The sequence below is a fragment of the Aotus nancymaae genome, unplaced genomic scaffold (genome assembly GCF_030222135.1).
Source record: "Aotus nancymaae isolate 86718 unplaced genomic scaffold, 86718_ANA_hifiasm-v0.15.2.pri h1tg000016l, whole genome shotgun sequence".
Classification (NCBI taxonomy): domain Eukaryota; kingdom Metazoa; phylum Chordata; class Mammalia; order Primates; family Aotidae; genus Aotus; species Aotus nancymaae.
In genome coordinates, this window is record NW_026988428.1 from 74,133,469 (window position 1) to 74,277,647 (window position 144,179).

The 144,179-nt window shown below is 38.0% G+C and overlaps 7 protein-coding genes and 4 pseudogenes across 7 annotated transcripts; 2 read left to right on the forward strand and 9 right to left on the reverse strand.

Annotated features, from left to right (window-relative positions):
- Window positions 1-5,623: 5,623 nt before the first annotated feature.
- Window positions 5,624-6,562, reverse strand: TAS2R7 (taste 2 receptor member 7). Its single transcript, XM_012476329.3, has one exon. The coding sequence runs from the start codon at window positions 6,560-6,562 to the stop codon at window positions 5,624-5,626; it is 939 nt and encodes a 312-aa protein (XP_012331752.2).
- Window positions 6,563-10,664: 4,102 nt separating this feature from the next.
- TAS2R8 (taste 2 receptor member 8) lies at window positions 10,665-11,910 on the reverse strand. Its single transcript, XM_012476328.2, has one exon. The coding sequence runs from the start codon at window positions 11,592-11,594 to the stop codon at window positions 10,665-10,667; it is 930 nt and encodes a 309-aa protein (XP_012331751.2). The 5' UTR covers window positions 11,595-11,910.
- A 1,687-nt stretch (window positions 11,911-13,597) lies between these two features.
- On the reverse strand, window positions 13,598-14,636 carry TAS2R9 (taste 2 receptor member 9). The gene has a single exon (XM_012476330.3). It carries the CDS (start codon window positions 14,542-14,544, stop codon window positions 13,612-13,614), a length of 933 nt encoding a protein of 310 aa, XP_012331753.2. The 5' UTR covers window positions 14,545-14,636; the 3' UTR covers window positions 13,598-13,611.
- Window positions 14,637-20,339: 5,703 nt separating this feature from the next.
- LOC110568511 (putative POM121-like protein 1-like) lies at window positions 20,340-24,019 on the forward strand. Its single transcript, XM_064376815.1, has 5 exons — window positions 20,340-20,532; window positions 20,837-22,371; window positions 22,438-23,082; window positions 23,168-23,381; window positions 23,898-24,019. The coding sequence occupies exons 1-5, from the start codon at window positions 20,340-20,342 to the stop codon at window positions 24,017-24,019; spliced, it is 2,709 nt and encodes a 902-aa protein (XP_064232885.1).
- Window positions 24,020-24,821: 802 nt separating this feature from the next.
- On the reverse strand, window positions 24,822-27,784 carry LOC135275346 (uncharacterized; annotated as a pseudogene).
- Window positions 27,785-40,294: 12,510 nt separating this feature from the next.
- Window positions 40,295-41,363, forward strand: LOC135275300 (E3 ubiquitin-protein ligase ZNRF2-like). The gene is given in 2 exon segments (XM_064376772.1): window positions 40,295-40,676; window positions 40,679-41,363. Coding segments are annotated over 2 exon segments (699 nt in total). The 3' UTR covers window positions 40,996-41,363.
- A 4,440-nt stretch (window positions 41,364-45,803) lies between these two features.
- Window positions 45,804-52,680, reverse strand: LOC135275301 (taste receptor type 2 member 46-like; annotated as a pseudogene).
- A 19,724-nt stretch (window positions 52,681-72,404) lies between these two features.
- On the reverse strand, window positions 72,405-73,304 carry LOC135275302 (taste receptor type 2 member 50-like). Its single transcript, XM_064376773.1, has one exon. It carries the CDS (start codon window positions 73,302-73,304, stop codon window positions 72,405-72,407), a length of 900 nt encoding a protein of 299 aa, XP_064232843.1.
- A 9,229-nt stretch (window positions 73,305-82,533) lies between these two features.
- On the reverse strand, window positions 82,534-103,789 carry LOC135275347 (taste receptor type 2 member 20-like; annotated as a pseudogene).
- Window positions 103,790-106,798: 3,009 nt separating this feature from the next.
- LOC110567277 (profilin-1-like) lies at window positions 106,799-107,220 on the reverse strand (annotated as a pseudogene).
- Window positions 107,221-131,967: 24,747 nt separating this feature from the next.
- On the reverse strand, window positions 131,968-134,757 carry LOC135275433 (taste receptor type 2 member 46-like). The gene has a single exon (XM_064377668.1). The coding sequence runs from the start codon at window positions 132,898-132,900 to the stop codon at window positions 131,968-131,970; it is 933 nt and encodes a 310-aa protein (XP_064233738.1). The 5' UTR covers window positions 132,901-134,757.
- Between the last annotated feature and the right edge of the window lie 9,422 nt (window positions 134,758-144,179).

Below are 144,179 nucleotides of genomic sequence, written 5' to 3' on the forward strand. Positions count from 1 at the left end.
AATTAAACAATTTATATTTCAGCATATAGAAGTTAAATACCAGATTATATGGTTCTTTATTAGACACATAGGTGTCCTGATTAGGTCTGAGTAAGACTTATCTCTCCACACCATTATGATGCGCCTGGACTGAGGATCACAATAGTTTATATGTGTATATATATATATACACACGTGTGTATATATATATATATATAGTCTTTTGAAATGCAACCATATGGTTGGTTACAAACCAGTCATGGCCAATATCTGCCCAGAGACACTAGAATTACACTAGAAACCCAACCATCCACCTCTTATTATATGAGAACTGCTTTCTGAATAAGTCAAATCTGCACATATTTTACCTTTTCGGCACCCAATTACTACCTGTCTTTCAACATCTACTCAAAATTTGAGTAGGTGAAGACAGAATAGTTTACATGCACCAGATGAGTCATTCTGTCCACCTAAAATTTGAGAGCCTTGATAGTGTGTCTAAAAGCTGCTAAGTATACCTATCCCAGTTGTATTCTTGATAACTAGGGAAATAACCACGAAGTAGGAATGTGATTCACTGGAGCCACCAAGGATTTTGTCCCCTAAGCCTCCACTCTTGCTGGAAGATCACAATGGCATTTTGATTGCTCTGATATAGTGTCAGGGCAAACCCTTTATTTAAATTTCTTAAAATATATAATTACTCCCCTTTCTCAATTCTGTCACATGAGTGCAGTTGCCTTGGAGAGGACTGAGAATTGGGAAATTGTTTACCATGAAAACTTGCGGTCACTTGGCAGAGTCTTTGCTCAACAGGACACAGTCTCCTCCTCTATCAAAGGACTTTCATTGAAGTTACGTTGTACTTGAAGCTTGAAGAGGAACAGTAATTTTTCATTGCACTAGCTTCTTGGTATTTCATTTTTTTTCTTATGTAATTCAAGAAACAATTTGTTCCACTTTCTGTCTGAATCCTAAGAGCACCATTTCTGTTAGTTATCACTGCAGATTCCTATACATCATGGTATTCTGATTAGCTCTTGTTGGACTTGTCAAATGTAGTAACTGCACGTAGCAATTTCAACAAACTGACACTGGGCGTCCAGTTTCTTGACAGACTCTCCCACTAGGCAACTCTGGCTTACAGAGAACAGCCCATCACTGAGTTCCCATTGCCGTCCGTGCTCCTCTCGCCAGGACATTCATTATGCCTCAGTGAAGGGACATCCTCTGGGATCTCTCAGGGTATATAGTCAGGTAGTAGTTTCTCAGATCTTACGTAGTTTGCCTTTTGTGTCACTACCATCTCCTTGAGTTTCCCTGATCCCTCCTTAATATCACATCAAGGAAGTTGCAGCAACTTCAACTTATATACCAAGTCATCAATGTGCCCAAGTTCCGTGGAGCCATCCAAATGAAATATGAGGTCTGGATTTAAGTGCCTATGCCAGCATATTGAGTCCCAAGTCATTACTGAAAGGCCCTCATTCAATACATTTTCCATATATTAGATTGATGCAAAAGTAATTGCAGTTTTGGCCAATTATTAATAATGGCAAAAACTGCAATTTGTTTTGCACCAACTGAATACAAGCAGACTAACTAAAGAGGACCCCTTGGTCCACCACCCTCAAGACCCATTTCCAGCACGTTCCCTTATTCCTACTGAGATATTAGCAGTATAAGATAATGTTACCTTACAGCTATTTTCTTTTGGAAGAGAAACTATGCTTAACTGACTGGGCTGTGCTGAAATCTTGATCTGAAATACTGAGGGCTGCTAGGGCAGATCTTGCCAAGAACAAATGTTAACTTGCTTGAGATTGAGTTAGTTAAACAATATCCAGGAATAGGGTGCTGTTCTCCTCTTGTGACAGGGAGGAATCTGCTTCTGGTGGCCCTGAAGTTTCAGGGAATCTGGGAGTTAAACATTTTCAGACTCATTCACCTAAATATCCTTATCTCTGGTCTGAGGGTTTACATTTTGGGGTCAGGACCGTAATTGTAACGTAATTGCTCCAGCAATTACTAACCCTCTCCTATATTATTAATATTGTCCTCCCTATTAAATCATTTCAATTTGCATGATAAAACCAATGAAAACACTAAAATTTTGCCTCACTTCTACACTCCATTTTCTATTCTCTTCAGTAACAAAGTTACTAAAAATATCATGTATTCACATGTCTCTGTGTTCTCATTTCATTCTCTCCTTAACCTTCCCCACTGAACCTAGCCTCTGCCCTACACTCCATTACCTTTGCTCTTGTTAGGGTCACCAATTCTATCCATGTTGCTAAATCCAGTGGCTACTTTGTCAATTTAGTTATTCTCAGAAGCATTTGAAAGACTGGTATCTCCCTTCTTGTAACATAGTGACGTGTGTTACATTTCTTTACGACATTTCCATTCCACCACACTCTCCTTACTTTTTTCTTATCTTCCTAACAGAAGACAACAAATGAGATTCTTCTCATTTTCCTCTGCTGTTTTATTTTCCTCGATCTTACCTCTACAGATTCAAACATCTCAGGTCTCAGATATGGTGTCACTTCCTCATCAGTGACCTCTTTTTTTTTTTTTAAATGTAATCCCATTTATATGGTGACGACTTTGAAATTTATATCTCTGATATTCTATCGTTAGCTACAGATTCATTTATTCAAATATCTATCTGAGTTCTTCACTTTGTTATTTCATAGATGTGTCAAGTATAACATGTAAAAAGTGGAATTTTTATTTCTAGTAATTACTCTCTCAATCCTAGGTTGCTGTGTACTCCCAGTTGTTAAAGTAGAAACAATCTAAAAGTTTTTTGAATCCTCTTGCCCTCAATCCCTGCCTTCATCTAATCATTTAGCAAGATCCATCAGGTCTACCTATGTAATACATAGAATTCATTCATTAAGAAAATCCCCTAACTCCATTGCCACCATCAGATCTGAACCACCATGATATCTCACATGGACTCCTTACTGTAATAACTTACCAGCTGGTCTTCCTAATTGTACTCCCTCACCAAAATATACAGTATTCTTCCTGTAATCAAAGTGAACTTAAACCTATGTTTAGGTCAAATTACGTTGCATATGACTTTAAATTCTTCAATGTCTTTCCATTGCACTTAAATCCAAATTCTCTCTCCCGACCTACAAGGCCTTTCATAATATTGATCATGATCTCCTGCCATTCACTCCTTGCTCACCATGCTTTAGTCATTCAGATCTTTATCACACTTTCTCAAACATTTGCTCCTTAAGGTCTTTGCACTTGTTCTGCCATCTTTTGGAGATGTTATTTCTCCAGGCTGTTTTATGGCCAGATTATATTTGTCATTCAAGTCTCAGCTAAGAGTTCATTTTCTTGGGTTGATCTATCCTGACTATGCTATATACAGATATCCTTCACCTTCAGTTGTTCTCAGTCGCATTAATCATGACTCATAACTGTTTCTTTGTTTATTTGATCATTGTCTTCCATAATGTTTTCTATGACTGTACATTCCATAAGAGCATAAATTTTGTCACATTTTTCATCTGTATTTCTCGCATCCAGGATAGAGCCTAACAGTCAGACATTCAAGTGCTAATGGATATCTTTTCATTAAGCAAGGAACAAAAACAGAAAAAGGAGTCTGTCTGTGTTTTCTGTAGCCCCATTCACTACACTCACTTAGAGAAAGCCTGAAAACTCTATCCTAAATAGTGTGAGTAAAAGAAACAGTGCAAATATTTATTTCTACCCTGAGTTATCATCTTTGCATAATTTCTCAGAATTAATATAATCCTAGAAGAAAAATCTACCTACTTTGTTTATATTACCTTCATCCTAGGTAGGCCAGTAAAGAGAATTATGTACAGTAAGAGGGGATAGGCCAGTAAAGAGAATTACGTACAGTAAGAGGTTACTAACACTGCTACTGTGACTACTTCAATATCCTCTGCCTGGCTGCTGCCCACAGAGAAAAAGAATTTTGAGGTGCTATGTTTGCAGTGTAAGTGGCAATTAAATTTCTAGGATCCACAATATAGAGGCATCAAATGTGGAGCTTCCAAGATTCCAATCAGCCTTTAAGTTTCTTTTGTTTCCATGTCTAATAAATTAACACAAACTGGGCCTTGGCTCATTTAGGGTATGAGGAAAGGCATCCTTTGAGACAATATTAAGAAAAGTAAGCTTTAGCCTATGCATCTAATTTTCATTTGTTTCTTTAAATTACAAGACACCCAAAACATCTTTGTAAATTTAGCAATTAAATCAATGTGTATCTTTTGCACTGTCAGAGTCAGAGAAGAAAATTAACATATAAAACTAGTGTAAAACTTATTTTGATTTTTACAAAATTTGTTGATGAGAACATTTACTATCTCTTTATTTATAAATACTTTCTTTTTTGGACACAAAGTTCATGGCTACTCTAGGCTGGTTAGTATAGTGTTGATCACGACAAAATACCTTTGCCACAACACAAATGATGTGCTTTTGATGGTATGTCCCAAATATATTTTCCTTTTGCAGCCTAATATATGGTATTGTCTGGAGACTATTCAATATATACGTGAACAGAGAATGTGTTATCTCTTTCTTTTATGGAGTCTTTCATAAATATCAGATCAGGTTGGTTGATATTCTATATTGCATTCTATATTCTTACAGATATTCTGTTCTACAAATTACTGAAATAGAATCATTGAACCCTTAAACAAAGATGTCTTATAAACAGTCCAAACAATATTTCCCTGGGGTATGGAGATATTCTACAGTGAGGCAATATATCCTTCGAGAGTTTTGACATTTCAGCATATCCATATATAAGCTTTTGATTGAAGGTCTTATCACAGCATCTTGACAATCATTGCCTGGTGCAGTCCGTGGACACACGTCTTTTGTCGAGAAATTTTCTTCGATAAATAATTAATAGTTCAATTTAGGCTTCTTATTTTTAGCCATTTTCTACATAAATTTTCCCTCTTTTACTTATGGATTGGCCTTCATTCATTGATTGTTATTCTCAAATAATCTTTGAACTCACTGTGACAATATATTTAGCCATACTATATACCTTAACTGTGATTATAATAAGATTATTCATGGAATTCCACAGCATATATTAAGAACTGTCACTTTATTGAGTCTTTGCCGAAGGTAGAACTTAGTTGGATGACCTGAGAATAACACTCTAACTAGGACTATGAGAATAAACTAGCTGCTTTTCATAAGGATGCAAATAACAGCAAGACGCTATTACAGTTGTTTTGAATTAGTCACACATCTTTGCATATGGAAATAGGATTTAGAACTATGAAAATGCCCTCTACTCTCAATAGTTGATAGTAGGATATTAATTTCTATTTGTTCTGAAACATGTTTAAAAAAAGCAACAACACACCAACTGTAAAGAAAGGAAGAGTGAGAGAAGAGAGAAACAGGGAGACACAGACAAAGTCAGAGGCAGAGACAGAGATAGAGAGATCCAGCCAGCTGTACATGAGATTCCCTAAATTACAATTACTGATATACTAAATAAGTTATAGGAGTAATTAATCACATAAAACATGAATGCAAGAACGGAAGTTACCTTAGAAACATCTTATTTTTGTTTGTCCTAGAAAAGCAAAGTTTCTCTTCAGATCTGTTTATGTTGTTAGAATTGTCTTACTTTTAGAATATGCATTACTTTCCAAAGCACCCGTAGAGATGCGTGTCTTAATTTATTGTTCCCCAGTATTAGGATAAATGAATGGCTTGAGGGGTAGATTAGAGCTATAGACTCACCAAAAATCACAGCTAATTCCGTCTCTGTCATAAAGTAGCTGGAGGTGGCGATGAGAAAGCACAAACAGTAGGCAATAAAGAGGAGAAGGAAGGAAATGATAGCTTTCAGGGCTCTCACATGGGCTTCTGTGCTGGGGTCTCTGTACCCTGTGGCACTGAGCTGCATTCGCCTTATATGTCTATGCAGGGAGAGGATCAAGAGGAAAAAAGACATCAGGGACACAGAGAACGGGAGCAGCGTTACCAGGTTGAGAAATAACTTGGTAGAAGCATGTTGATCTTTATTTACTCTGCAACTCCAAGTTAAGTTTGTTTTCCTTTTTGCCTTCACACAATGCCTGAAATCAGCATTCAAATTCTCAGTGGCTGGAACGCTAATAAACACAGAGAGAACCAAGCACCCCAGTAGAATCCAGAAAATCACCCTGTCAATTCTCCACTTCATCCAGAGGAAAACTGGGTGAAAGAAATTAGCTATCTTGAAGAAATAGTAAATGCTGAGGCAGGTTGCAAACCAGATATTTAAATGGTTAGTTAGTGTCCAGAAGAAGTCAATGATTCTCATTTGTTTACCGGTGGCATAGACATCTGGATACAGCACCAATGTAGAACAATCTAATAGTATTATGCACAATAGACAAATTCTGGATATGGCCAGACTTGTGAAGATTAAATCAATGGAGGCAATCTTCCTCTTCTTTACCCAGTCCATGCAGTTTACCAATCCAATGAATGCATTCCCTAAGATCCCAACTGAAAACTCTCCAAATGCTAATATCAGTAAGGCAGTCTGCACTTTATCTGTCATGTTTAAATAGAGAAATAGGCAATTAGTTTCTAGTTGACCTGATGGAGTTTGACATCTACACCTGCTTCTTAGATTTTCATGTAACTGTCTTTATCTCTTCGTTGTAGTCTGTCTTGTGATGGAGACTGGAATGATAAATGAAGACTGGAGCTATCTACATTAAATCCTACTTAGTCTTGACAAACAATGTGGTTGGCGATCCTTGGCCTGGCCACTGTATGCCCACTTACCTACTCAGCAGGTTGTATTTTTCCACATATAGTTAATTTAGGCTGAGCTACTGTTTACTAAGATGCAAATTGGGCCAGTTCCCTTTCGTAGTCCTGCATGGTCTTTCTGAGGCTAAGGCGTATGCATTCTGAATTCACTAATTTGTGATGTATACTAGTAACCTCAATAGAGTTGCTAGATTTAGCAACTAAAAATTCAGGGCATCCAGTTAAACTTGAATTACAGGTAAACAAACGAATAATTTTTTAGCGTATGTGCCAAATTACATAAGATCAGTGCTTTCAGGAAGTATTGAAGTTCAAATTTGGTTGAGTGTTCCATATTTTGTCTGGCGAACCTAAACATCAAGAATTTGATAGCAAGTATAAAGTTGGCAAAAATGGAAATTCCTGGAAGAATATTTATTTTGTTGTATGTTACTATTGATAATTAATAAAGAATCTAAAATTTGGCTTAATAGTGAGAGTTATATATTTTCAAGAAATTAAAAAAGTTAACACTAAATGTAGATTATTTGGTTCCAAAGAAACTTTATTATTTTGGATGTGCAATGAACAATTTTATGGCATAGTGTCTCTTAATGCAACACATTGTCTTATTGACAAAGTGACATTTAATGGATACTTAGTGATGTTATATAATAAGGTAGAGACCTATAATAAAAGAAGACAGTTGATTATCTTTAAATTTTTCCTTTTCACTTAAAATGTTCTCAAGGAAACTTTGGGATATATTAGATATATCTGTAACTTTGTGTGTGGTGATAATATCATGAATGTTTGAGTATGTTCAGTCTCTCCAAATTGTATATATTAAATATATGAAGTTATTTTTATATCAATTATACTTTCATAAAGATTTTAAAAAATTGTAAAAATGTTCTCAAGGGTAGTTGTACACATGAGAGAGAAGATAGTAAAATTCTGTATTTCATTCTCTCCACTCTCCTATTTACAAATTGCATGAGTATCAAGATCCTTAACCCTTCTAGCAGGATACTGAAGATTAAACTTTCCACTTCTCTACAGATGAATTCTTAGTTTGAAATAGCTTCTCTAGTTACTGAGAAGCACTTTACTACGTGGTGTTTCCAGAAGAGTTCTTGGGTACTGACACCTTCCTGGGAATGTGTGTCTCCTCTTATCCTTCCTTAAAGGACAAACCTTCATTCTGGAGATGTAGCCTTAGTTTTTGGACAAATGGCATGATTAAGTAGCTATGTTTACAGGAAACTGGTACATCACCTACAATAGGACAATCTTGGAAATGATAACCGACCTAGACTCATCATTTTTACCCCACAGTGAATCCTGGTAAATGAAGTGCTCACAGGAACTCTGATGACATCTTTGCCCAAATAATTTTTAGACCTATTTTTGTTTGGTTTTGAAAGTAAATGTAGATTTTATGCATGCCAGTGTTGTATAGCATGAAGTTATGTGAATACATAGTTAAGAAAAAAAGTTCTGGCCGGGCGCGGTGGCTCAAGCCTGTAATCCCAGCACTTTGGGAGGCCGAGACGGGTGGATCACGAGGTCGAGAGATCGAGACCGTTCTGGTCAACATGGTGAAACCCCGTCTCTACTAATACAAAAAATTAGCTGGGCATGGTGGCGCGTGCCTGTAATCCCAGCTACTCAGGAGGCTGAGGCAGGAGAATTGCCTGAACCCAGGAGGCGGAGGTTGCGGTGAGCCGAGATCGCGCCATTGCACTCCAGCCTGGGTAACGAGCGAAACTCCACCTCAAAAAAAAAAAAAAAAAAAAAAAAAAGTTCTACAGGAGAGTGTTTTGTCAAAAGTCTACTACTTCGAACGCTAGTCACTGCCGTCACTGAAGATGCTTGAAACATTGGAGATGCAGGAAACAAAATATGGAAGAAAAAAACTTAAGACTAATAGGATAAAGCCTTCCCAAAAGTATTAATTCAATAAAATATTTATTTCATCTAAACATTTAGAAAAATATAAAGTTCATCCTAGAGTAAAATCTACAGGTATTTTTTTAGAATATATTAATATATTTCATCAAAAGAACATGAATTCTTCCGTCTTGTATAACAAAGAGTAACATAAACAGCTAGCATATAAGTATAGTTCATAAAGTTTACACACTTAGAGTTATAAGTATTAGTACTTTACAAAGTGAATTTTACATAATAAGACAAATGATAATTTTCAGGTAATTAGTATTTCAGTTATAATAAAAGGAAATTAGTAGATTGAAATACATCAGAATTAAATATAGAAAATAATGGGAGTAAAAGCAAAAATGTGCAGCCATATTAGAACATACACAACCTGAGATACCACAGAGCAAATGTTTCAATATTATAGTGAGACTCGATTTCATCTTCACAGCAAAATTAAACATTTTTGGTGAGACACTTTCCTTCTTTTTGAATAAAATATTACTCTGTATTTTTTGTAAACATTTATTGCTTCTTCCACTGATAGTATGTGCTTCTTAAATGGTATATGCTAATGTCTTCCCAATTTATTTCTTTTGTTAAGTCCTGAGTGAAAACCTTTGCAGGCTCTTGTTAGAGAAAAGAACCTGAGTGAGCAGTATGACTGACATTTGTTATCTCCATTCTTTTATCTAGATTGTGAAGAGGGCTTAGGAGCACCCCATAAGTGAGTGGAACTTGAATGGGTTCTATTCCCACCCAGGTGTGGCATGAAAAGCAAGTTGGTTAAGAGGAAATTTATTTCAAGGAAAATAAATAGAAAGCATCAGAATAAGTTCAACCAGGAAATATTACCTAGGAGACCATGGTTCAGGAAAACCAAAGACAGACCAGGGAAGATCTGAGCTCCTAGTCAATAATCCAAATGGGAGTGACTCAACAGAGCCACGAAAGGAGCACAATTAAGGACCAGCAATAAAAATGTATGACAGAGGCTGGGCAAGGTGGCTCATGCCTGTAATCCCAGCACTTTGGGAGACTGAGGCAGGAGGATCATGAGGTCAGGAGTTTGAGACCAGCCTGACCAACATGGTGAAACCCCGTCTCTACCAAAAATACAAAAATTAGCTGGGCATGATGGCATGCACCTGTACTCCCAGCTACTCAAGAGGCCGAGGCAGGAGAATCTCTTGAACCAGGGAGGCAGAGGTTGCAGTGAGCCGAGACCGCACCACTGCACTCCAGCCTGGGAGACAGAGTGAGACTTTGTCTCAAAAAAGAAAAAAGTATGACAAAGGAAAATGAGAAACCAGGAAACCAGCTAGTGTAGCTCAGGTTCACTTTACCATGAGCCAAAGTAAAATCTGAAAAGACTTTAGGCAATACATGCCTAACATTTGCATTGAGGAGACAAGAAGAGAAGCATGAGCTCTGAAATTCTTCAAGGAAAGGGAGTGTAAAGATGAGCATTTGTGGGTTGTAAAGAGACATAACAGATTAGTTTGCCACTAAGTCCTAATAACGCTTAAAAAGATATGCATCCAGGCCGGGCGCGGTGGCTCAAGCCTGTAATCCCAGCACTTTGGGAGGCCGAGGCGGGTGGATCACGAGGTCAAGAGATCGAGACCATCTGGTCAACATGGTGAAACCCCGTCTCTACTAATACAAAAAATTAGCTGGGCACGGTGGCGCGTGTCTGTAATCCCAGCTACTCAGGAGGCTGAGGCTGGAGAATTGCCTGAACCCAGGAGGCGGAGGTTGCGGTGAGCCGAGATCGCGCCATTGCACTCCAGCCTGGGTATCAAGAGCGAAACTCCGTCTCAAAAAAAAAAAAAAAAAAAAAAAAAAGATATGCATCCAAAATAAATGAGATAATGGGAAAAATGAGAATGGACTTTTAAGAAAATTATATTTTTAGTAGAGAAGAAGATTTTATTTCAAATTCCATTTATAAAACTAAGATTTCATATCATGCAGGCAATTTTTCTACAAGTCAACGTTCTGACAGATGCCTGCCTCAGTTTCTTATTTAAAATAATTAAAATAAGTGAGTGACCCAAGGGATAGAGAATTGCTATGATCTCTCCAAACAGCATAGCTAATTTATATTTTGTAATAAGATAGCTAAAGCTCACCAAAAGAGAAGCAATATAGTACAGGAAAAAAAAGAAAATAAATGAAGTCATAGTTTTAATGGCTTTCACATGAGCCTCTGTGCTGGGGTCTCTACAGCTGGTAGCATGGAGTTTTATTTGCTTGGTATGTCTCCATAAAGATCTTACTAAAAGGATAAAAGATATCAGTGACACAATAAATGGGACAATTGCAAACAGGTTAAAGAGAGTCAAGGGTTTGAAGGATGGCATTTTACTCACATGAAACATTTCAGTGACGTTTCTTTTATGTTTTTCAGTTGCATGAAACTTATAATCACAACTCAGCACGATTGGTACTATAAGACTGACCAACAAAGAAATGGCAAAGCATCCCAGCAGGATCCAGCGAACCACCATGTCAATTTTCCACTTCAGCCAGAGAAAAAGTGGGTGAGAGAAATTAGCTATCTTGAGACAGTAAAAGACATTGAGGCAGGTGGTAAACCACATATTTAAGTAGTTGGCAAATGTCCAGAAGGTACAAATGACTATCTGTAGCTTCATCTTTGTGTAAACATCTGGGTAAAGTACTATTACAATGCCATTTAGAACCATTACACTGATCAAACAAATTCTGGAGATAACTAAATTGGTGAGGATGCAGTCAATTGTGGAGATCTTTTTCTTCTTAATCCAATCAATCCAGTTGACTAGTCCAATGTATCCATTCCCCAATATTCCTATTATGAATTCTCCAGTTATTAGGATTATAGAGATGCTATCTGCAGCACTGAACATGTTTGTAGAGATAACAATCTGATCTCAAATATCACTGTAGATGAGCTAATTTACAGGTGACCTATTGATGCATGATTAGTAAATTCTTTGAATGATGCAATAATGTTTTCATCTGCTATTATTTTGACATTGATATAATTCTAGAAGTGTTCAGCTCTTCTCTGAAATAGTATTGTCTCTACGTTCCCGAAGATGAAACCAACTAATTGCTCAAAATGAACAGCTTGACTAGTTATTTATAGCCTGGAAAAACTATAATTATTACCTTTTAGTGAATGAAATCTGAGACGTTTGGCTGAAATTTCTCTCATGCAAAATCAAAGAGATTTTATATCACAAATTTGCAACAGGCTTCTTGCTGCAGCTCTATATTTGGACCCATCAGATTGAGTTTTGAATAAGGAGTCACCAAAAAAAGAGATAAATGTTTAATAAAAATCCAGGTTTTGTAAGTAAAACTTCACTTTCATCATGTACGTTATAAATGACCCACAAATCAGGTCTCCCAGATGGAAACAAATTTTCACTTTGGAAATAATTAGTACAATTAGAGTGTAGACAGTTAACATTTAATCAGAGGATATTAATTCTTGTCTTCATTTGAATGGCTAATTAGGGAAGGATATGATACAAATCTAATTATAAATGACATTTTTTTAAGGCAGGAACATGGCAATATTTACTAAGTATTTGCTTTTTTGTTCAATTGTTTCTTAGAAGTGAAATATGCCAGATAAAGATTTGTTGTCTTTATTTTTTTAATGTGAGAAGTACCCTTGAAGACAATCCACTTCCTGAAACCTTGTCTCTTGTATAATAAGCATTTTAATCTAAAATTAAAAAAATTTAAACTTTACATTATTCTAGTTCCAATCAAAGTCCTTTTATAAGATTAGTGATCTCACAGTGCATGTTATTATATTATTTCTAGATAGGGCAAACATGTAAAAAAATTTTTTTAACCTAACAGTATTTTCAAGGAATAGGATTAATTCTACTATTAAATTAGATTTATTTGTTTTGGGGTGAGGGAGAGTACAACTTAGCCCAAAATACGTTTGAATGTAGGTAATACAAATCACAATCCATTAGGGATCTTCTTGTATTTAAATAGTTCTACAATGTGTATAACACATGCAGATTTTTCCTATTTCTTACATGTGTGTAATGTGTAAGGGAAGCATAAACTTAATAACTTAAAGCAAACTAGTTACCTATAAAATGTTACTGCAAACAAAATAGAAAAGAATATGATGCAGGGGGAAAAACAGGTCATGTCAGAGATTTTTGAGTTAGAAGGCTAAATAGAACATTACAAAGAATCTTTAGGAACTGACTTCTAAAATTGCCATCCCCAGCTAGTGTACTTATGAGCAAGCTGACTACTGGGACCCTCCACCTTCTTTCTCAAGGTGGTTCTGCTATACATAACCAACTGTGCATCCTCTCCCAGTCAAACCTTCATTCTTGAGATTATACTCCTTTTCACACGTCGTATATCATCCTAGGCAGAATCTCATTAAAGACTGTTTTTCTCCCATCTTGATCAAGACAAATCCTTCCAGAAATGGAGGGGATAGGGCAGTGATGATAAAGACTGGCCTTTATTTCAAAGCAGAGAGTTGTTTTGCATGACTGATTTTATAGAAAGCATTGATGAGTTCTAAAATCTTTTCCCCAAAGCCTATTTCCCTGAAATTCTTCTCCTCATTGAGTTCAAGGCCGTTGTCAGTATTTGTCAGAATAGAAGTAGAACCTCTTTGTATTTAGCCAATGACATGAAATGATGAAATGTTAATATGGAATTTAAATTCATATTTTCTACAACGACAAAGAATATGTGGTGCAATAACATTAGATCACCAATTAGACAAGACAAAAATGTGAAGGAACACACAACAAATCTTTAGAATTATGATAGATATTAATGACATCCGATAGCATATAAGAGAAAATGAATGCAAACAGAAGAAGGGAGAATGCCTTTTATTGATTTCTTTCTCCTCTTTAGGAGTCTCTATGGAGCAAAAGGCTTTCTTCTTCTAAGGAAACACTTCACAAATCTTAACATCTTCAGAAAAGTTTCCCTCAACTTGCTGTTTCCCATGATTAGGATTAATGAATGGCTTGATGGAAAAATGACAGCTACTATGCCACCAATCATCAACACTAATTTTCCCTGAGGAATCAGAGCGCTAGAGGTTATAACAAGAAAGACTGAATAGTACACAGTGAGGAGGAGCAGAAAGATGATCACTGCCTTCATGGCCCTCATGTGGGCCTCCGTGCTGGGGTCTCTGAACCCTGTTGCATGCAGTTGAATCTGCTTGGTGTGTCTAACTAGGGAGAAAAGTAACAAGAAAAATGAGATCAGACAAATGATAAAGGGAACCATCGCCCCCAGGTTCAGGGTTATCTGTTTGAAAGCATTTGGAATTTTACTCACTTTGAATTCCTGAGTAATGTTTTCTTCATGACTGGCCTTGAAAGAGTGATACCATATATTCACTGACATGCTCATAATTAAGGAGATAAGAAAGGACCCCAGAAGAATTCCAAGAATGACCTTGTTGATCTTTAGCTTCAGCCAGAAGAAAAATGGGTGGGATATATTGACTATCTTGAGTAAGTAGAAGATACTGAGGCAAGAAGTAAACCAGAGACTTGAATTATTTGCAAGCGTCCAGACAACATCCACAATGATTAGTAGCTTGCTATTTTCGTATGCATTTTGAGAGAGCAGTATAAAGAAACCATCTAAAGATATTACACACAGCAAACAGATTCTGGAGATGGCCAAGCTGATCAGGATGATGTCAGTCAAAGAAACATCTCTTCTTTTGAGCCAGTCAATGCAGTTAACTAGTACAATGAATCTATTTCCCGAAATCCCTACCATCAATTCACCAGCAATTAAAATGATATATATTGCCTCTATTGTACTTGGCATGGCAGCAGAGACTTCTGATTTTGAATATCACTGATGATGAATTGACTTTCAGCTGACCAGGGAAGAATAATATATCTGTCTCCCACTTAGACCATGGTATAATTGGCTTTATCTCTCCTTTTTGTCAGCTGTGATGTAGATCAAGAAGATAGCTGGCCCTGCGCTAGGCTAGAACTGCCTAAAGACTTCAACGACTGGGGCCAGTAATTTCCTTTTGCACAGTAACGACTGAAAGGCTCTAGGATGCAAATGGGAATGGATCTGATTTCTTAAATTTGCACAATTTTTCTCATTTTAAGCTCTGTATATTTTGGATTTATCAATATGATCTATAGACCAGGAACTTCAAGAAGGAATCAATTGCTTGGAAAAAGTGGCCAAAATTTAATTTGCTGGAGGACTATCCATCCTGGTTAATATATTGATATTAACTATCAATAATAGTAATAGCTATTTCTATTACAGATTCTGGGTTTAATGTGTTAGCTTGTGTAGCCAGTTTACTGGCTTTGTCGACTAAAGCTTTAAACAAATTGTTATTAACATTAAATGAGGCTTAAATGCTGTAACTGGTGGAATGTAGAGGAAAGAATTTAAAAGTGTAGGAAGATAGGAGTATTAAGGTGAATTTATCATATGGGAACTTCACCTTCTCCCCATTATATGACTTAGAAGGGCCAAAGGGACACTGCATTGAGAAATACATTATTGAGGTAATTGCCAATATCCTCAAAAAGCTCTGCTGTGTTGGTCTTCTCAACAGAAGGTACAATGAGGGTGATAAACATGAAATTGTAATGTTGTCAGTAAATGGGACACAGAAAATTCTGGTTTAGATGTTAGGATTTCTTGGAGTGTTCTTGCTTTGTGCCTGAATGTAGCTTCCACACATAGAAAAAAGAGTCAAAATACTAGTCACTTATCTTTAAAGAGAATGGCAACAGATCAGTCTGAACTGTGGGGAGGACCAGGAAAGAACAAGAAAGTGATATTTTTGAAACTGAAAAGCCTGATAGGTATATAAGATTCTTCAATCTGAACTGAATCATAAGAATACATGCTCTAAATTTTCTTAGCTCTGTTGTTTGCCAGCAAGTGTATTATAAAGATTAGTATACATTGGAAACACACAGTTTGCTTTATTGGGACATATTGAAACATGTCATTGGACATAATGGAACATATTTGAAATAATAGAAACAGGCACACAGCAGTACAGTTTCCAGAAATTTTATTTTAAAACCTATATTAAATTTTAAGGCAATATTAAATATTGTTTATCAAATAAACTAACACAATAATACAAAATATTTAATGAGATAATTTCTCATATGTTTAGGGTTTTAGACAAAATAAAGATATAAAAATTAATCTTGCAGATTTTTATGAGAAAGTAAATGGCTATTGTTATTCTACTAAGTGAAATTTGGGGTTTCTTTCATGCTTCTCTGTGAATTTTGTTTCCGAAGAAATATCAGATTATACAGCTCAAAAGTACGCACTGTGCTTGTCATGACCAAAGCCATAAAAGAGGTAATATGCTGAGAAGGACTTCACTAGAGTAAAGAAATTCATTTGCATCCAAACTGACAGACAAGGTTGCATCATGTTTACATCTCAGGGTATGCAATATCTCATTATTTTAATTAAACTTTTTGAATGATAAAACTTTGAGGAAGGGAATTAAGTAGGTTCAAAGTTTGGAAATGAAACTACTCTGGGATCAGTTTGTAACATCCAGAAAAGATGAAGATGAAAATATAGCATGTAGGGGGGTGATTAATAACTGACATTTTAAAATTTCTTGGTAAACCCAGATGTAGAATCTAACCTTGTCTTCTGAATCATGGTCTTTCACCTATATGCCTTCTTTTCTTTAGCTGTGTGGAATACTGATTGGTTTAGGGAAGTTATTATGTTTATATATTCAAATATAAACGAAAATATGCCATAGTATATGACCAGAGTTACCTAAGGGCCTATACTTACTAAAATGTCACCCTCTTCCATCTTTCCTTGCTATAAATAAAACTCAAATATCTCAATTTATTTGGCACCATTGAATATGTTTTTTTTGTGTGTGTGTGTGTGTGTGTCTCTGTGTGTGTGTGTCTGTGTGTGTGTGTGTATTTGCCATTTGGATTTTATTTTAGCATTGAGAAGTTAAAGAGGGATCTTAGCTGACCAAGTTTAACATCGCAGAAACACTTTAATCTAGAATGTCAGTTTATTGATTATTTCTGTTTCTAGTAGAAAACAGATGAAATAGTGGGAAACTTATGACATCATTTCCTGCATGTCTTTCTATGAGACGTGAGCAAACACAAATCTACTTAGGCAGATGTTTTTTAAAGTTCATTTTCTTTTCTTTGTTGAAATATTGTTTACCATTCTTTAGAGCCTTACATCTTTTACAGGCATTTGTCCTCAAATTATGCCACTGATGATTACGGATTAAGGGAAATGACTATACTCTTCACATTTATAAGAACAGAATGCTGCTATACTATCCTATTTTCTGTCCTATTTTGAATAGCTGCTGACTTCATCTACCACCCCACTCTAAACTCTTCAATGTATCCATTGGGATTCCTAGTAAACCATTAGTGGAAACCTAATATTCTCATTCATTCCTCTAACAATTCACTTTATCTTCTTCATTTGAACTTGAGGTTCTTAAACTTTTTTGTGCAATGGACTACTTTGGCAGTCTGGTGCATGCTATAATTTCAAAATAATGTTTTTAAATGCACAAAATAAACATATTTGGAATTTATAAGGAATCCAGATAGATTTCATAGATAGATAGATAGATAGATAGATAGATAGATGCTGTCTTTTTCCTATAGTATGAAATATATTTTTAATATAATTTAGGAATTTTTGTGCTTTTAAATTGACATAACAAAAGTATCTGACAGAAAGACCAGTGATGAAAGTAAATGGTAATAGGAGGTACCTGTAACAACAACAGTTTTTGACTTCCTGAAGTGAAAAAATTACAGGTACTGCTGGTATGTTATGTGCTTGTTACTTACATTCAAGACAGCAGAAATACTAGATTTAAGTCAAGAATTAATAAAAATAAGTATATAATTTGGTGCCCCTTCCAGTTCATTCATCCCTCATGCCTATGGATCCTTTCATTTAAATACTCTACCACTAAATCCTGTGGCAGCTGTTTTCTCTCTCACACTCTAATAGAAGTGGGTCTAAAGCTGCGGTGGGTGTTTTTCTTTCTGGTTTTGTAACTTGCAGATTATTCTCCTTCTAAATATATATATGTGCTTAGGCTGTTCTTGAACTCTTGGTCTCAAGCAATCCTCCTGCCTCGGTCTCCCGAAGAGTTGAGATTACAAGTGGGAGCCACCGTGCCTGGCCAGATAATTTTCCCTCTAATTCCTCACAAGATATACAGTAGTTCATTATCTCCAGTCATTACTTTATACAAAACATTACTCCTTGTCACAATCATGAGCAAGTCTTCCTTCTTTGATTTTTGCTTTTTACGTGAAATTAAGTAGTTGAATATACTCAATTTCACCACCATTTCTCTCGCTAAAGTTCCCCCAACTATCTTTTTGTTGGATGAAATTATCATCTTCTGTTTCTAAAAAAATTCACTCAGTAATCTTGTTCATTGTATTTTTAATTTTTTAAAATTTAATGATTATGGACATATAATAGTTGTGCAGATTTATGGGGGTACATATGAACCTCATGAAAACAGAGTAATATAAAAACTGCCCTGTTGAGAGGAACATCACACACCAGGACCTGGGGTGTGGGGGGCTATGGGAGAAATAGCAGCGGTGGGGGTGTGTTGGGGAGGGATAGCATTAGGAGAAATATCTAATGTCGATGACCGGGCAATGGATGAAGCAAACCACCACCATGGCACATGTATTCCTATGTAACAAACCTGCACGATCTGCACATGTACCCCAGAGCTTAAAGTATAATGAAAACAAAACAAAACAACAGGAAACAACAACAAAAAAACCTTCCCTGTTGAGAAGGAATACCATGAATGAGAAATATACATGTCTCTTTAAGAAAAAGAACAGCCTTAATTAATGGAGAACTATTTAGAGGCAATCATTCAAGCATAAAACACTTTATTACAATAGCATATAGGGAATAGTCTTGTCTGTTTGTATAAAAATGGTGGAGAAATAGAATATTTGGGACAAGTCCAATAAATCCATTCCCTAAAACCCCCAGTACTGACTCACTAATTACAACAAAAATGAAGATGCCATCCACTACACTTAGCATATCGGCTAATCCTGAATATTACTTCTGTTACATCTGTCTTAGATTACCTGCTGCAGAATGAATCCTATATTGGCTGTTTGATGGAAGTGTGACTTTCTTCTCATTCATTATATAAAGACTTGAAATTGCCCCAGTAATGGCTTGTGATGGAATCAGAAATATCTTGATGAAGACTTCTCCAAATATTTCTACAAAATATAGCTAGTCTAGAGAACGTATGTTCAGACTGAATGCCTATCTATAATTTGTTAAGATGCAAATGAAAGTTTCTGTTTCATGGATTTTACATGTCCTCCTGAGACTATTTTGCATTTAGTAGTTGAATTTTGGAGGAGTGACAAACATATACCTATAGAACATAATGCATAACAGAAACAAAAATTTGACTTTATCTTTTTAAATATCAAATTATAATTTATGTTGTTTATAATCAATTTATATATGTAAAGGAAAATATAGAAGTGAAAAACAAATTTAGCCATTGTAGATACCTACTCTAAATGATCAATTTAATTTTTAATTAAAATTTAAGCTCAACTCTGGGTATGGCAAGTTTCACAAATATATCATAAATCTGTTGCTATTGTCAATTTTTTTTATTTAGTGAATTTTTTTAGATATTAAGCTAGCATTCCCTCCTCCCAACAAATAGTTCACAATACTTATGAAGATTCTTGGTTGTATAACTAGAAATCAATTTAATTAGAAAAATAATTCATTGGAAGGTTATGGGTGCTCTCTCATGATTGTGAATAAGTCTCACGAGATCTGATGGGTTTATCAGGGGTTTCCACTTTTGCTTCTTCCTCATTTTTCTCTTACCACTGCATTTAAGACATGCCTTTTGCCTCCTGCCATGATTCTGAGGCCTCCCCAGCAATGTGGAACTGGAAGTCCAATTTACTCTCTTGTTGTTCCCAGTTTTGAGTATGTCTTTATCAGCAGTGTGAAAACGAACTAATAAAAGCTGGTTGTTGCTCTTTATCTAATGGGTGACCCAAACCTTCATTTCTGAAGGTTTTTGGCCCTGCCTGTGAGTTATTGAAGTTTTCAATTGACTTAAACACAGGAACATGGTAATACTAAGATGTTTCACACACACACATGCATGTGCACGCACAAGGACACATATATATATTTTTTCATTGTTTATGCTAGACTTTACTCTCCTGTTTATGCTCAGTGGAGCCCCGTGACCAGGTTTTTTTGTAACACCAATAACTTGACCAACTTGACAATACAATCCTAAGATATTTGGAGGAAGAAAATGCTAAGAGGGATCATTACATGGTAAAATTGATTTTTCACTCATTCAGCTACTCTGTGTCTTTTGATTGGAGAGTTTAATCCACTTACATTCATTATTATTATTGGTAAGTAAGGACTTACTCTTTGTTTTCTGGTTGTTTTGTGGTCTTTTTTCTTGCCTTCCTGTCTTCCTTTAGTGAAGGTGATTTTTCTCTGGTGATATCACGTGCAACAATCGCTTACATGCAACAATCGCTCAGATTTGAATGATGCGTTTCCTGGCAACAGGAGAATGTTCTCTTAGCCTTCGGCCGAGTTGGCAGCAGACAAGAGGACGCTCAGAGCCCAGCTCTCGAGAGTTCAAGGGTCTGAAAATACCCCACTGCTCCCAGGAGCGGTTACCTAGACACTCTGTGCCCCTTATCCCTGTCCCGGTCCCGTCCCGGGGCCGAGGACCGGCCAGTAGGACTCAGGTACCTTGAGCCTGCTGCCCGCATCCCTCAGTTCATTTTCCTTGTGGGACCTCTCCGTTGCTCCTGCCCCTGGACGGAGTGGCAAGCCATCCTACGAGTACCCAGACACACGGAATCAGCCTGGTGTCGAAAGAACTCCAAGGTTTTCTGTATCCTACAAGCCCTGTGTTCCGTTCCGGTGATCCTGCCTTCAATTTGAGGCACAGGTACTGCAGCAAGCCAGTGCTGTGTGCTCGCAATCCTGCAGCTCAGCGAGTGCACTGAGCATAAGGACTCTTAGTGAGGCACTGGAGCAGGTAGTCACCATTTCGGGGCCCACAACATCCAGCTGTGCCCCACATTCCTATCCAGAGAAATCATGTCGAGGGCCCTCAAGGTGAGTGGGACAGGGATGCCTGAGCAGGACAAGGACCCCAGAGCCCAAGAGAAGCCTGATGATCAGAAAGGGGGCCCTGAGGGCACCAGGGATGCACGGTCTGCATTTAGGCCGCTGCGGGACAATGGAGGCCTCTCTCCCTTCGTGCCCAGGCCTGGACCCCTGCAGAGAGACCTCCATACCCAGAGGTCAGAAATCCCAGCTGACAACAAATCCCAGCCCTCCGGGATGAGCTGCTGCACCCAACGAAATGCCATCTCCAGCTCCTACAGCTCCACGGGAGGCTTCCCGTGGCTAAAGAGGAGGAAGGGGCCAGCCTCATCCCACTGCCAGCTGCCCCTCACTTCTTCAAAGACAGTGAGTGAGGTCAGCCCTCCGGCTGTCTCTCGGGGTCAGACCCAGTGTGAAAAGGCGGCAGATTCAGCACCTGGGGAGAAACCGGCCCCCAGGAGTGGCTCCCAGACATCTCAGGCCTCTAGGCCTCCTAGACGAAAGTTCCCTCTGCTGCCACACAGGCAAGGGGAGCCTCTGATGCTGTCACCTCCCTTACAGCTGGGGTTCCGGGTCACTGCTGAAGACCTGGACCTGGAGAAAAAGGTGGCGTTGCTGTGCATTGACAGTGCACTGCGGGGTGAGGCCAAGGGCATCTCTGACTGCAGAGCCTCACTGCTTTCCCACGCTTTGTCCTCACCTGCAACAGGGACGTCTTCTTTGCCTTCTGTTCCTAAAGCACCCAGCAGGGATGCACAGCAGGAGAGATGCAAGTCCCAAGACCGCCGGGACCCTGTGGCCCTCCTACCATCTGCTGCAGGGTCCCCCTCTAGACCTCCTGTGTCTGGGAGGAAGCGCAAGTCAGCAGACCCCTTGGTCTCCTCCTCAGACCCCCTTCCTGCCACCTCTGCACACTTGCGGGACTCAGCCCAGGTCACCTCGCTGATTCCTGCCCGCTTCCCAGCTGCAAGCAGCACCTTGAAGCGGGCTCGTCCATCTTCAGATCTAGCTGCTTCAGCTGCAGCCCAGGCCTCATCTTCTGCTCCAAGACAGCCAGCCCAGGGCCCCAGCACAGCCTCCGGAAAGGACACCACCACCCTGGCCGGACAGAGGGTCAGTGGTCCCAGCCCAGGACTGAAACTTCCCATTACCGCTGCAGCCACCACCCAGCCCAAACCTGTGGTCCTTCATGGGCAGCAGCAGGGAACCCGCGGCTTGAAGCGGGCTCGTTCATCTTCAGATCTAGCTGCTTCAGCTGCAGCCCAGGCCTCATCTTCTGCTCCAAGCCAGCCAGCCCAGGGCCCCAGCACAGCCTCCGGAAAGGACACCACCACCCTGGCCGGACAGAGGGTCAGTGGTCCCAGCCCAGGACTGAAACTTCCCATTACCGCTGCAGCCACCACCCAGCCCAAACCTGTGGTCCTTCATGGGCAGCAGCAGGGAACCCGCGGCTTGAAGCGGGCTCGTCCATCTTCAGATCTAGCTGCTTCAGCTGCAGCCCAGGCCTCATCTTCTGCTCCAAGACAGCCAGTCCAGGGCCCCAGCACAGCCTCCGGAAAGGACACCACCACCCTGGCCGGACAGAGGGTCAGTGGTCCCAGCCCAGGACTGAAACTTCCCATTACCGCTGCAGCCACCACCCAGCCCAAACCTGTGGTCCTTCATGGGCAGCAGCAGGGAACCCGCGGCTTGAAGCGGGCTCGTTCACCTTCAGATCTAGCTGCTTCAGCTGCAGCCCAGGCCTCATCTTCTGCTCCAAGACAGCCAGCCCAGGGCCCCAGCACAGCCTCCGGAAAGGACACCACCACCCTGGCCGGACAGAGGGTCAGTGGTCCCAGCCCAGGACTGAAACTTCCCATTACCGCTGCAGCCACCACCCAGCCCAAACCTGTGGTCCTTCATGGGCAGCAGCAGGGAACCCGCGGCTTGAAGCGGGCTCGTTCACCTTCAGATCTAGCTGCTTCAGCTGCAGCCCAGGCCTCATCTTCTGCTCCAAGACAGCCAGCCCAGGGCCCCAGCACAGCCTCCGGAAAGGACACCACCACCCTGGCTGGACAGAGGGTCAGTGGTCCCAGCCCAGGACTGAAACTTCCCATTACCGCTGCAGCCACCACCCAGCCCAAACCTGTGGTCCTTCATGGGCAGCAGCAGGGAACCCGCGGCTTGAAGCGGGCTCGTTCATCTTCAGATCTAGCTGCTTCAGCTGCAGCCCAGGCCTCATCTTCTGCTCCAAGACAGCCAGCCCAGGGCCCCACAGCACACTCAGCTGCAGGGGTTTCCTTACCCACCACTTCCACCTCGAGCCCCCCCGCCAAAAGAAAGTCGGCCCGGGCTGCAGGCCCGGTTGGGACCCTACCTGACCCAACTTCTACCTCTCTCCGTGATGCACATGCTGCCTTCTCACGCTGTGGCTTGGCCAAAGCTAGGCGGCTCCGCTAAACACTTGGAAGCAGGACCCTGGCGCCCTCGAGGTAGGTGGTTTCTGTAACATAAATGGGGCTGCAGCAGCAAAGTGGCAAAGAGAAAGGCCCTGAGACCCACAAGGCAATGCAACGTGAGGGGGCCTGAAAATGAGGCCCCCCACCAAAGGCAGAGCACCCCCATGGTGACTGGGGGACCCAGCACCAGGAGCAACTCTGTTGGGTGGCACTTTTGTCTTTACTTTCCATCATATCCCTGGGGGACCATTTAAAGAGACACCCCGAATTGCAAGGCGGAGACCCAGTGCCACTGCAAACAAGGCAGGCTTCAGGTGCAAGTCTGGGCCAGCCTCTGACCCTACAACCCCACTTCCCACATAAGCATAGCAAGGAGGCCTTTAAGGTTTTCTCATGCGCTGTCCAGAGTTCTGCTGCACACAGGTCGGCTGGGCCATCCTCCAGTTCATCCTTCTTTATATTGGAGTTTTGAGGTCTTTGACATCAATTCCTTGCCTAGAGCAAGGTCCGGAAGAGTTTTCTCTAGGTTTCTTTCTAATATTTTTCTAGTTTCCTATCTGACGTTCAAGTCTTGGATCTATCTGGAGGTGATGTTTGTATATGGTGAGAGAAACGGATCCAGCTTCATTCTTCTGCATGTGGTTATCCAGTCCTCCGAGTACCATTCATGAAGAGGGCGTCCTTTCCCCAGTGTGTGTTTCTGTCAGCTATGTTGAAGATCAATTGGCTGCGAATACGTGGCTGTCTTTCTGGGCTCTGTCATGTGTCCCATTGATTTATGTGTCTATATTCCTGTCAGCAGCATGCTGTTTTAGTTACCACACACTTGCCAAAAGTTTTTTCGTTCTAATTCGTAGTGAAATGGGATGCCTCTAGTTTTTTTCTATTTGCTGAGGAAGGCTTTGGCTCTTTGAGCTCTTTTTTGGTTCCATATGAATTGTAGGATTTTCCAATTCTGTGAGTGATGACATTGGTATTTTGGCAGGGGTTGTATGAATCTCTAGACTGCTTTGGGCAGTACGGTCATTTTAATGTTACAAGTTTCTTCCATCCGTGAGCATGGGATGATTGTCCATTTCTTTCTGTCTTATTAAAGTTTTCATCAGTGTTTTTGTAGTTTTTTTTGTAGAAACCTTCCATCTCCTTGGTCAAATTTATTCTGTGGCATATCTTTTTTCATTTTGTTGCTACTGTAAATGGGATTGTTTTCTTAATTTCCTTCCCAACTAGACCATTATTGGGTCGGGGTGGCATGGGCTGGATGGAGCCTGTCTTCCCACACCTGGGACATGACCTCCAAGGACCAGCTGTCAGTCATGGTGATGGGCCGCTGGGATTGGAAGAAAGCTTGCTCTCCTTCTCTGAGGCTGGAGCAGCGTGGGGCCAAAGACCATGGCGAGGTTGTGCAGGGACTTTTATTGACTGCCTTTTTCTTACCACCGTGTTGAGGACCAAAGCAGAGGGTGCTGTTTCCACACCACCACCAGGAAAGAGGCAGAGGGGCTGGGCCGTGCTGGAGTCCTCAGGGAAGGAGTGACCTTGACCCTGGCTGTGCTGCAAGCTGATTCCGGCCCTGGTACTTGTGGGTCTCAGTGGCCCAGGATGAGGGGTTAGCTCTGGGCTGGTGGGGAGGTCTCCTCCACATTTGGGGAGTGATGGAGTTGTGGGGTTCAAGTGCACTGCTGGCCATGGCCAAAGCTCTGAGCTCTTTGTGAACCCACAGTGCAGAGGGGGGAGCGGGGCAAAGAGGAGAGGCTGGGGCAGGGGTGACAGTGGCGCTGGTCCCCAGAGGCAGTGAGGGACTGCAGATGGGTTGGGGTAAAAGGTCCTCGGTGCTGGGGGTCTGATGTGAGAAGAGGGGCACCCTGTGGCCTGGGTTTTTGTAGCCCTCCCTGGGCAGCCATGAGAGAGCTGGGCTACCTTTCCAGGTGGTCCAGAAGGAAAAGGAAGGTGAGCAGGTTGGCCTCTAGCTGGGACAAGGGCAGGTTAAGCATGGAGTTCTCCTTTGCAGTGGGGTCTGAAATTACTGCAGAAGGTGGTGGGTTACTCCTCATGGTCACAACGAGCTGGAGACCTCTCCTGAGGTGGTGACATGGAGCACCCGGGACACGTGTTCGTGAATACTCCAGGCTTGTCATCATCCTCACTCCCACAGCGCTAGCCCCCAGTGAGGACCCTGTGAAGGGCACCAGTGTGGGGTATGACCCACCTGAATGCCTTTTCTCTACCTCACAGGGGTCAGCAGCACCTAGAGAACAGTACCAGGAGGTGGCATGAGAGCAGTGGTTCATGGGCAGAGCTGCTGGTGGGAAACTGTGGCTGCCACCCCCTCCCCAGGGCAGCCCAAGTAGTGGAGGCTCAGTATAAAATGACAAAGGGGAGTGAGGGACACAAGGAGGTGGGAGGTGGGTGGCCCCAGCCCCACACAGTAAGCAGAGACCCTCTCTTCACCCTAGACTCCACAGGGGCACCTCAGGCTGGTAGACCAGGTCCTCTGTGTGTGGCCCCGGGAGGCAGACCGGCCCTAAGGGTCATGTAGAGGATACAGGGGCCACACACGCCAGTGCCCTGCTTAGACATCAGCCTCCAGGTTGACTCAGGGTCAGGCCAGGTTTGATCATGTGCTTGACTGGGCCAGGACCCGTGGCTAGAGCACCTGGGGACCCTCGTTCAGCCCTGGTCTGCAGGAAAGGGGACAGCAGACTTTAGGACCTCACAACACAGCAATGCTGACCATTTTACTCTCTTGGTCTCCTCGAAGAATAGGACAAGGAGTCCTCTGGGGACAGACAAGAACTTAAACAACAGCCTTGGTTCCGGCCCCTGCTTTCTGAGCTTGGTTAAAACACTGACCATGGTAGAAAGGGCACAGCTTGGGTTCCCACACCTCACTTTTCACAGCCCCCAATGGCAGCAGTGCACATGGAGGAGATGCCTCCTATGATGCCAAGGCCTCCAGTGCTCACCGATGCCCTCAGCAAATTTGGGTATAACTCATCGGTGAAGAGGGGCTCGGGCAGTTCACAAAAGTAGAACTTCAGCGTGTCTGTGATGGCGTGTATGTCCATCTCACTCATCATCATCAACACGTCCCTGTTATCTGGAAAGAACATGGAAGTGCTGCGGCCTCCTTGAGAATCCCGAGTGGGTTTCCCACCATCCCTGCCTTGGCTAAAGCACCGTCCCTGCAATGCTGACCACTGTGCGGGTCCCTCCCTGGCTTTGAGCAGTTCGCCTTACTCCTCCCAAGAGCTGTGCATGGTTCTGTGTCTGTGTAGAGGTGATGGAGGGGTGTGTGCATCCCCATATTTCTCCCCTACTTGGCCCAATGTGATGGCCAGGAGGAGGCCAGTGCAGCAGGACTCAGAGCCTGCATGGGAATCGGGTGGCTCTGCCCTGTATACAGCAACCACCCCTGTACCAGTCTTCTGGCAGCAGGAAGGCTGAGGGAGAATCCGATGGGTTTCAGTGTTTGAACCGGTGTCTTCCTTTGGATCCAGTTGACCACTGGAGCTGACCTCCCCACCACAGGCCAGGTCCATGCTGGGCCCCCAGAGGGAACTGAAACTACCGCATGGCCCAGCCAGGGCTGCTGGGCATTCTAGGGGTCTTGGTCTGGGTGGGTGGTGTGTGCCCCAAAGAAAGGTCTGCAGGCACAAAGTCCTGTTGCTTTGAAGTTGCTGGACAAAGACACTCTGGGTTCTCAGTGCCCTCCCCTGGCATTTGGGACAGGTCCAGGTCCTTCATACCCCATGAGGGTTGGTGAGATGGAGGTGGAGATGGTGCAGCCCTGGCCTGAGCTGGGTCCCATCAGTGCCCTCTGCCCACCGCATCCTCACACAGGGCAGTGGACAGAATGCACTGGGTCCTGGGCTTCCACACCTCCTGTCTACCTTCAAGGGAGGAAGGCCAAGGCCCCATGGCAGCCCCTCATCCACACAGCAAGTGGCATGGGTGGGTAGGATGGTTCAAACACTGGCTTCTACAGAAGCTCCTTCTACAACTCTTGTCTTCTCTTTCTTAAAAATAATAAAACAGTAAATGAAGAAAAGACACAGTGAAGAATGTAACGTGACCCGGCCATGGAGCACTGTGAGATCTCATCGAGGACACAGACGCCGATACCTCCATCCTGACCCGATCCGGCTGGTGACAAAGGCAGCCTTCAGTGCCTGGATGTCCGTGGCCACTCCAGACACGCAGTAGATGCCCACCTCCTTCATGCCGTGATGCTTGATCTACTCCACACATTGGTGCAAGGTAAAGGGCACCTTGGACCTCTGTCTCCTGTGGGAAAAGGAAATGTTCTCAGTGTCCTGACAGCCCTACTTGGGCCACAGCACAGAAGACCTGCCCCTTATCTGCACACCCGGAGCGGGGCTGAAGTGGGTGATGAAGGTGCCCAGGTCAGGGGCTGTACACAGGGCCTTGTGCATGCCCGCCCTCCCTCTGCAAGCTCAGTCCTCATTGCATGTACTTTCTCAGGACTTTTCTAAGAGGCTGAAGCATCCATACCCCTGCGAGTCACACATGGTCATTGGGGGAAGCTCAGGAGGGTTGTCTAAGTCAAGTCAGCACAGGAAGGGCATCTGAAAGATTCCAGGCCTGGAGTTAGCAGCCTCTGCTCCCAGCTGGGAGATCAGACACAATGTTGGTCCTGCCACCCACGTTCTGTGCAAGAGGAGATTCCCTGACCACTGACATGGACCCAGGCCTTAATACATATCCGACGAATGAATGAAGTGGTGTCTCAGCACCAAGTCCTGCTCCAAGTCCTGCGAAGCTAAGTGCTTTTCTCCTCTGACTCTTGGCAATGAACAATTTCAATACCCCACACAGGACACTAGAGTAAGAACACTTCAAAGTTAGAAGGCAGTGCTGTGCTGAGACCTTAACTTTAGTTCTGTTTTGCCACTGGACTTAGGAGCACATCGAAGCTGCTTCTCAAGCCACCCTTATTAGCAGTGCTTATGTGGGGGAGCTGCTGAGGGAGTCCTCACTGCGCATGCCCAGAATTCTCCCAGAGTGCTCTGCAAGTGGCTGCTGTACAGTCACGGGAGGGGAGTGGGGTTCAGACATAGAAAGGATTCCAAGGTATGACGGATGGCGGCCTGGCCCACATGACCAGGAAGTTCAGGGGCCCAGCCGGATTCCATCCTGGGGAAGCAAAGAATTCTCAGAAGATGTGGTCTGTGTCTGCAAGAACTGCTCTCAAACCAACAAACTGGCTTCTCTTGGCAACTAACTCATGACAAAGGGGCAGGGGTTATGACCATTCAACAGGAACCTGGGACCATGACAAATTCCAGGTGAGGGCAGAAAACCCTGCACTTGGGCAGCTCCTGGAACCAGATTACTGCTTCCAAGCAAGACGACAAGAACATTCCTGACCTGGTTTTGAGTAAACACAGGAGGTAGCTAAACAGTTCCCTGGGGTCTGACTTCACTGTGCAGAGACCACGCACAGAGAGGAGAGACCCACAATGCTCTTTCCTGCAGAAATAGATGAAGGCACAGGCACCCTCGCTGCATGAGCCGAAGCCTCTTCCCTCTCACTTGGCGACCACAGCAATCTTGACTCCGAAGATCCCTGTCTGTTTCCGGGATGACATTGTCTTCAAGCTGATCTCCCTGCTGGTGAACTTGACCGAGAGCTTTACTTCAATGACAGTGGAGAGAAGGGGCACAGTCCTCTAATCCTCCTGGTCCTCAAATCCAGGTTCCCAAGGCCCTCTGGGGGGTCTCATCAAATATTTCAAACCCCAAGGCATGCAGAGGTCTCAGCCTCAGGTGGGGCCAGCCCTCGGGGAAGCCCCTAGTCTGCTTCAGCAAGGCCAGGATTGTTGAAGATGGTGTCAAGGACTGGCTTCTGCAGAGCCACCTCCTAAAATCCCCATTGCTTCTCTTGCTTGCTTCTTCTTCTTCTTCTTTTTTTTTTTTAAGATAAAGGATCTTGCAGTGTTGCCCAGGCTGAACTCAATCTTTTGGGCTCCAGTGATTCTCCTGACTCAGCCTCCAAAGTAGCTGAAACTATAGGTGCACTGTACCGGGCTATCTCTTTCTTAGTAACAATTAAAATTAAATAGGAAAGACAGAAAAATATAAGAAAAAGCCAAGAATTATCAGCTATTAACATTTCACCATACATACAGGCCTTTTTGAATGTGTCATGCTTTAAATGGCTACACATTTCCAGGGTACCTAAAGACAAGGCAACGTTCTCCATTTCTTCAGCCAGCCCCCAGGTCCTCAAGTGGAAGCCCCACCTGTCCTGGTGGTGCCATCAGACCTCCCTGAGAGGAGGGATGCTCAGGGCCTGACTGGTACCTGCATCCCAGCCAGTGAATGAAGATTCCTGCGCACGGCTATTCTGCTCTTTGGGGCCCTCCCTCCTCCAGCCAGGCTCCCTTTCAGATGCTGGCATAGGCTTAGTTAGCCACTTCTTAGTGGTTTGAAATGAACACAGACCACCTTATCCTTCTGGGGAAAGTCAGGGCCGGGAGAGTCCCATAGACATGTACCCCATTCATGATGATGATGGTGCGTTACCAGTATCTGTCCTGCAGGGCCTGTGGGTCCAGCTGAAAGTGCCAGTCATGATTGGCAGAGGCCCTGGGGTCTGTGCAGAGGCCCCACGGGGAAGCAGCCCATACCCGACACTTCTCTAGCTCTTAGTCAGAGGCAGAGTCCTAACTGCAGCCAGCACCTCCATCCAGAGGCCAAGAGAGGTGGAGTAAGAAGGGGACCTGCCAGACACCTGTGGAATCCAGGGCCCCACTATTCCCAGAACCCTGATGCCTGGGGCCTCCACCCACTCCTTCCTCTGCCCCTCCCAGTTGCTAGCTGAGGTTCAGGCTAGCAGGCATTCTCCAGCCCACTCCCATTACCACGGGTGCTATGTGGAGCTCGGTGAAAGGCGAGTTGTTCAGCAGCAACTTCAGTAGCAACTCCTGGGGGACTGGCACCCACGGCTGCTGTCTGGGAAACTGTGTTCTCCTCCTGCACAATGAACAGCTTGTGGCAGGAGGAGCCTGCAGGCCATGCCAGTTCCATGGTTGAGTATCAGGCCTAGAAGGACCCAGAGCCAAGCACTAAATCAAGCAGCTGGTGAGGGGACCAGGAGGAAGCCCCTCTGTGATGCCTTTAACTGATACCCCACAAAGCACTGTCCAGGCAGCTAGCCTGCAGAAACTTGTCCTTTAGTGTCACCTGAACACAGTATTTGCTGGTAGGAAACACCCTGACCATCACGCCCAAGCCACATGTCCCACGTCCATGAAGGCTCTGTTTCCCACTTTATGGGGAGCACAAGCTCTATGTCAGCAGTTCCTGGTTATACTGAGACCACGGGCTGGGCCGGGCGAATGAGCAGCACCTGGGGTGGGGGAGGGATCTTGTTAAAAAATACACCTTTGCAGACTCTACCTGAAGAGAACTGGATTTATAATCTGGGTGGGACCTGGTATTTGCACAACTAGAAACGCCAGGTGGTTCTGGAGTGAAGCAAGGGATGGAACACCTGGCGTTCTGACCTGCCAGGAAGCCACCGTCTGACTCCATACAAGGCCACTGCATCTGGGCGTGTGTTTCCATCCCTTGCTTCAGGAGTGCTTCATTTCAGCCATAACGCAAGCTGCCTAAGAGCAGGGATCACACCTCATTATGTCTGCACACATTCACGTGTGTGCACATACACATACACACATATGACAGTGCTGAGCACAGCACCAGGCTGGCAGGGGAGCTGAGGATGGGCATCATATCCACTGCAAGGGACCCTAGAGGCCACAGCCACCTGGGCCTTCTGCAGGTGAAGTGGCTAGAAAATGAGGAGAAGCTCTGGAGCAGGTCAAGGAGCCCAGCCAGATGCTCATACTTCACAGGTTTGTGCACCTGGGCCTCCCTCCCTGCACCTGCTCAGCACGAAGGCTCACCACAGGCACATCTGGGGGGTGACCCCTCCTCACCTCTTCTTCTAGGTCCTACTGGTTAACGTTTTTCAATTATCTGAAATGTGCATCCAGATTTGCACAGTAAAGCACAGGGTGGCAGGACGTCCCCCTCCAGGGGTTATGTGGTCACAGGCTCTCATTCTGCATCTGACCCTGAAGATTTTCAGAGGTCACACTCCAGACCTCGGGGACCCCACCCTGAGAAGCAGCCTCTGTAAGCAGGGACCTGTCAGTCACAAGCCACATACAAAAAGGAATCTCTCAAGTGGCGCTTTCCCCAAGAGTGAGCCCTAAGCAGAGGCAGGAGAGGATAACATGAGAAATGGGGAAAGAGTGCCCTTTCTCTGAAAAGTAAGAGTTTAATACCACTGCTGGGAGCTTTAAAAAATTAAAACCATGCCTGTTATGTCAGCACTTTGGGAGGCCTAGTCAGGAGGATCACTAGAGCCTATGAGTTTGAGAACATCCTGGGCAATATAGTGAGATATTGTCTCAGTTTAAAAACTTTTTTTTTCAAAAAATTAGCCAAGCACGGTGGCATGTGCCTGTAGTCCCAGCTACTTGGGAAGCTGAGGTGGGAGCACTGCTTGATCCTGGAAGGTGGAGGCTGCTGTGAGCCAAGATGGTGCCATTGCACTCCAGCCTGGGCAACAGAGTGAGAGACCCTGGCTTTAATTAACTAAATAGCTACCTGGAAACACAGAAACATTTTAAGCAAGAGACATTCTTCCCTTTTCCTCAAAGAACAGCCATCACTGGGCCACTCTTCCCTTGAAAACCCAGAATTGGCAGAAGCAGCCAACAAGCAACTCAGTCCAGGTAAGCCAAGAGTGAGAAAGGGAAGCTGTCCAGACATCAGGCAGCTGCCCCTCCAAGCCCACCTGGAACCAGAGCCCACGTGCTAGCCTATTAATGAAATAATAATGAAAACTACTCATATCTAACAAGAGAATTAGACATCCAGATACAGGATAAAAATATCCCCAAAGAATGCAATGCAAAGGGTCTTTGCCATGGCAAACTATAGTCAGACTATCTAAAGTCCCTGTGAAAATGCAAATGTTAAAACCACCAAAAGAAAAGCATCTAGTCACCTGTAAAGCAAACTCCATCAGATGAAGAGAGAATTTCTCAGTCAAAACCTTATTGATGAGAAGAAAATATAATGATACATTAAAGCACTGAGAAAAGTTAGTCAAGAATGGTATTTCCAGCAAGGTTACCCTTTCCATAAATGAAGGAGAAACAAAGTCTTTCCCTGAAAAGCAAATACTGAGGGAATTCACCATGACTGAATCGGCCTTACAGAAAGTGCTCAAGGTAGTCCAAGACGTGGAATTGGAACTTAAGAGTGGTGATTTAGCATAAGTGCAGGAAAAGATTTTTAAGTAGCAAAGTATTCAAGAAGTGTCCTGGCTGCTTGTAACAGCCTAACTGAGAAGTGGGAGCAAAGAAATAACTTAAATATCAAATTTCTATTTAAACAGGATGCAGAGCATCAAAGTTTGGAAAAATTTCAGCCTGACCATGTGGCAGAGAAAGAAAAAGCTTTTTTTCTTTCTTTCTTTTTTTTTTTTTGAGAGAGAAACTCAAGCAGGCTGTGGAGCAATAACTTGCTGAGGAGATTTCTGTAACTAAAAAGGAGCCAAATGCTGATAGCAAAGACAGTGGCGAAAAGGCCTTGAAGGCATGTTAGAAAACTCAGAAGCAGCTCTCCCATCACAGGCCCTGAGGCCTAGAAGGAATGTAGTCTCCTGGACCAGACTAATGGCCCCACTGCCCTGTGCAGCCTTGGGTCACTGCTCCCCCCATGCTGGCAGCTCTGGCTCCAGCCTCAGCACAAATGGTCCCAGATGTAGGTAGAGCCTCCACTACTCTGGAGGCTGCAAGCCTCAAGCCTTGGTGCTTTCCACTTGGTGTTTAGCCTGCAGTGCACAGAGTGCAAGTGTGACGCAGGCTTGGAAGCCACTGCCTAGATTTCAGGGAATGTGTGGGAAAGCCTGAGTGTCCAGGTAGGAGCCTGCTGCAGGGGCAGAGCCATCTCTTAAATTTTCTTTTAAATGTACTGGTGAGGTCAATGATATTCATAGATTTTTATAATGTTGACCAACAGAGAACCTCTACTAGGGCAGACTGGGGAGGAAATGTGGGCTTGGAATCCCCACGCAGAGCCCCAGTGGGGCACTGTCTAGTGGTGCTATAGGAAGGGGGCCACCATCCTCTAGACCCCAGATTGGTAAAGCCACTGACAGCTTGCACTCACCCTGCACCTGGAAAACCTGCAGTCACTCAACAACCTGTGAGAAACACCTAGGAAGCTGAACTCTGCCAAGTAAGAGGGGCAGAATCCAGAAAGACAGCCCGCCCTCCCTCTTGAGCTGAGGGGGTCTGGAGAGGTCCCACTGCTTGCTGTAAAAAAGGAGAGGCAGCTCAGGTTTGCATGTGGCCCTGACCAGCTAGCCAGAATGTTCCAGCCTGGTCTTTTCATTCCACTTCCATTCTCAGGGCCTTCCACTCCCACAAACACCCTCTCTACCCCCGAGTTGGAGGCAGCTTTCCTGGCTGATGCTCCACGCCTTTCTCTGCCCCTTCAGGTGTCTGATCTCACCCAAACCTTGCCTCTCAATGGGTGGTATGTTTATCACTAATTCTGTCTTCTGGAGACATCAAAGTCCCCTGACTCCTCCTTCCTGGGTCTCCACCCCTCCTCCTGGGCCTGTGTGCACCATCGGACTGCTCTGCTCTTCTGCCCATTGTGCACCTGCTGCCAGCCTTCTGTTTCTTTTTTATTTTTTTTGACACAGGTTGTCACTCTGTTGCCTGGGCTGAAGTGCAGTGGTGTGATCTCAGCTCAATTCAACTTCTGCCCCCCGACCCTGGGTTCAAGTGATTCTCGTGTCTCGGCCTCCCAAGTAGCTGGGATTACAGGTGCAAACCACTATGCCTGGCTAATCCTTGTATTTTTAATAGAGACAAGGTTTCGCCATGTTGACCAGGTTGGCCTCAAACTCCTTGACCTCAAGCAGTCTGCCTGCCTCGGCCTTCCAAAGTGCTGGGATTACAGGTGTGAGCCACTGTGCCCAGACTAATTGTTTCATAATATGCCTGTAGACTCCTTTAGATGTTTTTGTGAGATCCTTCATGTCCCTAATAATGAGAGCTTTGTTTCTTGGTTTCTGATCTCCATGGTTTTGTTTTCCTCGTTCATTGCTCTGGCAAGGGCACCCTCCCCACAGTGATGAACAGAGTGGTGAGTGGGCTCCTGACGTTATGGGGGATGCCTCCAGTATCTTCCAATTGTTATTTATGTCAACTGTAGGTTTTCCGTTGATGTCTTTATTTGGTTAAAGTTTCCCCTGGTCCTAGTCTGTTCAAAGGTTTCTTTCTCTTTCTTTCTAATCATTAATGAATGTGACATTTATCAAAATTCTTTTGTACATTCATTTCTGAGAAAAATAATATTTTTCCCTTAAATGTACTGGTGAGGTCAATGCCATTCATAGATTTTTAGAATGTTAAACCGTCCTTGCATTCTTAAGATAAGCCCAACCTGGCTATGATTTTTATACTGCAATGCAAATTATCTAATGGTGATAGGATAATTCAGTCTTTCTACATCTTAAATCAATTTGTTTTGAGACAGAGTCTCATTCTCTCACCTGGGCTGGAGTGCAGTGGCACCATCTCTGCTCACTTCAACCTCTGCCTCCCAGGCTAAAGTGATTCTCCTGCCTCAGCCACCAGCTGCACATCTCAATGGTAAATTGTGTGTTTTGCATATTCTGCCACATTAAAACAACAAGACCAGCTGGACACAGTGGCCCACATCTGTAATCCCATCCCAGCACTTTGGGGGGCTGAGGCAAGCAGATCACCTGAGATCAGGAGTTTGAGACCAGCTTGACCAACATGATGAAACGCTGTCTTCACTAAAAATATAAAAATTAGCCGGGCGTTGTGGTGCCCGACTGTAATCCCAGCTACCCAGGAGGTGGAGGCAGGAGAATCCCTTAAACCCAGGAGACAGAGGTTGCAATGAGCTATTTACTAATTTGAACTCAGATGGGTTTATGCATTAGTCCATATCTACTGCTATAACAAGATGGCAGACTGGGTAATGATAAAGAGCAGAAATTAGTTTCTCAACGTTCTGCAGGCTAGGAAGTTTAAGATTAAGGTATCAACACATTCAGTGTCTGGTGAAACCTGCTCTCTGCTTGCAAGATGACTCCTTGTTTCTGTGGTGGAACAGGGGCTTTAAAATTCTAAGTAAAAATAGAAACCTAGAATCCTATATTCAGTCAGGTAATCATTTAAGTGTGAATATCACATAACACATCTGCCCACATGACAAATCTTGAAAGATTTTGCTTCTTATATGCTGAAGCTATGCTACCATGTGTTTCACAGAAGAAAAAAAGCAAGGAAGAGGAATACAGTAACTCAGGATATGCATTTTCCTACTTAAAAGGGAGAAATGGGAATTTCAGAGACAAAAGCCAATTTTCTGACTTTTGAGAGTGAGGAAAGTTATACTAAGAGGGATTTTGCAGGTCCCTTGGAAGTTGAAGGAAGACTTAGATGTTTTTAAAACAAAGCAAATAATCGAGAAAATGGATAATTACTCACTTTGTGGTTGGGCATGGGAGGTTTTCTAGGAAAGAAATTTAAATGTAATTAACATATAAATTCAGGTACAGAGTAGTATTGACCTTGGTGACTGTAGGATACAATTATGAACACAAAGCAAAGAAAAGCTCATTCTAAAAAATGAAAAATAGTTCACTATCAAAGAGATATCAGCAGTTGGAGCTGTCATTTGACTTTCAAGCAGGGCTAACTAGGAGGTAGCAGAACCATGCCTATCACTCACCACTCAGGTCTCCATATTGGAATCAACTCTAGAACAGTGAGCTTGTTATGGAAGTCAGGTGAGGACTGAAGAACTGGAGGTGGGAGACTTCTTTCTCCTCTCTAGGTGTCTACTCCTCTGTTGTGTCCAAGGAGAGAGATGCTTAGAGATTCACTCCATAGACCTGAGACACATGGCAGCTGGGTGTGCCCAGTGCAAGTGAATTGAGAGAGAGAGACAGAGAGAGAGAGAGAGAGAGAGAGAGAGAGAGAGACAGGGAGACAAAGAGAAGGCAGGAACTGAACAACAAAAGATGAAGCCATAGTTTCTTTTATAACTTAATCTCAGTGGTAACATATCATCATTTCTGCCATATTTTATTGGTCACACAAACCAATCTGATATAATGTGGTGGGGACTACATAAGAGTGTTAATATTAGTGTGAATATTGTATTAGGCTATTTCAGAGTACAATGGTTTGATAAATAATTAATACAGGTTTAGGAGAATAAGGGGTTCTGTGTATTCAAAGAATGCTTTAATGTGGTAAGATTTGAGTATATTTGAATAAAATGCAAACACATGCTTGATAAAGTTAGGAACAAACTTGCTATGTTGAAAGAATGTTAAGAAGGCCAGCCATAGTGTCCAAAGAAATCAAGATTCAGTGCAATCCTCATCAAAATACCAATGTCATTTTTTACAGAATTAGAAAAAAAAAATCCAAAATTACTTGTAGAGCAAAAAAAAAAAAAAAAAAAAGGAACCCAGAGACTCAAAGCAAAATGAACAAAATGGGAAGTGTCGCATTGCCTGAATTCAAATCATACAAGACTACAGTAATGAAGAGAGGATATGACTGGTATAGAAACAGGCATAAAAGTCAATGGAATGGAATAAAATATCTGGAAATAAAGTGATGTATTTTCAGGCAATTGATCTTTGACAAAGCAGGCAAGAACACACACTTGGGAAATATCACTCTTTTCAATGAATGGTGCTGGGAAAATTGAATTGCCATATACAGAAGGATGAAGCTGGATCTCTATCTCTCACGTCTCTCATACAGAAAAATAACTCAGGATGGATTAAAGACTTAAATGTAAAATGTGGACATAAAATAATACAAGAGAAATTCTTCTGGACATTGGCTTAGAAAAGAACTTATGACTAAGACATCAAAAGCTCAGGCAACAAAAAGCAAATTGGACAAATGGCACTTAATTTATCTAAAACACTCTACACAGCAAAATAAATCATCAACACAGTCAACAGATGACCTGCAAAGAGAAAATATTTGTAAACTATGCATCCGACAGGGAACTAATATGCAGGGTATACAAGAAACTCAAGCTACTCATCGACAACAAAATAATTCAATTAAAAACAGACATAGGACATGAATAGATGTGTTTCAAAAGAAGACATACAAATGGCCAAAAGTAACTAAAAATATGTTCATCAAAGTAATACAAATGAAAACCGCATCCCATTTGACAATCATGCCAGGAATCTGGCCAGGGATCTGGCAACATGGCCAAATAGGAACAACTCCAATCTGCAGCTCACAGCAAGAGCAACACAAAAGGCAGGTAATTTCGGCATTTCCAACTGAAGTTCCTCATTCATCTCATTGGGACTGGTTAGACAGTGAATGTAGCACACGGAAGGCGAGCAGAAACAGGGTGGGGCATCACCTTACCAAGAAGTGCAAGAGGCTGGGGAACTCTCTCCCCTAGCCAAGGGAAGCCGTGAGGGACGATGCCGTGAAGGACTGTCCCTCGTGCCCATACACTACACTTTTTCCCCGGTTTCTACCACCTGCAGACCAGGAGATTTCCTTAAGTGCCAACAGCACCAGGGCCCTAGGATTCAAACACAAAACTGGGCCGCTCTTTGGGCAGACACTGAGCTTGCTGTAGGATTTTTTTTTTCATACCCCAGTTGTGCCTGCAACTCCAATGAGAGAGAACTATTCACTCCCCTGGAAAGGGGGTTGAAGCCAAGGAGCCGAGTGGTCTTGCTCAGCGGGTCCCATCCCAGCCCAGCAAGCTAAGATCCACTGGCTTGAAATTCTCACTGCCAGCACAGCAGTCTGAAGTCAACCTGGGACACTCAACTTGTTGGCAGGAAAGGTGTCCACCATTACTGAGTCTTGAGTAGGCTGTTTTCCCCTCACAGTGTAAATGAAGCCGCTGTGAAATTCAGACTGGGTGGAACCCACCACAGCACAGCAAAGGCTCTGTGGCCAGACTGTCTCTCTAGATTCCTCCTCACTGGGCAAGTCATCTTTGAAATAAAGGCAGCAACCTCAGTCAGGGGCTTATAGACAAAACTTTCATCTCCCTGGGACAGAGCACCTGGGGGAAGGGGCAACTGTGGGTGCAGCTTCAGAAGACTTAAACATTCCTGCCTGCCGGCTCTGAAAAGAGCAGCATATCTCCCAGCACAGCACTGGAGCTCTGCTAAGGGACAGACTGCCTCCTCAAGTGGGTCCATGACCCCCATGCATCCTGAATGGGAGAAAAGTCACAGCACAGGTCAACAGACACTTCATACAGGAGAGCTCCAGTTGGCATCTGGCAGGTGCCCCTCTGGGATGAAGCTTCCAGAGGAAGGAGCAAGCAGCAACATTTGCTGTTTTGCAGTCTCCACTGGTGATACTCAGACAAATAGAGTCTGGAGTCCACCTCTGGCAAATTTCAGCAGACCTGCAGACGAGGGGCTTAACTTTAAAAGGAAAACTAACAAACAGAAAGCAATAACAACAAAATCAATAAAAAGGACACCCACACAAACACCCCATCCAAAGGTCATCGGCATCAAAGATCAAAGGTAGATAAATCCACAAAGATGAGAAAAAAGCAGCACAAGAATGCTGAAAATCCCCAAAACCAGAATACCTCCTCTCCGCCAAAGGATCACAACTCCTTGCCAGGAAGGGCACAAAACTGGACGAAGAAAGAGTTTGATGAATTGACAGAAGTAGGCTTCAAAAGGTGGGTAATAACAAACTCCTCCAAGCTAAAGGAGCATGTTCTTAACAAATGCAAGGAAGCTAAGAATCTTGACAAAAGGTTAAAGGAATTGCTAACTAGAATAACCAGTTTAGAGAAGAAAATAAATGACTTGATGGAGTTGAAAAACACAGCATGAGAACTTCATGAAGCATACACAAGTATTAATAGCCAAATAGCAGAAGAAACGATATCAGAGATTAAAGACCAAATTAATGAAACAAAACTGAAGACACGATTAGAGAAAAAAGAATGAAAAGGAATATACAAAGCCTCCAAGAAATATGGGACTATGTGAAAAGACCAAACCTATGATTGATTGGTGTACCTGAAAGTGATGGAGAGGATGGAACCAAGTTGGAAAACACACTTCAGGATATTATCCAAGAGAACTTCCCCAACCTAGCAAGACAAGCCAACACTCAAATTCAGGAAGTACAGAGAACTCCACTAAGGTACTCCTCAAGAAGAGCAACCCCAAGACATATAATCATCAATTCACCAAGTCTGAAACTAAGGAAAAAATGTTAAAGGCATCCAGAGGGAATGGTCAGGTACCTACAAAGGGAAGCCCATCAGACTAACGGCGGATCTCTCTGCAGAAACCCTACTAACCAGGAGACAGTAGGGGCCGATATTCAACATTCTTAAAGAAAAAAATTTTCAACTCAGAAATTCTTTTTTTTAAATTTTTTATATTTATTTTTTATTTTGAGACAGAGTCTCGCTCTGTCGCCCAGGCTAAAGTGCAGTGGTGTGATCTCAGCTCACTGTAACCTCTGTCTCCCAGGTTCAAGTGATTCCCCTGCTTCAGCCTCCCAAGTAGTTGGGATTATAGTTGCCCGCCACCATGCCCAGCTAATATTTTGTAGTTTTTTAGTAGAAACAGGGTTTCACTGTGTTGGCTAGGCTGGTCTCAAACTCCTGACCTCAGGTGATCCACATACTTTCGCCTTCCAAAGTGCTAGGATTATAGGCATGAGCCAACATGCCCGGCCCCAACCCAGAATTTTATCTCCAGTCAAACTAAGCTTCGTAAGTGAAGGAGAATTAAAATCCTTTACAGGTCCGCCCTCCCGGAGCTCCGGGCGCTACGCGCCGGCCCGGCCCGGGGCAGGACGGACATGGGCGCCAAGCAGAGCGGCCCGGCCGCCGCTAATGGCCGCACGCGCGCGTACTCGGGCTCGGATCTGCCTTCCAGCAGCAGCGGAGGGGCCAATGGGACCACCGCCGCGGGGAGGTTCCCGGCTCAGGTGCCTGTCACGCACCAGCCCGCCTCGGGCGGCGCCGCAGCGGCCTCGGCGGCCCCGGCAGCCCCGGCCCCTCGCAGCCGCTCCCTTGGCGGGGCCGTGGGGAGCGTGGCGTCGGGGGCCCGCGCGGCGCAGTCCTCCTTCAGCATCCCGAACAGCAGCAGCGGCCCGTACGGCTCGCAGGACTCGGTGCACAGCAGCCCCGAGGACGGTGGCGGCGGCGGCGGCAGGGATTGGCCGGCCAGTGGGAGCCCCGGCGGCCGCGTCTGGTGATCGGCTCCTTACCAGCTCACCTCTCGCCGCACATGTTTGGAGGATTTAAGTGCCCCGTATGCTCAAAATTTGTACCCTCAGATGAAATGGATTTGCATCTTGTAATGTGTTTAACAAAGCCAAGAATAACCTATAACGAAGATGTACTGAGTAAAGATGCTGGGGAATGTACAATATGCCTTGAAGAACTGCAGCAGGGAGATACTATAGAAAGACTGCCTTGTCTATGCATATATCATAAAGGCTGCATAGATGAATGGTTTGAAGTAAATAGATCTTGCCCTGAGCACCCTTCAGATTAAGCATCAACTTCCTGTTTTATAGGTTTTCTTGTCTTTACAAGATGCTTGAAAAACCAAGAGAATATGAAGATATTGTCTCTGGAGAAACAAAAACGCAGGCATACTCAGCCAGAAATCTGAGTTTTGTGAGGACTTGGTAATACAGAGATGGACAATTGTACTGGGGAAAGACAAGAATCCCACTGAAGAGAGGACAGTGACCACAGAACTCAGTGTACCAAACATGCATATAAAGGACACACAGGGATTTTGAAAATGCTGCACATCCCTTAATAGTCATCTACGTAGGTAATACTGATAAACATTTTGTATTCAGACGCCAAAGTTAACTGATTTAAAAGTCGATTTACTTTTTATTAAGTTCTCCAGAGCGGCACAACTGTTATGTTTTGATTTGTTTTGTTGTTTAGTTTGGGATCTCTTTGTTTTCTCCAACGTAATGTTTCTGCATTCATCTGTTCTTAAATTGCAAAACATATAATTTACTTCTTATAAAGTCTTAAATGTGAAACCAAGAAATTTAATCAAGCAGTAAAAACATTCTCTGAATGTGTAGACTATGATTTCAAGTCCTTCCATTTTTTTCCCCCAAGAGTGGAAAATAGACTTCTACATAGGAAAGCTGTGTTAATATTTTTAAATTGAAGGTTTAATATCAGAATGCAGTCCAAAGAGTAAATCACATTATATAATTACATTTTAATTAAATATAGAATACTCTACTGAATTGCAGTTTGTTAAGTATACTTATCCTCTTAAATAAAACTGCTCAACAGTTAATCAGCAGTGAATCATCTTGCAGCTATGCAATTTAAAAAAAAAATACAGATTACCAATTTATTTTTATTTTTATTTTTATTTTTTTTTTAATTGCATTTTAGGTTTTGGGGTACATGTGAAAAACATGCAAGGTTGTTGCATAGGTGCATACGTGGCAGTATGATTTGCTGCCTCCCTCCCCTTCACCTATATCTGGCATTTCTCCCCATGCTATCCCTCCCCAACTCCCCACCCCCCCCGCTATCCCCCCTCCCCCCAACAGACCCCCGTGTATAGTGCTCCCCTCCCTGTGTCCATGTGTTCTCCTTGTTCAACACCCATCTATGAGTGAGAACATGTGGTGTTTGATTTTGTGTTCTTGTGTCAGTTTGCTGAGAATGATGTTTTCCAGGTTCATCCATGTCCCTACGAAGGATGTGAACTCCTCGTTTTTAATGGCTGCATAATATTCCATGGTGTATATGTGCCACATTTTTCCTGTCCAGTCTATCATCGATGGGCATTTGGGCTGGTTCCAGGTCTTTGCTATTGTAAACTGTGCTGCAGTGAACATTCGTGTGCATGTGTCCTTATAGTAGAACGATTTATAATCCTTTGGATATATGCCCAGTAATGGGATTGCTGGGTCAAATGGAATTTCTATTTCTAGGTCCTTGAGGAATCGCCACACTGTTTTCCACAGTGGTTGAACTAATTTACACTCCCACCAACAGTGTAAAAGTGTTCCCATTTCTCCGCATCCTCTCCAGCATCTGTTGTCTCCAGATTTTTTAATGATTGCCATTCTAACTGGCGTGAGATGGTATCTCAATGTAGTTTTGATTTGCATTTCTCTAATGATCAGTGATGATGAGCATTTTTTCATACGTTTGTTGGACTCATATATGTCTTCTTTTGTAAAGTGTCTGTTCATATCCTTCACCCACTTTTGAATGGGCTTGTTTGTTTTTTTCTTATAAATCTGTTTTAGTTCTTTGTAGATTCTGGATATTAGCCCTTTGTCAGATGGGTAGATTACAAAAATTTTTTCCTATTCTGTTGGTTGCTGATTTACTCTAATGATTGTTTGTTTTGCTGTGCAGAAGCTCTGGAGTTTAATTAGATCCAATTTGTCTATTTTGATTTTTGTTGCCAATGCTTCTGGTGTTTGAGTCATGAAGTCCTTGCCTATGCCTATGTCCTGAATAGTTTTGCCTAGGTTTTCTTCTAGGGTTTTTATGGTGTTAGGTCTTATGTTTAAATCTTTAATCCATCTGGAATTAATTTTAGTGTAAGGTGTCAGGAAGGGGTCCAGTTTCTGCTTTCAGCACATGGCTAGCCAGTTTTCCCAACACCATTTGTTAAACAGGGAATCCTTTTCCCATTGCTTATTTTTGTCAGGAACTTCAGGCCAATATCCATGATGAATATAGATGCAAAAATCTTCAGTAAAATACTGGCAAACCAATTGCAACAGCACATCAAAAAGCTTACTCATCACGATCAAGTAGGTTTCATCCTGGGGATGCAAGGCTGGTTCAACATATGCAAGTCTATAAACGTCATTCACCACATAAACAGAACTAAAGACAAAAACCACATGATTATCTCAATAGATGCAGAGAAGGCCTTTGACAAAATTCAACAGCTCTTTATGCTAAAAACTCTCAATAAATTAGGTATTGAAGGAACACATCTCAAAACAATAAAAGCTATTTATGACAAACCTACAGCCAATATCATACTGAATGGGCAAAAACTGGAAGCATTCCCTTTGAAATCCGGCACTAGACAAGGATGCCCTCTCTTACCACTCATATTCAATATAGTATTGTAAGTTCTAGCCAGAGCAATCAGGCAAGAAAAAGAAATAAAGGGTACTCAATTAGGAAAGGAAGAAGTCAAATTGTCTCTATTTGCAGACGACATGATTGTATATTTAGAAGACCCCATCGTCTCAGCCCAAAATCTCCTGAAACTGATAAGAACTTCAGTAAAGTCTCAGGATACAAAATCAATGTGCAAAAATTACAATCATTTCTATACACCAATAACAGACTTAAAGAAAGCCAAATCAAGAATAAACTTCCATTCACAATTGCTACAAAGAAAATAAAATACCTAGAAATACAACTAACAAAGGATGTAAAGGACCTTTTCAAGGAGAACTACGAAGCACTGCTCAATGAAACAAGAGAGGACACAGATGGAGAAACATTCCCTGCTCATGGTTAAGAAGAATCAGTATCATGAAAACGGCCATAGTGCCCTAAGTAATTTATAGATTCAATGCTATCCCCGTCAAGCTACCAATGACCTTCTTCACAGATCTGGAAAAAACCACCTTAAACTTCATATGGAACCAAAAGAGAGCCCTCACAGCCAAGTCAATTCTAAGTAAAAAGAACAAAGCTGGAGACATTATGCTACCTGACTTGAAATTATACTACAAGGCTACAGTAATCAAAACAGCATAGTACTGGTACCAAAACAGAGATATAGACCAATGGAACAGAACAGAGGCCTCGGAGGCAATGCCACACATCTACAACCATCTGATCTTTGGCAATTGCCATTCTAACTGGTGTGAGATGGTATCTCATTGTAATTTTGATTTGCATTTCTCTGATGACCAGTGATGATGAGCTGTTTTTCATATGTTTGTTAGCTGCTTAAATGTCTCCTTTTGAGAAGTGTCTGTTCATATTCTTCACCCACTTTTTGATGGGGTTGTTTGTGTCTTTTAAATTTGTTTAAGTTCTTTGCAGATTCTTGCTATTAGCCTTTGTAGATCTTTGTAGATTTTGATATTAGCAATCTACCCAGCTGACAAAGGGTAGATTGCAAAAATTTTCTTCCATTTAGTGAACCTACTGGCAGAAACTCTACAATCAGGGGCTTATATTCAGACATTTTTTTAAAAAAGAATGTCAAACCAAGAATTTCACATCCAGCCAAACTAAATTTCATAAGTGAAGTAGAAATAGGATCTTTTTCAGACAAACAAATGCTAAGGGATTTCACTACCACCAGACCTGCCTCACAAGAGGTCCTGAAGAGATTGCTAATCATAGAAAGGAAAGATTATTATTGCCCACAACAAAATCACACTTAAGTACATAGGCTAGTGTACTATAAAGTAACCACAGAAACCAGTCTGCATGATAATCAGCTAACAACATGATAAAAGGATCAAATCCCCACATAGTAATACTAACCTTGAATATTAACAGGCTAAATGCCCCAATTAAAAGGCACAGAGTGGCAAGTTGAATAAAGAAGCAAGACCTAATGGTATGCTGTCTTCAAGAGACACACTCACATGCAATGATACCAATAAGCTCTAATTTAAAAGATGGAGAAAAATCTACCAAGCAAATGGAAAATAGAAGCAGGGTTGCTATTCTAACTTCTTTGTGTGTGTGTATGTTTTGGTTGTTTGTTTTGAGTCAGGGTCTCACTCTGTTGCCCAGGCCATAGTGCAGTGGTGTGATCTCAGCTTTCTGCAACCTCCACCCCATTGTCTCAAGAAATCCTTGCAACTCAACCTTGCAGGTAGCTGGGACCACAGGTGTACAACACCATGACTGGCTAATTTTTGTATTTTTTTCTTGATAGAAAGGACATGAACAATTTTCAGGTGAAGACATACACACAGCCAACCAACATATAAAAAAAATGCTCAATATGACTAATCATTAAAGAAATGCAATTCAAAACCACAATGAGATACCATCTTATATCAGTCAGAATAGCTATTACTAAAAACTCAAAGAAAACAACAGATTCTGGCAATGTGTGCTGAAAGGGAATGCTTTTATACTGGTGGTGGAGATATAAATTAGTCCAGCAATTGTGGAAATTGGTATGGCAATTTTCCAAGAAACTTAAAACAGAATTACCATTCAACCCAGCAATCCAATTATTGGATATATATCCAAAGAAATGTTAATTGTTCTATGATAAAGATACATGCATGCAAATGTTCATGACAGAACTATTGACAATAGCAAAGACCTGGAATAAACCTAAAAGCCCATAAATAAGAGACTGGATAAAGAAAATATGGTATATATACAACATGGAATACTATGCAATCATTAAAAAACAAGATGATGCAGCAACATGGGTGGAGCTGAAGGCCATTATTCTAAGCCAACAAACACAGAAACAGAAAACCAAATACCACATATTCTCAATTATAAGTGGGTGCTAAACGTTGAGTACATATGGACACAAAGAAGCGAACACATGACATCAGGGTCTATGTGAACAGAGGGAAGAAGGATAGTAAGGATCAAAGAGATATCCATATCCATCAAGTACTCTGCTTATCGCCCAAGAGGCAAAATAATCTGTACACCAATCACCTGTGACATGCAATTTACTTATGTAACAAACCTGCACATGTACCCCTGAACCTAAAATCAAAGCTACAAAAGAAAAACCCTGCAAAGTGAAATGAGATTTCTCTTTAAATAAGGTAGTATTGGAAGCTCAATGATTCAGTGATATTGGAGGAGTGACAATGTTTAGTGTTGATCTCTGAGAAAGAGCAATCCAAGAAGAAGGGACACAATTATGAAGTCCCTGAGCCAATGCTTGTCATATTCCAGAAATGACACAAAGGCCAGTGTGGCTAGCATGAGATAAGCCAGGTGTTTCAGGACAGACAGGCAGACAAAATGAGATTCTTCAAATGATTATAAGATTTTGTAAGGATTTGGCCTTTACTCTGAATTAGATGAAAGCCACTGAAAAATCTGGAGCAGAAGAATGGCATGATCAAATTTGCGTCTTCACAGGCTCTGGTTGCTACGCTGAGAAGACATCAGAATAAAAGGATGGGCAGAACTAGAAAGAATAATTAGAAGCTGATAGCAAATATCCTTTCAAAATATGCAGAAGTTTATATGAGTAGGGCAGAGTGATGACGGGGATTCGATTCTGCATGTTTTTGAAGATAGAGTCAACAAAATTTGCTGATGCCTTAGAGATGAGTTCTGAAAGAGAGGAAATGTTGACTCCATTTTTTTAGTCTAAGCATCTGAAAGTCTGAAGTGGTTATTAACAGAAGAGGGAAAGACTATAGAAGAAACAGATTTGAAAACTGGAGGGAAGATCAGTATTTTGATTTGGACATTTTAGTTCAAGTTCTTGTTACACAACCAAATAAAGATGTCAAATAGTCTATTAGAGAATGGATTCTGAAGACCAGGGTTGAGATCTGAGCTGAAGGATTACATGTTGGCATCATCAAAACATAGAAAGTAAGTAAGACCATGACTAGATGAACTTACCTAAGAAATGGGAGTAAAAAGAGAAGGAAAAAGACATAAATTTAAACTCTTATTTCCTACCATTCACAAAAATTAAATCATAAGTAAATGATCATAGAGTAAAACTTAAGAAATGAGATATTGACAGATACTAAGACATTGTACAAAATGCAAGAAATAAAAAATGGGTTAGTAAATCATAATTCTATCTATGAATTACTTCACTGGTATCATTATGTAATTATATATAGATTATTATATACTTAAAATCTCCTGCCTATCAATCTATCAATATCTACATTGATATTTTAAATAAAACTAAATTGGATACAGAGTCACCATAACTCTGAATAGGTAGAAATTCAAGTAAAAACATTATTGTTGCTCCCACCTTCTCCCTAGATTTTTGGTCAGATTATTTTTAAATGTAACTTTGACATTTGAAGAAAAAGGAGTTTGCATAATTTGTCATATGTAAATAGATGTACATAAATACATAATATATATGATTATGTAAATGAATAACCTTATTCCTCTCTGTTGAACCGTTTGGCTACATTATCAGTAAGGGGAGTGCATGAAATCACCAACAAAACAAGCATGATTGATTAAAGATTGTAGAATTCAGACCTTGGACAGTGTGATATTTTCAGTTTAAAGACAAGGGGAAGAACTAGTAAAGGAGACTGAGAGGTGGTGCCCAGTGAACAAGGATAAAATCAGAAGAGGGCAGAATCTTGAAATGCAAATAAATTACGTTCGATACTGCTAATAGGGCATGCAACATGAAGACTAACCATTGGCAAGGCAACACACCTCACTGGTGATCTTACAAATGTCAGATTTAATGGAGGGTGACAGCAACATCCTCACTGGAATGGGTTGAATGGCCAATAGCTGAAGAGGTTGCGTACTTTGCTAAATAATTATTAACCAAGAGGAAAATAGAGTTGAAAAAGTTGAGTCCTGAGGTCAGCCTCTGATGTGAAAAATCAAAGACTCTCAGCCAGTTCTCAGAACTGAGCCAATTAGAGAAGCAGAGATAAATGACTGAAAGAAATCTTAAGTCCTCCTGATAATGAACAATGGAGGTGGTGTTACATTTTGTATTCCTATTCAGTTAACCTTTCTGCCCTCTTCCAAAACCAGATGGATTATAGAATGAATGCACATTAGCATAAACTTAAATTGCACTTGCAGATGCTCTCTAGAATGTGGTATCTTTACTGAGCAGAACTTGGTTTCTGGCACTTTGTATGTGGCTTTTGATTTGGTGAATGCTTTTTAATCTAGGCCCATTGTGAGAGAAAATCAAAACAATTTGGTGTGGTAAGAACAAAAGAACTGCTTCACTGTTTTATGTCAGGGCTATTTCACTTCTGTTTTCAGTTTAATTGGCATTTTGCAAAACATCATCCTAATTGAATATATTAATAGTATTACTTTAATTGGTACCCATAAGCAGGAAGTGATAAATTCCTTAAACATAGTAAAATAGTATAACATTTAACAGAAGTAAAATACCAGAAGAAGAGAGATATAAACTTCAGCAGATTCAGGGACTTGTAATACATGGTGCTTTTAGAGGTCCAATGCTCCTGGTCCTTATGTCAAAACATCCTTTTTAAGGTAAATGGCATGTTGTCTGGTATATAATTCCTCTCACCAAAGGCACAGTGTTTCGGGGCCTATTGGGATTTTGGAGTCAACATATTCCACATTTCAGGATATTGCTCTGATTCACTATTGGAGTTTCCAAAGGCTACTGGTCTCAAGTGGAACCCAGAACAAAAAAGAGTTCTATAGAAGATATAGGCTCTGGCCCAAGCTGTTCTGCCCATTGTGCCAGATAATCCAGCAGAACTCAAACCTGCTAGAGGCATACATAGTGGGCATTATAGGACTCTGTGCAAGTCTGTGACAAATCCATAGGAGAGGGGAGAGCAAAACCCTAGGGAATTAATGCAAAACCATTTCCTCTTCAGCAGAGGAGTGTCCTCTGTCTAAAAAACAAAACAGCAGGTTCAGAAGATTAATCCAATCATAAAGCCCTTCTAAGCATGAATGCCTCTAAGCACAAGATGCTGTGCAACTGTGGAAGTTATATGCCCATAAAGCCAGGCATGTTTGGAATACATGAGCAATGCAGAGTGGTACAAGGAGTAGAGAGTATTGGACACAAACATGTGCTTCCTCAGATTCACTGGGCTGTCTCCTACTCTCTTGGCCAGCACCTTGCCTGATCCAGATCATCCTTCCTATTGGGAGGATGATCCCACACTGTGGGATGACGTCTGACTTTCATAACAGCCACCAAGGGACTGGATGATGGAAGGCAGAACAGTAGAGTTGGTAGTTCTGCCTCAGGTAAACCCTGGCCAATGGGAAATCGACAACAGAAGACAGCTGAGCAGATACATTGTCCCTCCTCTCTCGTGTCCATGGACTCGTGCTGGCTATGGTTTCCCCTCGTAGCCATTCTGGAAGAGCAGTGGGAGCCAAGTGTACACGTCTGATGACCACCATGCTATCACTCTCACCTTATTGTGAAATGGCCACAACGCAGTCACACACACACAGCACATTGTTTCAATACATCACAACACATTGTTTCACATCTGCTCTTGCCTCAATTTCCATGTGTCCCCACCATTGCTGCCCTGGTCTTACTTTCCAAATAAATGTCATCACTTTAATATCAGACATTGTGTTCCAGACCCCCAAAGCTATTTATTCAGTGGCATAATTATTATTCATTCATTTTTCTGTGAATTTATAATATGGCAATTAAAATGTTCATTTAGAAAGGATATTAAAATATTATGTAAAAATCACATTTTAGTAAGGTCATTGATAACTAAATCAAGTTTTAAAAATGAATAGCTATTTTCATTACATAATAACCAGCTAGAAATACCACAATACAAACATATCATTCACAATTGAAAAAATATATGCAAATATCCAAAAATCTTTTATGTGCTTTTTTAAAGGTATTGTAATAGGTGCCATCTGATTTAGAGGTTCCACCTTGTCTCCATCCATGTCTTTCATCTGATGTAGTTGAATTGAGGCTATATTATAGTGATATTTCCCTTACAATTATGGAATAGCCACACTTACTCTGAGAAAGAATCCTATAATCTCAACCCACGCTTTTACTCTTAGATAATCCTGTAATCTCAACAAAAAACCAGAATAGGAAAATTCATGCAACTGTAGATTTTGTGATGTTTCATTTTCATTGGTTCACCACCCCAATATATATAATTTATTCATGTATTTACTAATTTATTTGTTCATCAAAATACTTTTGGATACCTATCTTTTGTGCAAACTTTTAAGTCCTAGGTGTCAACAGTAAGGAAGATCTCTATGATCTCTGCTTTTACAGTGCTTACAGTATACTGGGAAAGATGTATGATAAGTGAATAACTAAATCAGATGATTTATCTAAAGGTTTCAATAACACTGTTAAAATTTCATAGCCCCAAGAATTAACACAGTCTGTTGAATTTACTTGTTTAATGCTGTTATACATTTTCTTCCTATAATGGAACTTGCTGTCACTAAATATGTCAACACTCTTTATCTCACTGCATTATTTGCAACTAGATTATAATAAAACAAATATTTAAGTAATTTCCTATCATCAATACATAGATTTCATAGATGTCATTTTAACATTTGCAGAAAGTTTAATTCAATGATTTTAATAATTTCTATACTATTTTTACATTGATTGTTTTTAAGTAATAAAGATTTGAGTTCATTTATGTGATGTTTACAAAGAATTTTAAATGTGGAAGTTGTTGAAGATAATTGGCAATTCAGGGACTCTGAGGTGGTTTAGAAATAAAACTAAAATATTTGACATCAGATCTCAACTTCAAAAAAGGTTTTCTTCACCTTAAAAATTGGAAGAAATGACCTTTCTAACTGTATATGGAGACTTATGACAGCACTTGAGGTCATCAATGTGTTTCTGTCCCAATCACAGAAATGACTTTTTTCTCAATTGTTCACATATTTGTATAAAATCTAATATTCCTCAGTACTGTTTCTAATAGACATATACAAAATTTATTCCAAATATATTTTTCATCCTCGAATTTTATTTTAAGCATAGTTTTCTAACAATAATTACTTGCTTTAAACTAAACATAAAATTAGAATTCATGATGAAATAGAAACTACTCCAAAGATAAAACCTCATTATTGATTTAGAATAGAATTCTCATATCACCCCAAAAACTAGATGTTCACATAATGATGTTTAAGCACACTATGGTACACATGTATGATACAAGTAACAATGGAAAAGAGCAACATTTTGTGAACTAAGCTGTAAGTTCTTAACAATTATAAATGGAGATCATAAATTTTTCAAATAAGACATGATGATATGAAACGTATATGTGAAATACACATGGCTTCATGATTTTGAAAAATTTCTTACCATATTTTCTATAATTTGGCAGTTTGTAAAAAAATGATTAAGATTATGTTATTGTCACTGTCTCTTAAGTGTTTCATATACACATACACATGCATATATAGATACTTTTTTAGACTAACTTTAGGTAAAAGACTTTTCTAGGTCTACTTTTGGAAATTACTGAAAGACATACACTACAAAAAAGCCAGCAGAAAGTATAAAATGTTCCAGACACCATCAGTTTGTTTTGTCTTGGAGACACACGATGTCCCACTTGTTAATCCAGAAATTTAAGAGTTTTGGTCTTTTACTCAGCACCTGCTCTGACACAAAATCAAAAGGAAGGTCTGTTTTAGCTTCTTGCTTCCCCAAATTAGGATGAATGAATGAAATGAAGGATATATAATTGCAGTAATTTGGCAGAGCATGAGGACAGGTTCATTCTGCAGCATCCTTCTAAGATACCAAATTGACGTGGTTAGGGAAAGAACATAAATAACAACAAGAGGAAGGAGATCACAGTTTGCAAAGCTTTTATGTGGACCTTGATGTTGAGATCTGTAGATCCTTTGCCATAGAGCTGCATCTTCTTGAGATGTTTACTCAGAGAACAGATTAACAGGAGAAAAGATGACAGGGATAGAGTAAAGGATTTTAAGTTTCTAAGTGTGCTTACAGTCATATCAGACAGATGCATTGTGTCACTCAATTTGATCTTCCAACTCACATTTCCTTCATATTCTTTTGTCCACATACTCTCATCCATGTTTACCATGACAAGATGACAAACCAAAAATAACAAAGCCCTGATTAGTATCACTGGAATGACACTCTTAAGTCTCCTCTTTAGTTGAAGAAAAATAAAGTTGGAGAATTGGTAATTTTGAGCAAATAAAATATGCTGAGGCTAGTAGCAAGCCATATGCTGAAATGGTTGGTTACTGCCCAGGCATTATTATTAGTAATTCTTGCTTCTAAACTATACAAATCTGGATTAAACACAGTTGCATACCAATGTAGTAGTATTACCCAGAGCAAACCAACTCTGGAGACCGCCAGAGCAGTGAGAATTTGGTCAGCAAAGGAGATCTTTTGTCTCTTGACCCACTCAATGGAATTTACCAATGCTATGAAGCCATTAGCAAAATTTCCAAGAACAAATGTAACCACTACTAGAATGGAAAAAATGATGGGTAGAAAAGTTATCATGTCCTAACAGACAAAAGGATAGAAAAAATGAAAGCCTAACAACACTGACTGTGATTCCTTTAACACCCTGACCTTAAATTTTATATGCACCTGATTTCTGAATCTGCAGTAACATTCTGTTACTTTCAAATACTGTGACCAGTGTCAACAAGAAAGTACCAGTTAATGCTAATTGATGAGTTCAAAAAATGTATTTATGGAAAACATTCTAATGTTCAAACAGCTCAACTTAACTCATTCATTCAATGACTATTCTTGTTAGAGACTGGAAATATTCAACTGAAGTTGAAGCTAAGCCTGAATTTCATTTGCCAGCATGCAAATAAAGACATATTCTCTTTCAATGTTTGGCAATGTTTTCCTCGTTTCACATCTCCATAATTTGTGTTCAGCAACTTTAGCTATTGGTTATGGAAATTTTACCACATAGTTCATAAAGTAAATGTCTAAATTCTTAAAGGGAGATTAGTCATAACTAGGATCATAACCATGACCAATTTTATGCTAGATTTAAATAGACAAAATCCAAAATTTTTAATCCAAATCGTCCAAAGTTTTCTTGAGAACCACAAGAAGGTCAATACACCATAAAATCTTATTCCTGCTAACCAGTACTTTTGTATGACATTATTGTTAACAAGCTCATAAAACATACACAGACAGAGAGACAGACAGAGAGACAGACAGACAGACAGACAGACACACACACACACACACACACACACACACATACACACACCCCTCCAGAAATAAAGGAATTTTCAAAATAATTTACAAAATGGAAATTGAGTTTTCAGGAGATCATCCTAGTAAAATTAGTCCTTTTATCCCACTCAGGGTTTTTAACCCATAAAAATATATCAAACATATCTCTCATGCTTAGACCTTTGATAAAGTTACTCTCGTCTATTTAATGTCTAAATATTTGTAATTATATTAAAATATTCATCACTTTTAGAAATATTTCTGAGTATCACATTCTTTGACATATAATCTTGCAATATTTTATCACCACAGACAGGGTGACTACCTTGCTCCTGGACTCAGTGCACTCACATAACTTGCTTTGATTAACGGAAAACTGGTAAACTTCACATGGAGATGTGAGATGGCATCCACACTGGAGTTTCCTTTTCTTTTCTGTTTATTATGAGAGCATCACCTGGCTACTACACTGTTCCCAGAAGGAGAATGAGAAAATAATGGAGTCAGTTTGCCTCTGCCTGATCCAGCCTAAATTGGCCAAAGTCTAACTAGTTCCAAGATGCAGAAGTTGGCCCTTCTCAAATTACCAGAGCCATCCACCAAACCCAGCTTAGGAAAGCTGAATCAAAAGATATGTGACATATCAATATGTAATGTAGTTCTGTAGAGGTTTCTCTGGCAGAGAAACCTAATTGATATAGGTACTCTGCTAAACCAAGAGTGTGGTTTATTTGTTTGCTTGACACGACACAGAAATGATGAAAATTTTCTACTTTTCCCCACAGTTGGGTTATAGAACACAATAAAAGCTTGGTCTAGGCATTATCCTGCAAGTTGGAAGAAACTGGAAATTAATTTAATGTGAGTAGCTTTTGTTTTGTTTTTCTTTGTTTTGTTTTTGGGATAGCAGCTTGATAGGTCCTCACCACAAGCTCTCCTTACAGGGAAATTCAGTGAACAGCACTGAATCTCAAAATGCCATTCCAATAAATAAAATATAGTACTCAACTACAGCTACACCATTCTATTCCATGAATTAATTTTTATTTTTCTTATAATGGAGAAATGTGGCTCCGTGCCTTCAAACTGCATCATTACCAAGTGAGATATCAAAGATGTGAGGGCTAACTTACATTTGTTTAGTCCTAAAATCCTTTCTTTGGAAACAAGAGATTGATTATGAAATGGTTTATTTATCTTTCTGATTAAGGAACTATATTTACATTAAAAACTAAATCTTTTTTATACTGTTCCTTGGATTAATTTAAGGTCATCCATAAATAATTACTTTCTTAAGCAATATATTTTAAACTAAACTACACTTAATTTCTAAATCTAAATGTATTCACCTTGACTTGAACTTTACTGTTTACTAATGTAACTTACCCATAATGATATTCTTTTTAAAATTACATAGGCATTACCCAATTTATGAATGTAAATATTTCAAAAAGTAAATGAATTAATGGGATAAATGTAAATAGAGGTGATGGTGATGGTGACGATGACGATGATGGTGATAGCTACAATGTAGAATGCTATCTGATAAATGTGACTTCAGTCCATTTTTCTAAGTGTTGGAATTCAAGGTGATGAGAGAACACTATTATTCTTTCTTATAGCTTTATGATTCTCATATTATTCTCAGGATCAGGGCTTAGATTGGAAGAATACCTTAGATGCAGGATATTGCCCTGACCTCTTCATGTATGGGAACTGCAGTACACTGACACTGGAACCAGCTGGCTGCTTCGGTGCTGGCAGGGGTGAAATCCACTTGCTGGGACCTGCTGTGTCCCACCTCTCATGGGAGGGAGCACACAGGTGAACAGGTGCAGGAGCACTTTTGGGTGCCAGCAAGAACTAATTCCGTGCAGGCCCCGCTGCAGCATCTGGGGGGTGCCCGTGCCCCTGAAGCCCCAGAGGGGTAAGGTGTTAACTGTGCTCTTTTAGCTCTGCTATCTGCAGAGGGCTTAAGTGTTAACAGCTCAGTGGGCCCTTTGCCTTTTTGCTTAAGGGGTCTGACTCTTGCTAACAAGGGCATAGGGTCAGTGTAACAACTTTTTCTATCTGCACTCCTGGCTCCTGAGCTCTTGTCCAGCTTCCAAGAAAAAATGAGGTTGCACAACCCAATTGGAATATGGTAAATGCGGGAGATTTTATTGTTGATGGAAGTGACTCTCAGCAGGAAAGGGAGCTAGAAAGGGAATGTGAATCTCTCCCTGAAGTCTGGCTGGGTCTTCTCGAAAGTCACACCGTCAACCTGTCCCTCCGAAGTCAACCCACTTCTCTCCAACATCCAACCGTAGTCTCCAACATCCAGCTGCTTCTCCTCTCGACTTCAGCCACTTCTCTCTGCCGGCTGAGCCTGGGTTTTTATGGGCATAAGATGAGGGGCCGGGCAGGCCAAAAAGGCAACATTAGTGGGAAAACAGGGATAGGAGTACTCACTTTGGGCCGCAGTCTCAGCCTATTTAGCTTGAGACTGGGACTTTAGCTGAGGACCTGCACTTTTCTGCCTAGAATTTCTCAGCCTTCTGTTTAAAGCACCTTCACATAGTATTTCACCAAAGATAACTAAACCAACATAAATTTTCAATAATTTACTTGCTCTTTTTTTATTTTACTAAATTCTAAAATTCATGGCAAACATGATTTCCAACAAATAGCACTTGCTCTTTTTGGTTTTTTTTTTTTTTACATTTTCACATTTCATATGAACACATACAAATACTCTGTGCAATTATAGAGAACATAAACTTTATCATGAGTATCAATAGAATAATCAGTAAGCCAAATTCTTTTAAATGGTTATTTACATTCTCAGCTGCTGTGATGAAATCTGAATTATTTTATTATAGCAATCAATGTAGCATCATATATGCAAAAACATACCCAAAGATTACCCTAAATAAGTTTTACACCTTAACACATTTCTTTATCTGCTTTTTCTCTGAGGGCCAAAAAATTTATATCAACAAAATATTTTTCCAACACACATGTGCACATATTATGATTTTCGAATGGAAACAATATGAGTGAAATTATTTTATTTAAGGATAAATTTAGTAATAATTGTTCCATATATTTAATATCCACAGTACTATAATTTATCAAAAAATCAGTAATTTGTCACTTTGTGCATTGTAAATAATTAAATTGGAAATAAGAATGAAAGATGTCCAGCAACATATCAATATTGAAAATTTGATGTTTCAAATTAAGATTAAGAATTTGAATTTATACATTTTGCTTATTTTTTTTAAAGAAAAGTTTAAATTTTTAACTTGCATTTATAACTACCATAATAGTCTATTTGACTTTATTCACTAAAAACTCTAATAATTGTATCTATGAGAATATGTAGTTTCGGTATCATTTTATATTCATTATTTTACTTTGTTTTTCTGCCTTTGAAATATTTTTATTATTGTGGAACATAGCACACAGATGAAAGCAAAAAAACCTAAACACACAGTAAGAGAAGAAATTATAACATTATCCCTGTGTTTACCACATCTTGGTCATAAAATAGAATTTTATAGCCATCCAGACACTTCCCATATATGCCTTCTTGTAGATCTTATTCTCCTCTTGTTTTCCCCCTCCCTACTATCCCTAGTGTTATGATAGTCATTCATGTTTCATTTTAGAGTTTTGTCACCAATGTAATGAATTACAATGTATTAAAGATATATTTTTGAAAATATTTCATAAATGGAATTAAAATGAATGTTTTTTCACTATTGATAATTCCTCTTACATCTGTATTATCTAATTAGCTCAAATTTCTTAATTTTCTTTGTTATATACATTATTTGTAAACATATCTCTCTAGTTGGTTCATTTTGATTGCTTTATAGTATTCTATTACACAGATATGCCATAATTTATTTATCTATTTTAAATAGATTGATGGGCATTTAAGAAACTTCTCAACTTTAGCTATGAAAACACAGTGATATGCATGTGTGTGTGTATGTTTTCGGTAAGAGTACCTGTACTGGGTCTTAATCAAGATGTGATCCTTCATCTTCATCAGATAATGCCATACTAAGCCAAGGAAATATATTAATTTATACTCTTGGGAGCAGTGTTTGAAAATTCTCATTGCTTCATGTCCATTTCAAAATTAGTAATATCAGAATAATTTTCACACTTTTATATTTATATAAAATATTATTAAACTTAACATTTTATAATTCTTTTTTATTCAAATTTAGAATGTAAATTTAGTTCAAAAATTACATATTACTTTATTATTCTATGATTATGATTTATATACATTTCTTGAGAATGAATTCTGTATTTCACAACTTATTCATATTCTATTGTTACATTTTCTAATGATTTTTCTTGAAGTTTCAAATTCTCATTTGATATCAGCAAGTAAAATTACACCAGAGATATTTCCTTCAATCAAACATTGTGTCAAGTGATTTTGAGAAAATATGATTAGTTATTAGCATATTGCAAGGCAAATTTGCATTGTTTAACAACCCCTGGAAGGATTCAAACGAAGTGTTGAAATATAAAAAATGTTTATACATTTAATATATGTATCATGGGAAAACACAAATTCTACCATTACTAATATGAAAAAAAAAAAGAGTGATTGGTAGTAAACTTCCCATTTCTGAACAAATACACTTGCCTTTAAAGAAAGACAGGTCTAATATCACCAGTCATGATTCTCCTTAAGGTCCTAACCTTAAACTCTATGTGCACGTGAGTTCTGAATGTGCACTAACATTCTTGATGCTTTTAAATTTAATTGTGTGGCCAATGTCAAACAGTAAAGCACCAGGGCATGCTTAAAGATGAGTGCAATGCAGTCTTTATGAAAACATATTTTTCTCAGAACAGCTCAAATTAACTACTATTCCTACACTGCCTGTTCTATTTTCCATTTGAATAAAATTTTTCTTAATGATTTTGAAGTAAAAGCTGATTTCTCATTTGCAAGCATGCAAATGAAGATATATTCTCTTTCATTGTTTTGCATTTTTTTCCCTCTTTATAATTTGTATTCAGCAACATCAGTTATTAGGAAAATTTTAAAACCCACTACATAGATTATATATTGGATATCTACATTTTTGAAAGGCATTTGGTCACAACTAGTATCATGACTAAAGTGAATTTATTTTTCTCAGTACCAGATTTATGTAAACAGAATCCAACTTTTTCTATTAAATGCATTCAAGGTTTTCTTGGGAACCCCAGGAAGGCCAGTAGGCTTTAAAATCTGGTTGCTGCTAAAACTTCTACATAACTTTATTGTAAACTAGCCAATTAACACATACAACACCCCCTCCCCCCCATCAACACACACACACACTCCACATAGATGGTAGAAATTATTGTCCTATAATTTTCAAAATGAAAAAAGAATTTTAGGGAGGACATGCAGGTTGAAAAGGCCTTATTTTCCCATTCATGCTTTTTAGGCCATTTTCAATATTTATCAAACTAATGTCTCATGCTTAGGTCTATGAGTAAGTTATTCTGTTGAGTCTATTAAGTATTTAAATATTATTTAATTAAAAATATTCAGCAATTTTGTAAAGATTCTTTGAGCACATAAAAAACACGTTTTTCATTGCAGAAACTGGACTTCTCTATATATGACATTTCAATATTTTTCTTTTTAATTTATTTTTGATTACATAATGACTTAAAATTAATACATGTTAAAATAAGGCTCCAATCTTGGATTGTATTTCTTTTCAATTTTGATAATATAATTGTTTCTAAGAAAGGATCAGCTGGGCACAGTGGCTCATACCTGTAATTGCAGCACTTTGGGAGGCCGAGGCGGGAGGATCACCTGAGGTCGGGAGCTCGAGACCAGCCTGACCAACATGGAGCAACCACGTCTCTACTAAAAATACAAAAATTAGTTGGGCGTGGTGGTGCATGCCTGTAATCCCAGTTACTCAAGAGGCTGAGTCAGGAGAATCACTTGAACCCAGGAGGTGGAGGTTGTGGTGAGACAAGATCATGTCATTGCACTCCAGCCTGGGCAATATGAGCAAAACTCCATCACGAAAGAAAAAAAAAGAAAAGAAAAGAAAAAGAAAAAAACGAAAGAAAGGATCTTTAAGTCTGATGGCCAGGACAGAAACCCAGATACTCTGTTTTATATAGCTACAAACTTAGACTGTATTTTACAACTACTATCGGCCTTAGGATAGCCATCTATAAAATACACACAATAACAATACCCTCCTTGAGTAGGCTTTATGAGGAGTTGTTATACTATTTGTATAATTGCTTTCAATTTCACCTATCTGGTACAGGCAGAAACCAAGGGTTGCTAGTTCTTCACTCGATCCTGTATTACTTGATATGTAGGAGTTACCTGTAAAAGCTTCCACTTTTGAATAGATGTAGCAGGTTTAAGAAGGCAAAATACTCTTTTGCAACAAATAGGATAAGATAAATAAAAGGCCAAAATTATATTTTCAATTCATCAGAGAGCTGTGCAAGCAAGGAGTACCAGCTAAACTGAAATCCAGCACAAGGAGGGCCTTTATAGGTGAAGAGTCAACTTATGTATTTAATGCAATCCCTATCAAATCCCACCAAGCTTTTTTTGCAGACAATAAAAAACTCCTAAAATGTATCTGGAAATGCCGAGTGACAAGAGCACCTAGAGAAATAATTTAAAAAATGACAAAGTAGGGGGATTACAATTTCTCATTTTGAAGTTTGCTAAAAGCTGGACTAATCATTAAGACATTGTGGTATTTTCAATATAGTAGACAACAGGAATAATGAAACAATTGAGAGTTCAGAAATTAGTAATGACATTATCAGCTAATTTCAAAAAGATATCATTGCAATTAAATAAGAATTAATCATTTTTATCAATAAATGATGCTAGATAAAATGAATATCTTCATGCATAAAGATGAATTTAGGCTGCTGCCAATGTCCACATAGAGGCTGGAAACCTTGGACCCACCTGCACCCCAACCCAGGCAATGAGTGTGCACTCTGCCATACTATTCATACTCCTAGTATGTGTGAACGAGGATGGCTCATAATGCCACTGCTCAACAAAGTGCTTAGGCTGGCACCCCTTCAGCATATTGTAACAAGCAATCCAGAAATATAACAGCCATTTTATCATAGCAGATTCTCAACCTTGAGGGGAAAAAGGACAAAGCCAGGGACCCAATACTAGCCTCCCAGAGTTACAGCATTCAGCCCAGCAGTGCTGAACCAATCCATGGCACCCCCCAAATCTACCATAAACAAAGCTAGTAAATGAAATCCACCTTATTCCAAAATCAAACCCCCAAGGATATCAAAGAAGATAAAAGGAAAAAAAGAACCCATTGAAAGTACAGCAACTTTAAAAATTGAAGGAACATCTGCCCACATAGATGAGAAAAAATTAGCACAAGAATTCTAGCAACTCAAAAAGCCAGAGTGTCTTCTTACCTTCAAATGACCACACTAGTTTGCAGCAACAGTTCTTGACCAGGCTGAATAGGCAGGAATGACGGAAATGAAATTCAGAACACGGATAGGAATAAAGATCAATGAGATTCAGGAGAAAGTCAAAACTCAATCCAAAGTTTCTATTGAATGCAATAAAATGATGTAGAAGACGAAAGACAACATGGTCACTTTAAAAAAGAAAAAATTGTTCTGATATAACTGGACAACTGATATCAAGAATTTCAGAATACAATGGAAAGTATTCACAGCATTACTAAGCAAGCTGGGGAAAGAATCAAAGAAGGAATCAAACTGATCTGATAGAGCTAATAACTCACAAGAAGACCATCCGCAAGGTACGTAGTCATCAGGTTCTCCAAGCTCAAAATAAAAGAAAAAAATACCAAAGGCAACTAGAAAAGAAAAGACAGGTCACCTACAAAGGAAACCACATCAGGCTAACAATGGACCTTTTAGCAGAAACCCTACAAGGAGGAAGAGAATGGGGGCTTGTATTCAGCAGTTTTGTTTTTAAAAAAGAAGTTTCAATTAACAATTTCATATCCAACCAAACTAAGCTTCATAAGTGAAGGGGAAATAGGATCTTTTTCAGACAAACAAATGCTAAGGGATTTTATTACCAGCAGCCCTGCCTCAGAAGAGATCCTGAAGGGAGTACTAAACATGGAAAGAAAAGAACATTACTGACCACAACAAAAACACACTTAAGTACCTAGACCAGTAACACTACAAAGTAACCACACAACCCAATCTGCATAATAACCAGCTAACGACATGATGAAACAATCAAATCTTCATATATCATAACTAACTGTGAATGTAAAAAGGCTAACTGCCCCAATTAAAAAGCACAGAGTGGCAAGTTGGATAAAAAAGCATGGCCTAATGGTATGCTGTCCTTAAGAGACCCATCTCATATGCAATGACACTTAAAGGCTCAAAGTAAAGGAATGAAGAAAAATCTACCAAGCAAATAAAAATAGAAAAAAACAGGGTTAGTATTTTAATTTCAAAAAACAAAACAAAACAAAAAACTAGAGATCAAAAAAGCTAGCCTCCTAGAGTTAGAGCATTCAGCCCAGCAGTGCTGAGCCAATCCAGGGCACCCCCCCAAATCTAGCATAAACAAAGCTAGTAACAAAGATCAAAAAAGACAAGGAAGGGCATTAAATAAAGTAAAAGGCTCAATTCAACACTAAGACCTAACTATTCCTATGCACCCAACACAGGAACACCCAGAGTCATAATGCAAGTTCTTAGAGACCTATGAAAAGGCTTAGATAACCATGCAATACTAGTGGGATAATTCAACACCCCACTGACAGCATTAGACAGATGATCAAGACAGAAAACTAGCAAAGGTACTCAGAATCTGAACTAAACACTTGACCAAGTGGACCTAATAGACAACCACAGAACAGTTTACTCCAAAACAGCAGAATACATATTCTTCTCATATGCACATATGGTATATAATCTAAAATAAACCAATCTAACATAAAACAATTCCTAGCAAATACAAAACAACAAAAATCATACCAATCACATTCTTGAACCATAGCCCTATAAAAATATAAGTAAATACTAAGAAAATAGCTAGTTACATGAAGATTAAACAACTCTTTCCTGAATGACTTTTGGATACATATGAAATTAAGGCAGAAATCAAGGAATTCTTTGAACCTATTGAGAAAAAAATATAACATACCAGGATTTCTGGGATACAGGTAAGGCAGTGTTAAGAGGAAAGTTTGTAGCACTAAATGCCCACTTTGAAAAGTTAGAAGGATCTCAAGTTAACAACCTAACATCCCCACAACATGAGCAAACCAATGCCAAAGCTAGCAGAAGACAAGAAATAACCAGCATCAGAGCTGAAGTAAAGAAAACTGTGACACATAAAACCATACAAAAGATCAGGGGGTTGAGGAGATTTAAAAATAATTAATAAGATAGAACACTGGCCACAGTGATAAAGAAAAAAGAGAGAATATACAAATGAACACAATTAGAAATGACAAAGCAGACATTACCACTGACCCCACTGAAATATAAACAACTCTCAAACTACCATCAACACCTCCATGCACACAAGCTATAAAACTTAGAAGAAATGCATAAATTCCTGGGCATATACAACTTCCAAGACTGAATCAGGAAAAAATTGAATCCCAAAACAAACTAATAATGAGTTCCAAAATTTAATCAGTAATAAGAAGGCTGCTGACCAAAAAAAGCTCAGGACCAGAGAGAGTCACAGCTGAATTCTACCAAATGTGTAATGAAGAACTGGTACACTTTATACAGAACCTAGTCTAAGAAACTGAGGAAAAGGGATTCCTCCCTAAATCATTCTTTAAAACCAGCAGCACCCTAATACCAAAACTTTGCAGAGACACAACAACAACACACAAAAAAATCTTCAGATCAATATTCTTAAAAAACGTAGATGAAAAAGTACTCAAAAAATATTAGCAAACTGAATCCAGCAGCACATCAAAAAACCAATTCACCATAATCAAGTAGGCTTTATCACTGGGATACAAGGTTGTTTCAACATATGCAAATCAGAAAGTGTGACTCATCACATATACAGAACTAATCAACAAAAACCACATTATCATCTCGATAACTGCAGAAAAGGCTTTCAATAAAATTCAACATCTCTTCATATTAAAAACTCTCAACAAACTAGGCACTGAAGATACATATTTCACAATAATGAGAGCCACCTATGACAAACACAGTCACATCATACTGAAAGGGCAAAACTGGAAGTATTCCCCTTGAAAATAAGAACAAGACAAGGATATTCTCTTTCACCACTCCTATTCGATGGTACTATAAGTCCTGGCCAAAGCAATCAGGCAAGAGAAAGAAATAAAAGTTATCTAGAGAAGAATTCAAACTGTCTCTGTTTGCAGACAATATAATTCTATACCTAGAAATCCCAACAGTCTCTGCCCAAAATCTCCCTGATCTGATAAACAAACTCAGCAAATTCTCAGGATACAAAAATCACTGTACAAAAATAAGTACCATTCCTATATATATCAACAACATCCAAGCAGAGATAAATCAAGAAAGCAATCCCTTTCACAGTAGCCACAAAGGAATAAAATATATAGGAATACAGCTGACCATGGAGGTGAAATATCTCTACAAAACCCTGTTGAAAGAAATCAAATATGACACAAACAAATGGAAAAACATTCCAGGCCCATGAATAGGAAGAATCAACACTATTAAAATGTCCATACTGCCCAAAGCAATTTACAGATTCAATGCTATTTCTTACAAACTACCAATGACATTCTTCACCAAAGTAGAAAAAGAACTATTTTAAAACTCATATGGAATCAAAAAAAGAGCCTATTAGCCATAGCAATCCCAAGCAAAAAGAACAAAGCTGGAGGCACATTACCTAACTTTGAACCGTACTACAAGGCTACACTTACCAAAACAGCATGGCTCTGGTACAAAAACAGGCAGATAGACCAAGGGAACAGAACAGAGAGCTCAGAAATAATGCCACCCAACTACAACCACCTGATCTTCAACAAAGTTAAGAAAAACAAGCAATGGGGAGAGAGCCCCTACTCAATAAATAATGCTGAGATAACCGGCTAGTCATTTGCAGAAGATTGAAACTGGATACCTTCCTTACACATATACAAAACCAAAGCTAGCTGCATTAAATACTAAAATGTAAAACCTAAAACTGTAAAAAAGAAAAAAAAAACACCTGAAAAATGACCTAGGACATACCATTCTGGATAAAGAACCTGGCAAAGATTTCATGATAAAGTCACCAAAAGCAATTGCAACAATAAAAAAATTGATAAATGGAAGTTAATTAAACTAGAGAGCTTATACACAAGAAAAGAAACTATCAACAGAGTAAACAACCTGCAGAATGGGAGAAAATATTTTGCTAACTATGCTGTCCTAATATCCAGAATCTATAGGGAACTTGAATTTGCAAGCAAAAAGCAAACACCCCCATTTAAAAATGAATGAAGGACATAAACAATTTTCAAGTGAAGACATACACACAGCCAATAAGCATATAAAAAAATAATCAATATGAACCAATCATTAAAGAAATGCAAATTAACACCACAATGAGATACCATCTCACACCATCAAAATGGCTATTACTAAAAAAAAGAAAAAAAAAAAGAAACAGATTCTGTCAAGGTTGCAATGAAAGGGAATGCTTTTATACCGCTGGTGGGAATGTAAAACACCAAATACCACATGTTCTCCTTATAAATGGGAGCTAAACATTCAGTACATATGGACACAAAGAAGGGAACTATGGACACTAGGGCCTATGTAAAGATGGAGGGCAGAAGAGGGGTGAGGATAAAAAATCTACCTATCAGGTATTCTGCTTATCAACCAAGTGATGAAATAATCTACACACAAAGTTCCCATGCCATGAAATTTACTTATATAACAAACCTGCACATACACCTCTGAACCTAAAATAAAAAATTAAGAACTTCAGAGAGAAGTGAGATTTCTCTTAAAATGAGAAGCATGGAAGACTTCGATGATTCAATGATATTTGAGGAATGGTAGTGTTTAGTGTTAATATCTGAGAAAGAGCATTCCAAGAAGGGACACCAGTGTGAAGTCCCTGAGACAAAGCTTGGTATATTTAAGAAATTATACAAAGGCCAGTGTTGCTAGCATGGGATGATCCAGGAGTACTAGGACAGACAGGCAGACAACATCAGATCACTCAAATGATTCTAAGACTTGGTAAGGATTTTAGCCTTACTCTGAATAAGTTGAGAAGTCACTGAAAAATCTGGAGCAGAAGAATGGCATGATCAAATTTGCATTTTAGGAGGCTCTCTCTGGCCGCCTTCTCTCTCTGGCTCTCTCATGAAAATACATCAGGAGAATGTGCAGAACTAGAAAGAATAATTAGGAGTTGATGGCAATTACTGTGGCAAAATAATGCAGAAGTTCGGATGAGAATGGCAGAAGTGATGACAAAGGATTGGATTCTGTATGTTTTTGAAGATAAAGTCTATAAAAATTTCTGAGATGAGATGTGAAAGAGAGAAAATGTTGACTCCATGTTTTTTGTCTAAGCATCTGAAAGTCTGAAGTGTTCATTAACAGAAGGAAAGACTGTAGGAAAAACAGATTTGGGGATGGAAGGGAAGATGAGTAATTTGGCTTGAATAAGTTAGTTCAAGTTCTTGTTAGACATCCAAATAAAGATGTCAAGTAGGCTATTAGAGAAAGAATTGAGGAGACCAGGTTTGGGTTCTGAGCTGAAGGATTAAATGTTGGCATCATCAGCATGCAGAAAGTAAAGCCATGACCAGATGAACTTACCTAAATGCAACAATGAAAAGAGAAAGAAAAAACATAAATTTAGACCCTTATTTCATACCATACACAAAAATTAACTCGTAATTAACTGATCATATAGCAAAAACTTAAGAACTATGAATACTGAGATACTGAGACACTAACTATACCAAATCCAAGAAATCAAATATAGGTTAATCAACCATAATTCTCTGTATATATTTCTTTACTTAGATCATTATGTCTACAATGATAATGCCCTGCCTATCAATCTATCAATTTCTACACTGCTATTTTAAATAAAACTAAATTAGATACTGAGTCACTCTCAATCTGACAGGCAGAAACTCAAGTGAAAACATTACTGAACCACCCACCTTCTCCCTAGAGTTTTGGTCATGTTACTTTTAAATATAACTGACATTTGAAGAAAAAAGCCTTACACAATTAGATATATTTAAATAGATGTACATAAATCAATAATATATATGAATACATATGAATAATCAGCCTTATTCCCCTCTATTGAACCACTTGGCTACATTGTCAGTAAGAAGACTACATGAGATCACCAACAAAACAAGCATGATTGATTAAAGATTGAAGATTTGAGACCTTGGGCAGTGTGATATTTTCAATTTAGAGACAAGAAGAACAACTAGCAAAGGAGACTGAGAAGTAGTGAGACTGGGTTGCAGGACACGGGGGAGGCTCAGCTCCCAGATAGTATGTGTTCTTCCAGGCTCTTGCTCCCTCACTCACCCAAGAATAGGGGAGAGGACCCCATCTGGTGCGGTGGCTCATTTACGTAAACACGGACCCCAAAACGTTTTGCAGAAAGTGATTTATTTAGGCAGAGAGAGAAACAGAGAAAGAAATAGAGAGAGAACAGCTCCTATGATGTCATAGAAGGGGATCCAGAAATGGAGTCCATATCATGTGGGGGAAGGGGGCTTTTAAACTGAGAGTAATTCCCACCCCATTCAAATTTTCTGTCCAATGAAAGGAGTTCCTTTAAACTTCCGCTGGAGTGATTGATCTTTGATTTGTTTCCCCCCATGCATGAAAGTCAAAGACCTCTAGTCTACCGGATGGAGACATGGGTGGAGGTATGGCGCTGGGACATTCTTGCAAAACTATGCCCCCTTGTGGACACGGGAAGAGAATACATTCCCTCAGTAATGCCCAGCGGATAAGGATAAAATCAGGAGCGAGTAGCATCCTGAAATGCAAACAATGTTCAATGCTGCTGACAGAGCATGCAACATGAAAGCTAACCATTGGCAAAACACACTCACTGGTGGTCAGATTCAATGAAATGGTGACAAAAGCCTTATTGAAATGGGTTCATAGGTCAACAGTTGAAACCAAGAGGGGAAAAGAGTTGAATAAAGCTGATTCCCGAGGTCAGCTTTTGATGTTGAAAATCAAAAACCCTCAGCCAGTTCTCAGGACTGAGCCAATTCAGAGAAGCAGAGTTTAACAACTGAAGGGAATCTTAAGGCCTCTTGATGAAGGACAGTGAAAATTCACTGCAAGAATACTCAGGCTGTATCATATGTTGCTTTCTCAAAGACCTGTAGCTATTCCCCAGATATCAGTCCTCAGAGAAAAAGACACACATCCATATTACCTGAGGGACTTTGAAGTTTGGAGCCTGAACTAACACTAATATCTGGTCCACGGAATAAAGCCGTAAGTTTTTACTTTGGGTTTTTTTGTTTTGTTTGTTTTGTTTTGTTTTTTGAGGCAGAGTCTCACTCTATCACCCAGGTTGGAGTGCAGTGGTGTGATCTTGGCTCACTGCAACCTCCGCCTCATGGATAAGGTGGTTCTCATGCCTCAGCCTCACAAATAGCTGGAATTATAGGTGCATGCCACCACACCCGCATATTTTTTTGCATTTTTAGTAGAGGCGGGGTTTCATCATGTTGGCCAGGCTGATCTTGAACTCCTGACCTCAAGTGATCCGACCACCTAGGCCTCCCAAAGTGCTGAGATTGCAGGTGTAAGCCACCATGTCCAGCCATTTTCAGGTTTTTGTTTGTTTCTTTTTAGAGACAAGATCTTGCTTGGTTACCCAGGCTGGAATGCAATGACAGGATCATAGCTTACTGTAAACTCGAATTTCTGGGCTAAAGCAATCCTCCTGCCTGAGTCTTCTGGGTAGCTGTAACTATAGGCACACACTACCACAAACAGCTAATTTTTTTTCCCTTCATACAGACAGATACTTGCTATATTGCCTAGGCTATTCTGAAACTCTTGGCCTCAAGTGGCCTTCCCACTTTGGCCTCCTAAATTATGTCAATTACGGGTATGAGCCACTTCAACAAGACTGGAGTATGAGTTTTTGAAGGTCAGATAATACATAGAGCTTTGGCTTATGTCCAACCAAAAGGGGATCTAATGGGTTTATCATAGTTACCTCTTCCTGAAAGTGTAATCGAAATCAAAAGGTTCAACCACTGGCAGGACTCTCACATTGCTTCCTGACCTGTATGCCAAGGGACATTATCGTAAGCAAGACCAAGGGGAGGCTTCTGAAACTCTACTCTCCCGGCAATAACATGAATAAAACATAATAACTCATTCTCTAGGAAACAGAATTGGTCACTGCCACAACAAAAAACTCAAAAGTTACAGGGGGTGGTGGTCCATTTTATATCTTTATTCAGTTAACCTAACTGGCCCCTGTCAAAAGCAGATGGATTACAGGATGAATGCACATTAGCATAAACCTTAAGTCACACTTGCACATTTGCTCTAGGATGTGATATCTCACTGAGCAGAATGTGGTTTCTAGCACTTTGTACATGGCTTTTGATTTGTTGCTTTTTAATCTGCACCCATCGTGGGGGAAAATCAAAACAATTTGCTTTGGTGTGGTAAAAACAAGAACACTGCTTCATTGTTTTGTGTCAGGGCTATGTCACTTCTACTTTCAGTTTAATTGACATTTTGCAAAACATCATGTTAATTCAACATATTAATAATATTACATAAATTGGTACCCATAAGCAGGAAGTGGCAAGTTCCTTAAGTATAGTAAAACACTGTAACATTGAACAGAAGTAAAATACTGGAAGAAGAGAGAGAAACCTCAGCAGATTCAAAGACCTATGACATAGATGAGGTTTTCAGGGGTCCAATGCTTGTAGTTCTTTTGTCAAAACATCCTTTTTAAAGTAAATGTCATGTTGCCCTCTATATATATCCTATCACTAAAAGGGAAACACAGTGTTTTGGGGACCTACGGGGGTTTTGGAGTCAACATATTCCACATTTGAGGATATTTCTCTGACTTACTCAAGGAGTTTGCAAAGGCTACTTGTCTCAAGTGGAACCCAGAACAAAAAAGGAGTCTACAGCAGATACAGGGTCTGACCCAAGCTGATAGTGCCAGATGATGCAGCAGAATTCAAAGCTGCTACAGGCATGCATAGCAGACAGTATAGGAATCTGTGCATGTCTCTCACAAGCCCATCCTTCTGTCTGAAAAACAAAACAGCAAGTGCAGAAGACTAATCCAAGCATAAAGCCCCTCTAGGCATAAGCACTTCTAAGCACAAGACCCTGTGCAACTGTGAAAGTCAAATGCCCACAAAGCCAGCTATGATTCAAGGGCATAAGCAAATCTGAGTGGCTCAAAGGGTGGGTGGTATTGCACACAAACATGTGCTTCCTCAGATTATTTTAACTGTCTTCTCTGCTCTTGGTCAGCATCTTGCTTGATGCACATCATCCTTCCATTTGGGACTTGAATGAACCAAACTGTGGGAATGAGCTCTGACTTTCATAACCACCACCAAGGGACTGGATGATGCAAAGTAAAACAGTAGAGATGGTAGTTCTGCCTCAGGTAAACCCTGGCCATTGGGAAATCAACGACAGAAGACTGCTGAGCAGATACATTCTCCCTCCCCTCTTTCTTCCATGGACTAATGCTGGCTCTGTTTCCCCTTGTAGCCCTTCTGGAAAAGTACTGGAAGCAAATGCATCTGATGACCACCATGCTGTCTCTCTCACCTCACTGTGAAGTGGTCATCAGCAGGGTCATATCACATATCACAACACATGGTTTCACATCCGCTCTTGCCTCAATTTCCACATGTCTCAGCCGTTGCTACCCTGGGCTTACCTTCCAAATAAATGTCATCACTTCAATATTAGACATTAGCTCTAGTTCTAGACTCCTAAGGCTATGATGTTCATTGGTTGTATAATTATTATTTATGCATTTTTCTGTGGATTTATAATATGGTAATTTAGATATGCATTTAGAAAGGGTATTGAAATATTATATAAAAATCACATTTTAATAAGGTAGTTGGTAACTAACTCAGTTTTTTAATGAAATGCCATTTTTGTTTACATAATAACCAGCTAGAAATATCACAATAGAATATATTACTCACAATTGAAAAATTATATGCAAATATATAAAAATCTTTTATATTTATATACTTTTAAAAATGTATCACAATAGGTACCATCTGATTGATGTTCCATCTTATCTTCACATCACACATCTAATATGGCTTCATCAGGGCTATATTACAGTGGTATTTCCCTTAGACAATCATAGAATAGCCACACTTTTACTCTGAGAAATGCTTCTTCTTAGATAATGCTGTAATCTTAGGTTAAAACTAGAAAAGAAAAATTCATGCTACTTTAGATTTTGTGATGAAGTTTCATTTTCATTGGTTTACCACTCCCATATAGTTAGTTGACTCCTATTCACCAATTTATTTGTTCATCAAAATATTTTTGAATATCTATTTTATGTGGTGTCTTTTAGGTCCTGGGAGCCAACAGTAAGCAAAATCTGTAGGATCTCTGCTTTTATGGTGCTTACATTGTACCAGAAAGATATACGACAAACAATGAAATAACTAAGTCAGATGTAGAGATGATTTATCCCAAGGTTTAGATAACATTGTAAAAATTTCATAACCCCAAGAATTTGTAATATAGTCTGTAGAATTTATTTGTTTAATGATGGTATACATTTTCTTCCTATAAAAGAACTTGCTAATACTGTTGTCAACACAATTTCTGTCATTGGATATTTGCAGCTGGATTATAATAAAACATATATTTAAGATGTTTTCTATCATTAATATATAGATTTCATAGATGCCATTTTAACATTTGCAAAAAAATTAAATCAAATAATTTTTATGATTTCTATACTATTTTTACATAGAGTATTTTTTTAAGGTAGGGAAGATTCAAGTTCTTTTATGTGAAGTTTAAAAATAATTTCAAGAATGGAAGACAGAGGAGATAATTGGAAATTCAGGGGCTCTGAGATGGTTTAGAAAAGAAACCCCTGAAATATTCAACATCAGATTTCAACTTCAAAAAAGGTTTTAACTCAGAAACTTTAATAAATGACTTTTCTAACTCTATGTTGAGACTTATGACAGCACTGAAGAGGTCATCATCGCATTTCTTCCTTCATCCCTGTTATAGAAATGACTTTTTTCTCAACTGCTCACATACTTGTGTTAAATTTAATATTCCTCAGTATTGTTTATGGTAGACAAATACAAAATGTATTCTAAATATATTTGTCACTCTTCAGTATTATTCTGTCCGTCTTTTTAAATAATAATTGTTGGCTTAAACTAAACATAAAATTAGACTTCATGATGGAATAAAAACTACCCCAAAGATAAAACCTTATTATTGACTTAGAATTGAGTGTCCTTATTATCAAAAAGATTACATGTTTAAGCACACTGAGGTACATATGTGTGGTACAAATTATAGTGGAAAAGAGCAATGATTTTCTGAGATAAGGTGTCACTTCTTAACAATTATAAAGATAATTCTTTTTCAAGTAAAACATGACGTGAAATGTATATGTGAAATACACATGGCTTCATGGTTTTGAGAAATTTCTTACTATATTTTTCATAATTTGGCAGCTTGTGAAAATATGATTAAGATTGTATTATTGTCAATGTCTTTTAAGTGTTTCATATACCCATACACACACATATATAGATGCTTTTTCTAGACTAACTTAATGTAAAAGACTTTTCTAGGTATGCTTTCAGAAATTACTCAAACACATACACTACAGAAAATCCAGTAGAAAGTATAAAATGTTCCAGAAACCATCAGTTTGTTTTCTCCCAGAAGACACACATGATGTCCTACTTGTGAATCCAGAGAGTTTAGAGTTTTAGGTCTTTCACTCAGCATCTAATCTGACATAAAATGAAAAGAAATATGTCTTTTAGCTTCTTGCTTCTCCAAATTAGGATGAATGAGTCAAATGAAAGATATATGTTTCCAACAACGTGGCAAACCATGACAACTGGTGCATTCTCCAGCCTCTTAGGACTCCAAAATGAAATGATTAGGAATAGAAAGAAAATGGCCCATAACAAGAGGAAGGAGATCACAGTTTGCAAAGCCTTTATGTGGACCTTGATGCTGGGATCTTGAGATCCTTTGCCATGGAGCTGCATCCTCTTGAGATGTTTACACAGAGAACAGATGAGCATCAGAAAAGATATCAGGGACAGAGCAAAGGGTATGAAGATACATAGGGTGGTTACAGTCATATATGAAAGATGTATTACATTCCTCAATTTGATCTTCCCAGTCATGTTTCCTTCATATTCTTCCGTCCACATACTCTCATCCATGTTTACCAAAAGAAGATGACAAACCAAAAATAACAAAGGCCCCAAAAGTATCACCAGAATGACACTGTTAAGTCTCCTTTTCAGGTGAAGAAAAATAAGGTTGGAGAAACTGGCAATCTTGAGCAAATAAAATATGCTGAGGCTAGTAGCAAGCCAGATGCTGAAATGGTTGGTTACTGCCCAGGCATTATAAGAAGCAATTCTTAATTCCACAGTATAAAAAGCTGGAATCAACACTTTTAAATACCAGTCCAGTGATAAAACCCAGAGCAAACCAACTCTAGAGACTGCCAGAGCAGTGAGAATTTTGTCAGCTAAGGAAATCTTTTTCTTCTTGACCCAGTCAACCAAATTTACCAGTGCTATAAAGCCATTGGCAAAATTTCCAAGAACAAATAAAATCAATATTAAAATTGAAAAAAGTATGGGTAGAAAAATTATCATGTCTGAACCAATAAAAAGAAAAAATGTAAGTTTAATATCACTGGTTGTGATTTCTTTAATACCCTGACCTTAAATTTTATGTGCACCTGATTTCTGAATGTGCAGTAACATTCTTTTTACTTTTAAATACTGTGACCAATGTCAAACAAGAAAGTACCAGCTTATGCTAATGGATGAGTTTGATGTCATCTTTATGGAAAACATTCTTATTTTCAAAACAGCTCAAATTAACTCATCCATTCAATGTCTGTTCTGATGATAGACTTGAATTATTCATAATGAAGTTGAAGTGAAACCTAAATGTTCATTTGCTGGCATGCAAATAAAGACATATTCTCTTTCAATGTTTTGCAAAGTTTTCCTTGTCTAACCTATACATAATTTGTGTTCAGCAACTTCAGTTGTTAGATAGGAAAATTTTACCACCCAGTCCATAGTTCATAGAGTAAATGTCTTAAGTTCTTTAAGATAACTTAGTGATAACTAGGATCATCATCATAATGGCTTTACTATTTATGCTAGATTTAAACAGACAGAATCCAAACTTACAAATCAAAATCATCCTAGGTTTTTTGGGACCCATAAGAAAACCAATATACTTTATAATCTGATTGCTGCTTTGTATGAATTTATTGTTACCATGCTCATAAATAAATACACACACACAAGCACACACACAGATAGAGAGAGAGAAAGAAACACACACCCACTCTCACACCCCTAAGGGATGGGAGGAATTATATTCTTATACTTTCCAAAATGGGAAATAAGTTTCTTGGAGGTCATCCACATACAATTAGTGCTATTTTCCTACTGAGGGTTTTCAGACCCTAAGAAAACGTATCAAACATCAAACATACCTCTCAGGCTTAAGCATTTGGTAAACTTACTCTCAGTTCTACTTACTGTTTAAGTATTTATTATTTAATTAAATTGTTCAACAATTTTGTAAATATTTCTGGGTACCTCCATGGAAAAGAGCAATGACTTTCTGAGATAAGATGTCAGTTCTTAACTATTATAAATAAAGATAATAAATTTTCAAGTGAAATATGATAATGTGAAATACATATGGCTTCATGGTTTTGATGAATTTCCTACTATATTTTCTATAATTTGGCTTTTTTCTTTTCACCCCAAATTCCTAACAAAATATGGGTGAACATATTTCCCCACACTCTTGCTTTAGCATAGTACTTATGTCAGTTAGGTTTTTCTACTAAAGAAATCCCTACAAAATTATGTCAGATATTTTTTAATCTCATATATCTTTGGATGCAGTTTTTCTAAACTGAGTTTGGTGGATGGCTCTGGTGACTTGAGATGGGCCAAGTTCTGCATCTTGGAGCGAGTTAGAGTTTGGCCAGTTTAGGCTGGATCAGGCAGAGGCAAACTGACTCCACTAGTTTTCATTCTCATTCTGGGAACAGTGTACTAGCCAGGTGATAATCTCATGGTCAATGGAAAAGAGCAAGAAACTCCAATGTAGAAAGAATCTCAAATCTCTGTGTGAAGTCTACCAATTTTCTGTTCATCACAGAAAGTTACGTGAGGGAGCTCTGAGTCCAGGGGATAGGTAACCATCCGGCTTGTGGTGGGAAGATACTGCAAGATTATATGTCATATATAGGCATAGTCCTGTATGTTCCTGTTCATGGCTCCTTGGACTCAACTTTATGTTCCTGAAATTTAGTTACATAGCTGTATGTTTATGTGATTCATTTCTTTTCACTTCTCTATATTATTCCATTGTATAAATGTATTGTAAGGTGAGCGCAGTGGCTTACCCCTGTAATCCCAGCACTTTGGGAGGTCGAGGCAGTGGATCACCTGAGGTCAGGAGTTCAAGACCAGCCTGGACAACTTGGTGAAACCCTGTCTCTACTAAAAAAAAAAAAAAAAAAAAAAAATTAGTGGGGTATGGTGGCGGGCACCTATAATCTCAGCTACTTGGGAGGCTGTATGGCAGAACAATTGCTTAAACCTGGGATGCACAGGTTGCAACGAGCCGAGATCGTGCCCCTGCATTCCAACCATGGTGAAAGAGCAGGACTCCTTCTCAAAAAAAAACAATGTGTTGTAATGATTCATTCATCCTTAGTTGATATATATTTGGGGGGTTTCCTTTTTGAACGGTTATGAATAATTCAAGCATGACCATTCTTTCACATATCATTTGATTCATATCCTTTGGATATATACCTAGGAAGAGAATTACAGGGGCATAAAATATGTCTTTAAAATTTTCAGAGACAGAAAAATCCACATATAAATTAAATAATTTTTCTTTTTTATACCTTTACTTACAGTCTATATATAGCTATTTCTATATATCTTATTAATTTCATACTTAAACCAATAAGACGTCATTATTTTGTACAGTCAAAATTTATTTAGAATTATGTACATGTTTACCATTTCCATTATTTTTTATTCCTTCATACATGTTCAGCTTTATATTTTTAGTAATTTTCATTTTATCTAAAAAATATTCTTTTGAATTTCTGTTTATTAAAGCTCACTATGGTTTTGAAACACACTGAAGAGATTATTCCATTTAATTCAAGCTTTGATTTTGTCTGCTGAAAATCATATTGTCATTTAAACATGCTCCTTCATACATAATCTTTTTCCTCTACCTACTTTGAAGATTTTCTATTGGTCTTTGATATCCTGTGCCATTTCAATCTTAATTGTTTTAGTAATTTTGTTTGAGGTTTAATGGCTTCTAAAAATATATGGATGGCTCAGAATAGCCAAGGTTATTCTGAGCAAAAAGAACAAGACTGGAGGAATCACATTATCTGACCTCAAATTACACTACAGAGTTGTAGTAACCAAAACAGCATGATACTGACATATAAACAGACACATACAACAGTGAAATGTGATAGAGAACCAAGAAACAAATTCACACTTAGAGTAAATCATTTTTGGCAAAGGTGCCAAGAACATATACTGGGGAAAAGACAATGTCTTCACTAAATGATGCTGGGAAAACTGAATATCCATATGGAAAAAAATGAAACTAGAGGCTAATTTATGACCATATACAAAATCAAATAAAGGAAGCCTCAATGATTCAGTGGTGTTTGAGGAGTGGTAGTGTTTACAGTTGATTTCTGAGAAAGAGCATTACAAGAAGAAGGGACATGAGTATGAAGTTCCCAAGGCAATGTTTGGCATGTACAAGAAATTCTACAAAGGTCAGTGTTGCTAGTATGGGATGAGCCAGGTATTTTAGAACAGACAGACAAATAATAAAAGATCATTAAAATAATTCTACGACTTGGTAAGGATTTTGGCCTTACTCTGAAGGAGATGAGAAGCCACTGAAATATCTGGAGCAGAAAAACCTCATGATCAAATTTGCATTTCAACAGGCTCTCTCTGGCTCCTACCTTGAGAATACATCAGGGGAATGTGCAAAACTAGAAAAAATAATTAGGAGTTGATGGCAGTTATACTGGCAAGATAATGCAGAAGTTTAAACAAGTGTGGCAGAAATGATGACAAGGGATTACATTCTTTGTTTTTGAAGATAGAGTCTATAAAATTTGCTGAGATGAGATGTGAAAGAGAGAAAATATTGACTCCATGTTTTTCGTCTAAGCATCTGAAAGTCTAAAGTGTTAATTAACAGAAGGAAAGATTGTAGGAAAAGCAGATTTGGGGATGGAAAGGAAAATGAGTAATTTGGTTTGGACAAGTTAGTTCAAGTTCTTGTTAGACATTCAAATGAAGATGTCAGGTAGGCTATTATAGAAAGGATTCTGGAGACCAGGGTTGGGTTCTGAGCTAAAGGATTAAATGTTGGCATCATCAGCATGCATAAAGTAAGGCCATGACCAGATGAACTTACCTAAAAAGTAAGACTAAAATGAGAAAGAAAAACATAAATTTAGACCCCTATTTCATACCATACACAAAAATTAACTAATAATTAACTTGTTATAGAGCAAAAACTTAAGAACAATGATTACAGAGATACTGACACACTAACTGTACCAAATGCAAGAAACCAAAATGGGTTAATCAACCATTATTCTATCTATATATTTCTTACTTAGATCATTATGTCTATATTGATAATCCCCTGCCTATTGATCTATCAATTTCTACATTGCTATTTTAAATAAAACTAAATTAGATACTGAGTCACTATCACTCCGAATAGACAGAAAGTCAAGTGAAAATATTATTGATCCTCCCACCTTCTCTCTAGATTTTTGGTCATGTTATTATTAAATGTAAGTAACATTTGAAGAAAAAAAGGTTTACATAATTAGATATATATAAACAGATGTACATAAAAATAATATATATGAACACATATGAATAATCAGCCTTATTTCTCTCTGTTGAACTATTTGGCTACATTATCAGTAAGGAAACTTCATGAAATCACCAAAAAAAAAAAAAAAAAGCACGATTGATTTTTTTTTTTTTTTTTGAGATCCTGGACAGTGTTTTATTTTCAGTTTAAAGACAAGAGGAAGAACTAGGAAAGGAGACTGCAAGTGGTGCCCAGTGAACAAGGATAAAACCAGGAGAGAGCAGCATCCTGAAATGCAAATGAACTACGTTCAATGCTGCTGATAAAGCATGCAACATGAAGACTAACCACTGGCAACACACACTCACTGGTGATCTATCTTACAAATGTCAGATTCAATGAAGTGGTGACACCACCCTTGCGGCCCTTCTGGAAAGTACTGGGAGCCAAGTGCATGCATCTGATGACCACCATGCTGTCTCTCTCACATCACTGTGAAGTTGTCATCAGCAGAATCATATCACACATCACAACACATAGTTTCACATCTGCTCTTGCCTCAGTTTCCACGTGTCCTGGCCATTGTTGCCCTGGACTTACCTTCCAAATAAATGTCATCACTTAGATATCAGACATTGGCTCTAGTTCTAGGTTCCTAAAACTATGATGTTCATTAGTTGTATAAAAATTACTTATGCATTTTTTTGTTTATAATATGACAATTTAAATATTCATTTACAAAGGGAATTAAAATATTATATAAAAATCACATTTTAGTAAGGTAGTTGGTAACTCAGTTTTTAAATGAAATGTCATTTTGTTTATATAGTAACCAGCTAGAAATATCAAAAAACAATATTTCACTCACAATTGAAAAATTATATGCAAATATACAAAAATCTTTTATATTTATATGCTTTTTAAAATGTATCACAGATGAGATACCATCTCGGCCTTTCTAAACTATCTGCCAGAGGAGAGAGATCCAAGATGGCTGACCACTAGCAGCTCGGGCTTGTAGTTCCCAGTGAAAGTGCAGAGAACGAGAGGACGCCACACTTTCAGATGAATATTTGTTGCTCACGGATCAGGAGATTCCCAGCAGAGGAGCCCCACGGGTTGCCAGGGCGACTTTTGTGGCTGGCGCGGTGGTTTTGCTGGTGCCTTAGCGCGCCAGTTTTTGGTGCAGAGTCTGGAGATTCCTGGGCAGAAAAGCACCATCAATCTTAACACCGCTATTTTGGCCGGCACAGTGGACTGCTCAGATTTTGGCGCTGGGAATCAACAAGTTGGATGTCTGCTCAGAGACCTAGTTAGAAAGTCGGTAATTATAAAGACAACAGACGGATAAATATATAATGAAGGGAAGAAATCAGCGTAAAAAGACAGAGAATACTCAAAATCAGAATGCCTCTCCCTCTACCGGGGATCGCAATTCCTCATCAGTAACGGAACAAGGCTTAATAGATTACGAGTGTGTTCCAATAACAGAAGCAGGTTTCAAAACGTGGGTGATAAGAAACTTCTGTGAATTAAAAGAACTTGTTCTAACCCAATGCAAAGAAACTAAGAACCTTGAAAAAAGGTTTGATGAAATGTTAATGAGAATGGACAATTTAGAGAGGAATATAAGTGAAGTGATGGAGCTGAAAAACACAACACGAGAACTTCGTGAAGCATGCACAAGTTTAAACAGTCAAATTGATCAAGTAGAAGAAAGGATATCAGAAGTCGAGAACCAGCTCAGTGAAATGAAAGGAGAAGACAAGATTGGAGAAAAAAGGATGAAAAGGAATGAGCAAAGTCTCCAGGAAATATGGGACCATGTGAAAAGACCTAATTTACATTTGATAGGTGTACCTGAATGTGATGAAGAGAATGAATCCAAGTTGGAAAACACTCTTCAGGATATCATTCAGGAAAACTTTCCCAACCTGGCAAGGCAGGGTAATATTCAACTCCAGGTAATACAGAGAACACCACAAAGATATTCTTCAAGAAGACTGACCCCAAGGCACATAATTGCCAGATTTATTAGGGTTGAAATGAAGGAGAAAATACTAAGGGCAGCCAGAGAGAAAGGTCAGGTTACCCATAAAGGGAAACCTATCAGACTTACAGCAGATCTCTCAGCAGAAACCCTACAAGCCAGAAAAGAGTGGGGACCAATATTTAACATCCTTAAAGAAAAGAACTTTCAACCCAGAATTTCCTATCCAGCCAAACTAAGCTTTATAATCGAAGGAAAAATTAAATCCTTTGCAAACAAACAAGTACTTAGAGACTTCATCACCACCAGGCCTGCTTTACAAGAGCTTCTGAAAGAAGCACTATACATATAAAGGAACAACCAATATCAGCCTTTCCAAAAATATATCAAAAAGAAAAGAACATTAACACAACAAAAAATTTACACTAACTAATGGGCAAAACAGCCAGCTAGCATCAAATGCCAGTATTAAAATTATATATATTCTAATCGGATAAAAAGTCAAAACCCATTGGTATGCTGCATCCAGACCCATCTCACATGCAACGATACACAAAGACTCAAAACAAAGAGAAGGAAGAAGATTTATCAACCAATCAGAGAGTAAAAATAAACAAATAAATAAAAAGCAGGAGATGCAACTCTCGCCTCTGATAAAGTAGACTTTAAAGCAACAAAGAGCATAAGAGGCAAAGAAGGACATTACATAATGGCAAAAGGATCAATGTAACAAGAAGAGCTAACGATTTTATAGATCAACAAGACAGAAAATTAACAAGGACATCCAGGACTTGAACTCAGACCCAGAACAAGTAAACTTAATAAACATTTATAGAACTCTCCACTTCAAATACACAAAACATACATTACCACCTCACACCTATTCCATAAGTGACTACATAATTGGAAGTAAATCACTCCTCAGTAATCACATAGCATTTCATAGGTTTAAATGAAATATTGGTTGGCTGCTCATTTGTTCTTTTCTTCCCTTATTCCTTCCTGTTTACATCAAGTATAATTATTGGTATAAAAGAGGTTTTCAATACCCATTACTAAAATGCATTCAAGCCTGGGCAAGAAAGCAATACTCCCATTCTCTCTCTCTCTTTCTCTTCCTTTTTCCTCCTCTTCTTTATTCTTTTTCTTTCTTTCTTTCTTAAAAAAAAATGTATCACAATAGGTACCATCTGATTGATGTTCCACCTTATCTTCCCATCACACATCTAATATGGCTTCCTCAGGGCTATATTACAGTGGTATTTCCCTTACGATCATAGAATAGCCACACTTTTGCTCTCCTAGAATTGCATCTTCTTAGATAATCCTGTAACCTCAAGTTGAAACCAGAAAAGAAAAATTCATGTAACTTTATATTTTGTGATGAAGTTTCATTTTCATTAGTTTACCACTCCAGTATAGTTAGCTTACTTCTCTATTTGCCAATTTATTTGTTCATCAAAATATTTTTGAATACCTATTTTATGTGGTGTCTTTTAGGTCCTGGGAGCCAACAGTAAGCAAGATCTGTAGGATCTCTGCTTTTATGGTGCTTACATTGTACCAGGAAAGATATACGATAAACAATGAAATAACTAAGTCAGATGTAGAGATGTTTTATCTCAAGCTTTAGATAACATTATTAAAATTTCATAACCCCAAGAATTAATATAGTCTGTAGAATTTAGTTGTTTAATGATGTTATACATTTTTTTCCTATAATAGAACTTGCTGTTACTGAGTATATCAACGCACTTTCTCTCATTGCATTATTTGCAACTAGATTATAATAAAACATATATTGAAGACATTTTCTATCATTAATACCTAGATTTCATAGATGCCATTTTAACATTTGCAAAAAGTTAAATTCAAATGATTTTCATAATTTCTATACTATTTTTACATAGAGTATTTTTTTTAAAGTAGGGAAGATCCAAGTTCTTTTATGTGAAGTTTAAAAAGAATTTCAAGTGTGGATGATAGGGAAGATAATTGGCAATTCAGGGACCCTGAGGTGGTTTAGAAAAGAAAACCCTGAAATATTTGACATTAGATCTCAACTTCAAAAAAGGTTTTCTTTAATTCAAAAACTGGAAGAAATAACTTTTCTAAATGCATGTTGAGACTTATGACAGCACTGAAGTGGTCATCATCATGTTTCTTCCTTCATCCCTTTAATAAAAATGACTGTTTTCTCAACTGTTCACATAGTTGTGTTAAATCTGATATTCCTCAGTACTGTTTGTGGTAGAGATACACAAAATATGTTCTAAATATATTTGTCACTATTCTGTGAATCTTTTTCTAACAATAATTATGTTGGCTTTAAACTAAACATAAAATTAGGATTCATGATGAAATAAAAACTACGCCAAAGATAAAACTTCATTATTGATTTAGAATTGAGTGCCCTGACTGTCAAAAAACTTAGATATTCAAGCACACTGTGGTACATATGTGTGGTACAAATTACAGTGGAAAAGAGCAACGATTTTCTGAGATAAGGTGTCAGTTCTTAACAATTATAAATAAAGAAATTTTCAAGTGAAATATGAAAATATGAAATGTATATGTGAAATACACATGGCTTCCTGGTTTTGAGGAATTTCCTACTATATTTTTTATAATTTGGCAGCTTGTGAATATATGATTAAGATTATGTTATTGTCAATGTCATTTAAATGTCTCATATAAACACACACACACATACAATACATTTTTAGACTAACTTTAGGTAAAAGACTTTTCTAGGTATGCTTTCAGAAATTACTCAAATACATTCACTACAGAAAATCCAGTAGAAAGTATAAAATGTTCCTGACACTATCAGTTTGTTTTCTCCTAGAAGACACAAATGATATCCCACTTGTGAATCTAGAGAGTTGAGAGTTTTAGGTCTTTCACTCAGCATCTAATCTGACAAAAATCAAAAGAAAGGTTTGTTTTAACTTCTTGCACCTTCAAATTAGAATGAATGAATCAAATGAAGGATATATGTTTCCAACAGCCTGGCAAACCATGACAACTGGTTTATTCTCCAGCTTCATAGGACTCCAAACCGAAATGATTAGGAATAGAAAGGAAATGACCCATAACAATAGGAAGGAGATCACAGTTTGCAGAGCTTTTATGTGGACCTTGATGCTGGGATCTTGAGATCCTTTGTCATGGAGCTGCATCTTCTTGAGATGTTTACACAGAGAACAGATTAGCAGCAGAAAAGATATCAGGGTCAGAGTGAAGGGTATCACGTTTGCAAGCGTGGCTACAGTCAAGTTGGAAAGGCGCATTACATCACTCAATTTGATCTTCCAAGTTACATTTCCTTCATATTCTTTTGTCCACACATTCATATCCATGTTTTTCATCACAAGATGACAAATCAAAAATAACAAAGCTCCCAACACTATCACCAGAACTACACCTTTAGCCTTCCTTTTTAAGTGATAAAAAATAAGTCTGGAGAAATTGGCAATCTTGAGCAAATAAAATATGCTGAGGCTAGCAGCAAGCCAGAGGCTGAAATGGTTGGTTACTGCCCAGGCATTAGAAATAAAAATTCTTACTTTTAAACTAGATGAAGTTGAATTATTAAATTCTGTGAACGATACCAGCTTAAACCAATGGACGAGTTCAATGCTGCCTTTATGGAAAATATGGTTAGTCCCAAAACAGCTCAAAGTAATCCTTATTCATAGAGCCTCTGTTCTTGCTATAAGCTGAAATTTTTCATACTGATGTTGAAGAGAAAGCTGAATTTTCATTGGCTAGCATGCAAATAAAGACATATCTTCTTTCATTGCTTTGCAATGAAAAGCAAAGAGTAACTAATGGAGTCACATCGCCCCTGCCTGATCTAGCCTTAAATAGGCCAAACTCTAACTAGATCCAAGATGCAAAACTTGGACCATCTCAAATCACCAGAGCCAGCCACCAAACCATAGCTTAAGAAAACAGAATCCAAAAACGTGAGATATAAATATCTAACATGGTTTTGGAGAAGTTTCTTTTGCAGAAAAACTGATATAGGTACTCTGCTAAACCAAGAGTGAGAGAAACATGTGTGTCCTTGTTGTGTCAGAAATTCAGGAACCAAAGGAAAAACAGATTAGAAATATCAAAGTTTTTGTAATATGAGGTGAATATTTAAGACTAGAAGAAAACTTTTGGAAAGATCTGGGGGCTATAGGTAACAGTATCTCAAATTTCTACATTTCACAACTAAAATAAGAATCCACTTTAACTCTCTTGAGTTGTATAAGAATGTATGTAAATGGTGGATTTTTACCCTAGGTATATAATGAGCAGAGAAATTAATAATTTTTACATAACAGTTCTCCTAATTTGTATTTTTTTAAATAAAATTATAATGCACACTTAGAAATGGGCCAAAACAAAAATAGGAAAGAGCAATGTATCACAAACACTTGTGTAACCATCATGCAAGGTAAGACATGGAACACTACCAACAGTCTAGGTCCTCTTCCATTCCACTTTCCAAGCCCCTAAACCTTTCTTCACATCTCCTGAGATAAATAATATTGGTAATTTATGATGATCATTTTCTTGATTTTTCTTTATACTTTACCAACTAGGTTTGCAACCCTAAACTCCATAGCTTAGTGTATCCTGCTTTAAATTGTGTATAGGTGCAATTCTGTTTGTTCTTCTTGTTCATGGCTTCTTGCACTTGACATCATGTTTCTGAAATTTACTTATATAATTGCATGTACATGTGATTCATTTTTTTCACCTATGTTGTTCTGCTGTATGAATTTGGTGCAATCATTCATATAATTCCATCATCCTTAGTTAATATATATTCAGCGAGTCTATTTCTGAGCTATTATGAATAACTCTGCTATAAGCATTATTTCATATATCATTTGATGCAATTCCTATCGTAGGGTCGTTAAATATGATGTTAAAATTCTAACAGACATAGAAAAGTGCAAAAAATAATTTAACTAAATGTATTCCTGTCACATTTACCTCCAGTCTCTTTTGTACTATTTGCATATATCTTATCAATTATATGTTTAACTCAATAAGATGCTATTATTTTATTCAGTCAGCATTCATTTATAATTATGCACATATTTATAATTTCTGTTAATTTTTATTTCTTCTTGCATGTTTAACCTTGTATTTTCAATAATTTTTACTCTGACAAATATCATTTGGATTTTTGTTTAAGAAGGTCCACTATTTTTTTGAAACACACTGAAAACATGAGTTCTTTAAATTCTACCTTCCATTTTTCTGTTGAAAATCAGGTTGTTATTTAGAAAGTTGTTCCTTTTAAAATAACCTGTCTTTTCCTCTGGCTACTTTTCAGATTTTCTATTGGTCTTTGATATCCTGTGTCATTTTATGTTAATTTGTTTTTAGTTATCTTGTCTAACCTTTGATTGTTACTAAAAATATATGAATTGATACAGTTTATCACTTTTGGAAAAATCTCCATAACATTGCTTCTGCCCTATCTTATCCCTTTTTATCTCCCAGAAATCCAGAAGTATGTCAGATGCTCTGACTGTAGCATCAATGCCTCTTATCCTCTTAGCCTTGTATTTTCCATCTTGTGGTCTCATTAGGCTTCATTCTTTGTAGTTGTCTTCCAATTCACTAGTTCCCTCTTCTCCTTTATCTAACTGGTTGTTAACTCTGTCTATTGGATTCTCAATATTGTTTATTCATTTTTTCCTCTTATTGTTTTAGTAGTAGAAATAATCTTTTATTCTTCTTCTATAAATCACTTTCTATGGAGAAACAGAACAAAGTACTCTTACCACCAAGTTTTTAAAGAAAATGGGGTTCTTTGGTTGGTTGGTTGGTTGGTGTTTTTTGTTTTGTTTTTTTGTAGTATGCATGACATAAAAATGGTAAAAATTTTCTTCTTTTCCCAAGACTTTGGTCACAAAATAGAATAAAAGCTTGCTCTACACATTCTCCTGCAAGTTAGAAGAACCTGGAAATTGATGTGATGTGAGTGGCTTTTTTTTGGATAGCAGTTTGTCTGTTAATGAATCTTTGCCACACACTCTCCCCACAGAGAAATTCCATGAGCTGTGCTGAATCTCAAAATGCCATTCCAATAAATAAATTATAGCACCTCAGTCCTAGCTAAACCATTCTATTTCATAAATTAATTTTTACTCTTTTATTAGCAGAAATAGGGCTCTGTGCCTTCAAACTTCTTCATTATCAGGTGAGATATAGAGGATGTGAGGGCTTACTTCTATTTTATTTATTTAGTAATGAAATTCTCACTTTAGGTGTGCCAGCAACCTGTGAAGGCTGATGACCTGGGGCAGGATGGGAGAATGCCAGAGGATAGATGGGCAAAGGACTGGACCCTCATTGCCTTCTCCCATCCTCCTCAAAGCTTCAGCACAATTCTGAAGCAAAGCATGCTTGTGGGAGAACCCAGAGTTGCCTAAGATTTAATTCATGCCATCAGGTTAATGGAGCACTTAGGATAATCAAGCTGAGTTTTTAAAATATCCAGAAAGTTGGGCCGGGCGCGGTGGCTCACGCCTGCAATCCCAGCACTTTGGGAGGCCGAGGCGGGTGGATCACGAGGTCAAGAGATCGAGACCATCCTGGTCAACATGGTGAAACCCCGTCTCTACTAAATATACAAAAAAATTAGCTGGGCATGGTGGCGCGTGCCTGTAATCCCAGCTACTCAGGAGGCTGAGGCAGGAGAATTGCCTGAACCCAGGAGGCGGAGGTTGCGGTGAGCCGAGATCGCGCCATTGCACTCCAGCCTGGGTAACAAGAGCAAAACTCCGTCTCAAAAAAAAAAAAAAAAAAAAAAAAAAAAATCCAGAAAGTTAAATTTGTTATACATATAAGTTTCTGAACTGAGATTAGTATTTGCTTTACCTGGCATTAGGCAGTGCTATAAATCAATTATTTAAATATTTATGTAAAATGTAAAAAGGAGTAGATGTACACATATCAAATTTCCATAAACTTTGCAATATAAACATAATTTATACTATTAATCTTTTTTCAACAAAAATGTGAAAACATTAAAAAAATAAAATCTTCACTTTAGAAGTAAGAGCTTGATTATGAAATGGCTTATTTAGCTTTCCAATTAAAGAATTTTATTAACAACACGACTAAATCTTATAGTGCTCCTAACATTAGTTTAAGGTTTTCTATAATGATTTGCTGAAGCAATGTATTTTAATCTAAACCATACTTAATTTCTAAATCTAAATGTCTTCAGCTCAACTTGAAATTTTCTGTTTACTAATATAACTTTCCCACAATGATAGTCTTTTAAAAATTTATTAGACATTATCCAACTATGTATTTCAAAAATAAATTACTTAATGAGATAGATGTAGATGATGATTGACGATGATGATGATTTCAGCTAAAAGGGGCCATACTCTTCTATAAATGTGACTTCATTCATGTTTTCTAAGTGCTACAGTTCAGGGTGATGCACTCAAGAACTTATGTTTCTTATATTATTCTCAGCATCAGGCAAAGACAAACATCCTCAGACAGTATTTCATTAAGAATAAGTTAAAACCAACATATTTTCAATGATTTACTGGCTATTTTTTCTACCATATTCTGAAAATTATGACAAAAGTGCCCAACAACAAAGAATATTCTCTTTTTGGCTGTTGAATTTTCACTGCACTTGCATATGAACTTATACAAATCCTCTATAGAACTACATAGTACATAAACTGTATTTCATCTCCTAATAGTGTCATTAGCAGGCAAAATTCTCTCAACTGCTTATTTACAATCTCAGCTACTGTCACTAAATCTGGGTTATTTTATTATAGCAGTCAAAGTAACACTACATACACACAAACACACTCAAAGATTATACTAAATATGTTTTATGCCTTAACAAAGTCATCTTTCTATGTTTTCTTCTCTAATAGAGAGTCAAAAAATTTATGGTAACAAAATATTTTCCCCAACACAAATGCCTTGTGCATGCATAGTACTGTAATCTTTGAATGATAACAATATAATTATTTCACTTAGGGATAAATGTAGCAAAAATTATCCTATATACTTAATATCTATAGTCCTATATACCTCAATATCTGTGACTTTATTAAAAATTCCCCAATTTCTGCCAATTTAAAATGTAAATCATGAATAATTAAATTGGAAACAAGAAAAAGTCGTTGCAATATAGTTGTTCAAAATCTGGTGTTTCAAATTAAGATTAGCATTAAGGATGTGGATGTACACTTCCTGCTTATATCTTTCTTTTTTAAATTAATTTTTTTAAGTGTAAGATTTTATCCTTATTTCTTTCTACCATAACGCTGTATTCTTTATGCAGCAAAACTCTAATTACAATGGTACGTGTAAGAATATATTGTTTCAGTCTAATTTTATATTCATTCATTTACTTAACATATCTTAACATTTAAAATAGTTTCATTATTGTGGAACATAACATACATAGAGAAAGCAATAAAACCTAAATGCACAGTAAGAGAAAAAAAAAGTCACATCAACACTCATATTCCACACCTTCATCAAAAAATAGAATTTGCCAGCAATCCAGACACTCCTCATATATTCTTTCTTGTTGATATCATTTCCCTTTTGTTTCCTCCCCAGTATCTCAGTTGTTATGATAATCACTTACATGTTTCACTTTAGTTTTGGCACCAATATAATAAATTATAAAAATTTATTTCAAATTATAAGAATTATAAGAGCTTGAAATAATTTATAATTTGTTTTATAAGAAATTATAAGAATTTATAATGTCCTTTGTAAGGAATTATAAGAATTTATTTGCAAAAATGTAAAAAATATTTTTGCAAATTTTATATGAATGTGATTATACTGAATGTTGTTTGATGTTAATAATTACTCATATCTGTATATACTGCTATCTATGTAAATCAAATTTTTTCATTTTTCTTTTTGTATATATTCATTGTAAACATGTTTTTCTAGTTCATTCATTTTGATTGCTGTATAGCATTCTATAAGTGTGCCATAATTTATTTGTTCATTGTATTATTGATGGTTATTTGGGAGACTTCTAAACTTTAGCTATTAAAACTTGGTGACACATACAGAATACATATACTGTATATGTATTCTGATATGAGTGCAAATCCTGAGTCTTGGGATGTGATCCTTCATCTTAATCAAATAATGTCATACTCAAAGTCATTGTACTGATTTTTAATCCTAGGAGCAGTGTTTGAAAACTCCTACTGCTTCATATGCTTTCCAAAATTCATTGAATAATTCTTGCACTTTCATATTTATATAAAATATAATTAAACTTGGCTGGGCGCGGTGGCTCACACTTGTAATCCCTGCACTTTGGGAGGCCAAGGCGAGTGGATAACCTCAGGTAAAAAGTTCAAGACCACCCTGACCAACATGGTGAAAAACCATCTCTACTAAAAATACAAAAATTAGCCAGGCATGGTGACGCACATCTGTAATCCCAGCTACTGAGAAGGCTGAGGCAGGAGAATCACTTGAACCTGGAGGTGGAGGTTGCAGTGAGCGGAGATAGCACCATTGCACTTCAACCTGAGGACAAAGCAAGACTGTCTCAAAAAATAAATAGAATAAAATATTATTAAACTTAACATTTTACAAAACTTTTTCTGTTATAATTCAGAATGTATCTTTAGTTCAAAAATTACATCAATCTTTTAATTCTATGACTATGATTTCATGTACATTTATTAAGGATTAATTATATATTTCATATATTTATTTGTTTATATTTTATTATTGATTTTCTGCTTTTTTCTTGAAGTTTCAAATAATTTTTTGTTATAAGCAAGTGTAATTATACTAGAGATATTTCCTTTAATCAATCATTATGCCAAATGACTTTGAGAAAATATGAGTGGTTAATGGCATATTGTAGGGGAAATTTCAGGATTGTTTAACAAGTCCTAAAAGGACACAGAGAAAAAAATATTAAAATATAAAAATAATGTATAAGTTTAATATAGCTGTCCATGGGAAATACAAATTCTACCATTACTAGTATGGAAAACATGATTGGTAGTTAAACATGCCATGTCTGAATTTTTTTTAAGGCAGGCCTAATATCACTGGACAAGACTCTCTTTAAGGTCCTGGCCTTAAATTTTATGTGCACCTGTTTTCTGAATGTGCAGTAACAGTCTTGTTCTTTTTAAATTCTCTGACCAATGCCAAACAGGAAAGTACCAGGGCATGCTAATGAATGAATTCAACGCTGTCTTCATGGAAAACATGATAATTTCTGAAACAGCTCAAATTAACTTCTATTCAAACACTATGTCCTGACTATAAGATGAAATTTTTTATATTGATGTTGAAGTGAAAGCTGAATTCTCATTTGCTGGCATGCAAATAAAGACATATTCTCTTTCATTGTTTTGCAGTAATTTTCCTTGTTTAACCTCTTCCTAATTTCTGTTCAGCAATGTCAGTTGTCAGGGAATTTTTAAAAACCAACACATAGATACTACATTTGATACCTAAATTGTTAAAAGGAGCTTTGTGGTAACTAGAATCATGACCACCGTGGATTTATTTTTTTAATGTCAGATTTATGTAGACAGAATCCAAAGTTTTCTTATCAAAAGAATCCAAGGTTTTCTTGGGAAGCACAAGAAGGCCAATACTCTTTAAAATCTGCTTGCTAGTAATTTTATGTATAAGTCTGTTGTCAACAAGCTCATTAACAAAAACACAGACACGCATACATGCATACATACTCCTCATGGATGAGAGGAATTACCAACCTATAATTTCCAAATGGAAAATGAATTTCAGGCAAGTCATCCAGGTTGAAATAGCCCTATTTTCCTGCTCACACTTTTTAGTCCATTTTCAATATTTATAAACTTATCTCTCATGCTTAAGCTTTTGAATAAGTAATTCTTTCAAGTCTAGTTAATATTTAAATATGAATTGTTAAATTAAAATATTCAGCAATTTTAAAATATTCTATAGGCACTTAAAAAATGTATTTTCTATTGAAGACTCTAGACTTCCCTCAGTATGAATATTCACTTTCATTTTTCTCTGTTTAATTTACTTTTGATTATGCTATTAAGAAGAATAGATATTAATATTAGTCTTCAATCTTGTCAGGTTTTATAGTATGTAGAGAGCCAGAGTAGCCCACCCCCTCAAGGAGGATCAGCAGCAAGGCTGCTGTGAACTTGGGGTGAACTCCAAGAGAAGAGAAACAATAATAGGAGAATGTGTATGTCTCAGAGAAGAGCAGTAGGACCTAGCAAAAGATAACCAGCTTTCACTGACCTTGCTGCAAGAGAGTTGTCAGCTGAGGTATGTTAACTGAAGTGTCAGAATTATAACCACAAGCTGTTCTGGGTAACTGTACCCTCCCTCTGCTATGTGCTTTGTGAACACATAAAATAAAGTACTCTGAGGCAGGACAGGGCCGGAGAAACTGATACTTTCACTTTCCCGGACCGCCTGGCCCTACTTTTCTATGTTTGTCTTTGTGTTTTTCTTCATCCCCCACCATTCCCTCTTAGGTCTTCGCAGGATGAAGCGCACACCAGAATAGTTATAGTTGTTTCTAAGAGATCTTGGAGTCAGACTGCCAAGATGGGAAACCAGTTTTTCTGTTTCATATAGCGATAATTCTTAGACTCCATTTTACAACTACTCTCTGCCTCAGTATGATCACCCAAAAATGCAGATAATAATAATACTCTCTTTGGGTAGTCCGTGTGAGGAGTTAGTATGTACAGCATTTGTATAACTGCTTTCAATTTTACCTGTCTGGGACAGGAAAAACCAAAGACCTTTTAGTTACTGATTTGATCCTGTGTTACTAGATATTTAGAAGATGCCAGTGAAAATTTCCATTTTTCTTCTTCTTCTCCTTCTTCTTCTTCTGCTTCTTCTTTTTCCTCTTCCTCTTCTTCTTCTTCCTTTTTTTTTTCTGAGAAAGGCTCTTGTTCTGTCACCCAAGCTGGAATGCAGTGTAACAATCATACCTCACTGTAGTTTTGAACTATTGGACATAAGTGATACTCCTGCCTTCCTGACTCAGCTTGCCAAGTAACTGAGACCATAGGTGTGCACCACCAGGCCTGCTAATTTTTAAATTTTTTGTGGAGTCAGGGTTTCCTTATGTTGCCTATTCTAGTCTCGAACTCCCGGGCTCATGTGATTCTTCAACCTTGTCCTCTCAATCCCTGTGCTGGGATTACAGGCATGAGCAACAGTGCCTGCCCAAGAACTTCAATTTTTGAGTAGAATATAGCAAGTTCACAAGAAGGGAAGACGTCCTTCTGCAACAACAACAATAAGAGAGATAAAAGACCAAAGATATTTTTTTAATTCATCAGAGAGTTGTACAAGCAATGAGGACCAGCTGAACTGAAATTCAGCATGAGAGCTTTTGTAGATGAAGAGTCAATTTATATGTTCAGTGCAATCCCTATCAAATACCAGCAGGTATTTTTTGTTTTGCATAAAGTGAAATAGTTGTCCTAAAATATATCTGGAAATACCAAGTTACCAGATCACAAAAAGAAATTTAAAAAAATAACAAAGTTGCAGAATTACATTTTCTGATTTCAAAGCTTATTACAAAGCTGCACTTATCAGGATGTACTGGCATTACAGTAGTCAAAAAGAACATGAAACACAATGGAGAGTCCAGAAATTAACACTGACATTCATGGCCATTTGTATCCAAAAAAATATCATTGCTGTTAAATAGGAATTAATACTTTTTCAACAAATGATACTGAGAAAATTTAGTATCCACATGCATAAAGATGAATTTATATCCTTATTTCATACCATCCCAAGAAAAACTTCATAATTAATCATAGAGCTACATGTAAAAACTGTGTTTAGTAACTGAGATACAAACACCTACTAATTGTATCAAATGCAAGCAATAAATGTTATGGATGCTCCCTAGAATTTGTATTTTTTTTTTGAGACATAATCTCACTCTGCGGCCCAGGCTGGAGTGGAGTGGTACAAACTTGGCTCACAGCAGCCTCCATCTCTGGGCTCAAGCAACCACCCATCTTAGCCTCCTGACTAACTGGGACTACAGGCTACTAGCGCACACCACCATACCCAACAAATTTTTGTATTTTTGGTAGAAACAGAGTTTGGCCATGTCACCCAAGCTGGTCTTGAACTTCTGGGTTTAAGTGATCCACCTGCCTTGGTCTCCCAAAGTGCTCCATTTAAGGCTGACCCACCATGCCCACCCTGATACTATTACTTCTAAATTTAACTTTAACATTTGAAAGAAAAATGTTATATGTGAATAAATAAATAACATATACGAATAATCACCCTTATTCCTCTCTATTAAATCATTTGCCTACATTGTCAGTAAGGACCAACAAAACAAGCATAATTGATCAGAGATTGAAGAATTAAGACTTTGGACAGTCTGACAGTTTTAGTTTAGAGACAAGAGGAGGAACTAGTAAAGGAGACTGAGAAGTAGTGCCCAGTGAACAAGGATAAAATCAGAAGAGGGCAGCATCCAGGAATGCAAATAAGCTATGTTCGATGCTGCTGATAGGTCATGTAACATGAAGATTAAGCATTGGCAATATAGGCTTGTTGGTGATCTTACAAATATCAGAATCAATGAAATGATGACAGCAGTAGCCTCATTGGAAAGAGTTTGTGAGCCAATAGTCAAAGAGGCTTCCTACTTTGGTAAAATACTTATCAACCAATAAGAAAATGCAGCTAAAAAGCTGATTCCTGAAGTCAGCTTTTGATGTGGAAAACCAAAGACCCTTAGCCATTTCTAAGGACTGAACCAATTCAGAGAAGAAGATTTCAATGACTGGAGGGAAGCTTAAATCCTGCTGATGAGGGATGTTGAAAATTCACAAGAATATTCAGGAGGTATTCATATGCTGCTTTCTCAAAGACCTATAGCCATTAACTAGATATCAGTACCCAGAGGAAAGGACACATATCCACACTATCCAAGATGTATCGGTATGGGGACTTAACTAACACTAATGGCTGGGTACCCAAAAAGACACTGTGGCCCACTGGATGGAGTGAAAGATTATTTAAAATTTTTTGTTATTTGTTTTATTTTGTTTTGATTTGGGTTTGTTTAGAGGCACAGTCTTGCTCTACTACCCAGGCTGTAGCATAGTGGCAGGATCATAGCTCACTGCAGCCTTGAATTCCTGGATTTGTAACAGAGTGCCCCCATGTTTTCTAAGAAAAAGAGAATGAATTACTATTTTTTAAATCGATTTATTTATTTATTTTAATACTGAGTTATGTACCACCATGCCAAACTAAATTTGTTTTATTTTAGATTTTTTCTTTTCTTTCTTTCTTTCTTTTTTTTTTTAACTAGAAACAGGATCTTGCTAATGTTGCCCAGGGTGATCTCAAACTCCTGGACTCAAGGGATCCTCCCACTTTGGCCTCCCAAAGTGCCAGGACTACAGACAAGAGCCACCACACCTAGGCTGAAGTGAAAGTTTGTGAAGGTCAGATACTATCTAGAGCTTTGGCTCATATCCATCCCAAGGTGGATTTAATGACTTTGTCATTATTACACTCCCCTTCCTGCATGTGTAACTGAAATGGACTCACATGGCAGCTGCCAGAGCTCTCACATTCTTCCTGACCTGTAGGGTAAGAAACATTATTATAGCAGGGCCAAGGGGAACCCTCTGAAATTCTCCCCTACTGGCAACAATAAATAAAAAGTATTAACTGCATTCTCCAAGGAACAGAATTGGCCATTGCCATGAAAAAAACATTTGACAGTTACAGGAGAGAGTAGTCCTTTTTATATACCTATTCAGTTAACCTGTCTGGCCTCTACCAAAACCAAATGGATTAAAAAATGAGTGCAGATTATCATAAACTTAAATCACCATTTACAAATGCTCTCCAGGATGTGGTGTCTCCACTGAGAATAGCATAGCTTCTGGCACTTGTATATGGCTCTTGATTTGGTGAACATTTCGTATTTGACATGCATTTGGGAGGAAAATGAAAACAAGTTGTCTTTGTGTGGTAAGAGGAAGAGTTCTGCTTCACTGCTTTATGTCAGGGCTATGTGACTGCTGCTCTCAATTTAATTGACGTTTTGCAAAACATCATGCTAATTCAATATATTAATAATGTTACATAACTTGATACATATAAGCAGGAAGTGGAAAGTTCCTCAAATGCAGTATAACACTTAAACATTAAAAAGAAGTGAAATCCCAGAAGAAGAGAGATAAATCTGAGCAGATTCGGGGACCTACAAAATAGATGTTGTTTTTAGGGGTCCAAAGCTCCTGGTCCACAAGTTGAAACATACTTTTTAAAGTAAATGGCATGTTGCCCAAGATATATTTCCTATCATTAAAAAAGAAGCCCAGTGTCTGCCGGCTCTCTTGGGATGTAGGAGCCAACATATTCTACATTTGTGGATAGTGCTCTGACTCATTAATGGAGTTTTCCTAAAGACTATTAGTTTCCAGTAAAATCCAGATCAAAAGATATCTCTACAGCAGACGTAGATTCTGGTCCAAGGTGCTCTGGCCATTGTGCCAGATAATCCAGCAGAATTCAGAGCTGCTACATGCAAGAACAGTGGGCATTATGGAACTCTGTGCATGTCTCCATCAAGCCCATAGGAGAGGGGAGAGCAAACCGCAAGGGAATTAGTGCTAGACCATTTCTTCTCCAGCACATGAGTACCATCTGTCTGAAAAATAAAATAGGAAGTGCAGAACATTAATCCAAGCATACAGCCCCTTGAAGCATAAGGCCCTGTGTAACTGCACAAGCCATATGCTCATAAAACCAGTCACAATTGGAGGGCATATGCACATCTGAGTGCCCCGAGAAGTGGACTGTATTGGGCACAAGCATGTGCTTCCTCAGATTCCCTTGACTGTCTCCTATTGTCTTGGTGAGCACATTGCCTGATCCAGATCATCCTTCTATCTGGGACTTGAATGGATCACCACACTGAGCATGAGGCTTATGACCAAAAAGCAGGTTTGTTGCCCACCACATGTAGACTCTAATTAAAAAGAGTGAGTTTGAAACGAACAAACAAAAAACCGAATTTATCCCAAAGCGAGCTTAGGGGAAGGAACACAAAGCATCATAACTTTAAATGAGCTGCTTCAAATTTGGAGCAGAAACCAGGCATTTTTATATAGTTTGGGAGAAAATCAGCAAGGGCAGGAAAACCCCTGCTACTAGGAAGTTGAATTGATGGCTTCCTGTGCAGAAGTACATTGTAAAAGTGGCCAAGTAGGCATGCTTCCAATATATTCTCCTAGTGGATGGAGTTACAAGGTGACCCATTGGAAGTGAAAGTTCCATGGGGACATGCTTTTGTCAAAGGTGTTCAAACTCAAGCGACTCCATCTTGAATAGGGGCTGAGTAAAATGAGGCTGAGACTTGCTGTGCTACATTCCCAGGAGGTTAGGCATTCTTCATCACAGAATGAATTAGGAAGTCGGCACAAGATAGGGGTCACAAAGACCCTAGTAATAAAACAGGATGCAATAAAGAAGCCAGCCAAAACCAAGATGGCAACAACAGTGACCTCTGGTTGTCCTCACTGCTCATTATACACTAATCATAATGCTTTAACATGCTCAAAGAGACTCCCACCAGCCATGACAGTTTACAAATGCCATAACAACATCTGGAAGCTACTCTGTATGGTCTATAAAGGAAGAGAAACCTTTCATTCTGTGAATTCATAATTAATGCACCCCTTGTTTAGTATATGATCAAGAAATAACCATAAAAATAGCCAACCAGCAGCTCTAGGGGCTGCTCTGCCTCTGCCATTCTTTCATTCCTTTGCTTTCTTAATAAACTTGTTTTCACTTACGGACTCACGCCGAATTTTTTCTTGCTCAAAATCCAAGAACTCCCTCTTGGGGTCTGGATCCAGATGACTTTTTGGTAACATTTTGGTCTGCAAATCGACTGTCAACTCTCAAGGGAGAGATCCCTCTTGGAGCAAATAGATGAACTTGCCCCGTAGGGAATGTCTGGTGAGAGGGAGGTGAACAGCGATATTTGCAGTCCTAAAGGTTTAAGTTGAAAACAAGGAACACAGGGAACGAACAGAGGAGAAAACAGAAGAATAAAACATAATTAATTATATTTTAGAAAAATGAGTGTATTTGTGTTCCCAGACCAAACCAAAGGTTGGGCTGCTTATTCTCGTGGTCCAATAATAAGATGCAGATAAACTGGGAGAGAAGGGAGTTTTTATTTCTGTAACCAGTTACAGAGAGAAGGCCTGGAGATTGTCGCCAAACCAACTCAGAATTACAAAGTTTTTCCAGAGGTTATATACCTTTTAAGCTATACGTCTGTGTGTAACTGTGCATTCATGTAAAGACATAGTGATTAACTTTTTTGATCTATAACTAAGATCTGAGTCTTGAAGATCTTCCTCTGGAGCCTCAGTAAATTTACTTAATCTAAATGGGTCTACGTACTGGGGTGATTTCCCTTATCTTGTCTCCTGCTAAATCATGGAGGTTTGGGAATTCCTTCAGACCCCCAATAAAGTTGTTTGTAGAGGCCTGGGGAGTTTCTTCAGATCCCAAAATAAGTTGTTTAATCCCAAATGAGTCCTGTTAAGAATTCCTTTGTTATCTTGTCATGCTCCAAGGCCCAGCAAAGGCCAAGGCAAAACTCTTGGTGGGCTTTTGTTACATCCCAGCCTTCGTATGAGGGCACTGGCTCTGTCAGCTTTTAATATTTAACTTAACCACTTAGTGAGTGCTGAAACGGTTGTTATAGAGGCCTGCATTAGTGAGACTGGGCTTGCCACACTTGGTTACAGTCTGTCTTTCTCAGCAGCCACCAAGAGGTTGGAAATGTAAGAAAGAAAAGCAGAGAAGGTGGTTCTCCCTCAGGAAAACCATGACCAAAAGGAAAGGGAAAACAAGTGACAGCTGAGCAGACACAGTCTCCCTTCTCTCTCACTTTCATGGACTAAAGCTGACTGTGTTTTCCCCTCATAGCTTTTTGGAAAAGTTGGGAAGCCAAGTGCATGTATCTGATGACCACCATGCTGTCTCTCTCACCTCATCGTGAAGTGGCCGCCAGCAGAGTCAGATCATCATCACCACACATTGTTTCACATCTGCTCTTGCCTCAATCTCCACATGTCCCCCTCTGACTGCCCTGGACTTACATTCCAAATAAATGTCATCACTTTAATATCAGGCATTGGCTCTGATTTTAGATGCCTGTTGCTAAGATATTCATTCAGTTGTACAATTATTCATTCACTTTTCTGTGAGTGTATAATGTGGCAATTAAAATGTTTATTTAGAAAGGATACTAAACAAAATAATATACAAATAACATTTAAGTAAAGTGACTGGTTACTAACTCAATTTTTAAAAACCAAATGCCATTTTTGTTTATATAATCACCAGCTAGAAAATATCATAAAATAAAAATAAAGTCATTCACAATAAAAAATGTATGCAAATATGCCAAAATCTTTTATGCGCTTTTCAAAAAGTATTTTAATAGGTAGCATCTAATTTTGATATTCCACCTTGTCTCCATTTCACACACCTAATATAGCTGCATCAAGGCTACATTATAGTAATATTTCCCTAGAATTGTGGAATAGTCAAACTTTTGCTCTGAGAAATGCTTCTTCTTGGATAAGCCTGCAAACTCAACCTGAAACCAGAACAAAGAAATGCATGCAACTCCAGATTTGTGATGAGTTTCATTTTCATGGGTTTACCACATCAATTTATTCATTTATCCACCAATTTATTTGTTCATTAACATATCATTTTTGACCAACTATTCTTTGTGCTGGCTTTTAGGTCCTGTGAGTTAAGAAAAAGCAAGACAGATTGTATCTCTTCTTTTATGGTGCTTACATTGTACTGGGAAAGATATATGATAAACAAATAACATATAAATTAGATGTGGAGATTATTTATCTTAAGGTTTAAATAACATTGTTATCATTTCATAATGCCAGGAATTAATACAGTCACATAGAATTTAGCTGTTCAACAAGCTGTACGTTTCCTTCTTATATAGAAGGTGCTATCAATTTATATGTCAACACACTTTCTGTCATTTCATCATTTACACCGATTATATTAAAATATTTCTTTAACACATTCCTAACATCAATATACAGATTTCATAGATGCCTTTTTAACATTTGCAGAAAGTTTCATTCAGTAATGATCCATAGTTTCTACGACCTCTTTACACTGAGCTTTTTCTTGAGATAGGAAAGATTTCAGTTCTTGTTAAGGAATTTTTGTTTGTTTGGTGGGTTTTTTTTGTTTTTGGTTTTTTGTGTTTTTTTTTTTTGAGACTGAGTTTCAGTCTTGTTACCCAGGCTGGAGTGCAATGGAGCAATCTCAGCTCGCTGCAAGTTCTGCCTCCCAGGTTCAAACGATTCTCCTGCCTCAGCCTCCCAAGTAGCTGAGAATACAGGCGCATACCACCGTGTTCAGCTAATTTTTGTATTTTTAGTAGAGACAGGGTTTCACCCTGTTGGTCAGGCTGTTCTCTAACTCCTGACCCCAAGTGATCCACCCACCTTGGCCTCCCGAAAGTTCTGGGATTACAGGTGTGAGCCACTTCACCTGGCCTCCTTCATATTCTTCTGTCCACACACTCTCATCCATGGTTATCACAGCAAGCTTACAATCCAAAAATACCAAAGGCCTCAATAGTACCACCAGAACAACACGATTAATTCTATTCTTTAGGTGGAAAAGAATAAGGTTGGAGAAACTGGCAATCTTGAGTAAATAAAATATGCTGAGGCTCGTAGCAAGCCAGATGCTAAAATGTTTGGTTACTGCCCAGGCATTATAAGCAACAAGTCTTACTTCTAGACTATATAAAGCTGGATTAAATGCACTTGAAGACCAATGTAATAATGATACTCAGAGCAAACCAATTCTGAAGAGCAGCAGAGCAGTGAGAATTTGGTCAGCTGAGGCGATCTTTTGTGTCTTGACCCAGTCAATGAAATTTACCAGTGCTATGAAGTCACTGGCAAATTTCCAAGAAAAAATGCTAAGACTACCAGAAATGACAAAATTTTAAGTAGAAACCCTAACTTGTCTAAAGAGACAAAAAGAAAAAATGCAGGCCTAATAACACTGGTTGTGATTCCTTTAATATCTTAAGTTTGATATACACTTGATTCCTGAACATGCAATAATATTCTTTCTGCTTCTAAATTCTTTGACTAATGTCAACAGAAAAGCACCAGGATATGCTAATGGATGAGCTCAATGCTGCTTTTATGGAAATTATTCTTATTCCCAAAATAGCTGAAATGGAATCTGATTCATATACTGTTGTTCTTGCTATATGTTGAAATTTTTTATATTGACTTTGAAGTAAAAGGTGAATTCTCATTTGCTAGTATGCAAATAAAGAAATATTCTTTTTCATTGTTTTGCAATTATTTCCTTGTTTAACCTCTCCATAATTTGTATTTAGCATTTTCAGTTTTTACATAGGGAAATTTTAAAACCCAATATATATGTCATACAATAAATGTCTAAATTGTTAAAGGAACTTGGTCATACCAGGATCATATAAATAAGGATTTATTTTTTAATGCTAGATTTACATATATAGAATCCAAAGCTTTTATCAAAATCATCCAAGGTTTTTCTGGGAACCATAAGAAACCCAATATGCCTTAAAATCAGGTTCCTGCTAACCAATACTTTCCTATGACTTTATTGTTAACAAGTTTATAAATACAAAACACACATTTAAATCCCTTGGAGATGGAAGGAATTATTTTCTTTTAATTTACAAAATGAAAAATGAGTATCCAGGTAGAGGTCATCCAGGTAGAATTAGTCCTATTTTCCCACTCAGGGTTTTCAGACCAGAATAATAGTTATCAAACATATTTCTCATGCTTAGGCCTTTGTAAAGTTACTCTCAAGTCTATTAAATGTTTAAATATTAATTATTTAATTAAACTATTCAGCAATTTTGTAAATATTCTTGACTACCCCATCCTCTGACATATTATCTTGCAGTATTCTCCCCCAACAAGCAGGGTGACTACCTTAACCTTTGGATTGTGAGTTCACTCACGTAATTTGCTTTGGTAAACAGGAAATTAGTAAACTTTATATAGATCTTTGAGATGGCTTCCACATTGGAGTTTCTTGCTCTTCTCCATTTACCATGAGCAGATGCCCACACTAGTACACCGTTCCTAGAAGCAGAATAAGAATGAGATCGCCCCCTCCAGATCTAGCCTAAATTGGCCAAACTCTAACTTCAAGATGCAAAACATGGTCCATCTCAAATTACCAGAATGATCCACCCAAATCCAGCTTAGGAAAATGGAATCTAAAGATATGTGAGGTATCAATATCTAATGTCGTTTTGGAGAAGTTTCTTTTTCAAATAATGCTAACTGATAGAGATACTTTGCTAAACCAGGAGAATGGGAAATATATCCACCCTTGGTGCATCAGGAATCCAACAGCCAAGGGAAACATAGATGAGGAATATCAAAGTTTTGACATGTGAAGTGCATAATTAAAGCTGAAAGAAAAAAGCCTATGGAAAAATCTGGGGTTGGCAAGTGACATCATGCCAAATTTCCACAAGTTGTAACTAAAATAAGAGAGTTTCTATTTCAACTCTCTTAGAGTTGTGTAAGAATGAATATAAATAGCTGATTTTCCCCCTCTGTACATAATGAGAAGAGTAATAATTTCTATGAGACATTTTTCCTAATTAAAAATTTTTATATTAAAATTGTAATGCACACATAGAAATGTGTCAAAATAAAACTAGGAAATACAGCAATGTATCATAAACAGTCAAGCAACCATCATGTAGGGCAAGACAAAGAACATTGCAAACAGCCTAGGTCCACCTCCATGACACTTTCCAAGCCCCCATACCTTTCTTCACAACTCCTGAGGTAAGTAATATCCAAAATTTGTGATCATTTCTTTGATTTTCTTTATACTTCACCAACTAGGTATGTGACCCTAAACTCAGTATCTTGGTTTGGTCTGCTTTGAACTGTGTATAGGTACAATCCTATATGTTTTTATTCATGGCTTCCTAGACTCAACATTATGTATCTGAAATTTAATCAATAGCTGCATGTTCATGTGATTTATCTCTTTTCATTTCTCTACATTGTTTAATTTTATGAATTTATGTAATTATTTATCTATCCTTAGTTGATATATATTTGGACAGTTTCTTTTCTGAACTACTATGAATAATGCTACTATGAACATTCTTTCACATACACTTGCTACAATTCCTTTACATATATCTCTAGGTGTAGAATTACAGGGTCCTTGATTATGATGTCCAAATTATCCTCACAGACATAGAAAGTCCAAAAAATAATTTATCTAAATCTATTTCTGTAACCTTAACTCCAGTCTCTTTATTGCTATTTGCATATATCTTATTAATTATACATTTAGTCCAACAAGACACTATTATTTTAGATAGTGAACATTCATTTAGAATTATGCACATATTTATAATTTCATTAATTTTTATTTCTTCTTACATGTTTAATTTTGTATTTTTGGTAATTTTTATTTTATCTGAAAAAAATATTTTTAATTTCTGTCTATGAAAGGCTGCTATTCTTTGGAAACACACTGAAGACATCATTTCATTGAATTCCTGCTTTCATATTTCCTGTTGAAAATCAGGTTGTTATTTAGAATGTGACTCTTTTTAACATAATCTCTTTTACCTCTAGCTACTTTTCAGATTTTCTATTGATCTTTGATGTCCTGCGTCATTTTATGTTAAATTTTTTTAGTTATTTTGTCCAAAAGTCAATGGCTCCTTAAAATTTATGGAAGGACACATTTCATCATTTTTGGCAAAATTTCCCCAACATTGCTTTTGCCCCATTTCTCTTCTCTAATCTTTCAGAACTCAAGAAGTATGTTAGATATTCTAACTTTAACATCAATGTCTCTTACCCTCCAGCCTTGTATTTTTCTGGAGTTTGTTAGTACGCTAAGCCATAAAAACAGTAACAATTTTCTTCTATTCCCAACTCTTTGGCCAGAGAATAGAATAAAAGCTTGGTCTAGCCATGTTCCTGCAAGTTGAAAGAAACCGGAAATTAATCTGAATTGAGTAGCTTTTTCTGGAATGTGGGTAACACCCACCATGCGCACTGAGGAAGGAGAACTGTCCAGACCCCAGGCACAATTAGTGCCTGAAGAATATCTTATAGTGTTATTACTCAGCTATTTCCTTTATATAATCCTTCATATATAATCATATATTAGTTGATAGAATTAGTGCCTGAAGTATAACTTACTGCTTACATATATCTAGCTTATATACTAATACTTAATACTTACATCTAACATACTTAGTTCTATATAATATTTCTATAGAATCATATAGGTATTGTAGTCAGAGCTGTACTAACACATTTAGTGCTGCTTTATATAATCCTTGCATATAATCACATAGTAGTATGTAGTAGGAGGAATGCCTAGAGCAGTCACAGAACAGAAGCAGTACATGGGAAAACAGCCAGACCAGGACAAGAACCAAAGACCCAGGTGGTGCCGTCCCTGCCTGAAAGGGCATATGCTATACGGCAGGCTTGGAGCAAAAGCCTCTCCTCCTGATAAAGGAGTTGTAGTACCTTGCATCCAGTTCCTGTGGAAAGTAGGCCAGTCACAGTGGCTGTACACCCTGTCAGTCTTTTCTCAATTCTGTGCTGGCTCAAATCATCTTCCCATAAAAATCTTAAGAGAAGAGCACAAGTTGGTCAGTTCCCACTGCATTAAGCTTACAGTATCCTTCTATTAGGAATCCTTTGAAGTCTCCAGCCCCCAGATAAGAAGTGCTGTGCACGACACCTGTTGCACACAGCCTACCTCCTTGCCTCAGTGACCTAATGGGGGTGGGCCCTTTTTTCTGTACACAGCCCTCTACTACTGCACACAGCATGGCCCCCTGCTGTGCATGGCCCACCTCTCTGCCTTGGTGACATAATAGGGTGGCCCCCTTGCTTGTGACTCATGTGATTATGTATGCCCTATTACTAAGCCTATAGATGATGACCTCACTCAGGACCCTGCCCCCTGCTTGTACCTAATAAATACAGATGCTCTTGGGCATTCGGGGGCCCGCTGATCTCCACTCACAGGTGGTGTGGCCCCTGAGGCCATATGCTCATCACCAGTTCTTCAGTGTCCTGTCTCTTTACTTCTTGGATCCTGCACCTCGTCACAGCATAAGGGACACCCCACGACGCTGTGGGGCCCAACAGCCCTACATTGGAAGGCAGCTTGTCTGTTGCAGAGTCCTCACCAAAACTCTCCTCATACAGAAATTGAATAAGCAACTCTGGATCTCAAAATACAATTCCAGTAAATAAAAAATAGTCCCTAAACCACAACTGCACCATTCTATTCTACGAATTAATTTTCATTTTGCTTATATAATAGAAATGGGGCTCTGTGACTTTGAACTCCATCATTACCCAAGTAAAATAGAGATGTGAAGGCTTACGTCTATTTGATTTATTTAATCTAAAATCCTCTCTTTAAGAATAAGAGCTTGATAGTGAAACAGTTTAATTATCTTGCTAATTAAGGAATTCTATTTACGCTAAAATCGAAATCTTTCTTATAGCCTTCCATGGATTAGTTTAAGGTCATCTACAATTATTTGCTTAAGCAATGCCTTTTAAACTAAACTGCACTTAACTTCTAAATCGAAATATATTCAGATTGACTTGAACTTTGTTGTTTACTAATGCAAATTTCCCAAAATGATAATCTTTTAAAAATTTCTTAGACATTATCAAAATTATGTATAATAAAAAATAAATCATTTAATGAGATAAATGTAGATGATTGATGATGACGATGATGTCAGGTAAAAGGGACAATTCTATAAATGTGATTTCAATCATGTTTTCTAAGTGCTGGATTTCAGGGTGATGGGAGAACACTATTATTCTTCCTCATGGCCTTCTAATTCTTGTATTATTCTCAGTATCAGGCCTAGACAAACACCCTCAAGTAATACTTCATCAAGAATAGCTTAAAATCAACATATTCCCAATGATTCACTTGCTATTTTTTTTTTATTTGACCACATTCTAAAAATCATGACAAAAGTGACCTCCAACAAAGAGTACTCTCTTTTTGGTTGTTTAATTTTCTTTGTACTTTCCGATGAACTTATTCAAATTCTCTATGCAATACAGTACCTAAACTTTGTTTCATCTTTTAATAGCATCATCAAGAAGTAAAATTCTCCTAACTTTTCATTTATATTCTCACCTACTGTCAATAAATCTGGGTTATTTTATTATAGCAGTCAGAATAGCATTACATATACACAAACATACCCAAAGATTACACTAAATGTGCTTTATACCTTCACAAAATTGTCTTTCTATATTTTTTGTCTAATAGAGAGCCAAAAAACTTACAGTAACATTTTCCCCAATACATATATGTGCACCTGCATGCCATTGTGACCTTTGAATGGTAGCAATATGAATATAATTATTTCATTTAGGGATAAATTTAACAAAAATTGTCCTGTGTACTTAATACCTACAGTATTGTACTTTATTGGAAATTCACTAACTTCTGCCACTTCGAAATGTGTATGTATTATAAATAATTAAATTAGAAATAAGAAAAAAAGGTTGTCTAGCGAAATAAAGGTGTTCAAAATCAGATGTTTCAAATTCAGATTAGCATTAAGAATATGGATATACAGTTCTTGTCTATCTGCTGCTTTTAAAATTAATTTAACGATATATTTAAAAATTTAACTTGAATTTCTTACTACCATAATGCTCTATTCTTCTTTAATCAGCAAAAACTCTAATTAACATAGTAACTGTGAGAATATGTTGTTTCAGCTTCTTTTATATTCATTAATTTATTTTATTTTTCTACATTTTACATATTTTCATATTTGTAGAACATAATATATAGAGAAAGCAATAAAACCTAAATGTACAGTAAGAGAAAAAATTAACATTAGCATTGATGTTACCAAACCTTGGTCAAAAAATAGAATTTTCCAGCAATCCAGACACTCTCCATATATGGTTTCTAATTGATATCATTTCCCTTTTGTTTCCTCCCTTCTGAGTATCCCAGTTTTTATGTTAATCACTCATATGTTTTATTTTAGAATTTTGTCACCAATGTAGCAAATTATAAGGTATTAAAAATATGTTCTTGAAAACTTTATATAAATTTGATTATCCTGAATTTTTTTTATCTTAATAATTCCTTTCATATCTGTAAATATTGCTATCCATGTAGGTCAATTATACTCATTTTCCTTTTAATTTGTATTATTTGTAAACATGTCTCTCTAGTTTGCTCATTTTGATTGCTGCATAGAACTCTATTATATAAATATATCATAATTTATTTATTCATTTTGTCTCTGATAGACATTTCAGGGACTTCTTAACCTTAGTACTAAAATATAGTGATTTTTTTTGTGTCTATGTATCCTGCTCAGAGAGCAAATTCTGGGTCTTAGGATATGATACTTCATCTTAATCAGATAATTCCATGCTCACCCAAAGTAACTGTACTATTTATAATCTTAAGACTAGTGTATGAAAATTTCTATTGTGTCAGGTCCTTTCCAAAATTAGTAACATCAGATTAATTTTTACACTTTCATATTTGTATAGAATATTATTAAAGTTAACATTTTAGAAACCTTTTTCTATTAAAATTTAGAATGTATCTTTAGTTCAAAAATTATGTTGCTCCTTTTTAATTTATGACTATGATTTCATGACATTTATTAAGAATGAATTATATATTCTACATATTTATTCATATTTCTTTATTAATTTTTCTATTTTTTCTTGAAGTTTCAAATACTCTTGTTATGAGCACGTGTAATTAAACAAGATATATTTCTTTTTTTTTTTTTTGTTAGTAGAATCTTTTTTATTCAGAAAAAAGAAAAAACCCGAAAAACAAAAAAGTTTTCCAACCACACACAGGAGGGGTATGGGTAGGGAGAGGTGTCTGTCCATCCAGCCCTGGCCCCCAGCCCATGTGGTTTTGGCAGCAATAACGGGTGTGGGGTAATGGCCCAAAAAATAGAATGGTGTATGTGTGTATGGGGAGGAAAAGGGTGCAAAGCTATGGGGAGCAGTGAAGGGGAAGGGACAGACGAGGTCAGTACTGGGCACGCCGAAGGTGGGAGGCCATTTCATAACATTTCTTGTTGATCAAACCACCGTGGACACCTTCTTTGCCCATCAGCAGGACTAGCGTCTTGTCAGTCTTGGTGACAGTGACATTGAAGGTGAGGGCTCCACTGGTGCTCTTGGTACGAAGATCCATGCTAAATTCCGCATCCTGCAGCAGTGAGTCCCGGATAACCGAACATTACTGGCCCCCAAGTGTCAGCCCATTCACGTAAAAACTTGACCGGTCTTTGCCAACCAGGACACCAACCTCAGCTGGCTAATGTTGACGAAGGTTTTCCCAGGGACGGCGGCCCAGACGGAGGGCGAGTCCTTGTAGCCCATGATAGCCGCGTCCTGACAGGTCCCGTCCGCCATGAGGTTGTCGATGTAGGCGTTCCACCCGGCCATGGCGCTGCTACTGGGGCTGCTCTCGGCGCTGCTGCTGGGGCCGCTCTCGGCGCTGCTGCTGGGGCCGCGGGTTGGGTTCGAGCTGCCTCGGCTGGCGGGAGTGGGAGGCGGAGAGCTCGGGGAACACGCTGCTGTCCGGACAGCGGCTCTGCTCACTGTGCAGCAGCCCTCGCACCGCCACTTCGACATATTTCTTTAATCAATTATTATGTCAAATGAATTTGAGAAATTATGATTAGTTAGTAGCACATTGTAAGGGAAATTTCAGGATTGTTTAACAACTCCTGAAAGGATTAAAAAAAAAAATGTGAAATAAAAAAATAGTCTGTAAGTTTAATGTAGGTGTCCATGAGAAAATATAAATTCTACCATTACTAGTATATAAAATGATTGGTAATAAACATACAATGTCTGAATTTTTTTAAGGCAGGCCTAATATCACTGGATAAGATTCCCTTTAAGGTCCTGACCTTAATTTCTTTGTGCACCTGATTTCTGAATGTGCAGTAATGCTCTTGTTTCTTTTACATTCTCTGACCAATGTCAAACAGAAAAGCATCAGGGTGTGCAAAGGGATGAGTTTAATGCTGTCTTTATGGAAAACACAATAATTTCCAAACAGCTCAAATTAACTTCTATTCAAACACTATGTCCTGGCATAAGATGAATTTTTTCATACTGTCATTGAAGTGAAAGTTGAATTTTCATTTGCTAGCATGCAAATACAGACATATTCTCTTTCATTGTTTTGCAATATTTTTCCTAGTTTAACTTCTTCATAATTTGTGTTCAGCAATGTCAGTTGTTAGAGAATTTTAAAACCCAACACATAGTTCATACATCGGATGTCTAAACTGTCATATGGAACTTGCTCATTACCAGAGTCATGACCACTGTGAATTTATTTTCTCAGTGTCAGATTTATGTAGACGGAATCCAAAGTTTTCTTATCAAAAGAATCTAAGGTTTTCTTGGGAAGCCCAGGAAGGCCAATATTCCTTAAAATTTGGTTGCTGCTAACTAATACTTTTATATAACTTTTTTGTTAACAAGGTCATTAACACAAAAACTCATGTCACACACATATACACGCCCCTCATGGATGAGAGGAATTATTGTCCTATAATTTCCAAAACAGAAAATGAATTTCAGGCAGGTCATCCAATTTGAAATAGCCTTAATTTCCCACTCATGTTTTCAGTCCATTTTTAATATGTATAAACTTATGTCTCATGCTCAGGCTTTTGAGCAAGTCATTCTCTTAGTTTTAGCTAATATTTAAAATATGAATTGTTTAATTAAAATATTCAGCAATTTTGTAAATATTCCTTGGGCACTTAACATGTGTATTTGGCCAGGTGTGGTGGCTCACACCTGTAATCTCAGCACTTAGGGAGGCTGAGGCGAGTGGATCACCTGAGGTCAGGAGTTCGAGACCAGCCTGGCCAACATGGCAAACCCTCATATCTACTAAAAATACAAAAAAATTAGCTGGGCATGGTGGTGCACACCTGTAATCCCAGCTTTCAGGAGGCTAAGACAGGAGAATCACTTGAACCGACGAGGCAGAGATTGCAGTGAGCTGAGATCGTGCCACTGCACTCCAGCCTGGGCCACAGAGCAAGACTCCGTCTCAAAAAAAAAAAAAAAATGTGTATTCCATTAAAGAGTCTACACTTCTCTGTATATAAATTTTCACTTTTATTTTTCTCTATTTAATCTATTTTTGATTATTTAATGGTTTAAGATAAATAGATGTTAAAATCAGTCTCCGATATTAGATTTTATTTCTTTTCAGTTGTTATAGTATAACTGTTTCTAAGAGAGAATCTTGGAGTCAGACTGCCAGGACTGGAAGCCAGATTTTCTGTTATATACAGTTATGATCTGAGACTCCATTTTACAACTACTCTCTACCTCAGTATAATTACCTATAAAACGCAGATGATAATACTCTGGGTGGTCTTTATGAGGTGCTACTATACTATATGTATAACTGCTTTCAATTTTACCTGTTCAGTACAGGCAGGAACCAAGGATTATTAGTTATTCATTTAATTCTGTGTTATTTGATACTTAAAAGATGCCGGTGAAAACTTCCACTTTTTTTTTTTTTTGAGACACAATATTGCTCTGTCACATAGGCTGGGGTGCAGTGGTAGCTCACTACAGCTTTGTACTCCTGGGCTCAAGAGATCTTCCCACATCAGCTTCTAGAGTAGCTGTAACTACAAGTGTGCACCACAATAGCCAACTAATTTCTTAGTTTTTTGTAGAAATGGGTTCTCCCCATGTTGCGTCATCTGGTCTTGAAAACATGGGCTCAAGAGATCATCCCATCTTAGTCTCCCAAAGTGCTTGGATACAGGCATGAACTGCATCTAGCCAAGAACTTCCATTTTTGAGCAGAATGCAGAAGGTTCAGAAAGGCAAGATATCCTTCTGCAACAACTAGGATAAGAGAAATAAAAGGCCAAAATTATATTTTCAACTCGTCACAGAGTTGTACAAGCAAGGAGCGCCAGTTGACCTGAAATCCAGCACAAGGAGAGTCTTTGTAGATGAAGGAACAACTTATATACTCAGTGCAATCCCTAGGCCTTTTTTGCAAAAAGTGAAAAACCAGCCCTAAAATATATCTGAAAATACCCAGTGACCAGATCACCAAAAGATATTTTGATAAAATGACAGATTTGGAGGATTACACTTTCTGGTTTCAAAGCTTACTACAAAGCTGCACTAATCAGGATGCTGTGGTACTGGCACTACAGCAGACAAAAGAACAATGAAACACAACTGCGAGTCCAGAAATTAACACTGACATTGGTGGTAATTGATTTCAAAAATGGTACCATTGCAGTTCAACAGGAATTAATCATTTTTTCAATAAATGATACTGAGAAAATTGAATATCCACATGCATAAAGATAAATTTATATTCTTATTTCATAGCATACACAAAAATAACTCATATTTAATTGATTACAGAGCTAAATGTAAAAAGTGAGATTAGTAACTAAGATACTAAAACATACTAACCGTACAACTGCAAGTAATACAAATGGGTTAATCAACCATAATTCTATATGTATATTTCTCTACTTACATCATTATGTCTATAATAATAATCCCCTGCCTATCAATCTATCAATATTTATATTGCTATATTAAATAAAACTAAATTAGACGCTGGATCACCCTCACTCTAATTTAATGGAAATTCAAGCAAAAATATTATTGATGCTCCATCTTTCTCCCTCGATTTTTGGTACTGTTACTTCTTTCTATTTTTTTAGTTTTTGAGACAAGGTCTTACTCTGTAGCCCAAACTGGAATGCAGTGGCTTGAGATTGGCTTACTGCAGTCTATGGTTCCCAGCCTCAAGCTATCCTCCTTCCTTAGCCTCCCAAGTAGCTAGGACTACAGGTGGACACCACCATACCTAGCTAATTCTTGTATTTTTACTAGAGTCTGGGATTCACCATGTTTCCCAGGTTGGTCTCCACTAATTGGGTTCAAGAAATCTGCCTGCCTAAGCCTTCCAAGGTGCTCAATTACAGGACTGAGCCACAGCACCACCCCCCGATACTATTACTTCTAAATGTAAATTTGACATTTGAAGGAAAGACATTTACATAATGTACTATATGCCAGTGTCTGTGGATAATATAATCAGCCTTATTACTGTCTGTTGAATGATTTGGCTACATTGTCAGTAAGGAGATTACATGAGTTCACCAACAAAACAGGCATCATTGGTTGAAGACTGAAGAATTTAAACCTTGGGCAATCTGATATTTTTTAGTTTAGAGACAAGGAAGAACTAGCAAAGGAGATGGAGAAGTGGTGCCCAGTGAACAAGGATAAAATCAGGAGAGGGTAGCATCCTGAAATGCAAATAAACTGTGCTCAACGCATGTAACATGAAGACTAACTTTGGCAATATAGACTCTGGTGATCTTACAATGTTAGAATCAATGAAATGATAACAGCAGCAGCTTCACTGGAATGAGTTCATAAGCCAATAGATGAAGAGGCTTCATACTTTGATAAATACTTATAAACCAAGAGAAAAACAGAGCTGAAAAGCTGATTCCTGAGGTCAGCCTTTGAAGTGGAAAATCAAAGAACCTCAACCAGTTGTCAGGACTGAGCCAATTCAGAGAGCAAGAATTCAATAACTGAAAGGAAGCTTAAGTCCCCTTGATAAAGGATGCTGAAAATTCACCACAAGAATATTCAGAATGTATTCATAAGGTGCTTTCTCAAAGCCCTGTAGCCATTTCCCAGATAACAGTACCGAGAGGAAAGGACACACATCCATACCATCTGAAACTTTTAGGTATATAGGTAGTTACTCAGGCATGAGTGGGGCAGAAGAGGGCTCCCGTCACCCATCATGAATGTCAGGTGACCATCAGGTGATGGCCTGGCAGTTGTCACACTGCCTTTCTAAAAATGATAATGGGTCACAGGCACCGGGGAGAGCAATTTCACAATAAATAAAAACATTTAAAATTAGTAATCAGCAGCTCAGGGATTGGGGCAAGTGGGCCGAGGCATGCGTGTTAAGAGAGAAAATGGTGGAATATGGCCTTCTGGGGGCATTCCACCAGAAAAGGGAAGAATGCCTTGGGCAAGTATATGTACAACTCCAGTAAACACACTGTGCCTGATCAGCAATAAAGTGTTAGCAGGCCACCACGCATGTGGGCAGCCCACCCTAAGGGGCTGAATCATGGAAAAAGAAACACAAGATCTTAAGGGAAGAATCATGGGAAAAAGAACATAAGACCTCAGAAGTATACCAATATATAGAACCCCATGTCAAAAGGTCTATCACTGCACTTGACCTCCAAAGTGCCTGCTGTGGTCTCTTCCAAGGGTACTTTCCTTTCTTTCCTACTCTAACTCTTTTTAATAAACTTCCATTTCTGCTCAGAAACTTCCTTCAGTCTCTCCTTCTGCCTTATGCCCCTCAGTTGAATTCTTTCTTCTGAGGAGGAAAGACTTGAGATTGCTGCAGACTCATATGAAATTGCCACCAGTAAACCAGGTATTGGCCACCCCAACAGATCCTGAACTAACAGTAATATGTGGGTACCCAAAAGACACTGTGGTCCATGAGATGGAGTGGGAGATTTTTAAAAATTATCTTTTGTTTGTGTGTGTTATTTCCATTTGGGTTTTTTTTAGAGACAGTCTCATTCTGACACCCAGGCTGTATGTAGTACAGTGACATGATCATAACTCACTACAGCCTTGAATTCCTGGGTTTGTAACAGAGTGCCCCATTTTTTTCTAAGAAAAGGGAATGAGTTAGTATTTTATTATTATTATTTTCTCTTCTCTTCTCTCTCCGTTCCCTTTGTTCCCTGTTTTCTGCTTAGCCCTTCATAAATGCAAATATAATCTTTCACCCCCAGTCACTAGATATTCCCTGCAGGGCACATTCTTCTGACTAAGTGCTCTGAGATAGATCTCTCCTGAGAATTGATAGTCAATTTGCAGACCAAAGCACACCCATCACGGAATTTTTACCTCCAGGGAGTGGACTTGGAACTTCCAGGCTCTGCTCCACGCTGGGAATTGCCTCAGAACTTTCATCCAACAGGAGGGCATATCTAAAGCATACTCACTTGACAACTTTTACAACTTATTTCTGCACAGGAAGGCACCAATTCAACTGTCTGGTAGATAATGGACCAAGTTTGCGGGAGGACCCTCTCCCTTTGCTCAATATCCCCCTTTACCTTATAAAAGTGTTTGTTTTCTGCTCCAAAGGTGAAGTGGTAAACCTAAAGGCAGGACTCTTTGTGCCCCTTCTCCAAGCCAGGTTTGGAATAACTTTTTTTTCTTTTGTACCAGGCCTCACTCTTGTTAACTAGACTCTGCATGCGGCTAGCAACTGACTCGCATGTTGGTTATAGATTCAAGGGAGTCTCCTGCCTCAGCCTCCTGGGTAACTGGGACTAGAGGTGAGCACTACCATGCCAAACTAATTTGTTGTTTTTGTTTTTCTCTTTTTTCTCTTTTTTTAGTTTTTGTAGAGACAGGCTCTCACCATGTAGCCCAGGGTGGTCTGGAACTCCTGGCCTCAAGAGATATTCCCACCTCCACCTCCCCAAGTGTGGGGTTTGTGGGCATAAGCCATCATACCCAGACTGCAGTGGGAGTTCTTGAAGGTCAGATGCTACCTAGAGTTTTGACTCATGTTCATCCCAAGGTGGATCTAATCAGTTTGCTGTTATTACCTCTTCCTGAATGTGTAACTGAAATGGACACATGGCAGCTAGCAGGACTCTCACATTCCTCCTGACCTGTAGAGTAAAGGACATTATTATAGCAGCACCAAGGGGAAGCCTATGAAATTCTCCTCGACTGGCAACAGTGATTAAAAAACAATAATCCCATTCTCCAAGGAATGGAATTAATCACTACCATGACAAAACACTTTAAAGTTACAGGGGATGGTAGTCTTTTTATATTCCTATTCACTTACCCTATCTGGCCTCTACCAAAACCAGATAGATTATAAAATGAATGCTGATTTCCATAAACTTAAATCACTACTTACAAATGCTCTCTAGGATGTGACATCTTCCCTGAGCAGAGCATAGCTTCTGGTACTTTGCATGTGGCTCTTGATTTAGTGAATGTTTCTTATTTTACACCCATGGGTGGGTCAGGAGCTTAAAACAAACAGGCCTTTGTGTAGTAAGAACAGGAGCACTGCTGCACTGTTTTGCATCAGGGTTATGTCACTTCTGCTCTCAGTTTAATTTACATTTTGCAAAACATAATGTTAATTTAATATATTAATAATGTTATGCACTTTGGGAGGCCGAGGCGGGTGGATCACGAGGTCAAGAGATCGAGACCATCCTGGTCAACATGGTGAAACCCCGTCTCTACTAATACAAAAAATTAGCTGGGCATGGTGGCGCGTGCCTGTAATCCCAGCTACTCAGGAGGCTGAGGTAGGAGAATTGCCTGAACCCAGGAGGCGGAGGTTGCAGTGAGCCGAGATCGCACCATTGCACTCGGGCCTGGGTAACAAGAGCGAAACTCCGTCTCAAAAAAAAATAATAATAATAATGTTATGGTAATTGGTACAATAAACAGGAATTGGAAAGTTCATTAAATATAGTAAAATATTTAAACATTAAACAGAATTAAAGCATCAGAAGAAAGAGATAAACCTGGTAATATTTAGAGACCTGCAACACAGATATTGTTTTTAGGGGTCACATACTTCTGGTCCACATGTCAAAAAAATGTTTATTTATTTATTTAACAGAGTCTCACTCTGTTGCCCGGGCTGGAGTGCAGTGGTGTGATCTCGGCTCACTGCAAACTTCACCTTCTGGGTTCAATCAATTCTCATCCTTCAGCCTCCTGAGTAGCTGGGTTTATAGGCGTGTGCCAGCATGCCCAGCTAATATTTTTTTGTTGTATTTTTTTTTCAAGTAGAGATGGGGTTCATTGTTTTCCAGGCTGATCTCAAACTCCTGGCCTCAAATGATCTGCCCACCTTGGCCTCCCAACGTGCTAGGGTTACAGGCATGAGCCACTACGCCCAGCAGAAACATCCTTTTTAAAGTAAATGGCACATTGCCCTATATATACTTCCTACCACTAAAAGAGAAGCACAGTGTTTATCAAGCCTCTTGGGCTTTTGGAGTCCACAAATACCACATTCAAGGATATTGCTCCAATGCGTTAATAAAGTTCTTTTTATATCCCTATTCAGTTAACCTATCTAGTCTCTGCCAAAACCAGATGGGCCATAGAATGAATGCAAAAACTACTGATTTCAAGTGGAATCCAGAACATAAGATGTCTCTACAGCAGATATAGGGTCTGGTCTAACCTGCTCTGCCCATTGTGTCAAATGATCCAGCAGAACTCAAAGCTGCTAGAGGCATGCATAGTGGGCATTATAGGACTCTGTGCATGTCTCCATCAAGCCCATAGGAGAGAAGAAAGCAAACCCCTAGGGAATTAGTGAAGAACCATTCCCTCTTCGGCAGAGAAGTATTCTCTGTCCGAAAAACAAAAAAGCAAGTGCAGAACATTAATCCAAGCATAAAGCCCCTCTAAGCACCAGACCCTATGCAACTATGCAAGTCATACGCTTATAAAACCAGCCACAACTGGAGCACATGAGCACATCTGAGTGGCACAAGGAGTGAACTGTATTGAACACAAACATGTGCTTCCTCAGATTTCCCTGACTGTCTCATGTTCCCCTGGTCAGTGCCTTGCCTGATCCAGATCATCCTTCCATCTGGGACTTGAATGTATCTGTGGACATGAAGTATTGTAACAGAAAAGTTTAGTTGTTCACCTCTTGTAAAGTCTAATTAGCAAGAGTAAGGTCTGATACAAAAATAGAGAATTTATTTGGACGCTAGCTTGGGGAAAGAGGCACAAAGCATCTTGCTTTTCAATGTGACATTTCAACTCTGGAGCAGAAAGTGGACGTTTTTATAAAATAGGGAAGAAAATGAGCAGGACAGGGGTTGCCCTGCTACCAGGCAGTTATCTACCTGCCTTCCTGGGCAGAAGTAAGTTGTAAAAGTGGCCACGTGGTCATGCTTTCCACACGCCCTCCTAATGGATGTGAGGTCTGAGGTGACCCCCTGGAGGTGGGAGTTCCATAAGGGCATATTTTTGTCTGCAAATCAACTGTCAATTCTCAAGAAAAGATCCCTCTTGAAGCACATGGTTAGATGAACTTGCCCAGAAGAGACTGTCTGGTGAAGGGAAAGTAAATAGTAATATGTGCATTTCTTAAAAGTTAAGAAAAAAACATTGAATCTATAAATTACTTTGGGAAGTATGGCCATTTTCACAATATTGATTCTTCCTAACCATGAGCATGGAATGTTTCTCCATCTGTTTGTGTCCTCTCTTATTTCCTTGAGCAGTGGTTTGTAGTTCTCCTTGAAGAGGTCCTTCACATCCTCTGTTAGTTGTATCCCTAGGTTTTTTATTCTCTTTGTAGCAATTGTGAATGGGAGTTCGCTCATGATTTGGCTCTCTGTCTGTTATTGGCGTATAGGAATGAATGTGATTTTTGCACATTGATTTTGTATCCTAAGACTTTGTTGAAGTTGCATATGAATTTAAGGAGATTTTGGGCTGAGACAATAGGGTCTTCTAAATATAAAATCATGTCATCTGCAAATAGAGACAATTTGACTTCCTCCTTTCCTAACTGAATACCCTTTATTTCTTTTTCTTGCCTAATTGTTCTGGCCAGAACTTCCAATACAATGTTGAAATATTAGTGGTGAGAGAGGGCATACTTGTCTTCTGCCAGTTTTCAAACGGAATGCTTCCAGTTTTTGTCCATTCGGTATGATATTGGCTGTGAGTTTGTCATAAATAGCTTTTATTATTTTGAGATACATTCCATTGATACCTAGTTTATTGAGAGTTTTTAGCACAAAGGGCTGTTGAATTTTGTCGAAGGCTTTCTCTGCATCTATTGAGATAATCATGTGGTTTTTGTCTTTGGTTCTGTTTATGTGATGGATTACATTTATAGATTTGTGTATGGTGAACCAATCTTTCATCCCTGGGATGACGCTGACTTAATGGTGATGGATAAGCTTTTTGACGTGCTGTTGGATTCAGTTTGCCAGTATTTTATTGAAGATTTTTGTATCAATGTTCATCATGGATATTGGCCTGAAATTTTCTTTTTTAGTTGTGTCTCTGCCAGGATTTGATATCAGGATGATGTTGGTCTCATAAAATGAGTTAGGGAGGATTCCCTCTTTTTGTATTGTTTGGAATAGTTTCAGAAGGAATGGTACCAGCTCCTCTTTGTATGTCTGGTAGAATTCAGCTGTGAACCAGTCTGGTCCTGGACTTTTTTTGGTTGTTAGGCTATTAATTGCTGCCTCAAATTCAGACCCTGTTATAGGTCTATTCAGGGATTCAACTTCTTCCTGTTTTACTCTTCGGAGGGTGTAAGTGTCCAGAAATTTATCCATTTCTTCCAATTATAGACTGGATAAAGAAAACTAGATTTACTGGTTATGTGCATAGATGTGTTTGTAGTAATCTCGAATGGTAGTTTGTATTTCTGTGAAATTGGTGGTGATATTTCCTTTATTGTTTTTTATTGCATCTATTCAATTCTTTCCTCTTTTCCTTTTTATTAGTCTGGCTAGTGGTCTACTTATTTTGTTGATCTTTTCAAAAAACCAGTTCCAGGATGTACTGCTTTTTTGAAGGGTTTTTTTGTGTGTCTCTATCTCCTTCAGTTCTGCTTTGATCTTAGTTATTTCTTGTCTTCTGCTAGCTTTTGAATTTGTTTGATCTTGCTCCTCTAGTTCTTTTAATTGTGATGTTAGCATCAAGCAACCATTGACCTTCTTCACACAACAAGAAAAACCAACCTTAAACTTCATATGGAATCAAAAAAGAGCCCCCATAGCCAAGACAATCCTAATCAAAAAAAAAAAAAAAAAAAAAAAGTTGGAGGCATCACGCTACCTGACTTCAAGCTATACTACAAGGCCACAGTAATCAAAAGAGCATAGTACTGGTACCAAAACAGAGATATAAACCAATGGAACAGAACAGAGGCCTTGGAAGTAACACCATACATCTACAACCATCTGATCTTTGACGAACCTGAAAAAAACAGGCAATGGGAAAAGGATTCTCTGTTTAATAAATGGTGTTGAGAAAACCGGCTAGCCATATGCAGAAAACTGAAACTGGATCCCTTCCTTAAACCTTATACAATAAATAACTCCAGATGGATTAAAGATTTAAACATAAGAACTAATACCATAAAAACTCTAGAAGAAAACCTAGGCAACACCATTCAGGACATAGGCATAGGCAAGGACCTCATGACTAAAACACCAAAAGCAATGGGAACAAAAGCCAAAATAGACAAATGGGATCTAATTAACCTGACCAGCTTCTGCACAGCAAAGAAACTATCATTAGAGTGTACTGGCAACCAACAGAATGGGAAAAAATTTTGCAATCTACCCATCTGACAAAGGGCTAATAACCAGAATCTACAAAGAACTTGAACAAATTTACAAGAAAAAAAAAAAACATCAAAAACTGGGCAAAGGATATGAACAGACACTTTTCAAAAAAAGATTTCATGCAGCCAACAAAGATATGAAAAAAGCTCATCATCACTGGTCATTAGAGAAATGAAAATCAAAACCACATTGAGATATCATTTCATGCCAGTTAGAACTGCAATCATTAAAAAATCTGGAGACAAAAGATGCTGGAGAGGATGTGGAGAAATAGGAACACTTTTACACTGTTGGTGGGAGTGTAAATTAGTTCAACCATTGTGGAAGACAGTGTGGCGATTCCTCAAGGATATAGAAATAGAAATATCATTTGACCCAGCAATCCCATTATTGGGTATATACCCAAAGGATTATAAATTTTTCTATTATAAAGACACATGAACATGTATGTTCACTGTGGCACTGTTTAGGATAGCAAAGATTTGGAATCAACCCAAATGTCCATCAATTATAGACTGGATAAAGAAAATGTGGCACATATACACCATGGAATACTATGCAGCCATTAAAAAGGATGGATTCATGTCCTTTGCAGGGTCATGGATGAAGCTGCAAACCATCATTCTCAGCAAACTAACACGAGAACAGAAAACCAAACACCACATGTTCTCACTCATAAGTGGTTGTTGAACAATGAGAACACATGGACACAGAGAGGGGAACATCACACCCTGGGGACCTTTGAGGAATGGGAGAGCTAGGGGAGGGGTAGCAGGGGGTGGGTGGATTGGGGAGGGATAACATTAGGAGAAATACCCAAATGTAGATGATGAGGGGATCAATGCAGCAAACCATCATGGCATGTATATGCCTATTTAACAGTCCTGCATAATCTGCTCATGTATCCCAGAACTTAAAGTATAATTTTAAAAAAGTAAAAAAGAAAACAGGGAACATAGGGAACAGGGACAGGAGAGGAGATAAGAAAACAATTTTTTTAAAAAATTGTCTCTTAGAAAAATGGGGGTATTGGTTCTTCTGACTTTCCAAACAGCCACCAAGGGGTTGGATAACGTAAGGAAGAAAAGCAAAGATGGTAGTTCAGCCTCAGAGAAACTTTGGACAAAGGGAAATAGAAGACAGAACACAGCTAAGATACATTCTCCCTTTTCTCTCTTCTATGGACTAATATTTGTTGTGGTTTTCCCTTGCAGCACTTCTGGAAAATATAGGGAGCCAAGTCCATGCATCTGATGACCACCATGCTGTCTCTCTCTCTTTATTGTGAAGTAGCCACCAGCAAAGTCATATCAACATCACGACACATAGTTTTACATTTTTTTTTTTTGCCACATTTTCCACATGAACCCCTCATTGCTTCCCTGGACTTGCCTTCCCAAATAAATGTCATCACTTTAAAATCAGATATTGGCTCTAGTTCTAGACACCCAAAACTAAGATATTCATTCAGTTGCATCATTTGTTCATGAGTTTGTAACATGGCAATTAAAACATTCATTTAGAAAGGATACTAAACAAAATAATATACAAATAACATGTAAGTAAGGTGACGTTACTATCTCAATTTTTTAAAATGAAATGCCATTTTTGTTTATATAATAACTAGCTAGAAAATATCATAATACAAATATATCATTCACAATAGAAAGTGATTGGGTACATTTCCAACTAACTTAACCAGTTGCAAAGTTTGCTAGCTTTAGTTTTTATTTATTTTGAGTTCACTTCTTTTGTATCAGCAAAGCATTTAAGGTAGCATAAGTCAAACTGAAGAAGAGATGCTCCCCCACCAAAAAAAAGTGTGTTTGGCAGCTGCTAGGAAGTTCCCTAACATTCTTGTGACAGGGTTGGCTAGCCGCAAGCAGCTGGCACTCACAGCTGACCCTGAGCCTGTGCAAATATACCAAAATCTTTTATATGCTTTTCAAAAAGAATTATAATAAGTGCCAACTAATTTTGACATCCCGCCTTGTCTCTACTTCACACACCTGACATTGCTACGTCAAAGCTATATTACAGTTATATTTCCCCTAGAATTGTAGAGTAGCCAAACTTTTGCTCTGAAAAATGGTTCTTCTTGGATAAGCCTATAACCTCAACCTGAAACTAGAAAATTCAAGTAACTGCAGTTTTTGCGATGAGTTTCATTTTCATTGGTTTATCACATCAAATTATCCATCTATCCACCCACTTATGTGTTCATTAACATATCATTTTTGACCAACTATTTTCTGTGGTGGCTTTTAGGTCCTGTGAGTCAAGAGAAAGCAAGACAAATATGATCTCTCTATTTATGGTGCTTACATTGTACTAGGGAAGATGTATGATAAACAAAGTATGTATACAAATCAGATGTGGAGTTGACTTAAGATTTAGATAAATACATTAAAATTTCATAAATACAGTCACACAGAATTTAGCTGTTCAACATGACTGTACATTTCCTTCTCCTAATAGAACGTGTAGAGGATTGGAAAGTGGCATTGAGGTAAACCTGGGCTCTTAGCAATGTTCTATGTCTTGCCCTACATGATGGTTACATGACATATTGCTATGTTTTCCATTTTTGTTTTGGCCCATTTCTAAGTGTGCAGTCTAGTTATAATATAAAAATTCTTAATTAGAAAAAATGTTCCATGAAATTATCACTCTGCTCATTATATATCAGAGGAAAAAATCCACTATTTGTATACATCCATGCATAACTCTAAGAGATTTTAAGTAGAAACTTTCTGATGTTACTTCCAACTTTCGGAAATTTGACATGATGTTACCTGCCAACCCCAGATTTTTCAACACATTTTTCTTCTAGGTTTGAAATCATCCATTAGCATATGCTGATGCTTTCCTGTTGACATTAGTCACAGAATTAAAAGGCACAAAATGTGATTGCACATTTAAAAATAAAGTGTTTATCGAAGTTAAGGTCTGGATATTAAAGGAATCACCACCAGGGTCATTAAGTCTGCATTTTGTCTTTCTTTTTGTCTGTTCAAACATGATATGTTTCTGCTCATCATTTTATCAATTCTGGTAGTGTTTGCATTTGTTCTTGGAAATGTTGCCAACGGCTTCATAGCTCTAGTAAATGTCATTGCCCCTGAACCTTTCTTCACATCTCCTGAGGTAAGCCATATCCATAATTTGTGATGATCGTTTCCTTGATTTTCTTTATACTTTACCAACTAGGTATGTGACCCTAAACTAGCTTGGTTTGGCCTGCGTTGAACTGTGTATAGGTGCAATCCTATATGTTCTTATTCATGATTTCCTAGACTCAACGTTATGTATCTGAAATTTCATCACATGGTTGCATGTACATGTGATTCATTTCTTTTCACTTCCCTATAATATCCCATTTTGTGATTTTACTGTAATGATTTATCCATCATCATTTTATATATATTTGGGCAGCCTAATTTTGAGCTATTATGAATAATGCTACAATGAGCACTCTTTCATGTATCATTTGTTACAATTGTTTTGTATATATGTACCTGGATGTAGAATTACAGGATCCTTGATTATGATGTTCCAATTATCCTCACAGACATAGAAAAGCCCAAAACAGTTTGACTAAATTTATTCCTATCATCTTTATCTCCAGTCCCTTTATTGCTATTTGCATATATCTTATCAATTATACATTTAATCCAACAGTCAACATTTAGAATTACACACTTATTTTTTATTTTCATTAATGTTTATTGCTTCTTTGATGTTCAACTTTGCATTTTCAGTAATTTTTATTTTATCTGAAACATATCATTTTCAATTTCTGTTTATGAAGGTCTACTACTCTTTGGAAGTGCACTGAAGGCATGATTCCATTGAATTCCTACTTCCATATTTTCTCTTAAAATCAGGTTATATTTAGAAAGTGATTCTTTTTAACATACTCTATCTTCTATCTCTAGCTATTTTTCAGATTGTCTATTGGTCCTTGGTGTCCTGTATTATTTTATGTTAATTTGGTTTTGGTTATCATGCCTGAAGTTTGAGATTACTGGATGGATACATTTTATCACTTTTGGAAAAATCCTTGCAACATTTCTCTTGCTCTATTTTCTCTCCTCTAATCTTACAGAGCTCCAGAAGCATATTAAATGTTCTGACTGTAGCATCAAGTGTTACCCTCTAGCCTCGTATTTCCAATCTCTTTCTCTCTACGCTTCATTCTGTGTAGCTATCTTACAATTCACTAAGTTTCTCTTCTACTGCATCTAACTGGTAAATTCTGTCTCCTGGATTCTCAGTATTGATCATTCCTTTTTTTAGTCTTATTGGTTTAGTGTTCAGAATAATCTTCTATTCTCTTTCCATAAATCATTTTCTATGGGGAAACTGAACAAACTACTCTTAAAACCATATGCTTTTTAAAAGTGTTTTTTATTTTGGGCTTTTTTTGTTTGTTTCATTTTAGTACGTTAGAAATGAAAATGGTAAGTTTTCTACGTTTCCCAACACTTTGGTCAGAGAATAGAATAAAATCTTTGTCTTGGAATTTACCTTCAATTTGAAAGAAACTGAAAATAAAGTTGATATGAGCAATTTTTTGTGGGATAGTAGCTTGTCTGTTGTTGGGTCTTTACCATAAACTCTTCTTGCAAGGAAACTCAATAAGCAGCACTGGATCTCAAAATATCATTGCAATAGATAAAATATAGTTCATCAAACACAGCTACATCATTGTAGTACACGAATTAATTTTCACTTTGCTTATGTTATAGAAATGGGACTTTTTGCCTGTGAACTTCATTATTATTCGAAGGAAATAGAGAAGACGTGGAAGAGGGCTTACTTCTGTTTGATTTAGTCCTAAAATCCTCTCTTTAGAAATAAGAGCTTGATCATGAAATGATTTATTTCTCTTAATAAGCAATTTTATTTATACTAAAATCAAAATCTTTTTTATAGTGTTCCTTGGATTAGTTTAATATTATCTATAATTGTTTTCTTAAGCAATGTATTTTAAACTACACTGCACGTAACTTCCTAAATCTAAATGTATTCAGCTTGTCTTGAACTTTGCTGTTTACTAATATAACTTTCCCACAATGATGTCTCTTAAAAATTACTTAGATGTTACCCAATTTATGTAAGTAAATATTTCAAAAATAAATCATTTAATAAGATAGATGTAAATGTAGATCATGATAATAATGACAATGATGTCAGCTAACAGGGAGAATGTTATTTAACAAATGTGATTTGGGTATTCTTTTCAAAGTACTAGAGTTAAGGGTGGTGGGAGAACCCTATTATTCTTCCTCATGGCTTTATGATTTTTTTTTTTTTTTTGAGACAGAGTTTCAGTCTTGACACCCAGGCTAGAGTGCAATGGTGCAATCTCAGCTCACTGCAACCTCCGCCTCCCACGTTCAATTTATTCTCCTGCCTCAGCCTCCCAAGTAGCTGGGATTACAGGTGCCCACCACCATGCTCAGCTAACTTTTGTATTTTTAGTTGAGACGGGGTTTCACTTGTTGGCCAGGCTTGTCTGGAACTCCTGACCTCAGGTGATCTACCAGCCTGGGCCTCCCAAAGTGCTGGGATTACAGGCATGCATGAGCCACCATGCCTGCCATGATTCTTACAGTTTCAGCATCAGGCCTAGACAAATACCCTCACACAGTAGTTCATCAAGAATAGTATAAAACCAACATATTTCCAATGATTTACTTTCTATTTTTTTTCTCTTACCACATTCTAAAAATCACAACAAAAGTAACCTCCAGCAAAGAATACTCTTTTTGGCTGTTTAATTTTTTCCACTTTCATATAAACTTACACAAATATTCTGTGCAATTATAGAGTGTATAAGCTTAATTTCATCTTTTAATAGCATAATTAACAAGTGAAAACTTTTCTACTGCTTATCTACATACTCAGCTACTGTCACAAAATCTGGGTGATTTCATCATAGCAGTCAAAGAAGTTACACTAAATATGTTTCATGCCTTAACAAAATTATCTTTCTACTAATTCTTCACTAATATTAAAAAAAAGTAGTATCAGAATATTTTTCCTCATGTATGTGTACACTTGTATAGTATTATAACCTTTGAATGGCAAAAATATGTGTATAATTATTTCATTGAGGGATAAATTTAGAAAAATTGTTCTGTATATTTAATATCTATATTACTTTAATTTATTGGAAATTCACTAATTTCTGCCACTTTGAAATGTTATCATAAATAATTAAATTGGAAAAAAGAAAAAAGGTGTCTAGTAAAATACAGATGTTCAAAAATCTGATGTTTCAAAGTAAGAATAACATTAAGAGTGTAGAAGTAGGCTTCCAGCTTATCTCTTCCTTTTTAAAATTAATTTAAAGAAAAGTATAAAATTTTATCTTGTATTTCTTACTATCATAATGCTCTATTCTTCTTTATTCAGCAAAAACTCTAATTACCATGTCTTTGAGAATGTTGTACAATTTTATAGTCATTCATTTATTTTATGTTTCTGCTTTTTAAATATTTTCATTATTGTGAAGCATAGAATATATATATATGTAAAGTAATAAAGCCTAAATGTACAGTAAAGAAAAAATTTATAGCATTAAGAGTCATGTTACCACATCTTGGTCATACAGTAGAATTTGCCAGCAATCCAGACACTCTCCATATATGCCTTCCTGTTGATATCATTTCCCTTTTGTTTCCTCCTTCCTTGCTATCTCAATTGTTATGATAATCACTCATATGTCTCAGTTTAGAATTTCTCCACCAATGTAATAAACTGCAATTTATTGAAAATGTACTTCTGTAAACTTTATATAGCTGGAGTTTTACTGAATCTTTTTTCAATCTTAATAATTTCTGTCATATGTATGTAGTTCAAATTTGTTCATTTTCCTTTTTATTTATATTATCTGTAAACATGTTTCTCTAGTTGGTTCATTTTGATTGCCATATAGTATTCTATTGTGCAAGTACACCATAATTTATTTATCCATTTTATCACTGATGGACATAGGAGAGACTTCTCAACTTTAGCTACTAAAACTCAGTGATATACGTGTGTGTATGTTTATTCTGATAAGAGCACAAACACTGGATCTTCAGATGTGATCCATCATCTTAATCAGAGAATGCCATACTCAAAATAATTGCTCTGATTTACAATTCTAGGAGCAGTGTATGAAAATTCCCATTACTTCATCTGCTTTCCAAAATAAGTAACATCGGACTAATTTTTACACTTTCATATTTATATAAAACATAATTAAACCTAATACTTTTAAGCCTTTTTCTATTATAAATAACAATGTATTCTGAATTCAAAAATTGTTACTTTTAAAATTCTATGACAATTTCACATTTAGTAATAATGAATTATATATTTCATATGTTTATTAATTCATATACCTTGATTAGTTTTTCTATTATTTTTTCTTAAAGTTTTAAATACTCTGTTATTAACAAGTATAATTATACTAGACATATTTCTTATAAGCAAACATTATGTCAAATGACTTTGAAAAATATGATTAGTTAACAGCATACTATAAGGCAAATTTCAGCATTGTTTAACAACTCCCAAAAAGGACTCAAAGGAAAAAAAATGGTTGAAATATAAAAACAGTCTATAAGTGTAATGAAGGTGCCCATGGAAAAATACAAATTCTACTATTACTGTTATGGAAAAAAATGATTAGTAGTGAACATACCATGTCCAAATTTTTTTAAGGCAGGCCTAATATTAATGGACAAAATTCCCTTTAAGGTCTTGACCTTAATTTCTACGTTCACCTGATTTCTGATTGTGCAGTAACGTTCTTGTTCCTTTTAAATTTTGACTAATGTCAAACAGGAAAGCATGGGGGCATGCTGCTGAAAGAGTTCAAGGCTGTCTTAATGGAAAACATGCAAATTTCCAAAAGAGCTCAAATTAACTCCTATTCAAATACTATGTCCTTGTTTTAAGATAAAATTTGTCATACTGATGTTGAAATAAAAGCTGAATTATCATTTGCTAGCATGCAAATCAAGTCATATTCTTATTCACCATTTTGCAATTTTTTTTCTTGTATAACCTCTCCATAATTTGTGTTCAGTGATGTCAGTTGCTAGGGAAATTTTCCAATCTAATACATAAATCATACATTGGATGCCTGAACTGTTACATGTAGCTTGGTCAAAACTAGAATCATGACCACTGTTGATTAAGTTTTTCAGTGCCAGATTTAAGTAGAATGAATCCTAATTTTTCCTACCAAAAGCATCCAAGGTTTTCTTGGGAAGCCCAGGAATGCCACTATTCCTTAAATCTAGTTGTTTTTAACTAATAATTTTGTATAACTTATTGTTAACAAGCTTGTCAACATAAACACATTCACACACACACACACACATACACAACCCTCATGGTTGGGAAAATTATTGCTCTATATTTTCTAAAATGAAAACTTAATTTTCTTACTTGGGCTTTTCAGCCCATTTTCAATGTTTATCAAACTTAATCTCTCATGCTTAGGCCTTTGACTAAGTTATTCTCTTGAGCCTTATACTTAAATATTAGTTATTTAATTAAAATACTCAGCAATTTTATAACTATTTCTCAGGAATTTATGTTTTCCAGTGAAGAGTCTACACTTCTCTGTATATGAATATTCAATTTTATTTTTCTCTATTTATTTTTCATTACTTAATGGTTTAAGAGGAATAGGTGTTAAAATCAGTCTCCAATCTTGGATTTTATTCTTTTCAGTTTTTATAGTATAATTGTTTCTAAGAGGGGATCTTGGAGTCAGACTGCCAAGACAAGAAACCAGATTCCCTGCTTCATATAACTATGATCTGAGACTCCATTTTACAACTCCCTGCCTCAGTATAATCTCCTATAAAAATCAGGTGATATGCCAGGCACGATAGCTCACACCTGTAATCCCAGCACTTCGGAAGGCCAAGGCAGGTCAATCACCTGAGATCAGGAGTTTGAGATCAGCATGGCCAACATAGTGAAACCCTGTCTCCACTAAAAATACAAAAATTAGCCAGGTGTTGTCGTGTGTGCCTATAATTCCAGCTACTTGAGTGGCTATGGCAGGAGAATCATTTGAACCCAGGAGGCAGAGTTGTAGTTAGTCAAGATCATGGCACTGCACTCCAGCCTGGGAGACAGACTGAGACTCCATCTCAAAAAGTACAACAACAACAAAAAGGAAATGATAATAAAACTCTCTTTGGTTAATTTCGTTAGGAGTTAATATATTATTTGTATAACTACTTTCATTTTTACCTCACTATAGGCAGGGACCAAAGATTGTTAATTATTGATTTGATCCTGTTTTACTTGATATTTAAGATACCAGTGAGAACTTTCACTGCTTTATTTTCCCCCTTTCTGAAACAGAGTCTCCCTCTATGACCCAAGCTGGAGTACAGTCGCAGGACCATAACCCAGTGCAGCCTTGAATTCCTGGGCTCAAGCAATCCTCCTGCCACAGCTTCCCAAGTATTTGGGACTATAGGCATGCACCACCACACCAGCTAATTTTAAAATTTTTTTTGTAGAGATGGAGTCTCCATATGCTGCACAGGGAACTCCTGCTCTCAAGGGATTCTCCCAACTTGGCCTCCCAAAGTACTAGGACTACAGGCATCAGCCATCACATCTAGCCTGCAGTGGAACTTCTTGATGCTACCTAGAGCTTTGGCTCATGTCCATCCTAAAGTGGATCTAATCAGTTTGTAGTTATTTCCTCTTCCTGAATGTGTAATTGAAATGGATATATATGGCAGCTAGCAGAACTCTCACATTCTTCCTGACTTGTAGAGTAAGGTACATTATTATAGTAGGACCAAGGGGAAGCCTCTGAAATTCTCCTCTACTGACAACACAATGTATAAAAAATAATAACCACATTCCCTAAGGAATAAAATTGGTCACTACCACGACAAAACACTTGGAAGTTACAGGGAATGGTAGTCCTTTCTATAACCCAATTCACTTAACCTATCTGGCCTCTACCAAAACCAGATGGATTATAGAATGAATGCAGATTACCATAAACTTAAATCAACACTTACAAATGCTTTCCAGGACGTGCTATCTTCACCGAGCAGAGCATAGCTTCTGGTACTTTTAATGGGGCTCATGATTTGGTGAATGTTTCTTATCTACACCCATTATGAGGGAAAATCAAAACAATTTGCCTTGTATTGTAAGTATAATAGCACTGCTTCACTGTTTTATGTCAGGGATATGTCACTTCTGTTCTCAGCTTAATTTACATTTTTTAAAACATCGTGCTAATGTAATATATTAATAATACTACAGACCAGGCCCTGGAGGACGACTATAATCCTAGCACTGTAGGAGGCCAACACGGGCCGATTGCTTGAGCCCAGGAGCTTAAGATCAGCCTGGGTAACATGGTGAAATGCCAGCCCTACAAAAAATACAAAAATTAGCCAGGCATGGTGGTGTGCCCCAGCAGTCCCAGCTGCTAGAAATGCCAAGGCAGGAGAATCACTTGAGCCCAGAAGGTTGAGGCTGCAATGAGCTGTGATCCTGCCACTGCACTCCAGCCTCAGGGACAGAATGAGACCCTGTCTCAAAATAATAGCAATAATAATAATATATTCATTGGTGCAATAATCAGGAAGTAGCAAGTTTCTTAAATATAGTAAAATACTATAACATTGAATGGAAGTAAAATACCAGAAGAAAGGAGATAAACCTGAGAAGATTCAGGGACCTACAACATAGGTGATATTTTAAGGCGTTCAGTGTCCCCAGTAAACACGTAGAAACAATCTTTTTTAAAGTAAATGGCATGTTGCTTTCTCTATATATTTCCTATCACTACAAAAGAGGCACAATTTTGGGGGGGGCCTATTGAGATTTTGGAGCCAACATATTCCACATTTGAGAATATTGCTCTGACTCATTAACAAAATTTCTAAAGCCTGCTGGTCTCAAGTGGAACCCAGAACAAAAGAAGGCTCTACGGCAGATACAGGCTCTGGTTCAAGCTGCTCTGGCCACTGTGCCAGATGATCCAGCAGAATTCAAGCCTCCTAGAGGCATGCATAGTGGGCACTATAGGATTCTATACACGTCTCTGACAAGCCTGTAGGAGAGAGGAGAGAAAATCCCTATGAAATTAGTGCAAGACCATTCCCTCTTCAGCAGAGGAGTATCTTCTGTCTGAAAAACAAAACAGCAAGTGCAGAACATTAATCCAAGCATAGAGTCCCTCTAAGCACAAGCCCCTCTAAGCACAAAAACCTGTGCAGCTGAGCAAGTCATATGCTCATAAAGCCAGCCATAATTGGAGGGCATGAGCACATCTGAGTGGCACAAGGAGTGGGCGGTATTGGGCAGAAACATGTGCTTTCTCAGATTCCCTTCACTAGCACCTTGCCTGATCCAGATCATCTTTCCATTTAGGACTTGAATGGATCACCACACTATTAAGAATGAAGTCTGACTTTCATAACCTCCACCAAGGGACTGGATGACGTAAGACAAAACAGCAGAGATGGTAGTTCTGCCTCAGGAAAACCCTGGCCAATGGGAAATCAAAGACAGAAGACAGCTGAGCAGATAAATTCTCCCTCCTCTCTCACTCCCATGGACTAATGCTGGCTGTGGTTTCCCATTGCAGCCATTCTGGAAAAGTGCTGGGAGCCAAGTGCATGCATCTGATGACCACCATGCTGTCTCTCTCACCTCACTGTGAAGTGGCTGCCAGCAGAGTTAGACCATACATCACCACACATTGTTTCATTTTTTCTGATCTCAATTTCCACATGTCCCTGCTCTTTTTGTCTTAAACTTGACTTCAAATAAACTTCATCACTTTAATATCTGGTATTACATAAAAAACATTTTAGTAAAGTAACTGGTTACTAGCTCATTGTTTTGAAATAAACTGCCATTTTTGTTTATATAACAATCAATTAGAAAAATCATAATACAAATACGTACTTCACAATAAAACTATATATGCAAATAGACAAAAGTCTTTTATGTGCTTTTTAAAAATATTGTAATAGGTGCCTTCTAATTTTGATGTTCTACCTTGTCTCCAATTCAGACACCTGATGCAGCTGCATCAAGACTATATTATCGTGATATTTCCCCTAAAACTGTAGAATAGCCAAACCATTCCTCTGAGGAATGATCCTTCTTGGACAAGTGTGTAACCTCCACTGGAGACCAGAACAGGGGAATTCATGCAACTGTAGATTTTGTGATGAGTTTCCTTTTCATTGGTTTACCACATCAACTTACCGATTTTATCCACCCATTTATTTGTTCGTTAAAATATCATTTTTGACCATCTATTCTTTGTGCTAGGTTCTAAGTCCTGGGAATCAACAGAAAACAAGACAGACATGGTATCTTTTTTTTTACGGTGCTTACATTGTACTGAGGAAGATATATAATTTTAAAAATACATAAATCAGGTGTGAGGATGATTTATCTTAAGGTTTAAATAACATTGCTAAAATTTCATAACATCAAGAATTAATACAGTCATCTAGAATTTAGCTGTGAACAAGACTGTATATTTCCTTCTTATAGTAGAATTTCCTATTAATGAATATGTCAACATACTTTCATTTCATCATTGACAACAAAATTACAATGCTAAAGCACATCCTATAATTAATACATAGATTTTATAGATGCTATTTTAACATTTACAAAAAGTTCACTGAATTATTTCCCATAATTTCTATACTATTTTTACATTGACAGTTTTGTGGTTTGTTTTTTTTTTTAAGAAAAGGGAAGATTTGAGTTGTCTTATCTAAAGTTTAGAAGGAATTTTATAAATGGAAGATAAGACTATAATTTGCAATTCAGGGGCTTAGAAGTGTTTTAGAAAAATACTAAAATAATTTACATCAGATCTCAACTTCAAAAAAAGCTTTTCTTTAGTTCAAAATCTGGAAGAAATGACTTTTCTTACTGCATGTGGAAACTGATAATAGCAATCAAGATCATGGTCATGATTTTTCATCCCTATTATAAAAGAGATTTTTTCCTAAGCCATTCACATACTTTGTTAAATCTGCTATTCCTCAGTAGTGTTTATGGTAGACAAAGACGAAATTTACTCTACATATGCCTGTCACCCGAACTTTATTGTGTGCATCGTTTTCTAACAATAATTCTGTTTGCTTTATACTAAACATAAAATAGGAACTCATAATGAAATAAAACCCCAAAGACACATTCTCATTATTGATTTAGAATTAAATGATCTTGCCATCCAAAAAGTTAGAGGTTCAAACAATGAATTCTAACCACACTGTGGTATATTTGTGTGGTTCAAATAACAAGAGAAAAGAGCAATATTTTTCCTGAGATAAGCTGTTAGTTCTTAACAATTATGAATAGACAACATAAATTCTTCAAATGAAATATGAAATATATGTATGAAATACGCATGGCTTCATAATTCTGAGGAATTTTTATCATATTTTGTATAATTTGGCAGTTTGTGTGAAAAAACAGAGTGTGTTATTGTTGATGTTCTTAAGTTTTCATACACACATAAACACACGCACACATATACACTTTTTTAGATTAACTTTAGGTAAAGGACTTTTATAGGTATACATTTGAAATTATTCATATATATACATTAAAAAAACCAGTAAGAAATATAAAATGTTTCATACACCACCAGTTTGTTTTCTGCTAGAAGACATACAATGCCCTTCTTGTGATTCTATGCAGATGAAGACTTCTGTCCTTTCACCCAGTACCTCACTTGCCACCAAACTGAAAGAAAAGTCTGCTTTAGCTTCCTGTTTCCCCAAATCAGGATGAATGGGTGGGTTGAAGGATAGCTGAATCTAATAGCTTGGCAGAACATAAAGACAGCTTTCTTTTCCATATTCTTCAAACTCCAAACTGATATTATTACAGACAGAAAGTAAGTGGCACATAACAAGAGGAAGGAGACCACGGTTTGCAAAGCTTTTATGTGGACTTTGGTGCTGGGATCTTGACATCTTTTGCCATGGAGCTGCATCTTCTTGAGATGTTTACACAGAGAACAGATTAATAGCAGAAAAGATATCAGGGTCAGAGTGAAGGGTACTAAGTTTGCTAGCAGGGTTATAGTCGTATTTGACAGGCGCATCGCATTCCTCAATTTGATCTTCCAAGTCATGTTTCCTTCATATTCTTTTGTCCGTACAATCTCATTCATGTTTACGACAAAAAGCTGACAAACCAAAAGTAGCAAAGGCGCCAACATTATCACCCGAATGACACTCGTAACTCTCCTCTTTAAGCGAAGAAAAATAAAGTTGGAGAAATTGACAATCTTGAGCAAATAAAATATGCTGAGGCTAGTAGCAAGCCAGTTGCTGAAATGGCTGGTTACTGCCCAGAAACTGTAAGCAGTAATTCTGACTTCTTCACTCTTATAAAAAGCTGGATTCAATACAGTTGAATACCAATGGAATAATAATATCCAGAGCAAACCAACTCTGGAGACTGCCAGAGCAGTGAGAATTTGGTCAGCAAAGGAGACCTTTTGTCTCTTGACCCACTCAATGGAATTTACCAATGCTATGAAGCCATTAGCAAAATTTCCAATAACAAATGTAACCACTACTAGAATGGAAAAAATGATGGCTAGAAAATTTATCATATCTGAACAGACAAAAAAGGAATTTTTTAAATGCTGGTGTAATATTACTGATTGTGATTGCTTGAATATCCTGGCCTTAAATTCTATATGTACCTGATTTGTGAATGTGCTGTGACATTCTTTTTACTTTTAATTGTTGTGACCAGTGTCAAGCCAGAAATCACCATGGCATGCTAATGCATGAGTTCAATCCTCTCTTTATGGAAAACATTCTTATTTTCAAAACAACTCAAATTAACTCATTCATTCACTGTCTGTTCTTGTTATAGGCTGGAATTATTCATACTGAAATTGACAGGAAACCTGAATTCTCATTTGCTAATATGCAAATAAGGATATATTCTCTTTCAGTGTTTGCAGTTTTTCCTTGTGTAACCTCTCCATCATTTGTCTTTAGTGACTTCAGTTGTTAGGGAAGTTTTATAACCCAATACATAGATCATATAGTAACCCAATATATAACCCAATACATAGATCATATAGTAAATGCCTAAATTGTTAAAGGGAGTTTGGTCACAACTAAGATCATCACCAATATGGACTTTTTTAAATTCCAGATTTAAATACAAAGAATCCAAACTTCTTGTATCAAAAACAGATATCTAAGATTGTCTTGAGAACTACAGGCAGGCCAATACTCCTTAAGATCTGGTTGCTGCTAATAATTTTGCATAACTTCATTGTTCACAAGCTTATAAATAAACACATGTACACACCACTTATGAATGGAACAAATTATTTTCTTATAATTTCCAAAATAAAAATGGGTTTCCAGGAGATTCTCCAGGTGAAATTTGTACTATTTTCCACTCAGGGTTTTCATCCCATGAATACTATTTAGTTATCAAACATATCTCTAATTCTTAGGCCTTTGGTGTAGCTTCTCTCAAGTCTAACATTTAAATATTTATTTAATTAAAATATTTAGCAATTTTATAAGTATTCCTGAGTACCAGACCCTTTGATATATAATCTTGCAGTATCCTCCCATCACAAGAAGACTGACTACCTTGCCCCTGAACTTAGGGTTCAATCATTTAACTTGTTTTGATAAACAGAATATTGCTACACTTTGTATAGAGATTTGAGATGGCTTCCATGTAAGGAATTCTTCCTCTTTCCATTTACCATGAGACTATCACCTGGCTAGTACACTGTTTCCAGGAAAATGAGAAACTAGTGAAGTCAGACTGCCCCCTTCCGACCCTGCAATCCAGACTAAATTGGCCAAACTCTACCTCCAAGATGCAGAATTTTGCCTATCTCAAATCACCAGAGCCATCCACCAAACTCAAATTAGAAAAACAAAATCCAAAGACATGTGAGGTATAAATATCTAACACAGTTTTGGAGGGTTTTCTCTTGTAGAAAAACATAACTAACAAAAGAACTCTGCTAAACCAAGAATGTCGGGAATATGTACAAGCTAGTTGTGTCAGGAATTCAGGAGCCAAAAGAGAAAATAGATGGGAAATGGCAACGGTTTGTTCCTGTGAGGCGGATAATTAAGGCTAGAAGAAATCCTTTGGAAAGATCTGAGGTTGGCAGATAACAACATCTCAAATTTCCTCAACTTGCAACTAAATAAGAAAGTTCCTACTTCAGTTCTCTTAGAGTTGTATAAGAATGTATACACATAGTTGATTTTTCCCCTCAGTATGTAATGTGATGAGTAATAATCATTTCTATGAGATATTTCTACTAATTAAAAATTTTATATTAAAATTATAATGCACACTTAGAAATGAACCGAAACAAAAATGGAAAATACGGCAATGTATCATAAACACTCAAGTAACCATCATACAGGGCAAGACAAGGAACACCAAAAACAGCCTATGTCCACCCCAATGCTACATTCCAAGCCCCTAAAATTTTCTTCACATCTCCTAAGATAAGCAATATCCAAATTTATGATGATGGTTTCCTTGATTTTCTTTATACTTTACCAACTAGTTATGCAACCCTAAACTACATAGCTTGGTCTGGCCTGCTTTGGACTGTGTAAGTGCAATCCTACACGTTCTTTTTGTATGTGGCTTCTTGGACTAAACATTATGTTTCTGAAATTTAATCACATAATTGTATGTACATGTGATTTTTTTCATGTCTCTATATTATTCCATCGTATCGATTTACTGTAATGATTCATCCATCCTTAATATATATTTGGCCAGCTTCTTTTTTGAACAGTTATGAATAATTCTACTAGAGCATTCTTTCAAATATCATTTGATACAATTCCTTTGTATATATACCTATGAGTAGAATTACAGGGTCTTTGTTCAAAATCTCATCATAGACACAGAAAAGTTCAAAGAATAATTTAACTAAATGTATCCCTGTCACCTTTACCTCCAGTCTATTTTTTGCCATTAGCATATATCTTATCAATTATATAATTATCCCAATAAGATATTATTTTATACAGTAAACATTCATTTAGAAGTATGCACATATTTATCATTTTCATTAATTTGTATTCCTTCTTGCATATTCAACTTAATATTTTCAATAATTTTTATCGATCAGGCAGGGTAGCTCACACTCATAATCCCAACATTTTGTAAGGCTGGGGCAGGGGCACCCAGGAGTTCAAGACCAGCCTGTGCAACACAGCAAAACTGTCTCTACAATAAAGGAAAAAGTTAGACAGACATAGTGAAGCTACTCACAAGACTGAGGTGGGAGGACAGTTTGAGCCCAAGAGTTCCAGACTGCAGTAAGCCATGATCCTACCACTGAACACCAGCCTGGACAACAGAGTGGGACTCCAACTCTACAAACAAAAATAATAATAATAATAATAATTTTTCTTTTAGTTGAAAAAATATTATTTTAACTTTCTGTTTATCAAGGTCTATTCTACTTTTGAAATACACTGAAGACATGATTCCATTCAACTCTAGCTTCATTTTTGTCTTTTACAAATCAGGCTGACATTTAGACAGTTATTCCCTTTAACATAACCTATCTTTTCCTCTAGTTACTTTTCAATTTGTCTTTGATGTCCTGTCATTTTATGTTAATTTGTCTTTAGTTAACTCATCTGAAGTTTGATTATTTCTAAAAATATATGAACTGATACATTTTATCACTTTTGGAAAAATCTCCACATTGTTTCTGCCCCATTTTCTCTCTTCTAATTTTCCAGAACTCCAGAAATATGTTAGATGCTCTGATTGTAGCCTCAATGTCTCTTACCCTCTAACCTTATATTTTCCATCTCTTGATCTCTTTATGCTTCATTCTGGGTAGTTATCTTCCAATTCACTAATTCTTTCTTCTCTTATGTTTAACAGTTGTTAACTCTTGTCTATTGGATTCTCAATATTGATTATTTTTGTCTTATTGTTTTAGGGGTAGAAATAAACTTTTATTCTCCTTCTATAAATCATTTTTTAATGGAGGAACTAAACAAACTATTCCTAACACCAAGTTCTTAAAAAAAGAGCTTTTATAAATTTTTAGTACACCCGACATGAAAATGATAATGATTTTCTTCTTTTCGTAATAGTTTGGTCACAGAAGAGAATGAAAGCATGATCTAGGCATTCTCCTGAAAGTTGGAATAAACTGGAAATTGATTTGATGTGAGTAGCTTTTTTGGATAGTAGCTTGTCTGTTGCTGGGTCATCACCACAAAGTCTCCTCACAGGGAAATTCAATGAGCAGCATTGCACTCAAAATGTCATTGCAATTAATAATATATAGTACCTCAACCACAGCTCTACTTTTCTATTCCATCATTTAAATTTTACTCTGCTTTTATTAACAGAAATTATTATTAGCAGAAATCAGGACTTTTATAACAATCTTTAAAAGATCAAATAGTACAACAGTACTCAACAGTTTATCAAAAACTGAAGGACATCTGCTATAAGTAGATTTTAAGTCCCACGGAAACAAAACTGAATCTGGTGCCTCTAAGGAATTCCACCATTTATTCCCTATCCATGAATGCAGTTTTGGTTATAGAACTATAACCTTCAAACTCCATCATCACTCACTCAAGTGTGACAGAAGATTTGAGGTCTTACCTCTGTTTGACACTTTGGTCCTAAAATCCTCTCTTTAGAAATAAAAGCTTGCTCATAAAATGTGTTATTTGCTTTATCCTTCTTATTAAGGAGTTTTATTTACACTAAAATCTAAATTGTTTCTATAGTGATCATAGGGAAATGAGGATTAGTTTAAGGTCATCCATAAATAATCATTTGCTTAAGCAGTGTATTATAAATGAAACTACACTTAATTTCTCAATATAAATTATTGAGCTTGACTTGACCTTTGCTGTTTACCACTGTAACTTTCCCACAATGATCTTTTTAAAATTACCTATTTTCCAAATTATGTATTTAAATATTTCAAAAATAAATCATTTAATGAGATAGATGTAGATATAATGATGATGATGATAATAATAATGGCAGGTAAAAGGGAGGATGCTATTTGATAAATGTAATTTCAGTCTTGTTTCTTAAATACTAGAGTTCAGGGTGATGAGAAAACACTATTATTCTTCCTCATGGCCTCATGATTCCTATATTATTTTCAGCATCAGGCCTAGACAAATACCCTCAGGTGATATCTCATCAAGAATAATGTAAAACCAACATATTTTCAATGATTTATTTTTTTTCTTTTACTACAGTTTTAAAAATTATAGCAAAAGTGACCAACAATTAGGATTCTATTTTGCGCTTTTTGGGGCATTTTTCAATATGAACATGGACTAATGCTCTATGAAATAACACAGTATATCAACTTTATTTCATGTTTTAATCACATCATCAGCAAGCCAAATTCTTACAAATGCTTTTTCACATTCTTAGCTATGGTGACTAAATCTGGATGATTTTACTATAGCAGCCAAATTAGTATATTTGCACAAACGTACTCAAATATCACACTGAATATGTTTTATACCTTAACAAATTTGCCTTTCTATGATTTTTTTCTCTAATGTAGAACCAAAACATTTATAGTAACAAAATATTTTTCCCAGTGTACACGTAAATAGTATTCTGCAATCAGAATGCTAACAATACAAATATTTCATTTAGAGACACATTTGGGATAATAGGTCTACATATTTAATGTCCATTGTACTATAATTTTTTGGAAATTCATGACTTTCTGACACTTTGAAATGTGTATCATTAATAATTAAATTGGAAATAAGAAAAAAGGCATCTAGCAATCATTCATATTCAAATTTTGATGTTTCAAATTAATAACAGCATTAAGAAGGTGGATTTACAATTCTTTTCTTTTCTTTTTTTTCCATTAATTTAAGAAAAGTTTTGGGCTAGGTGTGGTGGCTCACACCTGTAATCCCAGCATTTTGGGAGGCTGTGGCAGGTGGATTCCCTGAGCACAGCAGTTCAAGACCAGCCTTGGTAACATGACAAAATCCTGTCTCTACCAAAAATAGAAAAAAATAGCAGGGCGTGGTGGTGGTGCACACCTGTTGTCCTAGCTACTCAGGAGGCAGATAGGGGAGAATCACTTGAGCCCAGGTGGCAGAGGTTCCATTGAGCAGAGATTGCACTTGTGCACTCCTGCCTGGACAACAGAATGACACTCTGTCTCAAAATAAAAAAGAAAACTTTTAAATTTTAACTTGGATTTCTTAGTACCATAATGCTCTATTCTCCTTTATTCAGCAAAAACTCTAATTACAAAGAATATGCCATATCACCCTAATTTTATACTTAGAAATGTACTTGCTGCTGAGTCTGTCCCACAGACTCTGGCCGAGTGAAGGATGAAAGGAGTACTCAGACATAGGTATTTTGCATGACAGCAGCTAGGGGACTGCTGGAGAGAGCAGCCCTGATAAGCCAGAGCCACTTGTTTTTATTCAGTACTGGTATAATGTCAAAGGCCTGGAGCCAACACAATTTGTGGGTAATTAACATTGTCCTTCCCCATTGCAGGGAGCAGTCTTGCCTGTGGATGATCAAAGGTCAGTCTTCAGATAACATACGTAAATAAGCTTATCTAGATAGATTTCTTTACACTCCCTGTTACCTACTCCTTGCCCTTAGCCTCAGGGTAAGAGAATTAGCTGCCTTCAGCTTTATTCTCTCTGGAAGCTTTGCAGAGCCTTCTGACCTTTCAAAAGGCCTGCTTCTTTCCCTATAGCTTCTCCCACCACCCTGACCAATCTCCTACGTCTCCCCCTTTTCTGTTTTTTGCATCAGGTTTTGTGGATTGAAGAGTACAGATGTGTGAAGCAGTAGGTTTATAACAGGTAGCAGTTACAGCTTGTTTTCCAGCTTTGCATCCTACAATTAGTAAATAACATGAGATAAACAGGAGTATAATCAGTAATATCCTTTTCCAATCAAGGAGTGACCCGCAGGAGTGGGGGGTCTATCCAGGAGAGATGTTTTTGTAAATCCTTCCATATGGCTGTTTGCTGGGCATGTAGATCTATGGTGTTTAGAGATTCTTCAATTTTAGTTTTAAGTTGCTTTACATCTGCTGTTAAATTATCATGTAAGATTCCCCAGAGGTGTTTTTTCACCTCATCCCAACTATGTATTGATTGATGCCAAGGTAGAGAGGTGACACAGATATGCTTATGCTCCCAGTCACAGTTTAATTGCTGTCAGAATGCCAGTGCATCTTGCCATTCCCCTATATACTCTAAGTCAGCCTTGAGGGCTTGCAGACATGCAAGAATTTTTTGATCTATACCCTGCTGTAGAACTTCATTAGACACATTTCTGGCCAAGCTATCCACATAGGTGGCTGTTTGAACTGATTCAGTATGCAACAACAACACTAGCAGTGGCTAGGATGACTATGGCTGAGAATATAGGACTATAAGTGTACCTAGGAATCTTTTGTGTCTGACCTGGGACAGGGCACATTCTAAGGTGGCAAGAGCAGAGAAACCTTGCCAATCGTTATGTCAAATTGACTGGTAGGAATGCTTCAGATTGTCTCCTTAATACCATGACACTAGTAATATTTAAATTAGATATATTGTAATTAGTGGTACATGAGGCGAACCAAGCCTGTCCTGGCACTTGGGTCACAAACATGGAGTTTTGGGTTGTAATGGAAATATTGATTGGTTCCCATAAGGAAAACATATGGATGGCTAGCACAAATTAGGCACTGACCGGTGTCATTATGAATAAAGGTCATAGTATAATTTTTACTGGAATTATGACATACCTCACACCAGGTATTAAAGGTGGTGGTAAGATGTTCCAGGTGCCATAAAGTGTCTTGGAGTGGCATGGACTCTACTTGGGGTATGGGATATACCAGCCCCCCACTGACCCAACTCTTAGGAGAACGGGATGTGCCTATGAAACTGTGATTGATGCCAAGATGGATGCAGACATCAGTATGGTCACCCTGCAAATAGCCATGAGGGCTCCAGTCTAAGATGTTATAATTGCCTAACTGGAGGCTACAGGATTGTCCCCCATGACAGACCTCTCAGCTAAGGTGGAATCCATTACTTTCCTGGCTTTGTTTTTTAGCACAGGGAATAATGTTGAGGAAAGTGGCATTGGTTGCATTTCCTGGTTTGAAGCTACCTGAAACCAAAAATGTTAAGGCATTTCCTTTGCCATGATGTAGCCATAATTATGTTTGAGCAGGTACATAATAAGGGTTAGAACACAGTGGGAGGGCTGTGGAGTGACATGTAGTGTTACCTGGCACCTTAGCCCAATGTCTGCCATTAATGAGGGACCCTACCAGGGGTAAGTCAATCCCTCCTAGCCAAGCAGTTACATTATTAGAAGCTGGGAAGCGGGTGTCTGCCCAGGTAACAGGGTGGAAGAAAGGTGGATCTAAGAGATGAGCCCAGTAGAGAGTAGTAGGTGCAGTGCAAATTGCAGGTAGAGTGAGAGAATAAGACAGGATAATACCCTACAAGAGTTGCAATGTACAACAGAGAGCATAGCACGGAACAAATTATCTGGAGGGAATGGTGCCTGTGTCAGAACTGCTAGGTCTCATGGTATTTTTTAACTTCAGAAGAATCAAACTCATCCAAAGAGGCTTTGTCACTTTGCATATCTACCAGTTATGTATGAGGATTCTAGTTGCCCCCCATCCTCACCAATTAATATTGTCAGTCTTTCCAATCTTTTCTCTCCTTCCTTTTTCTGTTTCTGTTTGAATAATATGTAATAATCTGCCTTCAATATTACTGATTCTGTCTCTGCTCTTTCCAGTCTGTTGGTAAACTGCCAAAGGAATCTTTCACCTCCAACATCAACCTTTTTCATTTGAGCCTCTTAGTTTTCCTCTACTAAAATTTCCAGTTTGAGTATGTTATCTTTTCCACTAGATTTTTAACATATTAATCATAATTATTTTTAAAGGTTCTGTCTGATAATTTCAACCTCTGGCCATTGTTTTCTCTTGACATTGACTAAGGTTTTGCATGTGTATTCATATTTACAGCGAATCCTGAGATAAATCCTAAATATTACCACTCAAACATGGGCTTCCCTCTTATTCTGTCAAACTATTAGTGTTTAAAATTAATCCAGTCTGTAGTTTATCTGTATTTAGATTCAAATGGCTCCAGTGGTGGAATGCCAGTAACTTGTGTTTTGGAGACTGGAGTGCCAAAGGGATTCTCAGTGTTTGCGTTCAGCTTCAAGAGTCCACACATGCACTGTAAAAAGACGGCTCTCTTTCTACACTCGTGTCCCTCTCCTAGTATACTGGCATTGCTTGTTAATCAGAGAAAAGTTCATGGTGGGGCAATGGGAGCTCTTCATTCTCCAACTGCACCTGTCTACGTATCTTTGCCTCAGACATGGGACTTTCTTAATGCTCCTACCACTCCCACAACAAGAAAAACTGCCTAAAATCAGTGCAGGATCCTGGCTGAAAGCTGGTTTTCTTCCCCTCCTCCAGTGGCAATAGGTTTTCACCAGGTGACAGTACTGGAGTCCAAGGCAGGCAAACTTCCTGCCCCTCCCTGAGTGTCAGTCAATCAATGTCTTGTATCACTGGAGGGTCTTGATACCACCAGGTTAACTGCCCCCTTCCTGCAGCAAATGGCTTTTGCCTGGAGTTCATGCAGAGTCCAGGGTTGGTGGGTTTTCTGCCCTCCCTCAGTGGCAGATCCTTTCTGTTTAGCCAGCAGGTAGCCCAGAACAAGTAAGTTTCCTGGGCTTCTCGGTGACAACAGACCTCTAACACGTGAGTGCAGACCCAGGAGTGCAGGCAGGTTTCTTACTTCACCCCTGGTGCCAATCAGCTATTGCCCAATATCAGAGTAGGGTCCAAGTTACAGTGGATTCCATGCCCCTCACTCAGCAGCAGGTAGATCTTGCTTAATAAAGATCCAGATATGTAGTTTTCTTGCCCATCCCCTAGGACTGGCCAGCAACCACCTTTTACTCATGCAGCATCCACAGTGTAAATGGGCTTCTCCAGTTTCTATTACTCCCCTTTAAAACTTAAGAAGACTTTCTTCCCACTTGTTTTAGATTTGCACTACTGCTATAACAAATAATCATAAATTTAGTGGCTTAAATACTACAAAATTATCTTATAGTTTTATAGACCAGAAGTCTGATATATGTCTTACTAAGCTAACATTAAGGTGTCAGCAAGGCCGCATTGCTTTCTGGAGGCTCTAGGGGGAAAATCCATTTCCTTGACATTCCCAACTTCTAGAAACTACCTGCAGACCTTGGCTTGGGGCCTCCCTCGTCTTCAAAGTCAGAAATGTTGCGTCACTCTAACCCTAACTAAGAAATAATCTGTTTTTAGGGACTCATATGATTAGACTGAACCCCCACTAAATAATACAGGACAATCTCCCATCTCAAGGTACATACCAATAATTGTATTTGCAAAGTCCCCATGCCATATAATGTAACATACTACCAGGTTCCAAAGATTATGACACAGATATCTTTGGGAAAGCCATTATTCTGCCTCCTATACCATATACCATAAAGGAGCTTCCTTAGGTTTCCTGCTCTGTCCTCAATCTTTCCAGTAAGCATGCAGTAGAAGCCCAAAGCAGATCACTCCTGTGTCCAGGGCTCCCAGGTATTTTAAACTGTCACACTGAACTACACTCAACCTTTGTAAGCATTGGTTAAAATTTCAGTCATTTTCTTCTTACCTACCAAAATGCCAGAGAACTTTTCTGGAGCTATGCCACAGATGAAACAATTCATGTGTCCTATTTGGAAAGGCTTGTCATCTTTTGAAATTCAGTTTACCTACTCACTTTGTAACTTCAGTTCTAACAAGCCCAAAATAAATTATGACTTTTTAGCCTACCTAGTTTACTCTCCTTGTTAGAGCAGAAGCAACATTCTCTTTTGGTTTTCTACCATCTAAAAGGAAGAAGGATTCTCAAGCTGGTTTTCAAAATGCATGCATAAATGCATACTACACCATATTCTTCCACATGCATGGTTTACAAATGTCTCAATTAAAAAAAATAGACTCAGGTATAGGTGATTTTTCATGCAACCTCTCTGGCCTTGTAGCCAAAAATACAATAGATCTTAATAATCTGACAATTATTGTGTTTCACTGTCTAAAAGACAGTTGGGAGAGGAGAAAAAGAAAAGTCTTGCTTGAAATGTGGAAATATGAGTATATGTTTAGCTCTGAAAATGTTCTGGTGAGAATTACAATGATGCCAAACTATATGTACATATTAAAGCCACAGAAAAAAAAAAAGAAAGAAAAATGAAAGAGTTCTTATGTGGGCTTCTACTTGATTTTTTTTTTCTTATACAAAAAAAACAGTTTTTGTCAAGACTTTCAAGGGGTCAAGGTTTCCCATCATATCAAGAATATAATCTTCCACAGCATTATCAACGAGGTCTGACTCAGCTTGCTCTTGCGAAGAATCAGAATCAGAGTAATCAGAAAGGCAGGTTGCTACTATCTGCAAAAGTATCATACCTGGCAGGCTGTTTACCATAAAGTGAATCAAATATGCTATAAAAGTTAAAAAACAGTACATGATAAAAATGAAATAAGAAAGATTACAGACTCCAAAGAACACTGATTTTCCAATGGAATGTTAACAAACAAAGGACTCCATCAGAATCAAAATATTCACATCATCAATTCTACACTTTATCCAGAGGAAAAATGGCTGAGAAAAATTAGCTATCTTGAACCGTCCCACCTCCAAAAATTATTAGGCAGACAGCAAACCAGAGGGTTGAGTATCAATCAGTGTCCAAAAAGAAATTGTCCTTTTTTCTAGTTTAGTATTAGCACAAGTTAATGGTGTGGTATGAAGGTAAGTA

What these genes read in the sequence shown, in the direction of transcription:
- TAS2R8 (XM_012476328.2), bottom strand. Translation starts at nt 11,594, where the DNA reads ATGTTCAGTGCTGCAGATAGCATCTCTATAATCCTAATAACTGGAGAA.
- TAS2R9 (XM_012476330.3), bottom strand. Translation starts at nt 14,544, where the DNA reads ATGCCAAGTACAATAGAGGCAATATATATCATTTTAATTGCTGGTGAA.
- LOC110568511 (XM_064376815.1), top strand. Translation starts at nt 20,340, where the DNA reads ATGCGTTTCCTGGCAACAGGAGAATGTTCTCTTAGCCTTCGGCCGAGT. An exon ending in CCGGGGCCGAGGACCGGCCA is followed by an intron (nt 20,533 to 20,836) that starts GTAGGACTCAGG and finishes GAGGCACTGGAG; the next exon opens with CAGGTAGTCACCATTTCGGG. An exon ending in GAACCCGCGGCTTGAAGCGG is followed by an intron (nt 22,372 to 22,437) that starts GCTCGTCCATCT and finishes GCTCCAAGACAG; the next exon opens with CCAGTCCAGGGCCCCAGCAC.
- LOC135275433 (XM_064377668.1), bottom strand. Translation starts at nt 132,900, where the DNA reads ATGATAAATTTTCTAGCCATCATTTTTTCCATTCTAGTAGTGGTTACA.
- TAS2R7 (XM_012476329.3), bottom strand. Translation starts at nt 6,562, where the DNA reads ATGACAGATAAAGTGCAGACTGCCTTACTGATATTAGCATTTGGAGAG.
- LOC135275302 (XM_064376773.1), bottom strand. Translation starts at nt 73,304, where the DNA reads ATGATAATTTTTCTACCCATACTTTTTTCAATTTTAATATTGATTTTA.